Source organism: Pseudorasbora parva, chromosome 2 (assembly GCF_024679245.1).
Source record: "Pseudorasbora parva isolate DD20220531a chromosome 2, ASM2467924v1, whole genome shotgun sequence".
NCBI lineage: Eukaryota > Metazoa > Chordata > Actinopteri > Cypriniformes > Gobionidae > Pseudorasbora > Pseudorasbora parva.
The window spans coordinates 1,986,682-2,119,904 of record NC_090173.1 but is presented as its reverse complement, the minus strand read 5'-3'; the positions used below and the strand labels follow the sequence as shown (position 1 = coordinate 2,119,904).

General features: G+C 41.9%; 3 protein-coding genes and 1 long non-coding RNA gene across 6 annotated transcripts in view; 3 read left to right on the top strand and 1 right to left on the bottom strand.

Moving 5' to 3' along the window:
- The first annotated feature begins 18,676 nt into the window (after positions 1-18,676).
- On the top strand, positions 18,677-64,501 carry LOC137090104 (zinc finger protein 429-like). Of its 3 annotated transcripts, XM_067453840.1 has the most exons (4): positions 18,677-18,768; positions 25,959-27,947; positions 28,032-28,450; positions 62,650-64,501. In XM_067453840.1, the coding sequence occupies exons 2-4, from the start codon at positions 25,961-25,963 to the stop codon at positions 63,670-63,672; spliced, it is 3,429 nt and encodes a 1,142-aa protein (XP_067309941.1). In that variant the 5' UTR covers positions 18,677-18,768; positions 25,959-25,960; the 3' UTR covers positions 63,673-64,501. The 3 variants fall into 3 exon arrangements, with proteins under 3 accessions (XP_067309941.1, XP_067309960.1, XP_067309951.1); XM_067453859.1 differs by lacking the exons at positions 25,959-27,947; positions 28,032-28,450 and adding an exon at positions 37,257-37,356 and having other exon boundaries at positions 18,693-18,768; positions 62,519-64,501; XM_067453850.1 differs by lacking the exons at positions 18,677-18,768; positions 25,959-27,947; positions 28,032-28,450 and adding an exon at positions 50,689-50,780 and having other exon boundaries at positions 62,519-64,501.
- Positions 64,502-77,540: 13,039 nt separating this feature from the next.
- Positions 77,541-79,092, top strand: LOC137090535 (uncharacterized). Its single transcript, XR_010907886.1, has 3 exons — positions 77,541-77,679; positions 77,756-77,866; positions 77,951-79,092. It is a non-coding gene; the product is annotated as an uncharacterized lncRNA (long non-coding RNA).
- A 19,978-nt stretch (positions 79,093-99,070) lies between these two features.
- LOC137090322 (zinc finger protein 271-like) lies at positions 99,071-107,860 on the bottom strand. Its single transcript, XM_067454257.1, has 2 exons — positions 107,752-107,860; positions 99,071-100,476 (listed from the first exon to the last, which is right to left on the bottom strand). The coding sequence occupies exon 2, from the start codon at positions 100,472-100,474 to the stop codon at positions 99,071-99,073; it is 1,404 nt and encodes a 467-aa protein (XP_067310358.1). The 5' UTR covers positions 100,475-100,476; positions 107,752-107,860.
- Positions 107,861-111,371: 3,511 nt separating this feature from the next.
- Positions 111,372-133,223, top strand: part of LOC137089826 (zinc finger protein 585A-like) — a 56,807-nt gene continuing 34,955 nt past the window's right edge. Inside the window, exons 1-2 of the mRNA XM_067453403.1 lie at positions 111,372-111,612; positions 115,020-115,437. Coding sequence (XP_067309504.1) covers positions 115,404-115,437 — 34 coding nt within the window. The 5' untranslated portion in view covers positions 111,372-111,612; positions 115,020-115,403. The remainder of the gene's footprint in view (positions 111,613-115,019; positions 115,438-133,223) is intronic.

Below are 133,223 nucleotides of genomic sequence, written 5' to 3'. Positions count from 1 at the left end.
ATAAGTAATTGGCGCGTTCCTCACATTCACATTCACATTCACTTCCTCACATTCACGAACTTTGCTACACTGGTGCCGAAACCCGGGAAGGAAGTAGGACAGTGCCGCCGCCATGACAACGCCCTCCGCCTCGCCATTTGCGGATGTCATCAACTCCCTCGCGGTCCTCCACCAAGAACACCACCAGGCGTTGCTGGACCTTCGGACCGAACAGGAGCGCCGCTTCGAGGCGATCGTCCAAGGCCAGCAAGAGGACCGCGAGCGGTTCCGGAGCTGGATGGACCGGGAGGTTCGCGCCGAGGCCGCCGCACGGGCCAGCGCACCGGTTCACGTGCCCCTCCAGAAGATGGGGCCGGAAGACGACCCGGAGGCCTTCGTGGATCTATTCCAGAAGGCCGCGGAGGCCTGCGGGTGGCCCCGGGCACAGTGGCCGGTGCGCCTCATCCCTCTACTATCTGGAGAAGCCCAGGCGGCCGCGCAACAACTACCGGTCGCGAACCTCCTGGACTACGATGATCTAAAGAAGGCCATCCTTCAGCGGGTCGGCCGGACCCCGGAACAACATCGTCAGCGTTTCCGGTCCCTGGAGTGGGGTGAGTCCGGTCGACCCTTCGCGTTGGCCCAACAGCTCCGGGACGAGTGCCGCAGATGGCTTCTGGCCGGCGGCAGCGACGTGGACCATGTTGTCGATCTGGTGGTGCTGGAGCAGTTTATCACTCGGCTCCCCAGGAAGACCGCCGAGTGGGTCCAGTGCCACCGGCCCACGTCGCTGGAGACGGCCATCAACTTGGCGGAGGACCATCTGGTGGCGTGCCCGGGGGTCGGCGAACCCCGATTAACTTCTCCCTCTCTCTCCCCCCCCCTCTCTCTCTCTCTCGACCTGTCCCTCTCCCCAGGTCCCGCCCTCCAGGCCCTCCTCGCGTCCCCCCCAGAGGCCGGGGTGGGATGGGCCTTGGACCGTCTGGGAGTTCGCGGGTCCCGCCCAGGGGGGCGGGGCCGCTGGGGGCTGGTAGTGACAATGGCTCTGGTTCCGCCCCCTTTCCGCGCTCATCCTCCAACCCACTCCCCGCCGCCGGGGCGGCGGGTAGGCCTGGGCTGGCCTGCTGGCGGTGCGGCGATCCGGATCATTTTGTGGACCGATGTCCGATGATGGACATCGGAACAATGATCCGGATCCCGGACGTCCAGCGGACCACCCCCGATCAGGCAGGAGAGTACCAAATTCCTGTGAGTATCAAGGGGGGTACATATCAGGACTTGGTGGATTCAGGATGTAACCAAACCTCGATCCATCAAAGCCTGATGCAGCCTGGGGCATTGGATACAAGCCGCGTGGTTAAGGTGCGGTGTGTGCACGGGGATGTGGTGGAATACCCGGTTGTCCCGGTCACGATACAATTTCGGGGGAAAAAGCATAGTGTAGAGGTGGCGGTTAGTCCACACCTCCGGCATCCGTTAATTCTGGGGAAAAATTTGCCCGCCTTTTCGGCGTTATTGGGGTCGTTATGCGCGGATGCCGCTTGGGAGAAGAAGGCGCGGAGGGGGGCGGCGCGAGTGCAGCTTGGGGAGACTGAGACGGGACCCTTGAGGACAGCTTCAGCGGAACCGAGCGGGATCGAGAGACTGATTCTCTCGGACCGCGATGACTTTCCGCTGGAGCAGTCACAAGATGAGACCCTCAAAAATGCCTTCCAACAGGTCCGATCGATTGACGGTCAGTCTCTCCAACCTGCCTTGCCTGTCTCGTATCCCTATTTTGCCATAATTAAGGATCGGTTGTATCGAGTGACCCAAGACACTCAGACAAAGCTAGATACAACCCAGCTGTTAGTACCAAAGAGCCGCCGGGAAATGCTTTTCCAGGCGGCTCATTCTAACCCAATGGCGGGCCACCTGGGACAGGCGGCCACGCTGAATCGTTTAATGACCCGATTTTTTTGGCCAGGCATTCATGACAATGTGCGCAGGTGGTGCGCGTCTTGTCCGGAATGTCAGTTGGTGAATCCACTGGCCGCCCCAAAAGCGCCATTGCGCCCCCTTCCATTAATGCAGGTCCCCTTCGAGAGAATTGCGATGGACCTCATCGGGCCATTAGAGCGATCCGCACGCGGACATCGTTTTGCGCTAGTTATCGTGGACTACGCAACACGATATCCGGAAGCAGTGGCTCTCCGCAACATCTCGGCGAAGAGTGTTGCGGACGCACTGTTTCGTTTAATCTCCCGGGTGGGGATTCCGAAGGAAATCCTCACTGATGAAGGCATGGCGTTTATGTCACGCACGTTAAGCGAATTGTACGGATTATTGGGCATTAAATCCATTCGAACCAGCGTCTATCACCCACAAACAGACGGCCTGGTCGAACGATTTAATCGCACTCTTAAATCCATGATCCGTAAATTCGTACAGGAAGACGCCAAAAATTGGGATCGGTGGTTAGAACCCCTCTTATTTGCTGTACGAGAGGTCCCGCAAGCCTCCACGGGGTTTTCCTCCTTCGAGCTTCTCTACGGTCGGCAGCCACGGGGGGTGCTGGACGTCCTACGAGAAACTTGGGAGGAGGGGCCTTCGTTGGCCAAAAATGAAATTCAGTACGTCATGGACTTGCGAACAAAACTCCACACATTGGGGCGGCTATCTAGGGAGAATTTGTTGCAAGCCCAGGACCGCCAGAGCCGGTCATATAACAGGGGTACTAAACTACACAAATTCACACCGGGAGAGAAAGTGCTCGTTCTACTCCCAACGTCGAGCTCAAAATTAATGTCAAAGTGGCAGGGGCCGTTTGAGGTCGCACGACAGATAGGAGAGCTCGATTATGAAGTGATACGATCCGATAGGAACGGGGCACGTCAAATATACCACCTCAACCTGCTAAAAAAATGGAATGAGGTGGAATCAGTGTTGTTGGCAACGGTGATCGGGGGAGAGGATGATCTCGGGCCAGAGGCGAGCATTAAAGCGCAATCAGTCGCGTTGGCCCCTGGGGGAGATCACCTCTCACCGTTACAACTCACTGATTTATCGAAATTGCAGGCGGAGTTCGCTGACGTGTTCTCGCCCCTACCGGGACGTACCGACTTGATTCAGCACCATATCGAGACCGAGCCGGGCGTGGTAGTTCGCAGCCGGCCGTATCGCTTGCCTGAACACAAGAAAAAAGTAGTTCAGGAAGAATTAGGCGCGATGCTCGACATGGGAGTAATCGAGGAGTCCAACAGTGACTGGGCGAGCCCGATAGTTTTGGTCCCCAAAACAGACGGCTCGGTCAGGTTCTGTGTGGACTACCGCAAGGTGAACGCTGTGTCGAAATTCGACGCGTATCCAATGCCGCGGGTTGACGAGTTGCTTGATCGGTTAGGCACGGCTCGATTTTATTCGACACTGGACTTAACAAAGGGCTATTGGCAGATCCCCTTGTCTCCATTGTCCAAAGAAAAAACAGCTTTCACCACGCCGTTTGGATTACACCAATTTGTCACGCTTCCTTTCGGCTTGTTCGGGGCGCCCGCAACCTTCCAGCGACTCATGGATAGGATTTTGCGTCCCCATGCTGCATATGCTGCTGCGTACCTGGATGACATAGTGATTTATAGTCATGATTGGCAGCGGCAAGTGCAGCATGTGAGGGCGGTCCTGAGGTCGCTGAGGGGAGCGGGGCTCACGGCCAATCCGAAGAAGTGTGCGATTGGGCGGGTGGAAGTAAGGTATCTGGGCTTCCACTTGGGTCATGGGCAGGTGCGTCCCCAAATTGATAAGACTGCCGCAATTGCAACCTGTCCGAGGCCCAAGACCAAAAAGGAGGTAAGACAGTTCTTGGGGCTGGCGGGATATTATAGACGGTTTATACCAAATTATTCGGACCTCACCAGCCCTTTGACTGATCTTACTAGAAAGGGGCTACCAGATACGGTCCAGTGGACGGAGCCGTGTCAACAGGCTTTTACCCAAGTGAAGGCTGCTCTATGTGGCGGGCCGCTTTTACACTCCCCTGACTTTTCTCTCCCTTTCTTGTTGCAGACTGACGCGTTGGACAGGGGGCTGGGCGCAGTCCTGGCCCAGGAGGTGGAGGGGGGTGAGCGGCCGGTGCTGTACATTAGCCGTAAGCTCTCCAAGAGGGAAGCTAAGTACAGCACCATAGAGAAGGAGTGTTTGGCCATCAGATGGGCCGTTCTCACTCTCCGCTATTACCTCCTGGGGCGGGAGTTCACTCTCTGTTCGGACCACGCTCCTCTCCAATGGCTCCACCGCATGAAGGATACCAACGCGCGGATCACCCGTTGGTATCTAGCTCTTCAGCCGTTTAAGTTCAAGGTGGTCCACAGGCCGGGTGCTCAGATGGCTGTGGCCGATTTCCTCTCCAGAAATGGGGGGGGGGGGGGGGGCTGCAGGCCGGACGGCTCCCCGGCCTGAGTCGGGCGGTGGGGGTATGTGGCAAGGGGGGCGTGGTTCAGCGAGGTCTGCAGCGGGAGAGAGGGCCGCGGGACGAGCGGTAAGTGAGTGGGTTGGACGCAGATTAATAACACCTGTCTCTTGTTCCAGTAATGAGCGCGGAGACGGGATAAAACACCAGCGGAACCAGAGACCAGAGAGAGAGAGAGTCAGGACGGTTGATGCCAAACCCCCATAGAGACTGAGTTACCGGAAGCCGGAAGTGCCGACCCGGAAGTGATCGCTATTGTTTTGAGTCTGAGAGAAGCCACACTATTGAGTGTGTTTTGACTATTGAGTTACAAAATAAAAGAGCATCAACCGTCTAGCCGACCCCCGTGTCCTCTTCCTTCCTCACATTCACGAACTTTGCTACAAGTAGGTTATAGCTACTTAATTAATTGAATTCATAAAAACAACTTTTTGCTTTTTGATCTTCAGATGCACTAGTCTATATCACCAGATGCGTTGGTCTGGCAAGAAGTGCAAGCCACTTCAGAGACACAGATAGTTGCGTGTTCTGAGTTAACACAATCGAGCGTAAAAATACGGAACATATCACAGGAAAATACTAAAACGGGAAGACAGCGGAAAAAGAGCTAAAATACGTGAGAAACCCAGAAGAAACAAGGGAGGGTTGACAGCTTTGAGTCAATGACAGCTAGCTGGTGGTTGGACACTTTTCTTAATGAATGCACCTGAAATTTATGCAATAAACATGTTTTTGACAAAAATTTCAATTTGTTTGTGGTCTATATAGCCTGCAATTAGCCTACACGCCCGAAGGCACGGCTTGAAGACCCAGTCAGGATGTCACGATATGCCAATTTGTTTAAATTCATACCTACGTAATAACCATCACCAAAAATGTACTTTTTTTTGTATTAAAATTTGAAAAAAAATATATAGACCTACCTACCGACCCTTTTTTTTCGCCATCCCTACACCTGCCATTAAAATATGTAAATATATGGCTATATGGTGTGCCACGCGTAAAAGCCCGTTGCAGCGTCTGTGTCTGAAGTTTCTTTAAGTATTGCAGCGTGCATGGGCATGCCGTGGCGTGAGGTGCATCTTGATGTAAAATTCTGCCGTAAACGCCTTATCGTGGCGTAAGCGATAGAGCCTTATATAAAACGATAGACATTTTCTATCGTCCAGACGATATATTTCGTCATGTCGCCCAGCCCTAATTTCAGTTACTCTCCAAATTAATGTAGAAACAATTTAAAGACAGCATATTTTAAATGTGTTGTAATGGCATCTTTTTATGAATGAAGGCCAGTATCACTGACACCAATGTCTCTATGAAACATTAATGACGTTACATTACAGTATAAATGAAAGCTACCCAATTTCAACATTTATTAGGTTTTTTTAATAAATAAAAAAATTAAGTGAACTTTAAACAATCTTTAAATAAACTCATTATTAAAAAAACATATAGTTACCAGTTGCCTTCCCTGTTAGACATATACAGAAAATAGTTATCAAACAGTTCCCTTTCAGTCGGTCACGTTCGACGTACGTCAGAACTGAACCGACGAATGGGATCTTACTTTAGAGACCAATCCTACTTCGAGCATCTAACAACGAGCCAATGAAATTTGGCATGCGATCACGCATTCCACGCTCCGCCCCGCAGCGCGGGTATAAATAGGAAGTGGAATGGTAGATCAGCGCTTTCTACTTCGGAGCCGAACAGTCTTCATTGCTGTTTCTACGAAGAGCTTTCTGACTACGAGTCGTGAATATCCTGTGAAAGAGTTTGCCAGTGCGGGTGATACGGCGCGTCAGCGAGAGACCGTCCACTTCAGTGATAGAGTGTACAAAGAGCTTTGGTTCGCTGAGCGTTTCCTTACACACACACATTACAGTTGGTTCGCTGGGCGCTCACACATACATATCACTGAGAGCTCACGCAGGCTTGCACTATCGAACTGCGTGGAGCCGCGGTCATCTCCCTGAGTGCTTCAGCACTAAAAGAGCAAAACTTCCATTCACAAAAGAGCAACACGGTTTGACCCTGCGTCTTTTTCAAGATGTCATTCAAGCCGTGTGTTTCTGGGTGCGGTCGATTTCTGTCCCCGCTTGACGGACACGTTCGTTGTCTCTCGTGTCTGGGCGCACAGCACGCTGAGGCTGCGTTCGTGGATGAGACATGTTCCCATTGCGGGAATATGTCCATTGCAGTGTTGCGGTCCCGTCTCCAGTACCTCAGAAGAGGTGGAACACCATCGTCCATCCCCCGATCTAGTGGTCCTCCAGCTGCAAAGCAGAGGGCTACTACTTTGGCTGATGACCTTGGTGGGGACCTGAGGGTGTCGGTCAGGGTAAACCCGACGGGTCTCACGGCTCCTCGGGCCCCTCCCCCCTCCACTGTACCGGTGGAGCTTCCGGAAGGGCGCGCTGACCTCCCACGTGGAGCGCCAGTCGTCTCTTTTGGGGCTCCGGCGGAGGACCAGATGTCGGTTGCTGCATCGGGGGATGAGCTAATGGGTTCCGAGGATGAGGACTCGGCTGCGTTGCCCCCTTCGGGTGTGACAGCGTTGCCCGAGTCTGACCCGGAACTTACGGCTATGCTTGCCCGGGCCGCCGCAAGTGTCGGGCTTGAGTGGAACCCTCCACCACGTCCCGAACCTTCGCGGCTGGATGATTGGTTTCTCGGGACGGGTCGCGCTGGTTCTCAGCGTCCCGCCCCGGTGCCTTTCTTCCCGGAAGTGCATCAGGAGCTCACGAAGTCCTGGGTAGCGCCGTATAGCGTACGCCAGCGATCGACTGACTCCTCCATCCTCACCACTCTCGATGGTGGTGCAGCTAAGGGCTACGAGGGGATCCCTCCAGTCGAGCGGTCGGTTGCGATGCACCTGTGTCCTAAGACCGCTGCGGACTGGAGGCACGCCCCGCGTCTCCCCTCCCGGGCGTGTAAGTTCTCGTCCGGCTTGACGGGCAAGGCTTACGCAGCCTGCGGAGAAGCTGCATCAGCTTTGCATGCCATGGCGCTCCTGCAGGTCCACCAGGCCAAAGCGCTCATGGAACTGCACGAGGGTGGTTCCGACCAGGCAGTTATGCAGGAACTGCGAGCCGCGACGGACCTCGCCCTCCGGGCGACGAAAGTCACGGCCCGCTCCCTGGGTCGGGCGATGTCCACCTTGGTGGTCCAGGAACGCCACCTGTGGCTGAACCTGACAGACATGCGGGACTCGGACAAGGTTCGGTTTCTAAACGCCCCTGTCTGTCAGGCCGGCCTCTTCGGCGACGCCATCGAGGACTTTGCCCAGCAGTTCTCGGTGGCCAAGAAGCAGACGGAGGCCATCAAAAACATCCTGCCCCGGCGGCCCGCTGCTGCCTCCACCCAGCCGCCCGGGGCAGCCCCCCAGTCTGCTCGTCGCCGAGGGCGTCCTCCAGCGTCCGCCTCCGCCCCTGCCAAGCCCAAGCAGCAGCCTCCACCCGCGAAGCAGGGCGCCGGACGCAAGGGGGCCGCCCAACCCGTCCAAGGGCCCGCCAAACCTGCCGGCAAGCGTAAGGGGAAGCGGCCCTGAGACGGGCAGCCCAGGGAGAAGAGGAGCTGCTCTGAGGGAGATGATGTCCGCATCCCTCCCACCCCCCCGGAGGAGGACCGGGGGGGCAACACTGGTCACAACATCTCTGCCGCTGGCTCTCCGGAGTCCAGCGGTACCCACATTTTCACCAAAAGAGCAATTTCCTCTCTCTCTGGGCCCCAAGAGGGTCAGGTTGGCAGTGTGCGACGCCCACGGGCCTTGTCACTCCTTTCCTACCCTCCCGTCGCCAGGGGGCAGCTGTGTGGGCCTCGAGGACGCCCCCGGGCCTTCTCACCCACACACTGCCTCTCTTGTGAGCACTCAGTCAACACTCCGGGCCGCCCACGGGCCTTCCGGGTCGGGGCTGAGTGCTTCACTTCCCTGCCTCCGGGCAGTGGACAGCAGAGTGGGCTCCGAGGACGCCCCCGGGCCTTCTCACCCACTCTCTGTCCAAACCAGGAGTGCTCAGGCAACACTACGGGCCGCCTCCGGGCCTCCCGAGTCGGGCCAGAGTACTCCGCTTCGCTGCCCCACCCCGGGCACGTCTGTGGTGCCGTTGGTCCCGCTTGTACGGTCTCTGGGGGCCTGGCTAGGTCTCCCCAGGCCGTCTCGCTGGCTCATCCGTACCATCAGACTCGGCTACGCGATTCAGTTCGCACGCCGGCCACCCAAGTACAAGGGCATCCTCTTCACCTCCGTGCGAAGCAGCGATGCTCAAGTCTTGCGGTCAGAGATCGAGGTCCTACTGGCGAAGGACGCGATCGAGCCGGTTCCTCCAGCCGATATGAAGACGGGGTTTTACAGCCCCTACTTCATTGTGCCCAAGAAAGGGGGTGGGTTACGGCCAATCCTGGACCTGCGAGTTCTGAATCGGGCCCTGCACAAGCTCCCGTTCAGGATGTTGACGCAGAAACGCATTTTCCAATGCATCCGTCCCCAGGATTGGTTTGCAGCGATCGACCTGAAGGACGCGTACTTCCATGTGTCTATTCTCCCTCGACACAGACCGTTCCTACGCTTTGCGTTCGAGGGGAAAGCATATCAGTACAAGGTCCTGCCCTTCGGGCTGTCCCTGTCGCCCCGCGTCTTTACGAAGGTCGCGGAGGCAGCCATTGTTCCACTCAGAGAACGCGGCGTTCGGATTCTCAACTACCTCGACGATTGGCTGATCCTAGCCCAGTCGAAGGACCAGTTGTGCGAACACAGGGACCTGGTGCTCAGTCACCTCAGCCAGTTGGGCCTTCGGGTCAACCGAGAGAAGAGCAAACTCTGTCCCACACAGAGGATCTCTTATCTCGGTATGGAGTTGGACTCGGTCAACCGGACGGCGCGCCTCACCGAGGAGCGAGTCCAGTCGGTGTTGAACTGCTTGAATATGTTCAAGAGCAGGACAGCGGTCCCACTGAAATTCTTTCAGAGGCTCCTGGGGCATATGGCATCTGCAGCCGCGGTCACGCCGCTCGGATTGCTTCATATGAGACCGCTTCAACGCTGGCTCAATGGCCGAGTCCCGAGGTGGGCGTGGCAGAGCGGTCAGTACCGGGTCCCAGTGACTCCTTACTGCCGCCAAACCTTCAGCCCGTGGTCCAGCACTTCGTTTCTCCGGGCCGGGGTGCCCCTAGAACAAGTGTCCAGGCATGCTGTGCTATTCACGGATGCCTCCACCACGGGCTGGGGGGCCACGTACAACGGGCATGCAGTTGCTGGTCTGTGGACGGGGCCGCAATTGCATTGGCATATCAATTGCCTCGAGTTACTGGCAGTACATCTGGCACTCCGCCGCCTCAAGGGGCCGCTGCGTGGCAAGCATGTACTGGTCCGTACGGACAGCACCACGGCCGTTGCGTACATCAACCGTCAGGGTGGTCTACGCTCCCGTCGTCTGCTCCAACTCGCCCGCCACCTCCTCCTGTGGAGTCAGAAGCAGCTGAGGTCGCTTCGGGCCATTCATGTCCCTGGTGTGCTGAACCAGACAGCCGACGAGCTCTCTCGTCAGCCGACACCTCCGGGAGAGTGGCGACTCCACCCCCAGGCGGTCCAGCTGATATGGGACCAGTTCGGAGCCGCACAGGTCGACCTGTTTGCCTCTCCGGACTCGACCCATTGCCAGTGGTACTATTCCCTGACCGGGGGTACCCTCGGCACAGATGCACTGGCGCACAGCTGGCCCCGGGACCTACGCAAGTATGCGTTTCCCCCAGTGAGCCTTCTTGCACAGACTCTGTGCAAGGTCAGGGAGGACGAGGAGCAGGTCTTGTTAGTTGCGCCGTATTGGCCCAACCGGACCTGGTTCCCAGAACTCACACTCCTCGCGACAGCCCCTCCTTGGCCGATTCCCCTGAGGAAGGACCTTCTTTCTCAGGGACGGGGCACGCTATGGCACCCGCGTCCAGACCTCTGGAATCTTCATGTCTGGTCCCTGGACGGGACGCGGAGGTTCTAGATGGACTACCACAAGCTGTCGTAGATACCATCGCTTCAGCTAGAGCCCCCTCTACGAGGCGCCTCTATGCTCTGAAGTGGAACCTGTTCGTTGAGTGGTGTGCTTCCCGCCGGGAAGACCCCCGAAGGTGTTCGATCAGTGTCGTGCTTTCCTTCCTGCAAGATGGGTTGGAGAGAAGGCTGTCTCCCTCCACCCTCAAGGTATATGCTGCAGCAATAGCAGCGTACCATGATGTAGTAGAAGGTAAGTCCGTGGGGAAGCACGACCTAATCGTCAGGTTCCTCAGAGGTGCGAGGAGACTAAATCCTCCTCGTCCATCCTCGATACCCTCTTGGGACTTAGCTCTAGTGCTCCGAGCACTTCAGAGCCCTCCCTTCGAGCCCTTGGCGTCTTGTGAGTTGAAAATCTTGTCAATGAAGACAGTGCTCCTGACGGCATTGGCCTCGATCAAGAGGGTAGGGGACCTGCATGCACTTTCGGTCAACGAATCGTGCCTAGAGTTCGGGCCAGGTAACTCTCACGTCGTCCTGAGACCCCGGCCCGGATATGTGCCCAAGGTTCCTACCACTCCCTTCCGGGATCAGGTGGTGAACCTGCAAGCGCTGCCTTCGGAGGAGGCAGACCCAGCCCTGGCTTTGCTGTGTCCGGTCCGCGCTCTTCGCGCTTACGTTGACCGGACCCAAAGCCTTCGGACCTCAGAGCAACTCTTCGTCTGTTACGGAGGCCAGCAGAAGGGAAAGGCTGTCTCCAAGCAAAGGTTAGCCCACTGGATAGTGGATGCTATAGTCTTGGCCTACCAGTCCCAAGACGTGCCTTGCCCGTTCGGTGTAAGAGCTCACTCCACTCGGAGTGTTGCTTCTTCCTGGGCGCTGGCGCAAGGCGCCTCGCTGACAGACATATGTAGAGCTGCGGGCTGGGCGACACCTAACACGTTTGCTAGATTCTATAGCTTACGTGTAGAGCCGGTATCTTCCCGCATCCTCGCCCCCAGTGGCCAGGAGCGCTAAGTGCCCGTTCTAAGTGTCGGCTTGCGAAACGCCACTCCCGCCCTCTGGGCCGGATACGTGCGTCTATTGTCTCCAGTTGTGTTCCCCGGGAAACCGGCTAACCCTGTCGAGCTCCTCCGTCACCCCTCCGGTGTCAGACGTTGCGGACCGTCTGACGCCAGGCCTGCACCCGTATGCTTGTGAAACGTGGCTGTAGGCTGGGTTCCATATGTAGCGGTTCCCTCACGGCAACCCCATATGTGTATTCTTCCACGGTATCAGCTACCCTTCGGGCTAGCCCCGTGTCTTTCCCTCGACAGAGCCCGCTCTGTCGTCTCTGGGCGTGTTCTTTCCCCCCTTCAAACAGGCTGGAACCACCCCAGAGACTGCCATATGTTGCACTACCCTGCCAGGTTAGTCCTTATGTGTATTCTGCCACCTCTCCTTCCCTGAAGGACGTGGCCCCGCAGCGTACCCTCTCTCTCAAGTACGAGGTAGGCACGCTTTCCCAGCGTTATCCAATAGTCATTCTGAGTGGGTCTTGCAGAAACAGCAGTGACTGTACTCCCTGCTTGGAGCCCTGACTTCCGTACCATACTAGACGGTGCAGTGCGCTCAAGCAGGACGCTGGAAGGGCCAGCATCCTGGCGTTTTCCATAGGGATCCCATTCGTCGGTTCAGTTCTGACGTACGTCGAACGTGACCGACTGAAAGGGAACGTCTCGGTTACGTATGTAACCCTCGTTCCCTGAAGGAGGGAACGGAGACGTACGTCCCGTCGCCAGATGCTGTGCTTCCGCTGGGAGTCCGGTCACCTTTCGGCTCCTCAGTAGGAAAAGCGCTGATCTACCATTCCACTTCCTATTTATACCCGCGCTGCGGGGCGGAGCGTGGAATGCGTGATCGCATGCCAAATTTCATTGGCTCGTTGTTAGATGCTCGAAGTAGGATTGGTCTCTAAAGTAAGATCCCATTCGTCGGTTCAGTTCTGACGTACGTCTCCGTTCCCTCCTTCAGGGAACGAGGGTTACATACGTAACCGAGACGTTTTCTTAACTGCATAAATAATACATTAAATATAGATTAATCATCTTTTCTCTGTTCCCGTCATTTAAGACCTTATTTAACTATTTTAAGACTCCTAGTATGATAATACTCAACAAACATTCCCTCTGTGTTTCTGTTATTGTTTGTTCAAGAGCGACAGAGAACTCTGAGTGCACGAGACTGGCGAAACTAACTTGGGGATCTGATTGAGACGCAGACAGGACATCGACATACGATCTCCTCTGTCTTGTAGCGCGCGCGTGTGTGTGTGTATGTGTGTGTGTGTAAGGACACTGACATAGGCTACAGCGCGTTCTCTTTTGTCTTGTGTGTGTGTGTGTGTGTGTGTGTGTGTGTGTGTGTGTGTGTGTGTGTGTGTGTGTGTGTGTGTGTGTGTGTGTGTGTGTTTGTGTCAGGACATTGACATACAACACGTTCTCTTCCGTCTTGTCGTGTGTGTGCCAGTGGCGCCTCCAGAAATGTTTCATAGGGGTGGCCAGATGGGGCCACTTAAAATCTTGGGGTGGCACACCAAAACTAGAAACCATAATTTCAGAATTGTATTCTACTGGTGTAGTAAACCGGCCTGTAGCACGTCACGACACATAATTCCGCGTTGTCTTTTACTAAATTTTTTTTTTTTTTTTACTTATTTACTTACCAGTAGTCTTCGTCTTCTAACGTTAACTTCTTTTGAAGTCGTTGACTGACGGGCATGAGCTGACCTGTTGCTGTCTGAGCGCGCAAAGTTTATTAATAAGTCTATTAATTTATGAGGCTCCTCAGTTCAAATTATCCAGTACCAAAATAATAATACTCTTTATTTTCCAAGTTCATAAATGATTTCCAAAATGGATTTGGAAAAAAAAAACATACACACAAAATGACTTATTTTAAATATAAAATATATAAAAGTCTTGGGCATGTCAATGATTAGTAACAACTTTAGCTTTGATGCATTAGTTTTTGTGCAGCATCAGATTTTTTCCTCCCTCATTTACTGTTCGTGGCTGTTTTTGCCCCGTTGACTTCCATTATAGCCTCATTTTTTGATTGGAAAGCCATGACACCATATAATCATGCATTCCTGATTGTTGGTGGTTTTCCCTTTTGGGAAGAGGTAAAATGTGTAATTTTTACAGTTGATAACCAGGTGGCACCATTAACCCTTTAGATAGGCCTGTGCTGAAGGAAAAAGAAGAAGGTTAGTTTCTGGCATTCGTATAGAGTATAATAACTGCATATAAATGAGGGATTAAAAAATGTAAATCTGATGCTGCACACAAACTAACAACGCATCAGAGCCAGTGTTGGTACTAATCTTTGACATGTCCAAGACTGTGATAAAAGGTCAAAAAATATCCAGTCCACAATCCCTTTTTATATTGAAAATAAGTTATTTTGTGTGTATGTTTTTTTTTTCCAAATCAGTTTTGAATCCGTTTTTGAAAATAATTTATGAACTTAGTTAAAGAGTTAAAGAGTGATAAGAGTGGCAATGAAACACTCACAGCAGCTCAACAATAAACAGGGAATCAAGTATGTAAAGTTGCAACAGAACACATTTTAAAGTATTTTACTTTTGATTATTTTATTTATTTCTAAAGATCTCTTTAGTAGCCTGTATTGGTGTACTTTAAAGGGATAGTTCACCCAAAAATGAAATTTCTGTCATCATTTACTCTCCCTCATGATGTTCCAAACCTGTATGAGTTTCTTCGTTCTGTTGAACATAAAAGAAGATATTTTGAAGAACGTTTGTAACCAAATGTTTGCTTTGGGGGCCACATTGACTTCCATGCTAGGAATGTGTCTTCATATGTGTTCTACATAAAGAAATGCATACCGGTTTGGAACAACTTGAGGGAGAGGAAATTATGACAGATTTTTTGTGGGTGCACTGTCTCTTTAAGCAGTCATTCTGAACCAGTAACCACTTTACTGACAAATCTGAAATTCAAAAATGTTTAATCCTCTTTATTAATTTACTATTATGACTATATTATTATGTAATTATTTGTCCTATTTTAATCTAAATATTTTTTAAATACCAAACTGCTAAATGATACATTGATAACATTAATTAGGCTATAATCTATTAATTAACCGTTCTAATGTCTAGAAAAATTAGTCTGCCAAGCTCTGATAATGTATGGAATATTATATTATATTATCCATTAAAAAAACAATAGGCCTACCTTTAGTTCACGGATGTGTCTGTCATCATTATATGTATATTTGACCTTGTTTTGTTCCCATACTGTTAGTTTGAGTTATTATGACTCTTGGGTAACACAAGTTTAAAAGTGTTACATTTAAAATAAGACCAGGTTTATAAATATAAAAATATAGTGGCTTATGTTAAGAGGTTAAAGCACATGTAATAAACATTTGTGAGTTGCAGTGTCCCGGAGTGTAACGTTAACTTACCGCTGGGTTGACATATGATGTGAAAACGTCCTAGAACAATGTTGAGATGCAGGCGCCAGAACTAAAATTGATAGAATGCTGTATTAGATATTTCTTCAAAAGCAAATCGTGGAGACATTTTAATAGTCCACAAACAAAAATCGTGATATATCCCACACCGTCGTATATTTCTAGCTGTCTTTCTCCTCTGCATTTGCTAAGCGCGGGCTCCGCATAACAGCTGTTATTCTATAACGAACTTTTTCATCAGACTTGAGCAGTTTACTGTGGCAAACCGACGTATAAGATACAGAATAGGGGAAACGGGTGAAAAGGACTAACCAATATTTAGCCTGTTTATTTAAGCTAAATCGAGTTTAAGCTAAGCAACGTTCACGTTAACGTTACTCCGTACGAGTAACAAAAACATACAAAAACATAATGATCTGGATAAACAAAAACATACTGAAATACAATCCCAGACGAACACACACTGTTGAAAATATGTACTGTTAAATACCAAATATAATACAATTTACAATTAAAACTCACCTCAGAGTCAGGAGAAATCCATCAGTGAAGGCAGATCCAATTCGACCGTTGGCGGCAAGGCGGCAGGTGAGTCACTCTCAAGTGCGCAGTCATGGGCGTAGATTACGGGGGGATCACTTTTAATAAAATGTATTTTCGTCCCCCGTACTTTTACTGGGTCTCACCGATCCTAGTCGACCCGCTCCGAGCGGGATTCGAACCAGCGTTACCCTGCGCGGGGGCGGGCAAGGTAACAGGGACGCTAAAGACAGCATTCTCTAAACTCGGTTATTAGCGCGCTTTTTGAGGTCACGGGTAAGTGTATTTACATAGAAACCAATGTGAATAGCCTACATCAAGATTTAAATACAGAGACAAAAAATAATCTATGCATGACCTGCCATTTTATTCGAATCTAAATATGAGGAGGGCGCTCTCACAGAAAGTCAAAAGCGGATTCGTAGAGGTAATATCCAGTCACGCTGGAGCTGCAGCTGAAGGAAAACAATCGTTATGATGATGAAACGTGACGACGACAATCAGACGATTGCGAAAATATATTTGCTTTATGTGTGTTTTTCAAGTCATCTCAATGTAGGCTATTTATTGAAAATAAAGTAGCCTGAATAATGCAGCTTTTAATGTTTAGTATCTTCTGCTCACTAAGGCTGCATTTATGTAATCAAAAATAGTTAAACAGTAATATTTTGAAATATTATTACATATTAAAACAGCTTTTTTCCTATGTGAATATATAGTAATTTATTCCTGTGATCAAAGCTGAATTTATCATCATTACTCCAGTCTTCAGTGTCATGATCCTTCACTAATCACTCTCAGATGAGGATTTCATAATCAAGAAACATTTATGATTATTATCTGTGTTGAAAACAGTTGTGAAGCTTAAAAATGTTGTGGAAACCATGATAGCCTACATGTTATTTTTCAGGATTCTTTAATGAATAGAAAGTTCAATGGACAGCATTTATTTAATAAATTATTAACTTTTGTAATATTAAAAATATCACTTGTGATCAATTTAATGCATGTCTGATCAACAAAAGTATTAATTTCTCTCTTTTTTTAATTTTACCACAAATGTTTAGATGGTTTCCACAAAAAAGTAAGCATCACCGTGAGCAGCACAACTGATAATAATCATAAATGTGTGTTGATCATCAGATCCTCATCTGAGAATGATTAGTGAAGGATCACTGAAGACTGGAGTAATGATGATAAATTCAGCTTTGATCACAGGAATAAATCACATTTTACTATATATTCACATAGAGAACAGCATGGTTTACATCAGAATATATCTATATTTTTTTACATTGCATAAAATCTATGGAGTGTTAATGCAGAAGTGTTTGTAGTATATAAACCAATCATAAAATTGGCACAAAAAAATAGGAGAATAATATTATAGATATTAATTAGTGGTTATTGTTCAGCATTGTATTTGATATCTTGCCCAATTAAAAGCAAGAGATGCGATAAATTATATTGGTCCAAAACTAAATAAATGGCATTAGGACATTTCTGTCCCCCACTTCTGAAAAGATGGCTACGCCCCTGTGCGCAGTGATATATGATTCTTCCGCAAAAAAATAGTTCCAAGCAATTTTGAGCTTCACAAATGAATTAAAAGCCCATGATTTTATTCATTATATGCAGAATTCAAAATTAACTAGGTTGATTTATTATTTTTTTGATTTATTATTTATTTGTTTTATATTATTATATAGCCAACCTGATTTTTACCACCAACTGTTAATACTGTACTGTTAATTTAAGGCCAAACATCGATATTCAGTAAAAATAAATAAAAGGATTTTAAAAGGATTTTTTTTTTTTTTTAAGGGATCGCGTTGTTAAAACAATGCAAATCATTTCTTTTTAGATATCTGTGCAGTTAAAAAAACAACAACAAAAAAACGTTTGGGCACTGCAGCATAGGACCTGCATGGGACCAAAGGGACAAAAGTTGCTCTGGGCCCGAACGGGCTGGCACACACTGGGCCATCACAGGCTAAATGTGGGCAGCCCGCTAGAGTGGGCTGCTCACAGAGAGCGCGTTGAGCCCAAAGCTGTGGGCCTCACCTGGGCCTGTTTAGGTTTGGTGTGGGCTGGCCCTAGCCCACTCTGCCCACAAAAAGCCAGAGGCCAGCAGAGGCATGTTTGCAGGGTCATTTGCAAGTTTTCTTGCCATATTGACACTTTTTATTGTTAGTCTTTGCACAACAACATGTTTTAAGAGGTTTAAAATGTGATACATCAGCATCCTCCAATGGTATTTATGGTGTCTGCGAAATTTGTAGCCTTCGTCCAGTTTATTGGTCTTGGTGGAGGAATTTGCGTGCACTATTTTCCCCACATCAGTAAAGGTGACCTTTGGCAGGTTGATAAGGCTCAGAGAAAACACTCTGCCGGTATACATTTTGCAGAGTATAAGCGCGAAGCGGAAGAACGCCTACGCGTCAGTGACGTATTTCCTTTTGTTGTGAAAAAGGTCTATACTAATCATCCATTTTACAACACAAACTGGAGGCACAACAGTTTACTTAATTTCTGTTATTTGAAAATGCCAAATAGAACTGAAATGTTTATTGATCATCTTTTAGTGGAGCGACACAAGAGAGAGCACAACAGACAGAAAGAAAAGAAGGAGAAGAGAAGATTAAAAACGGTGAGCAAAGAGTTATCCTCACAGTGGAGGATTGATCAGATGATGAAGGTTATCGGACGAATGGAAAGATTGAGTCAGAAATAAATGAATGGCGTTGAGTGTTTTATGTTGGAAAGTCGCAAGAGAAGTTTGAATTACTCGACACGTAAAATAATCCAAACTTGCCTTACACAGAAGGTTGGATATTTAAGTTTATACCGATGTGAGTGTGGCTTTTCTTTTCTTGAAGTGTTTACTTTGCTTACTTTACTTTTACTAACAGCAATGAAATGAGCTTTAAGTGTGAATTTACAGGAGATGTGAAGACATCATCATAATAAATGAGGTGAAAACGGGAACTATTGAGATCTGTTAATATTGATGAGCCTCATCAACACTCATTCAACAAGACATTCAGGATCATCAGCAGATCATCTCACTTTATTCTGACTTCATTATTCCACTCAGGATATATGACAAAAGACTATTTAACTGCTCTACTGAAAGACAATGCGGTTATTTGTGGATAAACATCAGTAATGCCACCCTCACAAATGGACTCTTCCAGACTCCCCCTCCTCTGCTCGTGATGTGGACTGCTCCAAAACTTCCCGGAGAACAAGAGTTCAGACAGTGAGGATGCAGAGATGTGCTTGTGTAGAGTTATTAACAGTTAAAGTGGTCAGAAGGGACAGACTTTGTGGATTGTGTGTAAGTATCTTCTCTTCATTAGTGATTACTATATTGCTAAGAGACATTAAGGAGCGCTCCCGCGGCATTCCGTCTGAATGTTTACATTAATAATTCGGTTTGCACGTTATCTTGCCGCCTAAATACATTGTCTTAATGCCATATAATCTTCATGTGTTCTTTATCGGTGAAGTATTTGATGTGCACTTATACTGTGTGGATATTTTGCCCCCGTTGCGTTGCCTCATCCGAGGTTTCTGAAGTGGTGTTTGCATGAATTAAGACCCAGCTCGCTATGGAAGGATACCGCGGACAATTTTCAAAAGGAATTGCAAATTGTATTTTCAATTGCATTTTCAATTTGTGAACGCATAAAATTTGACATAATCCAAACGCAATTGGGTCAATGACGAATAAGGTTTTTAAAATGTAAAAAAATATAATGGAGATCTAATTAATCTTGAAATCATTTTTTTGTTTAACTAAGTGTTAACAATGAAATTATGTGGTTTTACAATCAATTAACACTGCTTTTGACATTTTTTACAAGATGTAAAAAAGATGTACAAGATGTAAAAAATGTGTCACTAAAAATGTCATTCGGTTTAACCATGAATATATGTTAAATAATTAATTTGCAGAGAATTATTCATGAACACACCTGATTTGACATTGATGTTGAGATAGTATATAGTGTGTAATACAGAAGAAATATAAAATAACATTATCACTGGTCTCATGGGCTGAAACGATTCATCGAGTAACTCGAGTTAATCGAATCAAAAAAATCCTCGAGGCAAAATCATCTGCCTCGACGCTTCGCTTAGTCCATTTAACTACACACGGATATTGCAGAAAGACATTTTTTGTGTAAGGACTCGGAGTATGAGAGGATTGTGGTTATATCCGCGGTTCAGGTGCATAAACATCCCAAACATTGCAGGTGGATGAGAGAAATCGTTAATATGTTGATTTTAATAAAGACGCAGAACTCTCATATCACGCTAAAACGCAATCAATGCGCGTCGTTCTTTAACTTTCGTTTTCAGCTCATGTCGAGATCAAAGACCGCAATGCGAGAGAGAGAGAGAGAGAGAGAGAGAGCGGGTGGGCATCAGCACTGGTAATATCATTTAATATCGCTGTTTAAATGAAGACACCTGTGTGTTGAGCTTCAGGATGCGACGCTGAACATTTAAGTTTTTTTGCGGCAGTACACGCGTCAGCTGAGGAGATACGAGCAACTCCAAACACATGAACGCGATGGAGTTTGCAGCTTTGCACATGGATCACCGTCATTGTGATGTGTGTGAAATCTTTAATGAGACTTTACATATCATACTTGATAATATCTTCGAAATGCACCATTAGATGTTCTCAATACTAGGCGCAACAAACATCAGAACAAGCTGTAACGCGCGCGCATATGTCATGAGCAGCGCTCGTGCTTTCAGAGCTCAGAGCTGAGTGCTTTCATTGATTTGTGTAATTTAATCACACTTTAATCATATTTATAGCTACTAACTTAACACAAGCTGTGTTACAATGATGGATGATTAGCTCAAAAGATCAGCATGTGTGATGCACTTTAACTGAATTAAACATATCTCGCGTTTGATCACGTTCTAGCGGTTATTCCTCCGTGTGATGTATAGGTTGTCGACCCTGGTTTATGTAAATGTAATTTTGCCAAATACGTTTTTTTGTTTTGTTTAGCAACCTACTTCAGTGTAGCTAATATGTGACGATAGCATCGCGCTTAACACGGAGGATTTGAAGTTGTGACGATCGGGTGCGGGTGGATGGTTTGCTTCTAACAGCTGATTCGGTGACGATAGAGCTGAGCCGCACATCTCTTGCTCCAAGTTAACCTGTCCAATATGTTTTGCTTCAGTAAAGGAGTAAATAAGACAGTAAATGCTTATGTCATGCCTGAGCTGAAGCTGAAACATGAAGGTTAAGTTGCACAACATAAATATAATGTTTAGTTATTTATATTATTTATAGAATATTTATAGAATATTAGAATATTTACATTATATAGAATTTATAGAATATTTATATTGGCATTATTGTTATTTATATTACTACTATTTAGATTTATTGGTTGTAGGTTTAGTTTTAGATTGAACTATGTTTACCTTTTTAAAGTAATTTGAAATAGATTTTTATTTAATATAATATGGCAATTGTATGCATTAAAATTGTTTAGTTTCACAGTTATTAATGTATGCAATTTCAGCAATAAAACTTATTTTTTCTAAAAAGAAAACAAATTAGATGTTAAGTTTAAGATACCCGTCATAAGCCCTATTCGGACTGGATTAGTTTAACATGGGGACGTGGGGGTAAAGTAATTATTACCAGAGGTTCTCTGTGATTTTAGTCCCGTCCGAATGTGCCATCCGGTAATCATTACGGACAATGTCAGTAAAGATTACCGAGACTTTTACCTTCTGTAAAAAGGTCTGGAAAAATGACCTCAGGTAATACTAATCCCGTTCGAATAGACCTGCTGTAAAAATGTATGGTAAAATTCCGTCATTGCCTGTTTAAAAGTTAAAAAAGAGCACATTTTGCGACCTTGGAGGCGCTTGAAGCATTCGGTTGCGTTGTAGGTGGTGGGAGAAATCTGTGGAAAATGTCCAGTATTTTCCGCATATCATTTAAAGCAAAAAGAAGATCAAAAGCACTTATTAGAGGCACAACACATTTTAGCTCTAGGAAAGAGTCTATTACCAACACAATCCAATCATAATCGTTAGACTGGACCTAACTGTTTATTAAAACACACATATATATTGGAGACGGAGTTCAGACTGGCGCTCAGGTTGTGTGTTTGCTCACGTTATAACGGTAACGTCATACGCACATGACGTCAAGGAGGTGCGTAAAGCGAGTTACTCCTCCCACTTCTGCTAGTTTTACTGAGATGTCTTATCCCGTGCGAATTGGCCATTGATATTACAGACGTCCTGAGGTAAAATGACTTTACCCCCATGTCCCCATGTTAAACTAATCCCGTCCGAATAGGGCTTTATTGTCTCTTATTGCTCTTTAATAAAGAAAAAGTAATAATTATCCGATTAATCGATCGATTAAGTGGTAGATTAATCGATTACAAAAAGAATCGATAGCTGCAGCCCTACTGGTCTCATGAATATACATTTGTATTCAACCACTCTAAGCCCACCAACCTATTCAAGTAAAACATTGCACAGTGAAATGAGAAAAGGGCAAATGTAGGGGGAAAAGCCTAATCTGCTTTATATTTGTATTATTGTATTATTATTCCTTTTAGTTATTAAAAACAAAATTATTCAATTTAAATATTAACTATATTGGTTTCACCGAATGACCAAGGCTGGTTATACCGAATGACTATGTCTGCTACCCTTGACATTATGATTATTTAAGACAATACACAGACACAAATAGCAACAAAAGAACATTTTATTGTTGTAGCCACAATGCCCGTCTGTTCATCTGGCAAACAGCCCGATGCCTCTCGCTTCTCCTGAGGTGCTTATCAGATCATGTGAATACGATTGATGGCCGGGTAAAGGCACCACGATGTCTGGAGGCCACCCTTTGATCTCCCTTGGGAGACATCAAACAGGCCCGTGGTGACTTTTATTACCTGCACGATACCCGACACCTCTCTCACACACACACACACACACACACACACACACACACACACACATATAGAGGGTCCACCAAGTATCAAAGGAATGTATGATTAAGTCACCCCAAAAACGTAGTAAATGTATGCTTTTCTGCTTAGTGTTTTTTATATGTGTCTGAAACAATCATAAGAATTATATATAAGCCAAAACCAAAGCAAGTATTCTTATTTCTACAATCCAAACTGCTGTTAAAAGGGTCGTGTTGTTTCCCGTTTGGGACGAGTTAACTCCGTGAGGGCTCTGTGTAACGAACTGAAGTGGATGCTCTCTCTCTCTCTCTCTCTCTCTCTCTCTCTCTCTATCTCTCTCTCTGGTCTATTCATTCTTTTCGTTTATGTACCATATTCTTTCGTTTACTATCTATGTTTCTACTCTCTTTATGCATATTTAGTGTGTACTTTCTGTGTGAATTGTAGTGTTATTTTTAGTCTGTGTTTATTAAACTTCCAAAAGACATTTAATGAGTTGAATCTGTTACTCTTCCACATACACGAAGTCAATGAAACTTACGATCCTAACGTTACCTAACTGCTCATGCTACTATGTTAGTAAAGTAAACTGTACGACCATTTGAAATATTGATTTTGTCCTGATCAGTAAAGTTAATGTTTCTTATGCGCTCGTAAAGCAGTAATCCCTTATTGAGAATTGATTTGAAAGTCTATAACTAATTTGCAGGACAAACTTAGTAAGATAATTTCAAGCAATTCCGTAAAGGGTTACTTGTATTTGATTAAACATTTTTCCTTATCGGAAAATTTAAATACGTAGTGAACGACTAGCAAATTATATTCATAAATTCATGAATATTGAATTTTGAATTCCTTTTGAGTTAATTATTCCCCGAGACATTAAACTCATAGTCATTTTTATTACACTCTCTTTCCACAAATTGCGAAAAACCTCCAGTTTTGTTTTCTTCCAGCTGCGCTCCATTTTTCTGGCTGCTGTTTTAAGGGCCCGAGTGTGCTCGTTGTACCACGGCGTTGGATTATTTGCTTTAATCTTCTTTAAGCGCCGGGGAGCAACTATGTCTAAAGTGCTAGTAAGGAGAGAGTCAATAGTTTCTGTTGCAGCATCAAGTTCCTCTTGGCTATCTGTAATGCTAAAGAGATGTAACTGATGAGGAAGATTATGGACAAAGCAATCTTTAGTCGCAGCGGTTATCGTCCTGCCATATTTGAAGCGAGGGGATGGCTTTGCAGCCTTAGGTAAATTAAGTATACATGATATTAGGTAATGATCTGAGATGTCATCGCTCTGCTGCAGAATTTTAACAGTATCAACATTTATTCCATGTGACATTATTAGATCTAAAGTATGATTAAGGCGATGAGTCCCGATACGTGTTGTCTATCTCCAATAGAGTTTAGAATGAATGTCTGCACAAAATTGACGCACTAAAAACAATACCATTTATATTAATTAAAGACAGCAGCAATGTTTCAAACCCAAAGTAAAATAAAACCGGATTAAACTTGAAAGGTGGGACATGTTTACTTCCATGCAATCCAGCTAAAAGCAGGATTTTGAGGGATCTCATTAATTAACTCGTTAATTCAGAAAAACAGAGTAGATTTTTTTTCTCAAGTGAATGCAATAAACTTCCGTATTTTTGCCCCAAAAGACCGTTAATTTCTGAGCTTGTTTATGATAATCCAAATGTGTTTTTTCCAGTTCATTTTGATTTGGCTGTAAATCATCAGCGGAGGCATCTGGTAAATGCACATGTCTGCGTCGTCATACCCGTTTCACCTTGTAAACAATCTTTGTTTGAAGTGTAGTCCATCGCACACATTTTTTGCACTTATTCTGCTGACTGAAGGCATGAAAAGCAGTTGATTGCGTAGTTGATTTGCAGTATGAAACGTAGCCTAACCGTTTCTCAGTCACTCCCCTAAATATTTTTTCACAGTCGCACACAGTAATTTTTAGCCATAAATGCACCCGAAATGGGCGCTATGTGGAGGCCTGTTATTGTCACAGATCTGCCAGCCTCTCTCACCTTCTGCACTCAGCGTTCAGTCACCTGAGTACTAATCAGTCACACCTGCATCTCGTCACCTCATCACAGCTCCCCATATAATCCCAGCACTCACCCTCAGTCAGCGGCTCACCTCAAACTAGGAAAGACCCACTTACCAATTCTCCAGCGATTACCTGTATCCAGAGTTTCCTTCGTGTCTTAAGTCGCTCACCATCGTCTGAGTTCCTCCACCGTGGATATTCATCTATCCATTCACGCTCCACTCCCTGCCCTGTGGTTCAATAAACGTCTTGTGTATTCACGCTAACCTTGTCCAGTGTGTGTATCCTGACAGTTATATAGTTACAATTATAATATACAATATTATATATTAATTCTAAAGCACTATTATGGCAAGGTAATGTTTAAATGTTAATTCAATTCAAATATTTATTATTTATTTTGTCATCTAAGACATCGATCTGCATTACATTAATTAGTATTAAACAAACAATATAATCCTTATTATCTGTGACTAAGTATTACTTATTAAACAAAGATATTGAAAAAAATTATTGCACAACCACCAAACCGGAGGCAGTGTGCACCAAGTAGGCTATGTAAATCGCAATTAAGCAATGAAGAAGAAGAAGTAGAATGGCGCTTTTTTTCTTAGCGTCTGTTTCCATGGTGAATCACTGATTCGTTTCTCTGTTGAGGATGTCTTGTCTGTTCACGGTTAACATATTCTGAGTTGGCTGAACTTACTCTTGGATGCATTTTTGGAACCAGCATACCTCGAGCAAGCAAGGTTTGGGTTAATCAACCGAGAGTTCAAGATATGGCAATATGTTAACAATGCTTTCTGGAATACTCCCCTGGTGAAGAACTGCCTCCAAACTAGCAAATTGAGTCCTTGACTGGCTTCCCCAAAACCCAGACTTGAATCCAATATAAAATCTGGGGGGCACACTGAAGACCAGAGTCTATGCCAGGAAACCAACAAATCTGGAGGAGCTTGAGAGAATTGCTAAGGAGGAATGTTTGGGTCAATGTTTTGACTTCCAGCCCGATAACCTCACTTCTGGTAAAGAACTTCCTCCAAACAAGCAAAGTGAGTCTTTCACTGAAGACCACTGAAGTCCATGACAGGAGACAAACAAATCTGGAGGAGCTTGAGAGAATTGCTAAAGATGAATGGGCTGCGACTCAGGAGACATGCCTGAAACTTGTTGAGATCTACAACAAATGACTAAAGGCTGTCATCAAGCAAAAGAGAAACACTGTTGACTATTAGCATCAGAGGGCTAATAATTATACCCTTTAGACCAGACTGGTTTCTATTTGTATTTTTAAAAAACTCCAAGTTTACTAAAACTATTATGTTTAGAAATGCTGTGTTGAAAGAAATCTTTGCTCCATAAAACGGCACTTGAGAATTATTTAATAAATAATGAAACAATTCATAGGGGGCTAATAATCTTGTCTTTCACTGGATGTCCTTTCACAAAAATTTGAATTTTGATAGTAAAATTTAATCATTTCTCTTATTTCAGGCATGATGGAAGAGAGCGAGGAGCGTGAAGAACTGAGTGAATTGGAGGAGAAAGATCATGTCAAACCTGAAGAAAAACCGTTGAGTCGCTCAAAGACTAAAAAGACATTTATAAAGAAAACAAGAGCCGAGAAATCTACAACCTGCACTCAGTGTGGAAAGAGTTTCACAAGGAAACATAGTCTTGAGCGGCACATGAGAATCCACACTGGAGAGAAACCGCACTCATGTGATCAGTGTGGAAAGAGTTTCTTAAGATCATCAGACCTAAAAGGACACATGATGAATCACACTGGAGAGACACCGTACTCATGTGATCAGTGTGGGAAGAGTTTTTCACAATCATCAAGACTTAAAGAACACACGAGGATCCACACTGGAGAGAGGCCGTTCTCATGTGATCAGTGTGGGAAGAGTTTCTCACAATCATCAAACCTTAAAGAACACATGAGGATCCACACTGGAGAGAGGCCGTTCTCATGTGATCAGTGTGGGAAGAGTTTCACACAATCATCAAGCCTTAAAGAACACATGAGCATCCACACTGGAGAGAGGCCGTTCTCATGTGATCAGTGTGGGAAGAGTTTCACACTATCATCAAGCCTTAAGAAACACATGAGAATCCACACTGGAGAGAAGCCGTACTCATGTGATCAGTGTGGGAAGAGTTTCTTATGGAAACGTAGTCTAGAGATTCACATGAATATCCACACTGGAGAGAAACCGTTCTCATGTGATCAGTGCGGGAAGAGTTTCACAAGCAAACAGTATCTTGAGCAGCACATGAGAATCCACACTGGCAAGAAGCCATACGCATGTGGTCAATGTTGGAAGAGTTTCACACAATCATCAAACCTAAAAGAACACATGAAAATCCACACTGGAGAGAAACCGTTCTCATGTGATCAGTGTGGGAAGAGTTTCACACAATCATCAAACCTAAAAGAACACATGAAAATCCACACTGGAAAGAAACCGTTCTCATGTGATCAGTGTGGGAAGAGTTTCTTACGATCATCAAGCCTTAAGAAACACATGAGAATCTACACTGGAGAGAAGCCATTCTCATGTGATCAGTGTGGGAAGAGTTTCACAAGCAAACATAATCTTGAGCGGCACATGAAAATCCACACTGGAGAGAAACCGTACTCATGTGATCAGTGTGGGAAGAGTTTCTTACGATCATCAAGCCTTAAGAAACACATGAAAATCCACACTGAAGAGAAACCGTTCTCATGTGATCAGTGTGGGGAGAGTTTCACAAGCAAACATAATCTTGAGCGGCACATGAGGATCCACACTGGAGAGAAGCCGTTCAAGTGTGATCAGTGTGGGAAGAGTTTCTTACGATCATCAGACCTAAAAGGACACATGATGATCCACACTGGAGAGAAACCGTACTCATGTGATCAGTGTGGGAAGAGTTTCTTACGTTCATCAGACCTAAAAGGACACATGATGATCCACTCTGGAGAGAAGCCGTACTCATGTGATCAGTGTGGGAAGAGTTTCTTACGATCATCAGACCTAAAAGGACACATGATGATCCACTCTGGAGAGAAACCGTACTCATGTGATCAGTGTGGGAAGAGTTTCACAAGGAAACAACATCTTGAGCGGCACATGAGAATCCACACTGGAGAGAAGCCATTCAAGTGTGATCAGTGTGAAAAGAGATTCTCAAAAAGAAAAAGTTTTGAGTTTCACATGAGAATCCACACCGGAGAGAGGCCATTTAAGTGTGATCAGTGCGGGAAGAGTTTTACACAATCAGCAAGCCTTAAAGAACACATGAGAATCCACACTGGAGAGAAGCCGTTCTCATGTGATCAGTGTGGGAAGAGTTTCTTACGATCACCAAGCTTTAAAGAACACATGAGAATCCACACTGGAGAGAAACCATACTCATGTGATCAGTGTGGGAAGAGTTTCCTTGCTTCATCACACCTTAAGACACACATGAGGATCCACACTGGAGAGAAGCCATTCAAGTGTGATCAGTGTGAAAAAAAATTTAATTGTCCATCAAAGCTTAAGGCACACCTGACATTTCATATGAAGGAGAAGCCACATTCATGCTCTGTGTGTGGAAAGAGTTTCTCACTGCTGCAATATTTACACGCACATCAGAAAATACACACTGGTGTGAGAGAGTACATGTGCTTTGAGTGTGAGAAGACTTTTACTACAGCAACCCGTTTAAAACTGCACGAGAGGATCCACACTGGAGAGAAACCTTACAAGTGTTCACACTGTGACAAGAGATTCAGAGTGTCAGGAAGACTAAAAACACACGAGAGGATCCACACTGGAGAGAAACCTTACAAGTGTTCACACTGTGACAAGAGATTCAGAGTGTCAGGAAGACTAAAAACACACGAGAGGATCCACAGCAGAGAGAAACCTTACAAGTGTTCACACTGTGACGAGAGATTCAGTCAGTCAGAACATCTGAAAACACACGAGATGATCCACAGCAGAGAGAAGCCACATGTATGATCCAGCGTTTCCTCCAAAGAAAGCAAGGGTGCCTCCTCAAAGCAAAAAAAAAAAAACTAGATTACAAAATAATCAATATTACAGTGATAAAACAAAGCAAATATTAACAAAATCTACGATTAAAAGAGTAAAAGTACCTGTTTTTTATGAAGTAATACTGTCCAACAGCAACACCCGCAGGTGAAGTTACAGAAGGAGGTGCGCCTCCTCTCTCGCCATTGACTTAAAGCAGATTCCCTAATGCGTGAATTCATGTGATATATTGATATGATTGAATATGATGGGATATGATTGAATATGATGTAGGGTTGCACGATTAATCAAAATCGAACCGCAATCGCGATTTGGCTTGTGTGCGATTATGAAAGCTCAAAAGAGAGCGCAAAAGAGAAGAGCGACTCTGTGATCAACGCTGCTCCGTCTGAAAGACTGCTAGTTTGAGTCGTTTATAAAGTGCGTTTGAAAAAGCAACACGAGACAAACATCTTCACAAACTAGTGAAGCGCTCATAAACCTGTTCAGCAAAAGACAACGTTTAATACATGTTTTACCTCACTTCATATCATCAGGCGAGTGTGTGTGAGCTGATGTGGCTTCTCATCAGAGTGAGGCAGACGATGCGTTATTTTATAGTATTCTATGTCAATCAGCACTGCACTATAATACACTATTATTACTATGAAAATACCTTTGATGGCTTGAAGAACTCAAATACACCACATTTTGCTGCAGTTTTTTGCTGTAGTCACATTAATATAAAAACACAAAATGTTATATCCACACACTTTACATTTGTAAAAAAAATTATAATGACAATAATCGCATTTTAAATCGCTATCGCAATTTTATCCAGAATAATCGCAATTATATATTTTCCCCAAATCGTGCAGCCCTAATATGATGTTTCGTCCACTTAATCTCGCCTCTTGTTTTCGTGCGGATTCACAGACCGGCCTGAAGAAAATGATGGCGATAATGGGAAGACTAATTAAAGTATACAACTGCGACTTCTAGACCGCTTTGTCACATCAAAATCAAACTTTAAATGACCTGAAAGCCACTTGTGGGGTTGTTAGTGAGCACAGCTTGGGGAAATTAAAGGGACATCATCGTATCTGTGTACAGTGTAGCCTACATCTACAAGCTTGACGATGATTGCTGAAAATAGATTAACTATTAAAAAGGAAATTAGTTCACAAATAATATACTGAAGGGTTGGGTCAGAAACCCTTGTCTCTTCAACATATAATCAGTCCTAATCATTTTAATATAATCATTTCTATATTCAATAAGTGATTCAAGTATACTTTTAGTCATATGTTTGCTGTGAAGTGTTTAATCTTAAGGTCACAGGGGTCAAACCATCCGTGACTTCACCTGGTTTACACAATTGCACCTCTTTCATGAGTATTCCTCTAGGGCATTGTAGTAATTTCTTGTTTCTCCACAATGTCTAAATTCTCCGTCATTTCTTGTGTGCGTTTAATATTTTTTGCATCGCGTGACTGCAGTAGAATTGCTCTGTAATTTTTATATATGAAGCAGCATCGCTGCGGCAAATAAAAAAGAAAAGAAAACACATTGTGATTTTTCATTTTATCGACCAGGTGCCGATTTTGTTCAGAGTGGTGCAGCCACACATGCAACTGAGGAGAAGAAAGTGATATATGAAAGGGAACAGAGATTAGTGGAGAGAGATAACAAAGACTTGTCTACAGCCCTTCCACAACAATTGATCGAATTCCATTGCAGCCTTTCAAAGACAAATTTCTGGGATGAACGCAGTTCAAGATCTGGCCAGTTTTTTTATTGTTGAGAACAACTCTATCACATCTAGCTTCAGTGACATGCACCGTTTTTATTCTTTTTCTTACCATGCCTGTTACTGGTGCTTCAGCGGAGGGCTCCTCGTTTTCAAAACTCAAACTAATAAAAAATGGTTTGCGGATCAGCATATTTTAAAACTACGGTAACACATTGCTGCCACATACATGTTATATTTTCCCACTCAATTATGTCATAATAACTACATATGTCATTTTAACAACATCTTTTCAACAAAATATCATCAATGTTATTGATGATATTTTCACAGTGATGTGTAAAAAAATATACCCTTTTATGTGCATATTTATTTAGAACGGCATATTTATTTATGAATCCTGCTAATAATCCCAGGACATTGTTTAATATTATAAATACAGCTGTAAAATCCTCCTATAGTACCTCTAGATCCATCCACCATAGTGTGGAAGAAATACTATGGTAATCAATGGCTGCCGGAATCTGCTTGGTTACAGATATTCTCTTCCAAATATCATCCTTTGTGTTTAACAGTAGAAAGAAATTCATACAGTTTTGGAACAACTGCTTGAGTAAATGAGGAGAGCATTTATTTTTTGGAGGTGATATATCCCTTTAATGAAAAAAAAAAAAGCCTTTTATTTATCGGATCTACTAAGTCTGAGTCCTGGCCTAAAGACATCTACATTTACTTTGGTATCAAATAATTTGGAATCTGTTTGTGATTGGAGAGTATACAGAGATGGGACAAAACCAAACAATGTAAGTATCCTGTACCTGTTGACTTTCCCAGATGTGGCAGGTTAGATTTTTTTAAGGGGAATAGCTAGTCTGACAATAATGGCAAGAATGCTTTTGCACTTAGCAAACACAGCAAAATGTGGAGACCATAACTATGCATTTAGGTGAGTGGACAGAGGCAAATAATGAATGAACACAAAAGAATGGGATAATTCAAACAATTTATCGTCATCAGGAAAGCATGTTCCCTTTCAGTCGGTCACGTTCGACGTACATCGGAACTGACCGACGAATTGGGATCTATTTTCGGAGACCAATCTACTTCGAGTGTATAGAAACGAGCCAATAAACATTGGCATGCGGTCCCCGCTCTGCCCGCAGTGTGGGTATAAATACGGAAGCGGAAGTACCGCATATCGGAATCGGAAGTGAATTGCCGCCGGGTAGAAACAACAGCTGTTTTCACAGCTCGCTGGGCGTTCCATTGAGTGCTCACAGCAGGCTTGCACACACGAACCGCTGTGAGCCGCGGCCACCTTCCCTGTGCGCATTGCCCGAGTCTGATCCCGAGCTCACGGCTATGCTTTCCCGGGCCGCCGCGAGTGTCGGGCTCGAGTGGAACCCTCCACCCTGTCCCGAACCCTCGCGGCTGGACGATTGGTACCTCGGGACGGCCCGTGCTGGTTCTCAGCGAGTCCATTAGCTCGCCCCAGTACCATTCTTTCCGGAAGTGCATCAGGAGCTCACGAAGTTGTGGATGGCGCCTTACAACGCCAGATACCGATCGACTGACTCCTCCGTCCTCACTACCCTCGATGGTGGCGCGGCTACCATGGGTGGGGCGATGTCCACACTTGTGGTCCAGGAGCGCCACCTGTGGCTGAACCTGGCGGATATGCGTAAGACCGACAACGTGCAGTTCCTCCCCTGTCTGCCAGGCCGGCCTCTTCGGCAATGCCCTCGAGAGCTTCGCCCAGCAGTTCTTGGTGGCCCAGAAGCAGACGGAGGCTATCGAAAACATCCTGCTCCGGCCGCCCCGCTGCTGCCTCCACCCAGTTGCGGGCCGCAGCACCTCCGCCTGCTACTCACCGAGGGCGTCCCCCTGCGTCCGCCTCCGCCCCTGCTAAACCCAAGCTGCAGCCTCCACCTGGGACCAGGGTTCCGGGCGTAAGGGTGCCGCACAACCCGGTCAGGGTCCCGTGAAGTCTGCAGGCAAGCGCAAAGGCAAGCGACCCTGATACGGGCAGCCCAAGGAGAAGAGGAGCTGTTCTAGGGGAGGTGGTGTCCGCACTGGGAGGAGAAGAAAGTCGTGGAGGCAGCCATTGTTCCGCTCAAAGAACGCGGCATTCGCATCCTCAACTATCTCGACGACTGGCTTATGCTAGCCCAGTCTCGGGATCAGTTGTGCGAACACAGGGACCTGGTGCTCTGTCACCTCAGTCTGTTGGGCCTTTGGGTCAACCAAGAGAAGAGCAAACTCTGCCCCGTGCAGAGGATCTCTTACCTCGGTATGGAGCTGGACTCGGTCAACCGGACTGCGCGCCTCACTCCAGAGCAAGTCCGGTCAGTGTTGAACTGCTTGAATACGTTCAAGGGCAGGACAGCGGTCCCACTGAAATTCTTTCAGAGGCAACACATATGCGTTTCCCCCAGTGAGCCTTCTTGTACAGATACTGTGCAAGGTCAGTGAGAATGAGGAGCAGGTCTTGCTAGTTGCGCCCTATTGGCCCAACCGGACCTGGTTCCCCGAACTCTCACTCCTCGCTACAGCCCCTCCATGGCCAATTCCCCTGAGGAAGGGCCTGCTTTCTCAGGGATGGGGCACTCTATGGCACCCGCGTCCAGACCTCTGGAAACTCCATGTCTGGTCCTTGGACGGGACGCGGAGGTTCTAGGTTACCTGCCACAAGCAGTGGTACACACCATGACTTCTTCTAGAGCCCCCTCTACGAGGCGCCTCTATGCTTTGAAGTGGAACCTGTTTGTCGAGTGGTGCTCTTCCCATAGGAATGTGTCAGTCATGTGCTGCATTTGATCAAGAACGGTTTACACCTGCTATTAAGAGGGATAGCACAGGATTCTGGGTAATCCAAGATGGCAGCATGTCTCTCTGTCTGTGATTGATACTTGTTTGTTTATGGGAAAATAGCAAATTGATCACTTTGAGCTTTTTTACAATATAACTATAATGTAGAGTCGGTATTTGTCATACTCGACGGTTGTTTGATGACACAAATCCGTATAGTTTAGATAAGGTCTGATATCCTCAGTGTACTAGCATTGTGCTAATCCTAGCAGTGCTGTCTGCAAACACACGGTATCCATAAAATCCCAGTCTGAACCATCAAGCTGGCACGGAAATCTACCTAGAACCGCATTGTTTTTGGAGGATCTGTTTTATGCTGCCTGGTTGGTGCCGGGAGCCTACTTATCTACTGGAGCTCGAGTGCAGACGTGTCACGGAGTTTGATGGGCTTGACCTCCCTACAAGGAAGGAAAGTGCTTCTTTGTTCTTACTGCTGGCTTTTAAGATATAGCTTGATGTTATAGAGACGTCTGGTTTTGATTAAACTCTTTTACCCGCAGCACTGCTTCATTCACTGGGCTTCCTGTTTACAAGTGACAACATGTAACATCATTGGTCGCTGCAGAGAAAACAGATAACCCATATTGGACTTCTTTATTGCTGATCTGAACTGTTTTATCATTTTTGTTCCGTTTCTTAAGTAATATTTTGTCTTTTACACATCTGAGTGGTGCTACGGATATGGAGAGAAAGAAGTGGTTGCTCCTTGCCTCTCTCTGTTTTATTTTCTCATTGTCCTTATTTATCTCTGGGGATACCTATTACTGGAATGGATATTCCAGTCCAGCGTTCCCAATGTCATGTAATTCACAAAAGGGCACGTGTGCATTTGACTGTTCACTAAATGTCACATGTTGCTTATTCTTCCCTTCTGACACCGTTGACTTGGTTTGTTTGTCTAGTCTCATGACGTTATATATGACAATTTTACCACTGTCTCTTGTGTGCTCCATGATGACTGCCATTTTAAAAGTAGAAGCAATGAATCGTACAAGAAATTAGTTAAGATAAAATGTTTAATTGCTTTATTGTTGATGTCAGGAAATGTGCAGCCAAACCATGGCCCAGACACCCCTATAGGCTTTAACACCCCGGCAGATTTTAAAGAAAGATCAGGTCTTGGTTTCCTTCACTTGAATGTACGCAGTCTTGTTCCTAAAATGGACATGTTGCGTATCTGGGCTCACTCTACAGATTCTGATGTTGTCTTGTCTGAAACCTGGTTAAGTAAATCGGTTTCAGATAAAGTAATCAATATAAGCGGTTATAATGTTTTTAGGACTGACCGCCCTAATAGAGGTGGGGGTGTAGCAATCTACATCAAAAACCAGTATCATGTTAATGTATTGCGGTCAATATCATTAGTTAAACAGTTTGAATTTTTAGCATTGGAGCTTGAATTCTCTAAATCACTTTGTATAACGGTCATTGGTTGTTACAGGACTCCTTCAGCTGTTAACGGTGCTCTGCCCTCCTTAATGCAACTCCTTTCGGATTTTAACTCTAAGGAATTAGTAGCCTTCGGAGACCTAAATTGGAATTGGTTACAACCAATATCTGATGACTTTAGAGCTAATTGTGATTCACTTAATCTCTTCCAGATTGTTGACAGTCCCACACGGCCAAATTTTAAAAACCCGGAAAAATCATCTGTATTAGATGTAATTTTAATTAACGTTCCTCATAAGTATTCAACTGCTTCCATATTTGCAAACGACATCAGTGACCACTGTGTCATAGCTACAGTTAGAAATACTAAAATATCAAAAAACTAAACCATGTATTATAGTCAAGCGTAATATGAAGCACTTCTCAGAACAAGACTTTCTTCTTGATTTATCTCATTTTGACTGGGAAAAAATTTATAACAGTGCAGATGTTGATAGTGCCTGGAATCTCTTTCATGAAGGCTTTGTAAATATAATTAATAAGTACGCTCCTTTAAAGAAATACAGAGTTAAAGGCCGAAACAATGCTTGGTTTTCTCTGGATTTAGCAAAGATCCTCCATGACCGCAATGTGGCATGGGCAAAAGCCAGAAAATCTAATGACAACTCTGACTGGCTGGTTTTTAGGCAGGTGTGCAATGCATCTACTCTCAAAATTAGAAAAGCCAAAGCTGATCATTTTCTTTCTCAAACTACTCATAACCTGAATAACCCATCAAAATTTTGGAAAACTATCAAATCACTATCCGAAAACAGTAAAGGTCAGGAGCTTCCTTCAAGCGTTGTGATAGACTCTAAAACAATTACTGACAAAACCAAAATTCTTGATTGTTTCAATGAACATTTTATAGCCTCAGGATTTTATTTGAGTCACTGAATACTCAACATAAGTGTACCCCTATAGTGGAGACTGTTGGTTCTGAACCTCCTATTCAGTGTTTTAGTTTTAGTCCTATTACAGTTTCAGACGTAGATAAAGCCCTCAAACATTTGAAAAGGCCCTGACAAATTGGATCCTTACTTTTTAAAGTTAGCAGCTAATTTTATTTTCATGCCTTTAACTAATATTTTTAATCGGTGCTTGAACACAAATTTCATTCCGTCCATCTGGAAATCAGCTTTTGTGGTTCCCCTGTTAAAAGGTGGTGATCCTGCTATATTAAATAACTATAGACCGATCTCTAAATTGTCTGTCCTTGCCAAGGTTTTAGAGTCTCTTGTCAGTGATCAATTAAAGAATTTTTTAGACAGTAAAAATGTTCTATCTGACTTTCAATCCAGTTTTAGAAAAAGGCATAGTACAACATCTGCAGCTCTTAAGGTTTTAAATGACTTAATTGAATCCATAGAGAAAAAAAAGCAGCATTGTGCAGCCCTTTTTATTGACCTTTCTAAGGCTTTTGATACAGTGGACCACACAGTGCTTAAGCACAGACTGTGGAAGGCAGGACTTTTTGAACAAACTGTAAGCTGGTTTGTTAATTACCTTACAGACAGAACTCAGTGTGTGCAGGCGGAGGGAAATACCTCTAGCTATCTCAAAATAACAAAAGGTGTGCCACAGGGATCAGTGCTGGGTCCACTGCTTTTCATTCTATATATAAATGACATAAATCATAACATATTGAAAGGAAATTTTCATTTTTATGCAGATGACACTGTACTGTATTGCTCAGCACCTACAGCAGTCCAGGCCCTCTCCCAATTACAATTTGATTTTAATATGCTTCAAAAAAACATTTATGATCTAAAACTTGTTTTAAATGCTGAAAAAACAAAAGTAATGCTTTTTTCAAATTCAAAATCTAAATTAAATCTGCCTTCAATCATCACTTCTCAGGGTAAGAAGATTGAATGGGTTTCTAAATACAGAAATCTCGGCATTTTAATAGATGAATTTCTTTCTTTTACTTCTCATATTCACCAGCTGGCAAAAAGATTAAAACTTAAACTAGGGTTTTATTTTAGAATCAAATCCTGTTCCTCATTCGAATCTAAAAAGAGGTTAGTTGCTGGTACTTTTATGTCTATTATTGACTATGGTGATGTTTTATATATGCACACTTCGTCTCAAAGTTTACATGCACTGGATACTATATACCATGGAGCTTTGAGGTTTATCACTGGTCTTAAAGTCCTCACTCACCACTGTGAACTGTATGAACGTGTTGGATGGTCTTCTCTGTCAACACGGAGACTTCAACACTGGTATGTTTTTATATATAAGGCTATTTTAGGTCTTCTTCCATCCTACCTTCTGACCTACATCGGTGTAAAAGATATTGGGACTTACAATCTTCGGTCCCAGGATCTTGTTCTTCTGTCTGTACCAAATGTTAGAACTGAGCTGGGGAAAAAGGCATTTTAATTTGCTGCTCCCTTTGCATGGAATAAGTTACAGAAACATTTGAAACTTAATACGCTTGTCTCATTGGTTACTTTTAAGAGGATATTAACTGACTTGGAAGCAGCCACATCTGGCTGTAGTTGTTATGCATGATATGCTAAGGATTTGTGGTTGTTGTATCTGTTATTTTAGTTGTCTTATGTTATTGTGTATACTGTGTTGTATGTATGGTTGTACTGCTGCCTATCTTGGCCAGGACACTCTTGAAAAAGAGATTTTTAATCTCAACGAGTACTTTCCTGGTTAAATAAAGGTAAAAAAAAAAAAAAAGAACCCCGAAGGTGTTCGATTAACGTTGTGCTTTCCTTCCTGTAGGATAAGGGCTGGAGCGAAGGCTGGCTGTCTCCCTCCACCCTCAAAGTGTACGTCGCAGCAATAGCGGCATATCATGACGCAGTAGACGGTAAATCCTAAGGTAAGCATGACTTAATCGTTAGGTTCCTCAGGGGTATGAGGAGACTAAATCCTCCTCGTTCTACCTCGGTACCCTCTTGGGACTTAGCCCTGGTGCTCAGAGCACTTCAGGGTCCTCCATTTGAGCCTTTGCAGTCTGTTGAGTTAAAAATCATGTCCAGGAAGACAGTCCTCCTGACTGCATTGGCCTCAAGCAAGAGGGTAGGGGACCTGCATGCACTTTCGGTCGACGAATCGTGCCTAGAATTCGGGCCGGCCAACTCTCACGTTGTCCTGAGACTCCGGCCTGGATACGAGCCCAAGGATCCTACCACTCCCTTTCGGGACCAGGTGGTGAACCTGCAAGCACTGCCTTCGGAGGAGGCAAACCCAGCCCTAGCTTTATGTCCCGTCCGCACAGTCCGCGCTTACGTTGACTGGACTCAAAGTTTCAGGACCTCACAGCAGCTCTTCGTCTGTTACGGAGGCCAGCAGAAGGAAAAGGCTGTCTCCAAGCAGAGGTTAGCCCACTGGATAGTGGATGCTATAGTTTTGGCTTACCAGTCCCAAGACGTGCCTTGACCGTTTGGGGTACGAGTACACTCAACAAGGAGTGTGGCTTCTTCCTGGGTGTTGGCTCAAGGCTCCTCGCTGACAGACATGTATAGAGCTGTGGGCTGGGCGACACCTAACACGTTCGCTAGATTCTATAGCCTCAGTGTAGAGCCGGTATCTTCCCGCATCCTCGCCCCCAGTGGCCAGTAGCGCTAAGTACTCATTCTTGTGTCGGCTTGCAACGCCACTCCCACCCTCTGGGCCGGATATGTGCGTCTATTGTCTCCAGTTGTGTTCCCCGGAAACGGCTAACCCTGTCGAACTCCTCCGTCATCCCTTCGGTATCAGACGTTGCGACCGGCTGATGCTAGGCCTACACCCGTATGCTTGTGGAACGTGTGTGTAGGCTGGGTTATGTTGCGGTCCCCTAATGGCTACCCCATATGTGTATTTTCATGGTATCAGCTACCCTATTGGCTAGCCCTGTGTCTTTCCCTGGACAGAGCCCACTCTGTCGTCTCTGGGCGTGTTCTTTCCCCCCTGGGACCAGGTTGGATCCACCCCAGAGACTGCCATAGAAAGTACTACCTGGTAGGTTAGTCCTTATGTGTATTCGCCACCTCTCCTTCCACTGAAGGATGTGGCTCCGCAGTGTGCCATCTCCCTGAGACAGGCTCGCTTTCCCATCGTTATCCAATAGTCATTCTGAGTGGGTCTTGCTGGAACAGCAGTGACTGACCTGCCCTGCCGGGAGCCCTGACTCCCACTCCAACATAGGAGTGGTCCGGTGAGCTCTGGCAGAATGCTGAAAGGGCCAGCATCCCTGGCGTGTTGGTAGGGATCCCAATTCGTCGGTCAGTTCCGACATACGTCGATCGTGACCGACTGAAAGGGAACGTCTCGGTTACGTATGTAATCCTCGTTCCCTGAAGGAGGGAGCGGAGACGTACGTCCCGTCGCCAGGTGCTGTTCTTTAGCTGAAGGCCGAGTCACTAGTCTCAGCTCCTCAGTTGAAAAAGCGATATGCGGTACTTCCGCTTCCGTATTTATACCCGCACTGCGGGCAGAGTGGGGACTGCATGCCAATGTTTATTGGCTTATTTCTATACACTCGAAGTAGATTGGGCTCCAAAAATAGATCCCAATTCGTCGGTCAGTTCCGACGTACGTCTCCGTTCCCTCCTTCAGGGAACGAGGGTTACATATATAACCGAGACGTTTTATCTTATCATTTAACCCATTGTACTGTATATTGAGTTCACTGTCATGTAAGCCACTATAAAAATAACTATAATAAGTAAATTTGTGTGGTGCAAGGTTTATGCAAACAACATATAAAGGCCTACATACACTTTTGACATCCTCTAATAGCAGGAAATCATGTTTAGCAACGGAGGATATAGATTCTTAAATTATGGGCTAGGATGAAAAAAAATTCTTAATATGTCCTACATCATTTGAAAGATATTAATAATCTGTAAATTGCAACAAACTTGTAATTAACACTTAAATTTCAAAATTTTAGTTATTCTTAGACATTTTAAATAGTAGTTTTAGCCAATAATTCTCAGGAATATGTTGTATTTCACGTTGTTGTGAAATTCTATAGAGGTATAGAGAAATTATGAAATTATAACTTCGGCTGTTGACCGAAAGGTTTGTGGTTCGTGCCCACCCAGGGACAAAGAGTGTTTAGCTTTCCTATAGCTCAAACAGTAGTGCGTGGCGCTAGCAACGCCAAGGTCATGGGTTCAATTCCCAGGGAAAGCAAGAATTGACAAAATGTAAAATGTGTACCTTGAATGCAATGTAAGTCGCTTTGGACAAAAGTGTCTGCCAAATGCATAAATGTAAATTAGATTCAAAAATTGCCTGCAGGCAATTTCTGATGACACTAATGCTGCATTAACACAGGGCGTAGGCGTCAACGCTTGACGGGGGCGTGACTGAAGACTGACGCGATCGTCATCGTGACAACAGCCAATTACTTGCCGCTTGAACCACAACACAACAAAAAAAAGTGCCTTTTTTGACAGCTAGTCTGTGAGACGAAATGGATGACGATTTGGTTGTATGTGCGGATGCGATTGCCCGTGTAGTTGTTGTCAGTGCACTGCAAACAGGCTCAGGCGACGTGGTGCTCGAAGCTGTTGGGTACATTCAATACTGAAAAAGCGCCGACAGCGGGGAGAATATCGCGTGCTGGTCCGGGAGCTGTGTCTGGATGGCTACTCAAGGATATTTGCATACAGCGATTTGATTGGATGACGCTGATGCTTGAAAAGTTGAGAAATCTTCAACTTCTTGTGTATTCATATATATCTTGTCAACTCACAACTTCAACGCGACGCGACGGAACCCACAATTCAGTTCGGCAATGGATGATGTCACCCATTCAAAGTAAATAGTAAGCGTTAACGCCTACGCCCCATGTGAATGGGCCGTAAGGCAGGCCCTAGTCAGTCAAGTGAGGATCTGCAGCAGAGCAGCCACAGTAGAAAAAGACAGCAGGAGAGACAGTAGAATTACAGACAGAGAAAGCAGGGACAGAACAACATGGAGGGACAGGAGGCAACACAGAGGGAGAGGATGTTGACATGATAATGACATATACAAAGCCAAATCAACCTGACCCTAAAGTTTTGCAAAAACAAATTATGAAAGACCGGACACTGGGTGTGTTTACATGCACGCTATTAAGCGGATTATGCCTAATAAACCGACAATGATCATGGTCATGTAAACGCGGTAACCCGTTTTCTTTTATCGGAGTAAGGTCATAAACGGCGTAAGCATAAGCCGGTCGGAACAGGTAGTTTTTGCCCCTTATCCCTGATTTCACACTGCATGTAAACGCATTAACCTGCTTTCTGTCGGCTTATTGAAGTGCGCATCTGTGATAGGTGACAAAAACGCAAACTTGGAGAAGATTTAAATGCATCCAGACAGAGCGAGCAAGCATATTGCATGAAATAAGGAACACTGGGTGCGTTTACATGCACGCTCTTAAGCGGATTATGCCTAATAAGCCGACAATGATCATGGTCATGTAAACGCGGTAACCCGTTTTCTTTTATCGGAGTAAGGTCATAAACGGCGTAAGCATAAACCGGTCGGAACAGGTAGTTTTTGCCTCTTACCCCTGATTTCACGCTGCATGTAAACGCATTAACGCATGTAAACTGCTTTCTGTCGGCTTATTGAAGTGCGCATGTGTGATAGGTGACAAAAACACAAACTTAGAGCAGATTTAAATGCATCCAGACAGAGCGAGCTAGCATTTTGCATGAAATAAGGACATATATCACAAACGCTTTTAAGACCCAGAAAATTGTAAAGATGTGTTCTCATCTCATGCAGCAGAAGTAGAAGAGGTTCAGTCAGAACACTGCATAACTGCATGAGGGATACTATGAGCTGTAAATCTCCCGCTGACACACTTTATTTAACATCACAACTGATGTAACATTAGGAAAACTCTGAGTCAGATACAAACATTATTATTTTTGACGTCACTACAAGAAAATAACCCGGTTTATTAATAAAGTCATGTAAACGGGGTTTGCTTTTAAGTTATTGAAAAGAACTCATGATTTCCAGCACATGATACATTATAAACAAGCACAGTCAGTTGCAGAGGTCGAAACAGTAACAATATATCCTAAAATATTAAGTATACTATCAAGTAAAAGTACTACTACTTTAAAACATCGTTCACGGTTTCACAGCATCATGGTATTAAACAATTATTTAATAAATAAACTGTATTATTAAATTATAGGTTCAGATGTTTAGCATGCCAAATATATCGCGGGCGTCTGCGACTCGTCTGCGATTCTTTCTGATCGCGTCTCTGATCATTCACACTGCGTGATTGTCACTCGCGTGCACGAGCACCGATTTGCTGATGATCTCGGGCATTTGTCGGCGATTTGGCAAAACCTGTCTGCGAGTCAAAATCGGGGCTAAAATCGGGCAGTGTGAACCTCGGCTTTACATGTCTGGTTTGCTTTTCATTTAGGCCCCGTCCACACGAAGCCAGAGTTTTCCCAATCCAATCTTTTTTTTCCTTGTTTTTTTCCCCCTTGTTTCAAGAAATATCTGCGTCTACATGAGATAACCGAAACCGACTCAAAACGATGTAGTATACATGCCAGGCCAGTGTGTGGCGCTGTAATTCTGCCACAGAAATACACTAAACGTGGCAACGTGGGGGAGAGGACGCTGGCGTTGTCTGTTCCCCGCTTCTCCACCCACAAATCATGTTAATGTACTATTATATTTAGATTTTATTTTATTTCCTTATGTTTGTGTCTAGTCTAACAGTCAGAGCTACAATTGGGACTTATGCTGATTGCTGGCAGCCACTGAGAGGACGTTGTTCGTCGTTTCGCCGTTTTCCACCGCTTCTCTAATGTTTATGTTTGAATTACTGCGGTTGGTTCTGGTTTGGAGGACATTTGATGTTTCTCGCCGCGGCTGCTCACTGGTGGTCTCCCTCGGGCTTAAGCTGCATGGTGGCTGAAGTTTGCACCGGGCTAGCGTCATCCGGGCCATCGTCATCGGCGTCCGGCATGATGTTGGGATGTTCCGCTTCTCGGCTGTGCCGCTGTTCCGTCCTGCATGCCCCGGTGTGTCCACAGAAGTGCCCGGAAAAATGTTCTGCCTCCTGCATGGTGCTGCGGCGATCCCCATCGTTTGAATCGTCAAGAAGACCCATCATATGGTCTTCAGCTGTCGTGCCTCGGCGATGTCATCGGGACACACTGCCGCTGGGGGAAATCTGAAACATGGAGTGGACCACAGTGTGCTGCGGAGCTAACAGAGACTTCCACCATCAGCTGTTTTCTGTCCACCATCAGCTCTGTTTCTGTTCACCATCAGCTCTGTTTCTGTTCACCATCAGCTCTGTTTTCTGTTCACCATCAGCTCTGTTTTCTGTTCACCATCAGCTCTGTTTTCTGTTCACCGTCAGCTCTGTTTCTGTTCACCGTCAGCTCTGTTTCTGTTCACCGTCAGCTCTGTTTCTGTTCACCATCAGCTCTGTTTCTGTTCACCATCAGCTCTGTTTTCTGTTCACCATCAGCTCTGTTTTCTGTTCACCATCAGCTCTGTTTTCTGTTCACCGTCAGCTCTGTTTCTGTTCACCGTCAGCTCTGTTTCTGTTCACCGTCAGCTCTGTTTCTGTTCACCATCAGCTCTGTTTTCTGTTCACCGTCAGCTCTGTTTCTGTTCACCATCAGCTCTGTTTTCTGTTCACCATCAGCTCTGTTTCTGTTCACCATCAGCTCTGTTTCTGTCCACCATCAGCTGTGTTTTTCTGTTTACTATCAGCTCTGTTTTCTGTTCACCATCAGCTCTGTTTCTGTTCACCATCAGCTCTGTTTCTGTTCACCATCAGCTCTGTTTCTGTTCACCATCAGCTCTGTTTCTGTTCACCGTCAGCTCTGTTTCTGTTCACCATCAGCTCTGTTTCTGTTCACCATCAGCTCTGTTTCTGTTCACCTTCAGCTCTGTTTCTGTTCACCATCAGCTCTGTTTTCTGTTCACCGTCAGCTCTGTTTCTGTTCACCATCAGCTCTGTTTCTGTTCACCATCAGCTCTGTTTCTGTTCACCGTCAGCTCTGTTTCTGTTCACCATCAGCTCTGTTTCTGTTCACCTTCAGCTCCGTTTCTGTTCACCATCAGCTCTGTTTCTGTTCACCATCAGCTCTGTTTCTGTTCACCGTCAGCTCTGTTTCTGTTCACCATCAGCTCTGTTTCTGTTCACCGTCAGCTCTGTTTCTGTTCACCGTCAGCTCTGTTTTCTGTTCACCATCAGCTCTGTTTCTATTCACCGTCAGCTCTGTTTTCTGTTCACCGTCAGCTCTGTTTCTGTTCACCATCAGCTCTGTTTTCTGTTCACCATCAGCTCTGTTTCTGTTCACCATCAGCTCTGTTTTCTGTTCACCATCCGCTCTGTTTCTGTTCACCATCAGCTCTGTTTCTGTTCGCCATCAGCTCTGTTTTCTGTTCACCGTCAGCTCTGTTTTCTGTTCACCGTCAGCTCTGTTTTCTGTTCACCATCAGCTCTGTTTTCTGTTCACCATCAGCTCTGTTTCTGTTCACCATCAGCTCTGTTTCTGTTCACCATCAGCTCTGTTTCTGTTCACCATCAGCTCTGTTTCTATTCACCGTCAGCTGTTCTCTGTTCATCATCAGCTCTGTTTCTGTTCACCATCAGCTCTGTTTCTGTTCACCGTCAGCTCTGTTTCTGTTCACCATCAGCTCTGTTTCTGTTCACCATCAGCTCTGTTTCTGTTCACCATCAGCTCTGTTTCTGTTCACCATCAGCTCTGTTTCTGTTCACCATCAGCTCTGTTTCTGTTCACCATCAGCTCTGTTTTCTGTTCACCATCAGCTCTGTTTCTGTTCACCATCAGCTCTGTTTCTATTCACCGTCAGCTCTGTTTTCTGTTCACCATCAGCTCTGTTTTCTGTTCACCGTCAGCTCTGTTTTCTGTTCACCATCAGCTCTGTTTTCTGTTCACCATCAGCTCTGTTTTCTGTTCACCGTCAGCTCTGTTTCTGTTCACCGTCAGCTCTGTTTCTGTTCACCGTCAGCTCTGTTTCTGTTCACCATCAGCTCTGTTTTCTGTTCACCGTCAGCTCTGTTTTCTGTTTACTATCAGCTCTGTTTTCTGTTCACCATCAGCTCTGTTTCTGTTCACCATCAGCTCTGTTTCTGTTCACCATCAGCTCTGTTTCTGTTCACCGTCAGCTCTGTTTCTGTTCACCGTCAGCTCTGTTTCTGTTCACCATCAGCTCTGTTTCTGTTCACCATCAGCTCTGTTTCTGTTCACCTTCAGCTCTGTTTCTGTTCACCATCAGCTCTGTTTTCTGTTCACCGTCAGCTCTGTTTCTGTTCACCATCAGCTCTGTTTCTGTTCACCATCAGCTCTGTTTCTGTTCACCGTCAGCTCTGTTTCTGTTCACCATCAGCTCTGTTTCTGTTCACCATCAGCTCTGTTTCTGTTCACCTTCAGCTCCGTTTCTGTTCACCATCAGCTCTGTTTCTGTTCACCATCAGCTCTGTTTCTGTTCACCGTCAGCTCTGTTTCTGTTCACCGTCAGCTCTGTTTCTGTTCACCGTCAGCTCTGTTTTCTGTTCACCATCAGCTCTGTTTCTATTCACCGTCAGCTCTGTTTTCTGTTCACCGTCAGCTCTGTTTCTGTTCACCATCAGCTCTGTTTTCTGTTCACCATCAGCTCTGTTTCTGTTCACCATCAGCTCTGTTTTCTGTTCACCATCCGCTCTGTTTCTGTTCACCATCAGCTCTGTTTCTGTTCGCCATCAGCTCTGTTTTCTGTTCACCGTCAGCTCTGTTTTCTGTTCACCGTCAGCTCTGTTTTCTGTTCACCATCAGCTCTGTTTCTGTTCACCGTCAGCTCTGTTTCTGTTCACCATCAGCTCTGTTTCTGTTCACCGTCAGCTCTGTTTCTGTTCACCGTCAGCTCTGTTTTCTGTTCACCATCAGCTCTGTTTCTATTCACCGTCAGCTCTGTTTTCTGTTCACCGTCAGCTCTGTTTCTGTTCACCATCAGCTCTGTTTTCTGTTCACCATCAGCTCTGTTTCTGTTCACCATCAGCTCTGTTTTCTGTTCACCATCCGCTCTGTTTCTGTTCACCATCAGCTCTGTTTCTGTTCGCCATCAGCTCTGTTTTCTGTTCACCGTCAGCTCTGTTTTCTGTTCACCGTCAGCTCTGTTTTCTGTTCACCATCAGCTCTGTTTTCTGTTCACCATCAGCTCTGTTTCTGTTCACCATCAGCTCTGTTTCTGTTCACCATCAGCTCTGTTTCTGTTCACCATCAGCTCTGTTTCTGTTCACCATCAGCTCTGTTTCTATTCACCGTCAGCTGTTTTCTGTTCATCGTCAGCTCTGTTTCTGTTCACCATCAGCTCTGTTTCTGTTCACCGTCAGCTCTGTTTCTGTTCACCGTCAGCTCTGTTTCTGTTCACCATCAGCTCTGTTTCTGTTCACCATCAGCTCTGTTTCTGTTCACCATCAGCTCTGTTTTCTGTTCACCATCAGCTCTGTTTCTGTTCACCATCAGCTCTGTTTCTATTCACCGTCAGCTCTGTTTTCTGTTCACCATCAGCTCTGTTTTCTGTTCACCGTCAGCTCTGTTTTCTGTTCACCATCAGCTCTGTTTCTGTTCTGTTTTCTGTGTTGGTTGATTGTTTGTAGTATTCTATATTTTTACTTGTTATTCATTTTTTGTTGTTATTTCCCCCCCCCCTTTGTTGCACTTTGAGATTCTTCGGAATGAAAAGTGCATTATAAATAAAATCTATTATTATTATTATTATTATTATTAAAAATGGAGAGGAATATTTGTGGCTAGAAGGGGTATAGCAGTTGTAGGAGGTGAGGCAAAATCTCACAATAAAATAACAATAAAGACATTTGCTCCTTAACAGATGTGTTTTATTAATGCTTACACCTACCCCAACCCAAAACATACCCGTACAGTAATGCAGAGACGGTCATTAAATGAGGCGATATTGATGTGCGTATGCCCAGTGCCCGTAGTTGTATCCCGTAACTCTTTCACCGTGCCGGACGTAGTGTGATGACATCACTGTTTCACAAAATATACAGATTCGCTGTACACACGAAAACGGAAGATTGTCGTTTTCAGATTTATCCACTCTGGGACCCGGTTTCAGAAAATATTGGATTCATGCTTCTAAAACGCCGGATCCGTGTGGACGAAACGCTGATACGGTACAAAATGTATACGTATACAGCTAAACGCGTCTCCGTGTGGACGGGGCCTGAGTTTCCCCTTTGTTCAGTTTTCCCGCCATTGTCATTTGAGTTCATTCCATCATCTGTGTCCTGTTAATTAGTTATGCATATCAGCTGTGTCTTGTCAATTACCTCATTTGCTCCTGTGTTTAGTTCTCAGTCTCCCCTCAGTGGGTGCGTTTACATGCACACCAGTAAGCTGATAACTCAGAAATATCAGCTTATTGAAATAATCAGTTTTCCCCGTTTACATGCACACCAGTAAACGGACAACGCAAGTAAACCACGTTTACATGACTTTATTAATAAACCGGGTTATTTCCTTCTAGTGCCGTCAAAAACAATAATGTCCGTATCTGTCTGGATGCATTTAAATCTGCTCTAAGTTTGTGTTTTTGTCACCTATCACACATGCGCACTTCAATAAGCCGACAGAAAGCAGTTTACATGCGTTACATGCGTTAATGCGTTTACATGCAGCGTGAAATCAGGGGTAAGAGGCAAAAACTACCTGTTCCGAACGGTTTATGCTTACGGCGTTTATGACCTTACTCCGATAAAAGAAAACGGGTTACCGCGTTTACATGACCATGATCAACCTCCACACATTTGCAGCGAGTTTTAGTAAACAGTACAGCTTGTGCATTTATTATTAAGTCAGCCATATTCACAGGATCATTTTATTATGGAAAGTGATAGAGATGCATCATTGTTAACATTCATTTTATTCTTGTATTTAGCCCTCAGGTATTCTTTACTAATTGGTCACACTCACAGATGACAAATGTGACCATTCACCGTTACTATTTTTGTGTTCTATATTTTAGTTTAATAATTTTTATTGAATATTTTGAAGAGATCTATAGGCTACTAAATAGGCTACTATTTGTGCAATAATTATTGTCAAGTAATGACCACTTAAAATATATTTCTTCTAATATTTATTATTATATCTATTTTAATTTGTGTAGTAGCCTAATTAAGGTTAAAATAGAGAATTCCAATTCAAAGAGGTAAATTAGATTCATTTTGTTGCTTAAAAAATAATAATGTTAATTTGTAATGCCATTATAGTTCGATAAGTTCTTTTTTATGAACTTATGCCTCAGTGCCGCCTAAAACAATATGTGATTAACCTTTAAAACATATGAAACTGGTGCGAGGCTTTGGCTACGGCTTCGTCCCGTCTTTTAGTCTTTGTGTCAGTGTGTTCTTCGATCCGCAGCGGCGCCGAGTGACATGGTTTTCAAGCTATTGTTATCTAATTTTTTGGCCTTCAGAACATCTTAAAATACACATATGTAGATCATAGAAATCAAAATTTTCTCGGGGGAGCATGCCCCCGAAACCCCCTAACATCTGTGATCTCAGTGATAATAAACCTGGCTACATTATTGGATCAATGCATGAACAATATGGAAGTCATATTTGTGTAGCCACAATGCCCGTCTGTTCATCTGGCAAACAGCCCGATGCCTCTCGCTTCTCCTGAGGTGCTTATCAGATCATGTTAATACGACTGATGGCCGGGGAAAGGCACCACGATGTCTGGAGACCACTCTTTGATCTCCCTTGGGAGACCTCAAACAGGCCCGTGGTGACTTTTATTACCTGCACGATATCTGACACCTTACAAACATCTAGACACACACACACACATAGAGGGTCCACCACGAGTATCGAAGGAATGTATGATTAAAAGTCACCCCAAAAACGTATTAAATGTATGCTTTTCTGTTTTTATATGTGTCTGAAATAATCAGGAAAATTATGCAAATGTAACTCAAGCTGTGTAGGCCCACAGACAGTGGAAAGCCTGTATTTGTGGATTCCCAGATCTCAGACTTATGATCCATGGTATCCTCGTAATCAGAAAAATGCGATCGTACCGAATCTTGTAAAAGAATTTACAGAACATGCATTATTACAAAATTACCAGCGCTGGAAATGAATCTTGCCTAGGGTGCCAGAAAGGCTAGAAACGGCCCTGGTTGGTCTGCCTGGAATAATTTGATGTTAATCTGCTTTATTTGGTAAAGATGGTCTACAGTAGCCTTAAGTTATCTCAGTTTCTAAAATAAACACTTGGTGCTTCTTCAAGATCTTGACTCTAGCCTATTTCTACAGTTATTTTTTCTCAATACAGTTAATTTAGAGTTAGTTTCATTTCTACAAACGGTGTAAACTCTGCAAGATTATAGATAAAAGATTCCCATTCCTCTGCCATTCTGTGATCGGCAATCTCTAACAATCAGCCTTACATTTTACGGCTGAACAATGTGTATCTCGTGATCACGCATTACAATGAGAAGGCGAATCTCAAGAATAGCCTGTAGAGGGGGGCTATCTGAACGTGAAAGTATGCGTTTTTCAGATCTATTGTGAAAAACCAATCCCCGGGACGAATGTGCGCAAGGATTCATACAGGGTTGGATCAACTGCTTGAGTAAATGAGGAGAGCATTTACATTTTTTGGGTGAGCTGTCCCTTTAAAGAAAAAAAATCCCTTTTATTTTTATCGGATCTGCTAATGGAGTATCTGTCAGGAAGAACATCGAGAGCAAAAACTCAGTAGCAGCGTCAGGACTTTGATAGCTTGCCTTCACATGTTAGGGATGCTGACTCTGTGCATGTTTTTAAAATACCACTGAAGACACACTTGTTCGCCGTGGCGTATTCTTCTTGATATGTTTATTATTATGGCACGAGCACCGATGGTGTGAGGACTCTATTGGAATTTCTCAGTCCATTTTTCTTCTTCCCCAAAGTGAATCTAAACATGCTTGAAAACTTTGCACACGCATCAGAAGTGGAGAAAATGTACATCTGATATGAGTTTCAGAATTAGGCGTGGCAAAATGGCTCGAGAGCGCCACCTACACATTTTTAATTAAGCGTAATTTCACATATGCGTATTGTTATGGTAAATCTTGGTGCAGCCACGTTCTGATGGTCATGAAGAAGTTAAGGATGTTCTGGTGCATTACGGTCAGGGCCCAGGTCAAAGGTCTCCGAGATTTGGCCCTAACCATCAGCCTTTCATGGCTGCGCAGACTGTATCTCGTGGTCACGCATTACAATGAGAATACTGATGGTGAACAGCTCGTGACCCCTGAGGGTGTGATAATGCCTGAAGGTGTGAACCCCTGAAGGTGTGATAATGTCTTAACCGCGTGCAATGCATGTGCTAATGTTAGGGGAAAACATCAGGAGATGGTGAACACTTTGCTGTGTATGGAAATGTACTGGTGGGGGCTGATGTTGACGAAGAGTATAAGAGATAGCAACTTCTGTTTTGCCGATACAGTATGAAATTCAGCAGACACATATAACAGCCCAACACCAACTGTTATAATGGAGATACTTCTCCATTGTAGAAGCTTTTACTATTTTGCCAGACATTGTTCTTTAAGGAACTCCTCCTAAAGATTTAATCAGATCATCATCATATTTGGTCAGTCTAATCTAGAGGCCTTGGTGATGTTAGATTGTGAAGATCTTCAGTTTTCGCTGAAGGGCGGGTCTGTGATGTGCTCATAAAGTTCAATGTTTCACCATGACATGTTGTTGTTACTCGGGCATACAATGAGAGCAGAGCACAACAGACAACTCCGGATAGAAGAGGAGAAGAGAAGATTAAAAACAGTGAACAAAGAGTTATCCTCACAGTGGAGGATTGATCAGATGAAGAAGGTTATCAGACGAATGGAAAGATTGAGTCAGAAATAAATGAATGGCGTTGAGTGTTGTGTTGACTTTTAATATTGATGAGCCTCATCAACACTCATTCAACAAGACATTCAGGATCATCAGCAGATCATCTCACTTTATTCTGACTTCATTATTCCACTCAGGATATATGACAAAAGACTATTTAACTGCTCTACTGAAAGACAATGCGGTTATTTGTGGATAAACATCAGTAATGCCACCCTCACAAATGGACTCTTCCAGACTCCCCCTCCTCTGCTCGTGATGTGGACTGCTCCAAAACTTCCCGGAGAACAAGAGTTCAGACAGTGAGGATGCAGAGATGTGCTTGTGTAGAGTTATTAACAGTTAAAGTGGTCAGAAGGGACAGACTTTGTGGATTGTGTGTAAGTATCTTCTCTTCATTAGTGATTACTATATTGCTAAGAGACATTAAGGAGCGCTCCCGCGGCATTCCGTCTGAATGTTTACATTAATAATTCGGTTTGCACGTTATCTTGCCGCCTAAATACATTGTCTTGATGCCATATAATCTTCATGTGTTCTTTATCGGTGAAGTATTTGATGTGCACTTATATTATACTGTGTGGATTTAAAACTGTGTCTCAGGAACAAGTGAGACGTTGATCGAGTTTGTATTCATATATTCGGGGTTATATCTATTTCTTTAACATGCTTGATAAGTTCTATTTGCGTGCCCTTCCCAGTTCAGTGTATTTGGGAGTTAAAGGAATAATTAAAGGAGGATATCAAATCTTCGTTTATTGCAGAAAATCAGAAAGCGTAAAAGAGTCTGATTATGCATGTAACTGTTCGGCTTTTGCCCCCGTTGTGTTGCCTCATCCGAGGTTTCTGAAGTGGTGTTTGCATGAATTAAGACCCAGCTCGCTATGGAAGGATATCGCGGACAATTTTCAAAAGGAATTGCAAATTGTAATTTGTAAAAAACACATTTTAAATTTGTGAACGCATAAAATGTGACATAAATAAATAAATTGCCTTAATGCCATATAATCTTCATGTGTTCTTTATCGGTGAAGTATTTGATGTGCACTTATATTATACTGTGCAGTGCGAGAGCATAAACATTGATTGAGTTTGTATTCAAAGATTCGGGTTATATATATTTATTTAACATGTTATTTATTATGCTGCTCATAACTAATATTTAAGTACTGCTTTATAGATATGTGATTGTTTATAGATCAGTGGTTGTTTATAGATCTGTGATTGTTTATAGATCTGTGGTTGTTTATAGAACAGTGATTGTTTATAGATCTGTGATTGTTTATAGATCTGTGGTTGTTTATAGATCAGTGATTGTTTATAGACCTGTGATTGTTTATAGATCTGTGATTGTTTATAGATCTGTGGTTGTTTATAGATATGTGGTTGTTTATAGATCTGTGATTGTTTAAAGGTCTGTGGTTGTTTATAGATCTGTGGTTGTTTATAGACCTGTGGTTGTTTACAGATCTGTAGTTGTTTATAGATCTGTGGTTGTTTATAGATCTGTGATTGTTTATAGATCAGTGATTGTTTATAGATCAGTGATTGTTTATAGATCTGTGGTTGTTTATAGATCTGTGGTTGTTTATAGATCAGTGGTTGTTTATAGATCAGTGGTTGTTTATAGATCTGTGGTTGTTTATAGACTGTGGTTGTTTATAGATCTGTGATTATTTATAGATCAGTGGTTGTTTATAGATCTGTGGTTGTTTATAGTTCTGTGATTATTTATAGATCAGTGGTTGTTTATAGATCTGTGGTTGTTTATAGACTGTGGTTGTTTATAGATCTGTGTGGTTGTTTATAGATCTGTGTGGTTGTTTATAGATCTGTGGTTGTTTATAGATCAGTGGTTGTTTATAGATCTGTGGTCGTTTATAGATCTGTGGTCGTTTATAGATCTGTCGTTGTTTATAGACTGTGGTTGTTTATAGATCTGTGTGGTTGTTTATAGATCTGTGGTTGTTTATAGATCTGTGATTGTTTATAGATCTGTGATTGTTTATAGATCTGTGGTTGTTTATAGATCTGTGGTTGTTTATAGATCTGTGATTGTTTAAAGGTCTGTGGTTGTTTATAGATCTGTGGTTGTTTATAGAGCTGTGGTCGTTTATAGATCTGTGGTCGTTTATAGATCTGTGGTCGTTTATAGATCTGTGGTCGTTTATAGATCTGTCGTTGTTTATAGACTGTGGTTGTTTATAGATCTGTGTGGTTGTTTATAGAACAGTGATTGTTTATAGATCTGTGGTTGTTTATAGATCTGTGTTTGTTTATAGATCTGTGATTGTTTATAGATCTGTGGTTGTTTATAGATCTGTGGTTGTTTATAGATCTGTGATTGTTTAAAGGTCTGTGGTTGTTTATAGAGCTGTGGTTGTTTATAGATCTGTGGTTGTTTATAGACTGTGGTTGTTTATAGATCTGTGTGGTTGTTTATAGATCTGTGTGGTTGTTTATAGATCTGTGGTTGTTTATAGATCAGTGGTTGTTTATAGATCTGTGGTCGTTTATAGATCTGTGGTCGTTTATAGACTGTGGTTGTTTATAGATCTTTGTGGTTGTTTATAGATCTTTGTGGTTGTTTATAGATCTTTGTGGTTGTTTATAGATCAGTGATTGTTTATAGATCAGTGGTTGTTTATAGATCTGTGATTGTTTATAGATCTGTGATTGTTTATTGATCTGTGGTTGTTTATAGTCTGTGATTGTTTATAGATCTGTGGTTGTTTATAGATCTCTGATTGTTTATAGATCTGTGATTGTTTATAGATCTGTGGTTGTTTACAGATATGTGATTGTTTATAGATCTGCGATTGTTTATAGACCTGTGGTTGTTTAAAGATCTGTGATTGTTTATCTAACTGTGGTTGTTTATAGATCTGTGGTTGTTTATAGATCTGTGGTTGTTTATAGAGCTGTGGTTGTTTATAGATCTGTGGTTGTTTATAGATCTGTGGTTGTTTATAGACCTGTGATTGTTTATAGATCTGTGGTTGTTTATAGATCTGTGTGGTTGTTTATAGACCTGTGATTGTTTATAGATCTGTGGTTGTTTATAGATCTGTGTGGTTGTTTATAGATCTGTGGTTGTTTATAGATCTGTGTGGTTGTTTATAGATCTGTGGTTGTTTATAGATCTGTGGAGGCGCTCAACCCAAAGGAACAATGTTTGTGGTGGAAGCATAATGATGTGGGGATGTTTCAGTGGGAATCTCATCAAGGTCGAAGGACTCATGAAAAAGGAAGACTACGAGAAGTTTTTAAAAGACAACCTCAGACAATGTGCAACAAAACTTGGTTTGGGTCAATGTTTCGTCCTCCATCCTCACTTGTGGGGGTGTTCAAGAAAGCAGGTTATGTGGCATACCCGGGTATGTTTAAAGCCCTATTCAGACGGGATTAGTTTAACATGGGGAGATGGGGTAAAGTAATTATACACCGAGGTTCTCTGTGATTTTAGTCCCGTCCGAAAGTGCCATCTCGTTAATCATTACGGATAATGTCAGTAAAGATTACAGAGACTTTTACCTTCTGTAAAAAGGTCCGGAAAAATGACCTCATGGTCGAATTCCGTCATTTTTCTGTTTAAAAGTTTAACAAAGCGGTTTTGCGAGCATGGAGGCGCTTGAAGCATTTGGTTTGGTTGTAGGTGGTGGGACAACATTGGCAAACCTCCAGTATTTTCTGCAGCACATTTAAAGCAAAAAGAAAATCAAAAGCACTAATTAGAAGCACAACACTTATTTTAGCTCTAGGAAAAGTGTCTTTTACAACACAATCCAATCAGAATCGTTAGACCGAACCTACCTAACTGTTTTATAAAACACACACACACACACACACACACACACACACACACACACACACACACACACACACACACACACACACACACATATATGGTCAGTGTATATTTTGGTCATTTGATCTTCCTTATAGAAACAGATATTCAAAAACAAAAAACTTCTCCTTTTTTTTCATAAAAAAAGAAAAAGAAAAACAAGAATTCAGCTTGATTTTTTTTTTTTTGTTCGGAGGTAGAAAAGGAATAAACGGCTTGAATATTCGATTTCTACACGTGGAGGGAATTATACGCCCCTTTCTGCTGATTGGTCAGCCGAAGATCAAACTGTTCTTCCTCAGTTCCGCACAGCAGAGTAAAAGTCCTCTACTGCTACAGTATAGGCCTACAGCTTCTTAACGAGTGTATTAGAGCTACATCTTATCTTTTATTAATCAATCAGGCTCAACACAACCCCTACCCACGGGGAAAGAGCCTAGACAGGGTTTTCTTCTGTGTATAAATTCACATAGGGCCTACACTTCGTATCAGCTGGGTATGGCAGGATGACAGCTGTCCACCCTGGTTGCCCAGTCTTTAAAATATGTGTTAATTAAGTTACAAATTAATATAATTAGTTCTAAATTAAAATTGTTGTGTCCTCACACTTATCAGACATTTTCTGTTTCTGTCAGTCTCTCTCTTCTTCATATAGTTACAGCTCTTTCTTTAAACATCATCAGCTCCTCCTGTAGTTGTTAACTTCCTCAGATCTGTACGCATTTAAAAAACAATTTAATTTACAAGCCTAAACCCAATAACTGTGCTCTTATAACCCGGCTGTGAGTGAAGGGGAAGTGTCTTATGATCAGGATGAGGCTGATTCAGAAAAACAAACTAGGTGTCTTTAAATGGTTTTATTCTTGTTATAAAGTCCCTCTGACATTCAGACATAATCTGCAGTACAAGATGAGAGAAGAAAGGGAAGTCACAGTTACATATTTATAGGCCACCCAGCGTCCTCAGTGGATGGGTGAGGGCTTCTTGATAATCAGAGAAAACACAACTTACATGGTATTAGTTAAAGCGGCGGTGAAATGCTGTTTCCTGCACACTGAGCTTTTTACACCTTTAAAGACTTGGATTGCCATCCTAAACATAGACAAAGTTTCAAAAACTAATGTTGGACGTTTGATGGAGTATTTCTGTGTCAAAAATACTCCTTCCGGTTTCTCACAAGTTACTGAGAGTTTTTTTCGAGTATGGCTCGGCTTGACGTTAATAGAGCAGAAGGTCCTTGTATGGGCCGTACGGGCTCTTCTCCCGGTAGGGTGCGCGCGCGAGTGACTAGAGCGAGAGAGGAAACGCACGCCCATAAACACTCGCTCAGCTGCAGATCCAGTCGTCCGTGAACACTTCTGTCGTTATAGTCCGCGCCGCGCTCCACTTTATTCCTATGAGTGACGTCGAGCGACTTCAACGCTTCAGCACAGCATTCTGGGAAGGCAGCGCTGCATTTGAACCGATTTGAACGCAGAAATGACGGGAAGCTTCACAACATCGCTTCAGTCGCGTCTCAAAGTGGATCTCCACGGTCACTGCTGTCAGGACTTCACCAAATCATACCAAAGAAGTGTGTTTCTGACGGAGCGGTCCCAGCGATAAAGGTTCGGTCCTGCTTTGGAAGCAGCCGGTGAGTTAAACTGCTTCAGATGTCTGTGCTGTCGGCTATCGTCGCGTGAGGAAACATCAGTAAACGACACGATCGCGTGCTTCGTCATTCAAATGCGCTAACGGACTCCATTGCTGTTCTCTGTATAACGTTACACTAGTCTGACGTGCAAAACCGTTTTGCTTGCTACTGCTAAGGTTTAGTCGCATACAATAGTCCATAAACCGAATCATGTCCTCATAAACTGCGAGTAAACACACACAAATGTTGACAGGCCACTAAATACAGTCCATACCACAGAGACGGACGTCCTGCTGCTGCTGCTTCTCCTGTTCAGTTTATTTCAGCCTCCGGATCTGATTCTGGATCATATCTATTAGCTGAGATCGATAGCGATGGGTTTCTTCATGCTTGAGGACGTCACCGCTTTGCGCATTCGTCATTCTTTAGCTCCGCCCACACGATACGCCTCATCATTCTTTAGCTCCGCCCACACGATACGCCTCCAGGCGCTCGGTTTTTTCCGGAAAGACTCGGTACAGCCCATATTTCTTTTATAAATATGATAAAACTAAAGACGTTTCGGAGATATGAAGGATGCAATACTACTCTATAGGTACTCAAGATTGACATGAGATATTAATTAATAAATTAATGAATATATTATTAGTTATATTATTATTAATATATTATTAGTATAATTATATATTAATAATATATAATTATACTAATAATATTTTAATAATAAATTAAATATTTTAAACACTAATACAAAAAGGAACAATTGCATTGACTTGGGTCTATTATAACGTTCACGCGAGAACTGATAACTGACAACCGGAGAACAACAGAGAGGTTAAAATACATATGGTATGTTGGGCAAGCAGAATGCACATAGCCTACATGTTTGTTGTTGTATATAATTTACCTGTATTTTATACGAATTCGAATGTAGGCTAAATAAAATGCGCTTTTTATTAACAATACGACACGTGCGTCTCAACGTGACCAGGTAGCCTGACATGGAGGAGCGACTTATTTTCTGGCAAATAGCGACGGTCAACAATAAAATTTGCTGTAGGCTAGGGATGTGCGGTATACCGGTACTAGAAAAATACCGCTATATATTTTATTTAAAACGGTAAGAGATCATGATTTTGCACATTTCGGTATATGCTGCTGTTCCGATGTTCACCGCTAGATGGCAGCGCGCTACACAAACTGACCCGAAACAACCTGCAAATGTAACAACAAAATGGATAAAGCAGTTGAATCTCACTCAAGATGCCCAAAACAAATAAATAAAGAGAGGAGTAGAAGTGAGATGTGTAACTACTTTGCTAATAAAACTGATGAAGAACCATCAAACCTAGCCAAGAAGCGTTTTTCACTATCCTGACTTTAAGACTTCCTAAGAGATCGACAGGTCAGTGAATCATTCAAAGTTTCAAACCATCTCATTTAGACATCTATTTTCTTTTAACACTGATCCATGCACACACACAGCCTAACATAAGATCGAATACCACAATCTCCAGTGTTCGTTTCAACCAATGACATTTAGATCTCATAATATTTGCAGGCGTACTATTGCACTATTTACATTCGCGTTAGACACACCCGACTGTGTCATTTTGAGATTTTTGCTGAAATTATTTCTCACAAGAAAGTTTTCTAATGACTGATTTGATGTGATAAGCTTTGCTGATTAATTTACTTATAAACATTTGTGGTAATTTCCCACTTATAAACTCAAGAGGGGGGAATTTATGGTGGGAAAGTGACGTCAATGCATACCCTCTATACTGTAGCAGTGGAGGACTTTTACTCTGCTGTGCGGAACTGAGGAAGAACAGTTTGATCTTCGGGTGACCAGCAGAAAGGGGCGTATAATTTCCTCCACGTGTAGAAATTAGGGGTGTGCATTGGCACTGCCTTCACGATTCGATTCGATTACGATTCACCAGGTAACGATTTGATTCGATTCGATTCTACGATGCATTGGGATGCATCAAAATTCTACTGCACACAAAGCAAATTTTTCATCAGTCATGAGGCAATACAAGCAGATATTAAACAACAGATTGTATTGGCTGCTATGTGTCTCCTGTATCTTTGACATAAAAGTTATTAAATAAAATAAAATGTAATTAAATAAAATTAAATAAAATGCAATTAACCCTTAAATGCATGACTGTTTCACCAAACATTCTTACATATTCGGGTTGTTAGCCACCCAGATCTATATTTAACATGGATAGACCTCTACCTGTCGTGATAATATATAAAACTCCTGATTTTAGAGTAGCAGCTACAGAAGAATAAAATAAAACCTATTTCGTTACCTTTTGGAGCTTGGAAGGATTCAGTTTAAGCAGATGTTTAATACCATCATCATATGACCTCGTCAGAGTTTACCAGTATATTCAGCATCTGCCTCATATTCGCCATCTCCAGCATATTCTCCAAACTCATTTTCAACGTCTTCAAAATCAATATTTTGATCACTGACAGCTTCTTGACCACATCCATCATCAAGAGACAGTGACACTAACATATGATTGTGTTTAGTACTTGCTCTCTGAAGTAAATCACTAACCCATTTCAAGTTTTGCAGATTATAATTATTGTTTCGTTTTCTGTCAGAGGTAACTATGAGTGAAACGTCACTTCATCATTGGGTGTCAGACATTGCCACCTTGTGGAATAAAGGGGAATTGCACATAATCAATTATGGCACTTTGCCGCATCGATGCTGAATCGTTCATGCCCCGCATCGCGGTGCATCGCCGAATCGATTATTGTTGACACCCCTAGTAGAAATCGAATATTCAAGCCGTTTATTCATTTTCTACCTCTGAATGAAAAATAAAATGAAAAAATAATCAAGCTGAATTCTTGTTTTTCGTTTTTGAAAAAAACAAAATCAAAAAACGGCTCCTTTAAAAAAATATCCGTTTCTATAAGGAAAATCAAATGGACAAAATATACACTGACCCATATGGCAGTTGCTTCAATGCATTTAGGGGTGTGGTCCTGGTCAAGACAATCTTTTTCACACACAATCATTTCTAATTGGGCATCGTTTAAATGCCACGGCCTACCTGAGCATTGTTTCTGACCATGTCCATCCCTTTATGACCACCATGTCCCCATCCTCTGATGGCTACTTCCAGCAGGATAATGCACCATGTCACAAAGCTCAAATCATTTCAAATTGGTTTCTTGAACATGCCAATGAGTTGACTGTACTAAAATGGCCGCCACAGTCCCCAGATCTCAACCCAATAGAGCATCTTTGGGATGTGGTGGAACGGGAGCTTCGTGCCCTGGATGTGCATCCCACAAATCTCCATCAACTGCAGGATGCTATCCTATCAATATATTTATTATTTATTTTGTCATCTAACACATGGAACTGCATTAAATTAATTAGTATTAAAGCGTTAAATGCAATGAAAATTAGATGTTTATCTGCTTACCCCTAGTCAATCCAACATGAACACAAATGAAGATTTTTAACTCCAATTGTTGTAGACTTGTTTAAGTGTAATGTAGTCATTTATATTGAATGTGTGTACTGTTCTGTTATTTTTTGTCCTGACCATCGTCTTCCGAGACAATGTGATCATAGCCTCTGATGTGTTGTTTAAAGGGTCAATAAACCCCCCTGTTGCAATGGTGTTTTTTCACACCTTCGATTTGAAAAGGCTTCTTAAAAGGGGAGTGGTCGACTGTGAAAAGGTGGGATGGTATTGTGTGGAAAGAGGGAATTGTTTGCATAAATAGGGGAGTGTCATTATGTGCATTAAGATTAGCGATACCAACAGCAGCAGTTACAGCGGTTCTGAGACATGTTCTTGGTTCCCGTTGGCATTGTTTACCACAGTGAGATTAAATGAGGGATGAGTACAGAGAATGAGAGAGCTCTGAGACATTAAGTGGCGTGCAGCAGAGACCGCAAGTTTTTCAGCTCTTCAAATCAACATTCAGTGAGAAATGAACATAAATGTTATTCTGTATGACAAAATATTTTGCAAACGTGATAATTAAACTATATTTGTCCAAATATGCACGCCGTTTGGCAAGATGAACAACGCGCCGACGTGATAAGACTAAGAGAACATGAACCACTCACGAACGTGCTTTCAATGCGATAGAGGTGTAATGCTGCCTTCAGGTGCTCTCAGAATTATCATAAATACGAGTTTCCTAGATAAAAATTGCACACATTTCGAAACTTGAATGCAAGGATTTCGTAATCACGACTTCAGAAGTCGGAATGATGCAATTTCCGATGGCAGGTGAAGGCAGCATAATGCTAGATCGGTAAAAGCGAAGGGGTTTAGGTTTCATAGTCTTGACCGCATATCTGAAGCACAGAGCGACACGCTCGGTTGCCGTGACGATCCGCACTGTCTATCACTCGGCAGCTAAATCTATATTTGTCCAGATATGCAGCACGCTGTTTCACTAAGAGCCCGAACACATGCGCTATAGTGCATGTCTATGACCACAAATAAAACGAAAAGGTGGCTTTTGATTCTTATTTCATCAAAAATATTGTTCATTAGCCTATAGATCGGTTATTTTGAACACCTGACATAAATAAGATGGTCAACGCTTGCAGGTTCGGCCTGGGATTCCTCAGGTTAATTTTACTTTACCGAGCCTTGGTAACAAAAAGGCTTCGACAGACGGCGACCGGTTACAGCTCGCTCGGCGCCCACGTTACTTCGTATCAGCACAACGCCTCACTTTCCTCCTTGACTTTTCGTACGCTGCTTTCAAAACTTCCCTAACATACAATAATGATGGAAGATGATGAGCCTGACAGAAGTGACTGTCTCATGTATATTAACTAAATTATCTTGTATGCATACTACAGCGCAGGGATTGGATTGAATGAGCTTTATGTCATGAATATATATCGAGAATCGCTCGGAGCGGTCGACGTCAGCATGTCCCCACCAGCCCATACATGGACGAAAAGCCCGCGCTGACGTCCGATTCCGTGACGTCGCTCCGACTAAACTTTTCAAACCGGAAGACAGAAATCGCTCTAAAAAATGCAAAAATAAATATGTTTCACTTATGAATTAGAATAATGAGTACCTTCAGTTTTTTCAATAATGTGCAACCTACACATATCTGTTTATATCTCAAAAAAAGTGTTTTGGGGTTTCATGACCCTTTAAGTCTAATGTTGTAATTTATATTGACTGCTTGTATTGTGTTATGTTATTTCTTGTCCTGATCTGCCAGGGACTACAGATGGAAAGTAGCCAGTGGGCTAAATCTGGCGTATTTACATATATGTTCATCAATATGCACTCACCCATTTTAAATAAATAATTTGAATAATAATAATTAAAAAAAACATATTCTGAGTTGGCTGAACTTACTCTTGGACGCATTTTTGGAACCAGCATACCTCGAGTAAGCAAGGTTTGGGTTAATCAATCGAGAGTTCAAGGTATATATTGCAATATGTTAACAATGCTTTCTGAAATACCCCCCTGGTGAAGAACTGCCTCCAAACTAGCAAAGTGAGTCCTTGACTGGCTTCCATAAAACCCAGACTTGAATCCAATATAAAATCTGGGGGGCACACTGAAGACCAGAGTCTATGCCAGGAAACCAACAAATCTGGAGGAGCTTGAGAGAATTGCTAAGGAGGAATGTTTGGGTCAATGTTTTGACTTCCACCATGATAACCTCACTTCTGGTAAAGAACTTCCTCCAAACAAGCAAAATGAGTCTTTCACTGAAGACCAGAGTCCATGCCGGGAGACCAACAAATCTGGAGGAGCTTGAGAGAATTGCTAAGGAGGAATGTTTGGGTCAATGTTTTGACTTCCACCATGATAACCTCACTTCTGGTAAAGAACTTCCTCCAAACAAGCAAAGTGAGTCTTTCACTGAAGACCAGAGTCCATGCCGGGAGACCAACAAATCTGGAGGAGCTTGAGAGAATTGCTAAGGAGGAATGTTTGGGTCAATGTTTTGACTTCCACCATGATAACCTCACTTCTGGTAAAGAACTTCCTCCAAACAAGCAAAGTGAGTCTTTCACTGAAGACCAGAGTCCATGCCGGGAGACCAACAAATCTGGAGGAGCTTGAGAGAATTGCTAAGGAGGAATGTTTGGGTCAATGTTTTGACTTCCACCATGATAACCTCACTTCTGGTAAAGAACTTCCTCCAAACAAGCAAAGTGAGTCTTTCACTGAAGACCAGAGTCCATGCCAAGAGACCAACAAATCTGGAGGAGCTTGAGAGAATTACTAAAGATGAATGGGCTGCGACTCAGGAGACATGCCTGAAACTTGTTGAGATCTACAACAAATGACTAAAGGCTGTCATCAAGCAAAAGGGAAACACTGTTGACTATTAGCATCAGAGGGCTAATAATTATACCCTGTAGACTACTTATAATATGGTTTCTATTTGTATTTTTAAAAAAAAACTCCAACTATTATGTTTAGAAATGCTGTGTTGAAAGAAATTATTGCTCCTTAAAACGGCACTTGGGAATGATTTAATAAATAATGAAACATTTCATAGGGGGCTAATAGTTTTGTCTTTCACTGTATGTCCTTTCACAAAAATTTGAATTTTGATAGTAAAAGTTAAATTAATTTTTTCTCTCATTTCAGGCATGATGGAAGAGAGCGAGGAGCGTGAAGAACTGAGTGAATTGGAGGAGGAAGATCATGTCAAACCTGAAGAAAAAACGTTGAGTCGCTTAAAGACTAAAAAGACATTTATGAAGAAAACAAGAGCCGAGAAATCTACAACCTGCACTCAGTGTGGAAAGAGTTTCACAAGGAAACATAGTCTTGAGCGGCACATGAGAATCCACACTGGAGAGAAACCGTACTCATGTGATCAGTGTGGAAAGAGTTTCACACAATCATCAAACCTTAAGAAACACATGAGAATCCACACCGGAGAGACACCGTACTCATGTGATCAGTGTGGGAAGAGTTTCCCTGCTTCATCAAGCCTTAACGCACACATGAGGATCCACACTGGAGAGAAGCCATTCAAGTGTGATCAGTGTGGGAAGAGTTTTACTGCTTCATCAAACCTTAAAGAACACATGAGGATCCACACTGGAGAAAAGCCGTTCTCATGTGATCAGTGTGGGGAGAGTTTTACTGCTTCATCAACCCTTAAAAAACACATGATGATCCACACCGGAGAAAAGCCGTTCTCATGTGATCAGTGTGGGAAGAGTTTTACTGCTTCATCAACCCTTAAAAAACACATGATGATCCACACCGGAGAGAAGCCGTTCTCATGTGATCAGTGTGGGAAGAGTTTCACACGATCAGCACACCTTAAAGAACACATGATGATCCACACCGGAGAGAAGCCGTTCTCATGTGATCACTGTGGGAAAACATTTATTTTGTCATCAAACATGAAGACACACCTGAGAGTTCATATGAAGGAGAAGCCACATCCATGCTCTGTGTGTGGAAAGAGTTTCTCACTGCTGCAATATTTACACACACATCAGAAAATACACACTGGTGTGAGAGAGTACATGTGCTTTGAGTGTGAGAAGACTTTTACTACAGCAACACATTTAAAACAGCATCAGAGAATCCACACTGGAGAGAAACCTTACAAGTGTTCACACTGTGACAAGAGATTCAGAGTGTCAGGACATCTGAAAACACACGAGAGGATCCACAGCAGAGAGAAACCTTACAAGTGTTCACACTGTGACAAGAAATTCAGTCGGTCAGATAACCTAAAAACACACGAGATGATCCACAGCAGAGAGAAGCCACATGTGTGATCCAGCGTTTCCTCCAAAGGAAGCAAGGGTGCCTCCTCAAAGCAAAAAAACAAAACAAAAACTAGATTACATGAAAGAATCCAAAATAATCAACGATATTTGATATTTGACTTTGAACAAAGACATTTGTTTTACTTTGTTACCCCCCCCCCCCTTTTATCAGTGGGGCTGTTTGGGATTCCTAAAGACAGAGAGATGTTGAGGGCCTGTAGGCCAAATGTGTGCCACACCTGTAGTCCAGTGGGGGAAGATTGGTCTGATTGGTCAGTTTGAATGTCTCAGGGTTTCAGTCACATGGTCACGGGATGGATAAAAGAAGATTGCAACTGTTGCTCGGGGCTCTTTTCCTCTGACGCTGTCTTTTGCTCTGGCTGTCGCTTCTAGGGGCCTTCTTTGGCTCTTCACTTTGCTCTCTCTTTCTATCTTTCTATCTCTCTTTATCTCTCTCTATCTCTCAGGTAACATTCTACACATGCTGGGTACGATTAATGGTATAAGTTTTATCATCTTATTCATCTATTTTGTAACTATTTTAAGTGTAACCATAACTGGATTTTGTCATTAAATTCTTTCAGTTATAAATGATTTGCTAACTAGTTTTGGTTTGGTATTGACTTTGAAGTGCTCCCTATTGCAATACAATATAGTCACATTAAAGCAACGCTCTCCCACATATTTTGCTATTGTAACTGCGCTTATTTCCGTCGTTGGTATAAGTTGCAGTGGGTGGTTATAGACAAGAAATGTACAGTTTTCTACCATCACGCTGATAACGTTTCTTTAGTCGTTCGGCAACCCTGCAGTCAGAACCACTGTAGGCCATCCACCCTTACATACAAAATAATCAATATTACAGTAATAAAACAAAGCAAATATTAACAAAATCTATGATTAAAAGAGTACAAGTACCTGTTTTTTATGAAGTAATACTGTCCAACAGCAACACCCGCTGTTGAAGTTACAGAAGGAGGTGCGCCTCCTCTCTCGCCATTGACTTAAAGCAGATTCCCTAATGCGTGACTTCATGTGATATATTGATATGATTGGATATGATGGGATATGATTGAATATGATGTTTCGTGCAGTTAATCTTGCCTCTTGTTTTCGTGCGGATTCACAGACCGGCCTGAAGAAAATGATGGCGATAATGGGAAGACTAATTAAAGTATACAACTCTGCAACTTCTAGACCGCTTTGTCACATCAAAATCAAACTTTAAATGACCTGAAAGCCACTTGTGCGGTTTTTAGTGAGCACAGCTTGGGGAAATTAAAGGTACATCATCGTATCTGTGTACAGTGTTGCCTACATGTACAAGCTTGACGATGATTGCTGAAAATAGATTAGTTCACAAATAATATACTGAAGGGTTGGGTCAGAAACCCTTGTCTCTTCAACATTTTAATATAATAATTTCTATTTTCAATAAGTGATTCAAGTATACTTTGTCATATGTTTGCTGTGAAGTGTTTAATCACTTCGAACGATTCGATCAAAGCAATTCGAGATTTTACTTTCTCGAATCGCAAGTAAGTCTATCCGAAATACTCTGTATTTGCTGTATTGCTTGGTGTATTAATTACTTGAAGGAAGATACATTTCGTTTCTGCACTTATTCTTTTCATTCATAACTTTGTTCCGGGAGCTACTCACAAATTGCACTTTAACCAGGGCAGTTTGAAGCGCGCTGTACGCAATCGCCAGCCGTTATTAAATAATAATTGTTGGCTTTACTCTGTCATTTTTATATATGAAGCTGCATCGCTGCGGCAAATAAAAAAGAAAAGAAAACGCAATGGCCCTCATTTATCAAAAGTGCGTACACCAAATTTTCAGCGTACACCCAAACCCACGGTGACTGAGATTTATCAATATTGATGTTGGCGTACGGCACGCTCAAATCCTACGTCAGGAGGTGGTGTATGCACACACACATACACATACACACACACGCGCGCTTATCCTACACCAGCTCAGGAGGCAGTGTACGCTTGCTTTGAGTTAGTGTGAAAATGCACAGAAAAACAATTCCTAACACCACAAACCACACTGACAAAGATATGCTATATTATGACCCACTGTATAAAAAACAACAACAACAACAACATAGTTATTGCGGCGTATATACTCCAAAATTAATCCAAACGCCGCGGCAGGCTAAGACATGTGGGTTAACACTGAAGACGCGTCACGCTGACCCATTGCACAAAATGTTAAGTCTTTATTGCACAAGGAACAAACACTTACTTGATAGATGTTCTTCATGTATCACACAAGTATACCTGAGACAGTGCATTCACAAGATGTTGATGAGTACGGTGACGTTCAACAGAAAGTTTCTCCCTATACTCACCCTGCCGCCATGATCCAAACCCATTCCCCCGCACAGGTGAGCACACACACTAATAAAGACACCACGCCCCCAGTGCCACCCACAGTAACCGATGACGTCAATTAGCGCATGCACACACAACAGCATAGAAAAAGAGGAAATATTATAAAAAAAATCAGACCCAATGTATGGCTTCTACATTCCGGCCCCAAATTATTCATGGTAATAATTAACCACCATCATCCCGTGGGAGACAGACACCAGTCAACATACAAAGTGAACTAGGTGAACTACTAGTCTTTTAAAAGACATTCAATGTCCAACAATGTCAATAATGTAATGACCACCATATCCAAAGATCTTCACTGCCCCTCTGCTTCCTGCAGAAGGCAGACTTTTGTTATCGGCCTGTCCAGATAGCTGGTTCTATTTTTAATCCGTACACGTCGCACCAACCCATTCTTGTCTGGAACAGTATCCACAATTCTTCCTGTAATCCAAGCATTTCGAGGTGCCATATCATCCACTAACACCACAAGATCTCCTGGAACAAAGTTTCTTATGGCAGTATTCCACTTCTGACGCTCCTGAAGTCCAAGAAGGTACTCCTTCACCCAGCGCTTCCAGAACAAATCTGACATATACTGCACTTGTTTCCAATGGCGACGACCGTAAACATCCACCTTCTCGAACAATCCTGGTGGCAACAACGGCTGCGATTTAAGCAGAAGTAAATGGTTCGGGGTTAATGCCTCCAAGTCTTGAGGATCAGTTGATGCTTTCGTTATTGGACGGCTGTTAACCTCTTAACCCTCGCCCTGTGCTGAGAAATAAATAAAAAAATGACATACCCCAAATAAAAATGTCTGCAGCTCTTAAACCCTATGGTCTATATCCATAAATGTGGTCTTATTTTAAACTAGACACTTTAAATTATGTTACCCAAAAGTCATAATAACTCAAATAGTATAGGGACAGATTAAAACAAGGGGAAATATGCATGTAAGTGACTCACGTTTTTATTTTTTTATTATTCCCTTATGGAAAAAAATATTAGATTTTAATTTTTATGCCTTGAAAATAACCTAAATATAAAACTGAATGTCTGATCATGCTTTGATTAAAATTTGAGGACGATTCTCTCAAAAATGTAGCTTCTGTAAGCTTTTATGTCAAAAAAGACTGGGCGTCCTTTCAATAAAGTCCAATTATATTAGAACATTTGTGTAATAGTAAAGAGTAGTTTTTATTCAAATAAATCTGCAATAAACTGCTAATTATAATGCATTTGCAGTCCCTGATAACTAAAACAACTATTTACAGAATTTACAAGTGTAAAAAAAACTCATTTAGTTGATAAAAACAGTCTCTTATTTAGTCTGCGCGTTGTGTGTAAGTGTGTGCGCTCACACTGGCAGGCGCTGGATACGATGAATGAAAACTGTGGAGACGACGCTAAGTAACAGCTAAGTAAGCATGAGGTATTCACCAATGCTTCTTACGACATCTCTTACAGAAACTACGCAAAATATTGTCTTTTGATTCGTTACTACATCCATCAATCAAATCTATGCTGGCTATGCATTGGCTAGGCATTGACTTATCCAACGAAGGACCGGCGAGTTTGACTGACAGATGTATCACCCAGTGACGCGCTCCCTTTCTATTTATGTGTCCTAGTCAGCTTTTGATTGAAGGAGAGAGACCTGGGAGGGTTTAATATAACCGGAACAGTCCACAGTACAGGGGAGATTGTCAAAATAAGGCTTACAATCGCTATTTCATTGAAAATGGACATGATTGATTACTCTTAACACAAAACGCTTATGCAAACAACGGAGGATTTTTAGTTTTTTCCCCTTATTTTTTCGTTGTTTTGGATTAAAAGTGGGATGCATTTTGAAGAGTGGACTCTTACACAGACATGTATGCTGTTGTTTCGTGGATTCGTCCGATCTGATCTGAACGTCAGGAGATGAAAGATGAGTACCGCGTTCATTATGCTAATGTTTAAATAGCCACTGCTTTAGCATTTAATTTAACCCTTTCCTCTCTGGTGTATTTATTGCAAAAACGAGTTCAGAACATGAATCTTGAGTGTTTTAGCTTTCAAATGATGCATAGTTTGTGATAGTTGATTGAACAGTTTGTATAAAACAAAAGTAATTATAAGTAGAGACACGCCCACTTGCGTCAGACGCCCCGCCCACGATCCGGTGCGGATTAAGAAGTTAACAATCGATTCGGCCTCACAAAACACTGTCACCAAGCTCTCTTCATCCAGGGTCTGAGTTTTCAAAATGGAATTTAGTACTTTACGGACTGACCGAATTAATCTCTCCCAAGCACCTCCATGGTGTGACGCTGCTGGGGGATTAAAAACCCATTTCACATTCTTTCGTAACAGCATATCATTTACAAGGTTCTGCTTCAGATTCTCAATGGCTTCCCTCAATTCACACTCGGCGCCCACAAAGTTAGTACCATTATCTGAGCGGATTTCCAGGCCTTGACCTGGTCTCGCCACAAACCTTCTAAAACTGTTGATGAAGGAGTCCGTTTTCAAAGATAAAAGAACTTCAAGGTGAATGGCTCGTATCGCCAAACAGGTAAAAATGAGCCCATACCTCTTGACCATGGCTCTCCCATGTTTAACCTCAAACGGTCCGAAACAATCCAAACCAACTCGACTAAAAGAAGGCTCATCAGGAGTTATTCTGTTGTGAGGAAGGTCAGCCATTTTCTGACGTCCAGGTGAAGCAGACAACCTACGGCAGATGACACACCTAGCCAAAACCTTTCTGATGGCAGCACAGGCACCAGGAATCCAATACTTTTGGCGCAGATGAGAAAGCATATGGTTTCGTCCACCATGACCTGTTTCTTCATGTACATGACGGAGAACAAGACTGGAAACATGTTGATCTTTAGCCAGTATAACCGGATGTTTTGCTTCGACTGGCATAGCTGCTCTACTAAGACGTCCTCCGACCATAACAAGACCACCATCCAGGATCGGGTTAAGCTTGTAGAGGTGACTTGTCCTCCTTACACACTCTCCTTTCTTCAAGTTAGCCAGCTCTTCCGGAAACATTATTTTTTGACAAAAACTGATAATATCTGATTCTGCTGCAACCATATCCTCCATAGACAGAACACCCTTTGGTACTCTTGGAGGTCCATTTGCATCTCTTTCCGCCACAACTTGTCCATCCTGCTAGCCACCACCGCAGCAGTCAGCTCCATACGGGGAATCGTGACAAGTTTAAGGGGAGCTACTCGTGCCTTTCCCATTACAAATGCAGTGTGTGTTTGCCCACTATCATGATGGATCAACAGATAAGTCACTGTTCCAAATCCTTCCTCACTCGCATCCGCAAAGTGGTGAAGATGAGCAGAAACAAGATTACCACAGTCCACAGGTTTTAAACACCTACTGACCTTCCAATTTTCAAGATAACAAAGGTCTTCCAGCAAGCCATCCAAGCTTCAACGACAGAAGAGGGCAAAGGATCGTCCCATCCCAAACGTCTCCTGCAAAGGTCTTGGAGGATTTTCTTGGCAGACAAAACAACAGGTGCCAAAAACCCAAGAGGGTCGTAAATTGAACCAATCACTGACAACATTCCTCTTCTTGTGAAAGGGTGGTTTCTGAGGGTGATTTTGAACTTAAACAAATCAGATTGAACACACCACTATACCCCCAAGACACACTCTACAGGCAAAGCGTCGCAATCCAAATCCAGATCTTTCAACTCTTTGGCTCGTTCCTCCTGAGGAATAGTAGAGAGGACGATGCGTCGATTACTGGTCCATTTAGTGAGCTTAAAGCCGCCTTCAGCACACAAAGCCCTAAGCTCTCGACATAGCAACACTGCTTCCTCTTCAGAGCCAACCGATACCAAACAATCGTCAACATAGAAATGGTGCAAGATAGTGTTAACAGCCATGGGACTGAAACGCTTTTGATTATCTTCAGCACACTTCCTCAAGGCAAAACGGGCACAACTAGGAGAGGAAGTAGCACCAAACAGATGTGCCGTCATTCTGTACTCCACTAGCTCCTGACTGCAATCTCCATCGGGCCACCACAGAAATCTCAACAAGTCAGAGTCTTCAGCCGGCACCCTGACCTGATGAAACATGGCCTCAATATCTGCCATGAGCACCACAGGTTCTTTGCGGAATCTTGTGAGGACTCCCACCAACAAGTTTGTGAGATCTGGCCCTTGAAGAAGCTGTGAGTTCAATGACATACCCTGAAATGTGACCCCACAATCAAAAACTACCCACAGTTTTTTCTTTTTAGAATGATATACCCCATGATGGGGTATATACCACACCCTTCCATCACAACGAGCCTGTTGGAACTCTCTCCGCATAGCCATTAGCCAGCATCCCAGAAATGAATGTGATGTAATCGGAGTGAAAAGATGGATCTTTACTCAACCGCCTTTTGAGACTCAATGCACGCAGTTCTGCAACTGTCTTATTGTTTGGCATTTTGAGGTATTTTTGTCTTACCAGCAAACCAATACAATAATGACCATTAACAAGCTTTGTAGACTCTGAGACAGACTCGATGAAGCACTTATCCTCCCTTGACAGACCAGATTGTTCATCCTGTGGATTTTCAGGGAAGTCCACCTTCAGTTGCTTCTCCCAAAGCTCATCAAGCCTCGCCACCGAGATCCGATTGACTGTGATGTCAGGCTGCAAACACTGATTACTAATCTGACAATCTTCTCGAAGCGGGCCATTCACTGTCCAACCCAGGATGGTCTTAATCGCATAAGGGCCCCCATTCACTGCATGAACCACCTCCCACGGCTCCAGGGCTTGAGGAACGTTAGTGCCAATCAGAAGGTCCACATCAGAATCGATCACTGGTATTTTTATGTGTCTCAAATGTTGCCACCTTTGAAGATCTTTTAAGCTGGGAATATTACCTCGATGAATAGGCATACTTCTTTGCGTAAAAATCTCTGGCAGGCCACAAAAGTTGTCTGAATCCAGCCCAGCGACTTCCAAGTCCGACAACTTGTAACTGTCCACCACTTTCTCTTGTCCCAGAGTTCTAAGGAGAATTCCCAGCTTCTTTCCTGTAAGATTGAGACGGTTCATGAGTCGCTCTGTACAAAATGAGGCAGTGCTCCCAGGATCCAAAAACGCATACGTGACCAAGATCTCTTGCCCCCTTTTGGATTTTACCTGAACGGGCAAAATAGAGAGAGTACAGTCCTACTTACCGGCCCCAGTCAAACCACTAGACTGAACAGACACCAGAGCACCTTCCTCAGCCATTTCCAAGACAACAGTCGAACTCTTTTGTTTTGCTTTGAGATAAATATGCAGCAACGTAGGGTGCCTATAATTGCATACTCTGCACATCAGATGTTTTCTGCAGTCTTTACTCATGTGCCCAATGCACAGACATCCAAAGCACATACGGTTCTCCTTCAAAAAAGACATTTTTTCATCTTGTGTCCTTTTATCTAAAAGAAGACAAACATCAAAAGAATGTCCAGCTCCACAGAACAAACAAACCTTCACTGGTGAGTTCTTCTCCCTTCTGTTTCCAGATTCCACCTTCCTTACAACAAGTGCTACAGCTGTGGCAAAACTACTGCCTCTAGCCTTTGAAGTCTGAGATTTTACCATTTTGGATTCCCTTCTTCCTGTTACAGGTGCATCTTGTATATTACCAAAAAGTGGATCACTTGCTAACTTGACTTGCCTCTCAACAAACTCCACAATGTCTGGAAATGCAGCTCTATGGAAAAACTTCTCCTGAATATCGCAGGCCACACTTCTCCATCGATCTCGCAGCTTATACGGCAGCTTTTTCACAATAGTTTGCATATTTGCAGGCACATTCAGGTCACTTACGGCGACTCCCATAGAGTTGCAACATTCCCGCAACAATAGAGCATAGGCCTGTAAAGCTTGGATATCTTCAGCTTTAACCATCGGCCATAAAAGCACCTTATCCATATAAGCAGATGATATTTTGAAAGGATCGCCAAAATGCTCCTGAAGTAGTAACTTAGCCTTAATGTATCCCTGGGATGGAGGCAGATGTTGACAACTTCGGATCAAATCCCTAGGCTGACCTTTCGTATACTGCTCAAGGTAATACAAACAGTCCTCATGACTTTGTGTTCTCCCTTCAATATTATGTTTAAATCCCCTTACAAACGTTTGATACTGCAGCGGATCTCCGTCGAAAACTTGCAGGTCTCACTTATGTGGGGATCTACACAGACAGGCATACAACACAGCTGCATCACATTCACCAAATACCTTCTTCTTCTTCTTCTTTTGGAGTTTATGGCGGTTGGCAAACCAACTTAAATGGTGCATTCCCGCCACCTACTGGATAGGAGTGTGGAGCGCATAATGATTGGAAGTTTGAAACAACAACAAAAAAAAAAAAAAACAAAACAAAAAAAAAAAATTTACAACAATATCCTACATTCTATTGATCAGTCTTGTTTGTTTTAAGAAAATAACTAACTCATGAAATATCCCAGACTTTTTTGATTCATTTCCTAACAGACCCTGCAGAGACAACTGATTAATACCAAGAGATCTTAAGGCTTGTTTTAACTTAAATCTTGCTCCTTCATATGCATCACACTCTATAAGTACATGCTCTACTGACTCTGTTTTACCACATGTATCACAATTTCCATTTTCATGTTTCCCCATTCTATACAAACCCTGATTTAATGCACAATGTCCTAGACGCATTCTTGACATTAACACATCTTCTTTCCTGCTGCCAAACTTTCTTCTTTCTTGCCCTACTTTCTCTTGAATATGATATAAGTGTCTACCTTTTGATCCACTATCCCACTCCTTCTGCCATTTCTCTCTTGTTTTATTTGCAATTAACCCTTTTACTTCTGCTTTACTCAATGTCACCTTAATGTCAATTTGTGCATGCTTCAGAGCCTGTTTAGCCAGATGATCTACCTACTCATTTCCGTCTAAACCCATATGTGATGGTACCCACAAGAAATTTACCATTATTCCAGATTTTCTTATTCTAAATAAACTCTGCATCACTTCAAATATCAAATCTTGTCTTGTTGTTGATCCCACTTATTAGGCTATTTAAAACTGAAATTGAGTCTGTACAAATGACTGTTCTTGCTGGCTGTACTTCTTCTATCCACTGAAGTGCTAGACATATTGCTATTATCTCAGTAGTAAAAACAGATACATGATCTGAAATCCTTTTTTTGATTTTGACTTTAAATTGAGGAATATATACTGCTGATGCTGTTTTTCCAGTTTCAGGATCTTTAGAGCCATCCGTATAAATGGGTAATATGTTATAATATGATTGTTCAATGTATTTCTGCACCGCTATATTTGTTACCATATCTCTTTCTTTATGTTTTTCTTTAAACAGCTGCATGTCAACTATTGGCATAGGGAAAAACCAAGGAGGAATTGCTGAAGTTGCCACAGAAGGAGCAATATTGATGTCACTAATTCCCATATTCTGTGCCTCCTCATTTGCAGTCCATCCAAAGCTTGCTAGCTTTTTGTACTCATTTTCCCAGCATTCCTTCAAAACTTTCTTAACTGGATGACTATCCAAGTGTCCCTTTATATTAATCCAATATCTCATCATTAATTTGAGCCTTCTGATGTCTTGAGGCATTTCTCCCATCTCTACTTGTACTGCTGTTATCGGAGATGATCTTATTGCTCCACAACATATTCGCATAGCTTGTGATTGAATTGCCTCGATCTTTACCAGTTGTGTTTTAGGTGCAGAACTATACACCATACTGCCATAATCTATAACTGCTCTTATCAGTGCACAGTATATTCTTTTAAGAGACTGACGACATGCCCCCCATTCAACTCCTGACAAGCACCTCATTACATTTATCGCTTTTTTCCCTTTGTCTAACATTTTCTGAATATGTACTCCAAAATTCAATTTTGAGTCCATCCACATTCCCAAAAATCTAATTTCTGACACCTGCTCCAAATGCTGACCATACATTTTAATATTCATTTTTGGATTGATTTTCTTTTTAGTGAAACAGATCACCTGTGTTTTTGCTACCGAGAAGCGGAAACCCCATTCATTAGCCCAATTTTCTACTTTTTTAACAGCGTTCTGCATACTCTTCTCCACATGTCCCACATTGCGGCCCCTTTTCCACAGCGCGCCATCATCAGCATACAAAGACCTCCCTATCCCTATATCTATCTGATTAAAAATATCATTAATCATCAAATTAAACAGAATAGGACTGCTAACACTTCCTTGGGGTGTTCCATTTTCTATATGATATATCTGAGACAATTCAGCCCCCACCCGAACTTGTATAGTTCTTTTAAACAAGAAATTCTTTATCCAATTATACATTCTTCCTTTGATTTCCATTCCTTCTAATTTTATTAAAAGTCCCTCTTTCCACATCATGTCGTATGCTTTTTCAACATCAAAAAATACTCCTACCAACACTTCCTTATTTACTTGCGCTTTTCTTATTTCAGCTTCTAAACAGAGCACAGAGTCCATTGTATTTCTCCCTTTCCGGAAACCACTTTGATATGGTGAAAAAAGATTTTTCTTCTCAATGATATACACCAGTCTGCTCATTACCATACGTTCCATTATTTTACAAAGGTTTGAAGTTAATGCAATAGGCCTGTAATTATTTGGTTGAGTATTCTCCTTGCCTGGCTTTGCAATTGGCACTATAATACCATGCTTCCAATCAGCTGGTAACTTCCCTAACTCCCACACCTTATTAAAGAGACTTAAAACTATACTTAATGATGACTCTGATAAATGCTTAACCATCTCATAACAAATATCATCTCTTCCTGGTGAAGTCTGTTTAACGCCTGCCAGTGCTTTCTTCAGCTCATACAGAGAAAACTCTGAATCTAAAATACTTTTCAGATGATCCTTTTTCCTCCAGCAATTGAGGGTTCTTACTCATGATATTTTCCTTATACCTCCTCATTTCATCAGACAAATTTGAACTACTATGCACTTTAGTAAATATTTCTGCTAGAACCTCCGCTTTTTCTCTATCTGATTTTACTAGTTTATCTTTATATACTAATACAGGAATGCTACTATTTCTTTGCTTTCCTCCCATTTTCCTAATCATACCCCAAACTTCATAAATTTCAATGTCTTCCCCAATACTGTTGCAAAACTCCCTCCAATAGTTTTTCTTAGATATCCGGATTACCCTCCTCACTATAGCCTGTGCTTTTTTATAACTAATAAAATCATTATAATTAAATGATCTTCTTACCCTCTTAAGTGCTTTATTCCTATTACTTATTGCCTCACTACACTCCTCATTCCACCATGGAACAGCTTTCTTCCTATTCCCAGCCTTCTTCTTGCCTATTACCTCTATAGCAGTACTTCGGAGGACTTCACAAATCTTATAATTAAACTCCTCTACATTTTCCATATACTTACTAACTTCCAACATTCTATTATTACACAACTCCTTAAATTTATCCCAGTTGGCTGATTTAAATTTCCATCGTGGCATTCTATCCACTGTGGTTTGTTCTATATCTAACCCTATAGTACTTCTAATAGGGAAATGATCACTACCAACCGTACTTTGAGTTAATACTTTCCAATCACATTTTCCAGCTAAACATTCAGAGACTAGAGTTAAATCTAACATTGAGTATTTTCCTTGTGCCAAATCAACTCTAGTATAGCTTCCATCATTAATACACACTAATCCTCCCCAATCTAGCATATCTTCTATGATCAACCCATTATTATCTGTATTTGCACTCCCCCATAATGTGCTATGTGCATTAAAATCACCACACCACACCACTTTTTTACTTCCCTTTCCTCCAAAATTTTCTAGCTTTTCCTTGCTTAACCGGTCACATGGATTGTAAAAGTTAATTATTCTAATACTATGCTCACCTTCCCATATTTCCACCACTACAGCCTCTTGCTCCCCATTTACCTCAACTTTTCTATACCTAATATTTTGTTTAATAAATGTTGCTACCCCACCACCATTTCCTTTACTCCTATCTCTTCTAATTGCAATGTATCCATGAATTACAAAATTTAATTGAGTTTTAAGCCACGTTTCTTGAACACATATAATGTCTGGACTATTTCTTTGATTTGTAATAAATTTTTTGAATTCTTGTCCATTGGCAATTAAACTTCTTGCATTCCATTGCAAAATTGTTAACACCATAATGTACCACCACATGTTTGACTGTTTTCTATCTGACTGTTTGCTGTTGGTGTCTTAAGCCTTTCATTTATCATATCCACTGTAACATCCTCTAACTCCAAATACTTTTCAGCAGCTCTGATGATGATTCTAATTCTCTCTGTCCTGCTTTCAGTTTGGGCAGAACAATTCACCACTTCTGCTATAAATGCTACGAATGACACTTTATCGACAATCTCTTGACTCTCTTTACTTTGTTCTTTCAAAACATTTTTCTGTTGTGATGCAGTTATCCTAGTTTCAACCACTTTGGGTGTTTGTTTTACTTTCTTTATAGCCTCTGCATATGTTATTCCTTCTGCCACTCTGACATTTTGTACTTTCACTGCGTTTTTTCTTACTAAACATCCTCCGTATCCTGCACTGTGCTCTCCTCCACAATTACAGCATTTTGGTTTAATACCTTGCCCACACTTGCCATATTCATGCTCACCTCCACACCGCGCACATCTCTGTTTTCCTTTGCAAACTGCCGCTACGTGACCAAATTTTTGGCATTTGTAACATCTAAGAGGTGGGGGAACGTATGGCCTGACATTGTAACTCACAAAACCTAAATATACTCTCTCAGGTAATTTGTTCTCATCAAAGTTTAACACTACTGATAAGCTGTCTGTCTTTTCATTATTTCTAATGCATTTGAGCCGCCTGACATCTTTTACCGTTGCCCCAGTTATATTTCTTTTGATTTTCTCATCTGAAACATCAGTTGGGATCCCTGTTATCACACCTCTAACCCAATTCCTCTCTTCTGGAATTGTGCATACTACTTTGCATCCGATCAATGATTTTATTCCCAGGGCCGTTTTTTGTTGTCTACAGTCTTTGCAAAACAACATCAATTTGCCATCCCTCAATGTCTTTATACTTTCAATCGTCCCTAATAATTCTTTAAGTGTTTTCGTTAATTTCAAAGGGTTAATGACATTAACAGAATCATTAGCAAACTTCAGCAATACCTTGTATTCCTCTTTCCTCCTTCTAGCCTGGTTAATTCCCCTTTCACTGTCCGTTTCTGATATTTGTCCCCAACTTTTCTTTCTTTTCCGGTTTTCTACCACTTTCCATTCATTACTTGCCTTGCCTCCACTATCCGCATCAACCATTTCATCCTCCATTTCCGGATCACTTCCGGAATCTACACTACCTCCTTCCATCAGGGCTCCAGTCACAATCCAGCTCGGCGCCAACCACCTGTCGCCGCCGAGCACCCTCGTATCTCAGAGAGCGACACTGAACCGATACGGAGACGGATTTCTCACCAAATACCTGGGATCACATGATGTTTTTGGGAGGTCACATGACTAATCAGGAAGTGATAAGTGTTTGCTGGCTGCAAGTCAGACTCTTTTGTGTTGATGCTAGGCACGGTTGTGTGAGTTGGGCTCCCTTTTCATGCAGGTATAATTTGTAATGGTAGAGCTTGTTTAATCACTGCCATTTAATTTTAATACTTATTTATTTCATTTTTTATTAGTGTGATTCTAGAAGCACCTGTCTACTCTCTTCACGGAGGACACAGGCTTCTGAATGAAGGATTAACATTTGTGATCACCCCCAGTGTGACCCGAGCTGCTAGGCTGCACTGGTAAATGCCTCAATATGTATATTTTCCATTGAATGTTTTATACCTGTTTTGGGACATGTTTTAATGCTTTTTTTCTGTCTGTAGCAACGGAACATTCACCTTTTTTGTGCTGTATCAATGTGCTGTTGGGACAGTTGAGCATACTGAGAAGTAGGCCTATATTTTCTAGTTATGTTTGAGTTGGCTATGCTATGTTGTTTAATGAGGTTGGCAACTAACATGCTTGGTTTCTATTGAAAAGGGGACCAGGCCAGCCACTGTTTGTTTTCTTTATTGTACCTTGTTGTTGTTGTTTTTGTTTGATTGTATGTTTGGTTATTCGTGATTTTGCCCTTGGGCCCATCACTCATCTGTCACCTTCATAGTACTATTGTGTATCTTTTCTTTTTGATTAATTGTGGTCAATGATGCGGGTGGTTCTCCTCCTTAACTATTTTTTCTGCGTAGGATATTCCTGTACAAGGCCGGATCATCACTGATGCTTTGCCCCTTCCCGTCGGGGGACCACACTGGGAGAGACACTGTATTGGTGTGTACTTGTAGCTACAGCACGGTGTGATATTTTGTAGTGGCTTCTAAGGATATTACTTGTGTAGTGCTTGCTGTGTTGCATGTTTCGACTGGTGTGGGGTTGCTGTCTCCTGTTTCTGTCTCTCCAGGGGTCTCCGGAGCAGGGGTTTTGCATTGGCTGATCTGACCTTCTTAGACCGAGGAAAACTTCACCAGTCATTTATTGCACTATTTTAAAGATCCATTCTTAACAACCTGTTGCATCTGTTTTTTACCCAAGTGTAATAAATTTTGATACTTTTTCATATATGCCTCATGTTGACTGTCCCTGTGTGGGGAAAAACTGAGTTAGCCACACTTTATTCACTGAAAGATTTGTGGATTCCTCCTGCCCATCATCAGGGGGTGGCGTAGTCAGACTAAAAAGACGGTACTGCTTGGCAGGTACCACATTTTGGCGCAGTCGGCAGGGTTTAAAAAAAAGAAAAAAAAGAAAAGAAATTGAGGCATTGACTTTTATTTTGCTTATATGGTTTTTGTCTGTGTATTTTTTTTTTTGATTGTTAAAATAGAAACAGTGGCTGGCTCTGGACAACAGAGGACTACAATTGGACGCCCAAGACAAACCACGATGGGAAACAGAGGCCAGTGACTACTACTTCTCAACTGAAGTGTTTTTGTTTTTCTTTGGCATTGTTCTATGTTCTCTTCTGTGATAGTGAGGCTGTGAAACTGATAAAATGAGTGAGGTGGAGGAACATGTACCTGAGGAACTCTTAACTCTTCGGGAGGAAGTGCAAAGGTTACGAGTGGCTAATGAACAACTTCAGAGAGGAAGAGGTGCCAGTGCAAGTACCTCTGTTAATGATACTACTGCTGGGGGGATAACCCCTAGTGGTGATTTGGGCTCACCAAATTTTCCTAGTCAACAACCTAGACCTGAACGTTTTGTTTATATTCAGAGAGAAAGGAAGTGTCCCCACTTCTCTGGCTCAAAATCTAAATCCGAAATATTGATTTATGATTGGATAGAAAATATTGAATCATGCGTGAGGGATAGAAATATGAGCGCTAGAGAGAAGGCCCTCTTCCTTTATGACCATTTGGAAGGAGAAGCAAAAGCTGAAATTAGGTTTCGCCCTTTGGCTGAGCGGGAGAATCCGGACACAATCCTAAAAATCTTGAAAGAGGTTTATGGTTCCTCCTCCTCCTTTGTCAGCCTGCAAAGACAATTTTTTGACAGAAAACAGAAAGAAGGGGAGACTTTGAAAGAATTTTCTCACTCTCTGTGGGCTTTAATTGAAGAAATCAAACGTGCTTACCCTAATAGGTTGATAGACCCAGATATATTGGTTAGAGATCAGTTTATGGAGCATGTACGTAATGTTTCATTAAGACGGGAGCTAAAGAGAATTGTGCGACAAAATCCGGCAGTGGCTTTTATAGCACTGCGGTATGAAGCAATTAGATGGATGGAGGAGGGTGAGCGCCCCTCCGTACAAACTCGAGCCGGGCTTTACCATGGTGGGGTGGATCTAAATGTTGAAGGGGCTTGTCATGCAGTCGGGCTGGGGAAAGGATCAGAAGTTTCTGCTCTGCAGGAACAATTAAATCAACAGCAGTTACAAATTAATAAAATCCTTCAGAGTCTGTCTAAGATAGAATCTGTTTTAAACCAGTCTACTTCTCGCCCCCATAACCCCAATTACCAGTTTACCCCCGAAGGTCAACCCATCTGTCTCCGGTGTCATAAGCCTGGGCACGTCCTCCGTCAATGTCGACAGGGACAGAGACCGCGAACAGCCAGTCTACCTAGTGTCCACCCAGAGGAAAATCCTGCAGTTACAGGACAGTCAGGTATGCATCATATTGATCCTAGCACGCTGATGGACAATCCTGCTCCCTCTAATCAGGTCTTGCCCCCATCAAATGAGTCCGTCTCACTTGTAGGTAAATGCCCTGTCATGGAGGTAAAGATGGGAGGTGTTAAAGTAAAGTGTTTACTGGACACTGGATCTATGGTAACGACAATTACAGAGTCTCTTTTTAAGGATGTCTTTCAGCAGTGGGGTGCACCTAGGCTCAAATCATGTGGGTGGTTGGTTTTAAAAGCTGCGAAGGGGATGTCTAAGCCATATGTTGGATATTTAGAGCTGGACATCCAGGTACTGGGTAGAACCCTTCCAGGGCGGGGGGTTTTGGTGGTGCAGGATGCCCCTTGTACATTACAACAACAATCTGTTCCTGGGCTGTTAGGAATGAATGTCATTGCTCAGTGTTATAGGGAGTTATTTGTACAACAGGGTGAGGGTTTATTTGATTCTCTATGTGCTGTTCAAGCAGAGGCCTGCTGGGAATCTGCTCTCCGCTACTGTCGCCACCAAGATGTGTGCCAGTTAACTCATGAGGGTCGGGTGCGGGTCCTAGAAAAGGGTGGGGAGCACGTACCAGCTGGGTCACTTAAGTTTATAAAGGTCACCTGCCCAAAAGTCCCCCATACACCACCTGCCACAATGCTGTTGGAACCTGGAGGCTCAGATCTCGCCCCAGGCTTGCTTTTGTCCCCGTCATTACTTAGTGTTACCAATGGTGTGACATATGTTCCAGTAGTTAATGTCGGAGCCAATGGTGCTACAGTTCACTCAAAGCAGGTGCTGGGGATGTTACACTCAGTGGTTGACATTCAGGCAGAGCAGCTGAGGTTTGAGGGGGAAAATGGTGAGGTTGCTGTAGTTAATGCACATACTGCTGAGGGGCCACCTGCCTCCATCTCAGAAGTCCTTGCCACTTTACACTGGCCAGAGCTTTCACCTGGAGAGGAGAGCCAAGCAAAACAGCTGTTAGAAAGGTATAGTGATGTTTTTGCTAAATATGATGGAGATCTGGGTTGCACTGAGGAAATTGTACATGAGATACCTCTTTTAGATGAAGCACCAGTCCGACAAAGATATAGGCGAATACCCCCTACACAGTGGCAGGCTGTGAAAGACCATATTAAACAGCTTATGGGTAGCAAAGTGATCAGGGAGAGTAGCAGCCCTTACGCCTCACCCATTGTCCTGGTGCAAAAGAAAACTGGAGAGCTACGGATGTGTGTTGATTACCGCCAACTTAACGCCAAAACAAGAAAGGATGCCTACCCTTTACCTCGTATTGAGGAGTCTTTGGACGCCTTGTCAGGTGCTCAGTGGTTTTCAACTCTGGACTTGGCTAGTGGCTATAATCAAGTGGCTGTTGCTGAGAGAGATAAGCCAAAGACTGCATTCTGTACCCCATTTGGCCTTTTTGAATTTGAAAGGATCCCATTTGGGCTATGCAATGCTCCCGGAACTTTTCAGAGGCTCATGGAGCGAATATTTGGTGATCAGAGCTTTCATTCAGTTCTTTTATATATCTGGATGATGTCATAATTTTTTCTTCTTCTGTGGCCCAGCACTTGCAGAGATTGGAGATGGTCCTCAGCCGGCTCCAACAGAAAGGACTTAAGGCAAAGCTGAGTAAGTGCCACTTTTTCAGGAGGGAGGTGCAGTACTTGGGACATCGTGTGTCCAAAGAAGGTGTGGCCACTGATCCAGAAAAGGTATCTGCTGTGAGTAATTGGAGGAGACCTTGTGATGTGACTGAAGTCCGATCATTCCTTGGATTTTGCAGCTATTATCGCTGTTTCGTCAAGGGGTTTGTGCAGTTAGCAGCTCCACTTCACCAACTAGTGGCGGACGTGATTAAAGCTGCAAAGATAAGTAGAACCAGGCCAGCTGCAGTCTTACCCAGTATGTGGACTGAACAATGTGAGAGAAGTTTCAATGAGTTGAAGAGATGTTGACAAGTGCTCCCATTTTAGCATTTGCGGATTTCACCAAGCCTTTTGTCTTAGAGATAGATGCTAGTCATCAAGGACTAGGTGCAGTCCTGTCCCAGGAGAAGGAGGGAAAGTTGAGACCAGTGTCATATGCTAGTCGCTCATTGCGTGGTTCGGAGCGCAACATGGAGAATTACAGCTCCATGAAGCTGGAGTTTTTAGCATTAAAATGGGCAGTCTCAGAAAAATTCAGAGAGTATTTACTTGGCAGTAAATGTGCCGTTTATACTGATAATAACCCTTTGAGCCACTTTCAGATCCTGAAGCTGGGGGCCACTGAACAAAGATGGGTTGCCCAGTTGGCAGCCTTTGACTTCACTGTACACTATCGACCAGGTAAAAATAATACCAATGCTGACTCTCTCTCGCGTCAATATAGCACTCAAGAAAGCAGTCCTGGAGACTGACCAGCTGAGAGTTGAATCTTTTCAGCCGCGCATTCCTGACAGAGTTGAGGGAGCCATGTCTTATCAAATTGGAGTCCTTCCAAGTCGATCCAATGCTGAACTAGCAGTGCTGCAAGGGGCGGACCCCGTTTTGAAAGACTTTCTATCTTTTTGGAGATTAGGAAGGCCTCCCAGCAAGGAACAGCGGGCTAAACTTACCAAGGGTGTACAGCATCTCCTCCGCCAGTGGGATCATATCCTGGAGAAGGACGGACTGCTGTACCGGAAGACAATTGCCCCTTATGGAGAGCCATACACCCAGGGGGTCCTGCTAGCCAGTCAGCCATTGGAGGTACTTGCTATAGACTTCACCCTGCTTGAGTCTGCAACAGATGGCAGGGAAAATGTCCTGATCATGACAGATGTTTTCTCAAAGTACACACAGGCAATCCCAACTAAAGACCAAAGTGCCAGTACAGTGGCGAAGGTCCTAGTGGACTGTTGGTTCCATCGCTTTGGAGTGCCTCAACGGATACATTCCGACCAAGGGAGAAACTTTGAGAGCGCACTCATCGCGCAGTTGTGTCAGCTATATGGGATTAAAAAGTCTAGAACAACAGCATACCATCCCCAAGGGAATGGCCAATGCGAGAGGTTTAACCGGACCCTTCATGACCTCCTCAGATCACTCACCACGGAAAAGAAAAGGGCGTGGCCAAAGTATATTTCCCAGTTGGTGTGGGCATACAACACCTCTACCCACCGCTCTACTGGTCATTCCCCTTATTCATTGATGTTTGGCGTTGCACCTCGACTCCCTATGGATTTCCTCTTGGGGGCTACTGACATCGAGGAAACAAGCTGTTGGGATGAATGGGTTTTACAGCATCAGGAACGGCTTCAGGTAACTCGTGAACTGGCCCGCAAGAACATGGAAGAGGCAGCAGAGTACCGGCAGCGAAACCATAATCAACAGGTGTGGGATAAGGGTTTTACAGAGGGTCAACTGGTCAACTCCAAGATTTGTGGATTCCTCCTGCCCATCATCAGGGGGTGGCGTAGTCAGACTAAAAAGACGGTACTGCTTGGCAGGTACCACACTTAGGTAAGAGAAAAAGCGATTGTTGTCCAACCAATAAAGACGTAATTTGATTTTGCTTTTCCAAAACTGTGAGAAAACGCTGATCAGAATTACTCACTATTACAGGTGCAGCTCCATACTGGGAGGGAGTAACTGATGGACGAAAAGCACCTTCTGACGGAGTGAGCAGACAAGCTCCATTTACAGCAACCGCGGGCAGAGTACACAGATTGGACGGACCAGCCCTAGTCACAGCCACTGCGGGCATAGTATGCTTTCTTTGTGTCTTGGGCCTCACAGAAGCACCACCTTTAAGCAAAGCTTCCCCTGCAACCCCTGCAGCTGGTGGTTGGGTATTGAACTTAGGCACAAATGTTGCAGCGTCATGGCTTAACTCTTTTCTTTTCCCCTTTTTCAAATCGGAATTCATCCCATCTGATAGAACGGAAAAACGAGAGACACGAGATCCTTCTGAAGTCTTAAACACACTTACTTTGGCCATAGATGCTGCCAGCTCCATGTCCAGATCCAATTCCTCCTTCTTTCTCCTCAACAGCTCCTGCTGTTCCTCCAGGGCATGCTTCTGACTCAGCAACTTCTGACGAGCCAAAAGAGCAGCCATTTCAGCCTCAGCCCTTAATCTGGATGATGATATAGTGGACATAGATTTACTCATAACTGTACTAGATTTGTTCGATCTCACTGACACATTGGAAACACTATCACTTGGCATAATGTCATCTTCAACAACATTTGCCTCACTGTCATTAGAAACAATAGGTCCTAAACATGGAACAACAACACCCTCTGCTGGTGCATCTAATGCCTCCAGCAACCATTTATTCTTCTCATCCAAAAAGGCAATTTTATGTTCTGTAACACTTTCAAACCAAGCATTTTGTTTTTCTTGTTCTTCAGGTGGGATCATAGGAACTACAGTACCATGAAGATGACATGCTTCTTCAAACAAGTTCGATAAATTCTCAAGACATGACTGAATTTTCTCAGCATTCCCAGCACTTTGCATTAAGTCCTTAATGTCTCTTATTACACTTTTAATCTTTCCTACTTTTACTTGTCGTTCTTCTTGAAGCCTTTCCACTTTGTGTTCAAAAGCCTTGGGTGTAAGGGTTATTTGTCTCTTATTTAATTATTTTACCACATCCAACCTGGTTTCCTTAGACTCCATTTTTCATCTACATAATAATCCAATAATCACCAAAAATATCTGATAATGACATTAAACAGTGCGCCCTTTAATAGCTTATGTTTCCACGTGAACAAGATACTATACGTTGTCTTTTATTCCCTGTAAATTATCCACAGAGGCTAAGCTAAACTCAACCCTAGTCTTCTGTGCATACTAGCGGTGGGTATTTATGTACCTACATACCAATAGTCTCGAACCAGACTGACCGTCTTAGAACCAGAACTACGGCGGCACTCCCAAGCACAATGCTTCACCCGCTTGTCGCACGAACAAAAAGACTACAAAAAGTCCCAAAAACAAACAAATCCGTACAATCACCTTATGCGAAAGTACTGCTAAACCTAGCAGGGAATACAAGCATTTATTGACAACCAATCCACGAACGTTTATAAACGTAATGCACCTTTCAATAGAGGCGACTACAATAACCAAAAGAGCGTCATCGCGGCAAATTTATGAATGAATTGGCTTTACACACATCCAATGCGCGTTCGCGTCTATCGTTTACAACTATGAAAGCGATCACAAACATCAAATGTCGTCCCGACAATATGATTGAATCCACGCTTCAACAAAGTTTCTGTTGACTAAATATTGCAGCGTATATACTCCAAAATTAATCCAAACGCCGCGGCAGGCTAAGACATGTGGGTTAACACTGAAGACGCGTCACGCTGACCCATTGCACAAAATGTTAAGTCTTTATTGCACAAGGAACAAACACTTACTTGATAGATTTTCTTCATATATCACACAAGTATACCTGAGACAGTGAATTCACAAGATGTTGATGAGTACGGTGACGTTCAACAGAAAGTTTCTCTCCACGCTCACCCTGCCGCCATGATCCAAACCCATTCGCCCGCACAGGTGAGCACACACACTAATAAAGACACCACGCCCCCAGTGCCACCCACAGTAACTGATGACGTCAATTAGCGCATGCACACACAACAGCATAGAAAAAGAGGAAATATTATAAAAGAAATCAGACCCAATGTATGGCTCCTACAATAGTAATTATAAACTCCAGTGTTTATTTTTGTGCAACAAGGACTTCAGTGTTTAATTTGTGTGACTTTACCAAAGCGTTTGATTTGTAGGCCTGTATTCCTCCAGTTGAGCCGGTGCGCTTTACCTGACGGTTCAGGGTTAGGCCCGACAGCTGCGAACGCACTGGGACTGAAGATAATTAACACTGACAAAATAATAAAAATGACATTCTTCTTCTTTTAAATAATTATAATAATAAAATAAAAAATAACGACATACTTCCTCTAAATAACAATAAGCGTCTTTAATAATAAAAATCAGAATAATAATAAGAATCTTACAAATTGTCGTGCAGTTATTAATGTGAATGAATGGTCCTCCACATGACATCATCATCATATCGTAAACCCCAATAGCCTATATGTGCTGTGGTACGAAAATAAATGCTAATTGTTTCAAAACATGTTCTGTAAAATAATGCATTGGTGTGGGGGAGGTGGAGCCTTGAATATATAGGGGCGTGTTATTCTAATGACGATCGTTTCAGCCGCCGCATTTATCAAGGGCAGGTATTGCGTACACCTGGATTGCAGAGGTGCGCACAGCTTCATAAATCAGGCGGAGAGAGGAGTGTAAGCATAATCTTACGCCAACATATATGCCCATTTCTACGCAAGATTGATAAATGAGGGCCATTGTGATTTTCATTTTATCGACCAGTTTCCGATATTGTTCAGAGTGGTGCAGCCACACATGCAACTGAGGAGAAGAAAGCGATATATGAAAGGGAAGAGAGATTAGTGGAGAGACATAACAAAGACTTGTCTCCAGCCCTTCAACAACAAATGATCGCATTCCATTGCAGCCTTTCAAAGACAAATCTCTGGGATGAACACAGTTCAAGATCTGGCCAGTTTTTTATTGTTGAGAACAACTCTATCACATCTAGCTTCAGTGACATGCACCGTTTTTATTCTTTTTCTTACCATGCCTGTTACTGGTGCTTCAGCGGAGGGCTCCTCGTTTTCAAACCTGAAACTGATAAAAAATGGTTTGCGGAGCAGCATGTCTCAAAACTACGGTAATGCATTGCTGTCACATACATATTATATTTCCCACTCAATTATGTCATAATAACTACATAGAAAGAAATGCATACACGTTTGGAACAACTGCTTGAGTAAATGAGGAGAGTATTTATTTTTTGGGTAAAATATACCTTTAACGAATCTGCTAATTCTGAGTCCTGGCCTAAAGACATTTACAGTGAGGAAAATAAGTATTTGAACACCCTGCTATTTTGCAAGTTCTCCCACTTAGAGATAATGGAGGGGTCAGAAATTGTCGTTGTAGGTGCATGTCCACTGTGAGAGACATAATCTAAAAAAAAATCCAGAAATTACAATATATGATTTTGTATATATGATTTTGTGGTTTTTAACTATTTATATGTATGATACAGCTGCAGCTATTTGAACACCTGTCTATTAGCTAGCATTCTGACGCTCAAAGACCTGTTAGTCTGCCTTTAAAATGTCCAACTCCACTCCATTTATTATCCTACATTAGATGCACCTGTTTGAGGTCGTTAGCTGCATAAAGACACCTGTCCACCCCATACAATCAGTAAGAATCCAACTACTAACATGGCCAAGACCAAAGAGCTGTCCAAAGACACGAAAGACACGATCATACACCTCCACAAGGCTGGAAAGGGCTCCGGGGAAATGGCCAAGCAGCTCTGTCAAAAAAGGTCCACTGCTGGAGCATCATTAGAAAATGGAAGAAGCTAAACATGACTGTCAATCTCCCTCGGACTGGGGCTCCATGCCAGATCTCACCTCTTGGGGTCTCAATGATCCTAAGAAAGGTGAGAAATCAGCCCAGAACTACACGGAGGAACTGGTCAATGACCTGAAAAGAGCTGGGACCACCGTTTCCAAGGTTACTGTAGGTAATACACTAAGACGTCATGGTTTGAAATCATGCATGGCACGGAAGATTCCCCTGCTTAAACCAGCACATGTCCAGGCCCATTTTAAGTTTGCCAAGACCATTTCGATGATCCAGAGGAGTCATGAGAAAGTCATGTGGTCAGATGAGACCAAAAAAGAACTTTTAGGTCATAAATCGACCAAAAGTGTTTGGAGGAAGAAGAATGATGAGCACTATCCCAAGAACACCACCCCTACTGTGAAGCATGGGGGTGGTAGCATCATGCTTTGGGGGTGTTTTTCTGCACATGGGACAGGGCGACTACACTGTATTAAGGAGAGGATGACCGGGGCCATGTATTGGGAGATTTTGGGGAACAGCCTCAGCGACAGGCCAAAAACCTGACTGATCTAGAGAAGATCTGTGTGGAGGAGTGGGCCAAAATCCAGAGATAGAGACCAAGTCACCCATGTGTAAGTCTCAAGTCTCAACCTTCAAGTCTCAAGTAAGTCCCAAGTATTTTTTTCCTAGGCAAGACAAGTCAAGTCACAGGGTATGTCAAGTCCTGTAGTAGGTCAAGTCAAGTCCAAGTCAAGTCACCTTATTTTTGTAATTTTACCTGCAGAATCTGATCTTAATAAAGTGAAAAGACAATATATAAGTAACTGTCAATAAATTACAATAATTTGGATTTGAAATGTAAATACTCATGTTCAGTAAAATACATTATAGAATCAAACTAAATTGTAACTTCATAAAATTATTTATTTTTCAATTCTGCCAATAGTTTGAAACGTTTAAATTTTCAACATTGAGTCCATAAAGCAAATAACAGCTTAACATCCAACATACTACTCTCTGAACACCTTCTTCTCTCTCCCTCTAAAACACTGTTTACATATAACATTAAAGGTGGGGTAAGTCTTATTTCAAAACCGCTTTAGAAAAAGGACACGGGCCGAGTGGACTAACAAACTTGTAGCCAATCAGCAGGTGAGGGGCGTGTCTACTATTGATGGTGAGAAGAGCTCTCGCTCTGTGCATGTCATTATTCAAAACACACGAGTCACACATGACGGACATTAGCCGAGAACTAGCCTAATATATGCTGCTTGACTATGCTCGTGTGTCATGTTCGCTTGTTTGTCCATTTGCGATCGTATTGTGTCTCACTTCAGCGATGATAAAGACCCGTTCATTTCCACACCGTATGGAGCATCTAAATCTCCTCACTGTGTGCTTCAAGATCAGCTCACACAATGTCTCCGACAAGTAAGATACTATACTCCTAAAATATGTTTGCTTACTCTTTTCATGATCTATATAACCCTTATCCAATCATAATTGTAATATGCCATTAGCTGGACTGTCGGCTCGTGCTATAGAGTTGTTCATGAGAACAGTTTTTGATTTTGAGATCGCTATAACTCTAATCTGGTCATATTTGTAATATGTTGTTAGCTGGACTGTGTGCTTGTGTACTATCAAGTTGTTCATGAGAACGGTTTGTGTTATTGTGATTGCTATAACTCTAATTTTTTCATAATTATAATATGTTCGTTAGTTGGACTGTCTTGCTCGTGTACTATCGAGTTGTTCACAAGAACGGTTTGTGTTTTTGTGATAGAAGGGATTACTTTTTCATTGAATATTCGACCTGGATTAGATACACAGAGATTCTGCCATAGCTGTTGATTCCTCTGGGTTACGTATGTGTGGGGCGGCGCTATCAAAGGGCGAGACCCTTTCGGGGATAGGGGCGTGTTTGTTTTGGTGATTTGAAATACCAACAACGGTTACCAGATAGCACTTACCCCACCTTTAACTGTCTTTATTATGTGTTAGAAAGCAAAGGACTAACAGCTTCCAACCAGCTAGCTTATGACGCACTAATAAGATTAGAAACTGATGTTAGAAAGGCTCTAGCAATGAAAGAGGTGTTAGTGGCAGTATACTTTGACATCGAAAAAGCATACGATATGATGTGGAGAGAAGGATTGCTGTTAAAGTGGCAAAAAATTGGAATTGAGGGAAGATTTTATAATTGGGTTTTAAGTTTCTTATTTGGCCAATCGATCCAAGTCAAGGTAGGCAATACATTTTCGCAGATGGTGAATGTAGAAAACGGTACCCCACAGGGAAGTGCCATAAATCCTGTATTATTTAACATAATTAACAAATGACGTGCATAAAGGAATTCATCCAGGAATTAAAACAGCTATATAGTACAAAAAATTCAAGAAGCAATTGAGGTTGTAGAGAAATGGTCAGTGGAGTGGGGATTTAGATTCTCTATCTCCAAAACGTGTTGCCAGTTTTTTACCAAAAAGAGGATTGCAGAAGAAATTAAACTTTATTTATATAAACAGACACTAGAAAGGGTATTACATTTTAAATATTTAGGTTTATGGTTTGACTCCAAATTAACATGGAAAATTCATGTCAAATATATTGAAGTGAAATGCAGCAAAGTCTTAGGGATGGGCATGTTTGTCAATTTTTAATTTCGATCATCGATAGGTCTCAAAAACGAGTAATCGTTTAACCGTGGGCGGGGCGTCTCCGTCATGGAGATATGAAACTATTTTAAGACTTACGAAAATTTATGCTGACAAAAACGAGATGTCTATGCAAATATGAACATATGACTATAAAAAATAACTGCTAGATTATGATGCATAAATGTCTTAAAGAAAAATAAACTAAATAACCGTCTCAAATAACCCAGTCAATGATATCGGGCATTGTGTTTGAGCTGAAACGCACCACTGTGCAGAGCTTTGCTAGAGAATGAATAAACTCAGTCAAACGAGTCAAACTCAGTCAAAAATATGAGATTAATCAGATATTTGCCTATTACAATTTACATCAATGCGACGCAAATGCAGACGTAAATTTGGCCGTGTGTCACAGGGTGTTTTGGTGTAGGTTTTATGTTTCAAGTTTTAGGTTTTCATGTTCACTGTCATGTTGTCATGCACTTCCTGGTTTTGTCATGTGGTCTTTTGTCATGTGATTCCATGCCCTCATGTGTTCCTGTGTCTTGTTCCATTGGTTTATGAGTTAATCATTGTTCACAGGTGTCCTTTGTTTTGTCTTTAGCCCTTGTGTATTTAAGGCCTCATGTTTGCCATAGTCTTGGTCAGTTGTTTTGCCAAGTCTTTGTTTTACGTTTATGTTTTGAGTTATTTGAAATGAAACTGCACTTGGGTTCATCAACCTCACCTTCAGTGGATCTCCTGTTACACTGTGCTACTGCAGGCTTGAAAACGAGACTCATTTTGAATGCGCTCTTCCCTTAACAACAACGCTAATACACGGGCAATGAAACCACAGATCATTTACAACACGAATCGTGTTCTTATTATAATTCCATGTAGCCTATATGACAGATTGGTGCTGCACATTTTATTTTTCATGATCAAAGTGAGTGAGAAATACTCATTGTGGATTTCCTTTAATAGCGCGTCCTGATCCATGGGAAATAATCCTTTTGGGACTATTTGCAAAAAATATTTTCATTAATTTGCGTCAAGTATATTATGAGTCCCGAGATTCTTCACATTAGAGCATAAAAACATAGAACTGCAATGTGAGATTGGCGCCGCACATCTTGCGCTGTATTTCATGATCATTCTCAGTGCTTCAGGCATCACTGCGCGCTTTAGTTTCACTTTATTTCGTGGTCTGGAAGGCGCGCTGTCTAATGCTCACCAATCAGACCTCAGTTACCGTCCAAAACGCCGCAATAACCAATCCGAGAAATATACAAATATATTTTTTAAAGACAGGGCGCTCAACGTTTTCATGATCAATCGTCGCTGTCACATTCAAGTAATCGAGTACTCGACCACTGTTGCCCATCCCTACTAAATCTAATGAGATGTTTAGTAGGCCAAGAATGGGGGACTGATAAACAGTCTATGATCAATATATACTATGCTCTCTTACGATCTGTATTAGATTATGGATGCATTCATGTTCTGAATAACAGTTTCTGAACCATTGTGCTGTAATCAAATTTCAAGAATCGATTCGATTCCAATTCTCAAGATCTTGAATCAATTATCATTATGTGATCCGATCTTTGAGATTTAGATTGTGTTTTTAAAGAAAGCATTTTTTCCAGCTGTTACCTGAATATTACAGGACAGGAATATTATAGTTATGCAACATATTGATACCATTATTATAGACATTCAACTGCAAATTAATGGAGTATTGATGGTTGTAAAGAACAATCCCCCTTCCAGAGTGCTCTAGTCAGCGAACGCGCGCTGTGGAGCAGTTGTTCCTTACTGTCAAGGAACAACTTCCTTGGCAGTAAGCGCATGCTGCAGTGAGAACGGCTGTGACGTAAGCCGCGTTCTCGACATATCCAGCAGCCTGAGTTCACTCGTCTACCTTACTCTAGTATTCTCTGTCCACTTCTTCAGCGCGGCGGCGGTATAGTGACGAGAGCTTCGGCTTGAGTTTGTTTACCTACTTTAGTATTCTCTGTCCGAGGCGCTTCTTCAGCACGGCGGTGGCGGTATAGTGACGAGAGCTTCGGCTTGAGTTTGTTTACCTACTCTAGTATTCTCGGCCCACGGCACTTCTTCAGCACGGCGGTGGCGGTACAGTGACGAGAGCTTCGGCTTGAGTTTGTTTACCTACTCTAGTATTCTCTGTCCGCGGCGCTTCTTCAGCACGGCAGCGGCGGTATAGTGACGAGAGCTTCGGCTTGAGTTTGTTTATCTACTCTAGTATTCTCTGTCCGCGGTGCTTCTTCAGCACGGTGGCGGCGGTATAGTGACGAGAGCTTCGGCTTGAGTTTGTTTACCTACTCTAGTATTCTTTGTCCGTGGCGGTTCTGGAGTTTTCAAAGCTGCCATGTTCGTTGTTTTAATGTCCTTCCAGCAGCTTAATGTCCTAACAGCCTTAGTTTATAGACAGATAGAAGTTGTCACACGACGCAATAAAATCATCAACTACAGGGCCATGCCCATCCTCATCATTCTTCAAAAGGCTCACTATAACAGTATCATCTGCAAATTTCACACAGTGCCTATTCTCATACTTGCTCTTTCAGACGTTCGTATATAGAATAAAAAGCAAAGGTGAAAGAAGAGAGCCCTGTGGAGAGCCTGTGGAGGGAAGGGCTTTTGAGGATGAAACACCATTTACCCTATCACACTGCGACCTGTTCGACAGAAAATCCAGCATCCAGCCAATTAAATTCAAATTCAAATTAAAAAGAGACTGAAGTTTCTCAGCCAACAAAAAGGGCTGAATAGTATTAAATGCTGAAGAGAAGTTGATAAAGAGAGCCTAGCATGAGTTTTTGAGATTCCAGATGTTGATAAAGGAAATTTAACACTGTAAGAATTGCATCCTCAACACCTCTGCTAGGCCTATAAGCAAACTGGAGAGGGTCTAACTGCGCCTCTACCTGCTTCAGTAACTCCTGTTTCAGAGTCCTGCACGGGTCCATTTTTGGACACCCGCCGGTACCCGCAAGGTTTAGCACCAGATCCGACCCGTGACCCGTGAAAATTTCAAAATTGAATCCGCACCCGCCCAGACCTGTTAATATTTGGCCCGTTACCCGACCCGTGCCCGCAATAAATCACACACGCTAAAATCATTCAAATTAAAATGCTTTATTTTTTAATCTTGCACCTCTCTCAACATCACAACAGTGTCATGAATTGGCTAATGAAAATGTAAAGGTCCCATTCTTTGAGATTCCATCTTTCAAACTTTAGTTAGTGTGTAATGTTGCTGTTAGAGCATAAATAATACCTGTAAAATGATAAAGCTGAAAGTTCAATGCCAAGCGAGATATTTTATTTAACAGAAGTTCCCTTCCAAAGCCGACAGCGGACGGCCGGTTTGGACTACAGCCCTGCACTTCCTGCTTTAATGACGCAACTAAAACCGTTTGTTGATGAACCCTCTGCCCACAAGAACACGCAAATTCAGGGGCGTGGTCCTTTTGCTCTCGCAGGTCGAGAATAGGAAGCGTTGTTTTTGTAGAGTGTGTTTGTCGCCATGCCATTGAAACGCTGTTATTTTCATCCCGGAGTCAAATCACCTTTGCTTGGCCTTCCCACGGACGCTGTACATAGAGATCAATGGCTACAGTTTATGGTTAACTCTGTTCCGGTTATCTCTCGTTCCATGAAATGCCTCCGAGCTCCCTCCGAGGACTCGGTGTGGCTCGCAGGTGACGCTCATGCACAATCACGCCCCGGTCTGGCTCGCTCTCTCTCTCTCGTTCACCTCGCCACAGAAATATTGCACATAGACCCATTTTTCATCCGCGCTACTACCCGCCCGCACAAAGTTAATTATCCACCCGCATCCCCGCCCGTGAATTTTATAAATGTCACAATCCACCCGTTTTAGCCGCTTTTATGCGGGTACCCGTGGATACCTGACCCGTTGCAGGACTCTGTCCTGTTTAATCAACTTCTCAAAAGTCTTCATCACCAATGAGGTGAGAGCTACAGGGCGAAAGTAATTTAAGACCTTAGGGTTCTTACACTTAGCTACAGGAATAATTGTAGAATGTTTCCAAATCTTTGGCACTGTTTGCGTCTGTAGTGATTGAGTAAAAATTACTTTAAAGATCTCACTTAACTGACCAGCACAATACTTAAGGACTTGACCACTGATGTTATCAGGGCCAGGACTTTTCCTAACATTAGTTTGTTTAAATGATGATTTGACCTTAAAAACATCAATATCAAAATCAAGAATACAGTCACTCACCAAATTATTTCACGTTTTTTCAGTAAAATCACTGTTAGAAAATCTCATGTAAAAACTGTTTAATTAATTTGCTAGCTGCTCATCAGACTCAAAACCATTTAATGACACAGTACTAGTGCCTTTGTGTAGGCCTGTCATTAGCTTCATTCCATTTCACACAGATCTGAGATCAGACTCACTAAATTTAGACTCAATTTTTATTTTATACTGGAGTTTAGCCTTTACTATTTCAGCTCGCACAACCTTTCTAATTGCAACATATGCACTTTTGTCACCACTATTAAAAACAGTCCTCTTTTCTCTTATCAGATGTTTCAGTTCTTTAGATATCTCTAAACACAGCACTGCATCAATTGTGCCCCTTCCTCTCCTAAACCCTTTGAAATTCTGTTATCAAACCATTTTTTTTTTCAGATGGTTTATTAGCATCTTTTCCAGGCTTTCTTCTTGGGATAAATATTGCTTCTATCCAGCTTTCAGGGATTCTCCCTTCTTCCCACTTTATTAAATAGTATTCGCAATTTTTCCTTAATTTCTATACTTAAATGTATTAACATGACATAGCTTATGTCATCTCTTCCTGGTGCAGTTTATCTAGTTTTAGCTAATCCTCTTACTACGTCTCTCATATTAAAAGGGTCATTTAGATCATCCTCAAAGACTTCCTTCTTTTTTAAAGCTTCTATATTCTTAGTCTTGGTGCTCTCTCTACCTTTTCTCCCTTCCACTGACAAATTGTTTGAGCTGTTTATACTAACAAATGCATCTACCAAGATCTCTGCTTTTTCTTGGTTAGTAACGGCATCTTTATCTCCATCTCTTAACCCAGGATAATTCCACTCCCTTACCACCCCCACTCATCTTTTTAATCATTCCCCAAACTTCTCCTATCTGAGTAGTATTTCCAATTAAACTACAAAACTCCCTCCAGTACATCTGCTTTGCTTGCCTAATTGTTCTTCTTACAACTGACCAGAAGTGGAAAGTAACACATTACATTTACTTGCTTCATTGTAATTGAGTAGTTTTTCTGTGTACTTCTACTTTTTAAAAATCTGTAATTTTACTTTTACTTAAAGCTGCAGTCCGTAACTTTTTTGGGTTAAAAATTATCCCAAATACATTTTTGAGCAAGTACATAACCAGCCAGTGACAAAACTATCCAGTACTTGGTGGAGTGGGAAGGTTACGGTCCAGAGGAGAGGAGTTGGGTTTCTGCGAGGGACATACTGGATCACTCCCTTATTGATGATTACAATCGACTGGTAGGTCCTCCTGGGAGCACCAGGAGGCGCTCCTAGGGGGATTATTCCTGTTTATTTCTGATTATTGTTCGATCACCATCACCTCTGCCTTCTTATACGTGTCACTTACAGCGTTCATTGTCAGATCGTTGCAGGCTCCTGCGGTGCTTGGTGTCGTCCTCTGTTCTCCCGGGAGATCGCCTCTGTTCTGGATCCTGGATTCCTGATGCTTCATCTGCCCACTGCTTCCCTGCGTCACGAGCCTGCCTTGCCCTAATGCCCGTCTGTTCTCTGATTCCTTGGACTGCCTGATCGCTCTACCTTTTTCCTGCCTCTGTTCTGAGTTTCTCTGTGGTCTTCGGACGTATTGTTGAATATTGTGCAGTTCTGACGAATAAATTAGTTTATCGAATTTGGATCTCTTGGTTTCCTCCTAGTACGTGACTCTATATATCTACTAAACTAACTTTACTTTTACTTGCACTGACAATATTTTCTTTATATTGTCCTCTTTCAAGACAGCTCTTTTCTTCTTCCTGTGTAAATTTGTTTAATTTCTTAATATGTTTCAATCATGTAATATTCTGCAGAAGAGAGAAATTAATCTTGCTGCTTCTCTTGCACCAGTAACAGGCATGGTAAGAAAGATAATAAAAAGGGTGCATGTCACTGAAGCTAGATGTGAAAGAGTTGTTCTCAACAATAAAAAAACTGGCCAGATCTTGAACTGTGTTCATCCCAGAGATTTGTCTTTGAAAGGCTGCAATGGAATGCGATCATTTGTTGTTGAAGGGCTGGAGACAAGTCTTTGTTATCTCTCTCCACTAATCTCTGTTCCCTTTCATATATCGCTTTCTTCTCCTCAGTTGCATGTGTGGCTGCACCACTCTGAACAAAATCGGCAACTGGTCGATAAAATGAAAAATCACAATGTGTTTTCTTTTCTTTTTTATTTGCAGCAGCGATGCAGCTTCATATTTAAAAATGACAGAATAATTCTAGTGCAGTCACGGGATGCAAAAAATATTAAACGCACACAAGAAATGACGGAGAATTTGACCCCTCTGACCTTGAGGACAACTAGAAACATACAGCTCTGGAAAAAAATTAAGAGACCACTTAACATTGATTTTTCAATGTTAAGTTGTCTATTAATTTTTTTCAGAGCTGTATACAGTGCCTTGCGAAAATATCCGGCCCCCTTGAACTTTGCAACCTTTTGCCACATTTCAGGCTTCAAACATAATGATATGAAACAAGTTTTTTGTGAAGAATCAACAAGTGGGACACAATCATGAAGTGGAATAAAATGATTTTGCTTTATTTTTTGGATCATTGTCTTGTTGGAGAACAAATCTCCGTCCCAGTCTCAGGTCTTTTGCAGACTCCATCAGGTTTTCTTCCAGAATGGTTCTGTATTTGGCTCCATCCATCTTCCCATCAATTTGAACCATCTTCCCTGTCCCTGCTGAAAAAAAGCAGGCCCACACCATGATGCTGCCACCACCATGTCTGACAGTGGGGATGGTGTGTTCAGGGTGATGAGCTGTGTTGCTTTTACGCCAAACATAACGTTTTGCATTGTTGCCAAAAAGTTCAATTTTGGTTTCATCTGACCAGAGCACCCTCTTCCACATGTTTGGTGCGTCTCCCAGGGGGCTTGTGGCAAACTTTAAACAACACTTTTTTTTCTTCTTGCCACTCTTCCAGAGAGGCCAGATTTGTGGAGTATCTGACTGATTGTTGTCCTATGGACAGAGTCTCCCACCTCAGCTGTAGATCTCTGCAGTTCCTCCAGAGGGATCATGGGCCTCTTGGCTGATCTCTGATCAGTCTTCTCCTTGTATGAGCTGAAGGTTTAGAGGGACGGCCAGGTCTTGGTAGATTTGCAGTGTCTGATACTCCTTCCATTTCAATATTATCGCTTGCACAGTGCTCCTTTGGATGTTTAAAGCTTGGGAAATCTTTTTGTATCCAAATCCGGCTTTAAACTTCTCCACAACAGTATCTCGGACCTGCCTGGTGTGTTCCTTGTTCTTCATGATGCTCTCTGCGCTTTAAACGGACCTCTGAGGCTATCACAGTGCAGGTGCATTTATACGGAGACTTGATTACACACAGGTGGATTCTCTTTACCATCATTAGTCATTTAGGTCAACATTGGATAATTCAGAGATCCTCACTGAACTTCTGGAGAGAGTTTACTGCACTGAAAGTAAAGGGGCTGAATCATTTTGCACGCCCAATTTTTCAGTTTTTGATTTGTTAAAAAAGTTTGAAATATCCAATAAATTTCGTTCCACTTCATGATTGTGTCCCACTTGTTGTTGATTCTTCACAAAAAATTGCAGTTTCATATCATTATGTTTGAAGCCTGAAATGTGGCAAAAGGTCGCAAAGTTCAAGGGGGACGGATATTTTCGCAAGGCACTGTATATATGGGTGACATGTTGAGGGACTCAAAATACCCAAATACCAACATCAGAATGTGCCTGAAAAAGTTGATTAAACACTTCAAAGCAAACATATGTTTGTATACTCTAAAAGTATACTTGAATGATTATATGTTGAAGAGACAAGGGTTTCTGACCCAACCCTTCAGTATATTATTTGTGAACTAATTTCCTTTTTAATAGTTAATCTATTTTCAGCAATCATCGTCAAGCTTGTACATGTAGGCTACACTGTACACAGATACGATGATGTACCTTTAATTTCCCCAAGCTGTGCTCACTAACAACCCCACAAGTGGCTTTCAGGTCATTTAAAGTTTGATTTTGATGTGACAAAGCAGTCTAGAAGTCGCAGAGTTGTATACTTCAATTAGTCTTCCCATTATCGCCATCATTTTCTTCAGGCCGGTCTGTGAATCCGCACGAAAACAAGAGGCGAGATTAAGTGGACGAAACATCATATTCAATCATATCCCATCATATCCAATCATAACCAATCATATCCAATCATATCAATATATCACATGGATTCACGCACTGGGGAATCTGCTTTAAGTCAATGGCGAGAGAGGAGGCGCACCTCCTTCTGTAACTTCACCTGCGGGTGTTGCTGTTGGACAGTATTACTTCATAAAAAACAGGTACTTTTACTCTTTTATTCGTAGATTTTGTTAATATTTGCTTTGTTTTATTACTGTAATATTGATTATTTTGTAATCTAGATTTTTTTTTTTTTTTGCTTTGAGGACCCTTGCTTCCTTTGGAGGAAACGCTGGATCACATATGCGGCTTCTCTCTGCTGTGGATCATCTCGTGTGTTTTTAGATTATCTGACTGATTGAATCTCTCGTCACAGTGTGAACACTTGTAAGGTTTCTCTCTGCTGTGGATCCTCTCGTGTGTTTTTAGTCTTCCTGACAGACTGAATCTCTTGTCACAGTGTGAACACTTGTAAGGTTTCTCTCCAGTGTGGATCCTCTCGTGCAATTTTAAACTGGCTGCTGTAGTAAAAGTCTTCTCACACTCAAAGCACATGTACTCTCTCACACCAGTGTGTATTTTCTGATGTGTGTGTAAATATTGCAGCACTGAGAAACTTTTTCCACACAAAGAGCATGAATGTGGCTTCTCCTTCGTATGAACTGTCAGATGTGTCTTAAGCTTTGATGGACAATTAAAAAAAGAATCACACTGATCACACTTGAATGGCTTCTCTCCAGTGTGGATCCTCATGTGTACTTTAAGGCTTGTTGATCGTGTGAAACTCTTCCCACACTGATCACACTTGAATGGCTTCTCTCCGGTGTGGATCCTCATGTGCTCCTTAAGGTTTGATGATTCTGTGAAACTCTTCCCACACTGATCACATGAGAACGGCCTCTCTCCGGTGTGGATTCTCATGTGTTTCTTAAGGTTTGATGATTGTGTGAAACTCTTCCCACACTGATCACATGAGTACGGCTTCTCTCCAGTGTGGATTCTCATGTGTTTTTCAAGGTCTGATGATCGTAAGAAACTATTCCAACAATGATAACATGAGAAAGGCTTCCCTCCAGTCTGGATCCTCATGTGAAACTCAAAACTTTTTTTTTTTGAGAATCTCTTTTCATACTGATCACATGAGAACGGTTTCTCTCCAGTGTGGATTTTCATGTGTGCTTTAAGGTTTGATGATTGTGTGAAACTCTTCCAACATTGACTGCATGCATGCGGCTTGTTGCCAGTGTGGATTATCATGTGCCGCTCAAGATTTTGTTTGCTTGAGAAACTCTTCCCACACTGATCACACTTGAATGGCCTCTCTCCAGTGTGGATCCTCACGTGTTCTTTAAGGTTTGATGATTGTGTGAAACTCTTCCCACAGTGATCACACTTGAATGGCTTCTCTCCAGTGTGGATCCTCATGTGTTCTTTAAGGTTTGATGATTGTGTGAAACTCTTCCCACACTGATCACATGAGTACGGTTTCTCTCCAGTGTGGATCCTCATGTGCTGCTCAAGACCATGTTTACTTGTGAAACTCTTTCCACACTGAGTGCAGGTTGTAGATTTCTCGGCTCTTGTTTTCTTTATAAATGTCTTTTTAGTCTTTGAGCGACTCAACGTTTTTTCTTCAGGTTTGACATGATCTTTCTCCTCCAATTCACTCAGTTCTTCACGCTCCTCGCTCTCTTCCATCATGTCTGAAATGAGAGAAATAATTAATTTAACTTTTACTATCAAAATTCTAATTTTTGTGAAAGGACATACAGTGAAAGACAAGATTATTAGCCCCCTATGAAATGTTTCATTATTTATTAATTCCCAAGTGCTGTTTTATAGAGCAAAGATTTCTTTCAACACAGCATTTCTAAACATAATAGTTTATTTAGTAAACTTGGAGTTTTTAAAAAATACAAATAGAAACCAAATTATAACTAGTCTACAGGTATAATTATTAGCCCTCTGATGCTAATAGTGTCACAGTTTATAGATTCACCGTCTCTCTTCTTTGTGTCTTGTGAGGTTGTGTTGGAGGCATGGTCACTGATTTTGGGTCTCATCACCTTCACCTGCTGCACTCATCAGCCACACTATTTAACCTGGTCTCTCACTGGCACCCATTGTCAGATCGTTTCAGGCGCTCCTGGTTTGGCTTGCCTCGGCTTCTGTTCCCCTGGGGGATTTCTCTGTTCCGGGTCCAGGATTTCGGCCTCTGGTTGTCCGCTGCTTCCTTGCTTCTCCGGCTCGCCTGCCTGGCCGTCTGCTCCTGACTTTCGTGTGGTTCGCCTGCCTGTGCCCTGGAGCTTGTCTCTTTTGCTACTTTTCTGCCTGTTATTGAGTGTTTTTATTGTTGACGCTCACCGTCCTGTTTAACAATAAACTTGTCATCTTTTCACTACTGGATCCTCCTGTTTCTCATTACAGCCGTGACAGAACGATCTGACCATTATGGATCCAGCGAAGATGAACGAATTTCAGGAGTATCTCAACGTGAACAGTCTGCGGATAGCTCGCTAGGATCAACAGGCAACTGTTACCACCCAGGCGTTACAGGCGATGGCGGAGCAGGTGTCCAAGCTCTTCACCCAACTTCAACAGCTACGGATTCCCACTGCGCCCCCACCATTGCCGCCGCTTCCCCAGCCACCAGTGAACATCAACCCGCACGATCCCCGGATTCCGACACCCGAACGCTACGCTGGTGAGCCTGATCTTTGTAGATCTTTCCTAACCAGATGTTCGTTGTTCTTCTCACTGCAACCCACCACTTTCGCTACAGAGACATCCAAAGTGGCGTTGGTAATCAACTTGCTCACGGGCCGTGCGGCACGCTGGGGAATGGCGGTTTAGGAGAATGGCCATCCGTGTTGTTCCTCATTCCTCGCACTCACGGAGGAGATGAGACGGGTCTTCGACCGATCTGCCGTTGGACGCGAGGCGGCCCGCAGGCTCGCCGATCTGCAACAAGGCAGTAGACCCTTTTCTGATTACATCATCAACTTTTGCACCCTGGCCGCTGAGTGTGGTTGGAACGAGGAAGCACAGTGGGACTGTTTCCTGCATGGGCTGGCTGACCGTGTACAGTGCGAAGTGTATACCCTGGATTTACCTAAAAAACTCAATGGACTCATAACTTTGGCACTTTGAGTTGATTCACGCCTTGAATCACACTCACATGTGAGGAGGACATCGGATTTTTGTGAGTTCAGTGGCGCCAACACGGTCAGCCCCGCCAGCGATCCCGAGCCCATGCAGGTGGGTAGAGCTCGTTTTTCCCGGGAGGAGAGAGCTTGTCGCAGAGCGGGGGGTCTCTGTCTCTACTGTGGCGCGGCAGGGCATTTCCTCAACCAGTGTCCGGAGAGATCGAGCCCGGCAGTAGTGAGGAGGTTACTGTCGGGTGGAGCTGCGTTGGGGAAAGCCTCGTCCGCGACTCTCCTTCCGGAAAGATTGCAGTGGGCAGCCAGTTTTAACATCTGCCAGGCCCTTGTAGATTCCGGAGCAGAGGGTAACTTCATCAATCAGACACTTGCACAGCAACTCAGGATTCCCGTCACCCCCCTTTCCAGTACTATTGCTGTTCACTTCTCCTCACTGACACTCCACATGCACCCGTAGTCCTCGGTCATCCCTGGTTACAGAAACACAATCCCAGGGTTCACTGGGGACATAATACTGTCACATCCTGGAGTAATCAGTGCTATGCCTCTTTTCTTGTGTCTGCTTGTTCATGTATGTCTAGTTCTGTGTTGCAGGAGGAGACGGTGGACTTGTCTAACGTGCCCAAGGAGTACCTCAACCTGAAGGAGGTGTTCAGTAAGTGTCGGGCTGCTTCTCTTCCTCCTCATTGTCCCTATGACTGTGCTATAGATCTACTTCCAGGCAAGTGTCCGCCTAAGGGCAAGTTATATTCACTTTCTACTCCTGAAAGGGAGGCCATGGAGAAATACATTTCTGGTTTCTCTAGCTTCCAAGTTCATTTGCCCTTCCTCTTCTCCAGTCGGGGTTCTTTTTCGTTGGTAAGAATGATGGTTCTCTGCAACCTTGTATTGACTACCGGGGGCTGAATAACATCACGGTAAAGAATACTTATCCTTTGCCATTGATGTCTTCAGCCTTCGAGAGGTTACAGGGAGCATCCATATTCACGAGATTGGATTTACGCAATGCTTATTTGGTGCGCATCAGGAAGGGTGATGAATGGAAGACTGCATTTAGGACCCCTAGGGGGCACTTTGAATATTAGGTCATGCCCTTCAGGCTGTCCAACTCTCCAGGCACTAGTCAACGACGTGCTGGGAGACATGGTAGATCAGTTCCTTTATGTCTACCTGGATGATATACTGATTTTTTCTTCTTCTCTCCAAGAACATGTCCAGCACGTCAGACTAGTGTTACAGAGGTTGTTAGAGAATGGGTTTTTTGTCAAGGCGGAGAAATGCACAGTCTGTACCATTTTTAGGTAACATCGTCTCGTCTGAGGGAATGCGCATGGATCCCGATAAGGTTAAGGCTGTGATAGATTGGCCAAGTCCAGACTTTTGTAAGGCCCTACAGAGGTTTCTGGGGTTCGCCAATTTTTATCTGCATTTTATTCGCAACTTCAGCCAGATAGCCACGCCTCTGACCGCCTTGACCTCTCCCCGAATGGCGTTCAGGTGGTCGGTTGCAGCCGAGACTGCATTTACCAACCTGAAGAGCCGCTTTGTTTCGGCTCCCATTTTAGTGACCCCTGATCCCAGTTTGGATCATGCCAGTTTGTGGTAGAGGTCGATGCGTCAGAGGTGGGGGTAGGAGCGGTTCCATCCCAGCGCTCTTCCTCGGACGATAAGATGCACCCTTGCGCGTTTTTTTTCTCATCGCTTGTCGTCAGCCGAACGCAATTATGACATTGGTAATAGAGAGCTGTTGGCAGTCAAGCTGGCATTGGAGGAGTGGCGTCATTGGCTAGAAGGGTCGGGGGTTCCTTTTATCGTTTGGACCGACCATAAGAATCTGGAATACATCAGATCTGCTAAGAGACTCAACTCCAGGCAGGTCCCTTTTTTTCTGACGTTTTGACTTTTCTCTTTCGTACCGCCCGGGTTCTAAGAACATCAAACCTGATGCTTTGTCACGCGTTTTTGACCGCTCCGAACACCCGTCTACTCCCGAGTGTATTTACCTGGGAGACTTAAGAGTCTCCACACTTGTATGGGAGGTCGAATCGAAGGTCAAGACGGCAGGACTTAGAAGGGGTAACGCCTCTGCCCGGTGGACCACCGAACCAATTATTCGTTCCGGAGGGAGTTCGGTCCGACGTGGCTCGATGGGGACACTGCTACAATGTCGCTTATCATCCGTGGGTTAATATAATTAAATTTCTGGTTAAGCAACGATTCTGGTGGCCCGGTATGGCTCGTGACATCCGAGATTTTGTTTTGGCCTGTTCAGTCTGTGCCATGGGGAAAACATCTAACCGCCCTCCAGATGGGCTCCAGTTGAATGGGCTTCAACTGCTGTCCGTCCCTTCGAGACCTTGGTCCCATATCGCTCTAGATTTTATTACCGCCTTCCCAGGGCAAGACGGTTGTTTTAACTGTCATGGACTGATTCTCGAAGATGGTACCTTTAATTCCCTTGCCCAAATTACCTGCCTGGAATGTAGTTTAGGGTACCAGCCACCTATCTTTCCCAGTCTGGAATCCGTGGTTGTGGTCCCCTCCGCGCACGCCTTCGTCCAGAGGTGTCGTGACACTTGGTGTAGAGCCCGTGAGACTCTGCTCCAGGTGGGTAGACGCACCAAAGCCCAAGACGATCGCCACCGGTCTAAGCCTCCCGTTTACGTTGTGGGTCAAAAAGTGTGGCTTTCTTCTAAGAATATTCCTCTCTGCTCCGTGAGTAATAAGCTAGCCCCTAAATTCATTGGCCCGTTTATTGTCACCAAAATTCTTAGCCCAGTGACAGTCCGCCTCAAACTACCTCCCGCGTATGGGAGAATTCACCCCGTGTTTCATGTTTCCAAATTAAAACCTGTTTTTCATGCTCCCATTAATCCGCCTACCCCAATTCCCCACCCCCGCCGCGACTCGTAGATGGGGAACCAACTTATACGGTCAATCGTATTCTGGACGCCAGACGGAGGGGATGCGGATTTGCGAGAACTATAAACAATCACAAATCTATAAACAACCACAGATCTATAAACAATCACTGATCTATAAACAACCACAGCTCTATAAACAATCACAGGTCTATAAACAACCACTGATCTATAAACAATCAAAGATCTATAAACAATCACTGATCTATAAACAATCACTGATCTATAAACAACCACTGATCTATAAACAATCACAAATCTATAAACAACCACAGATCTATAAACAATCACTGATCTATAAACAACCATAGCTCTATAAACAACCACTGATCTATAAACAACCACAGATCTATAAACAATCACACATCTATAAACAACCACTGATCTATAAACAACCACAGATCTATAAACAACCACTGATCTATAAACAATCACAAATCTATAAACAACCACAGATCTATAAACAATCACTGATCTATAAACAATCACAAATCTATAAACAACCACTGATCTATAAACAATCACAAATCTATAAACAACCACAGATCTATAAACAATCACTGATCTATAAACAACCACAGCTCTATAAACAACCACTGATCTATTAACAACCACAGATCTATAAACAATCACACATCTATAAACAACCACACAGATCTATAAACAACCACACAGATCTATAAACAACCACACAGATCTATAAACAACCACACAGATCTATAAACAATCACAGATCTATAAACAATCACACATCTATAAACAATCACACATCTATAAACAATCACACAGATCTATAAACAACCACAGATCTATAAACTATAAACAACCACAGATCTATAAACAATCACACATCTATAAACAATCACAGATCTATAAACAACCACAGAACTATAAACAATCACAGATCTATAAACAATCACAGCTCTATAAACAACCACAGGTCTATAAACAATCACAGATCTATAAACATCCACAGAACTATAAACAATCACAGATCTATAAACAACCACTGATCTATAAACAATCAGAGATCTATAAACAACCACAGATCTATAAACAATCACAGATCTATAAACAATAACACATCTATAAACAGCCACAGTTCTATAAGCAAGCACAGATCTATAAACAACCACAGATCTATAAAAAAAATCACACAACTATAAACAACCACAGATCTATAAACAATCACACTTCTATAAACAATCACAGATCTATAAACAATCACACATCTATAAACAACCACAGATCTATAAATAATCACATACCTATAAACAACAACAGATCTATAAACAATCACACATCTATAAACAACCACAGATCTATAAACAATCACATAAATATAAACAACCACAGATCTATAAACAATCACAGATCTATAAACAACCACAGATCTATAAACAATCACAGATCTATAAACAACCACAGATCTATAAACAATCACAGATCTATAAACAACCACAGATCTATAAACAATCACACTTCTATAAACAACCACAGATCTATAAACAACCACAGCTCTATAAACAACCATAGATCTATAAACAATCACAGATCTATAAACAATCACAGATCTATAAACAATCACACATCTATAAACAGCCACAGATCTATAAGCAAACACAGCTCTATAAACAACCACAGATCTATAAAAAAAATCACACAACTATAAACAACCACAGATCTATAAACAATCACACATCTATAAACAATCACAGATCTATAAACAATCACACATCTATAAACAACCACAGATCTATAAATAATCACATAACTATAAACAACAACAGATCTATAAACAATCACACATCTATAAACAACCACAGATCTATAAACAAGCACAGATCTATAAACAACCACAGATCTATAAACAACCACAGAAATATAAACAACCACAGATCTATAAACAACCACAGATCTATAAACAATCACAGATCTATAAACAACCACACAGATCTATAAACAACCACATATCTATAAACAACCACAGATCTATAAACAATCACAGATCTATAAACAACCACAGATCAATAAACAATCACACTTCTATAAACAATCACAGATCTATAAACAACCACAGATCTATAAACAATCACACATCTATAAACAAGCACAGATCTATAAACAAGCACAGATCTATAAACAGCCACATATCTATAAACAATCACAGATCTATAAACAACCACAGAAATATAAACAACCACAGAAATATAAACAACCACTGATCTATAAACAACCACGGGTCTATAAACAATCACGGATCTATAAACAACCACAGATCTATCAACAACCACAGCTCTATAAACAACCACACAGGTCTATAAACAACCACATATCTATAAACAATCACAGATCTATAAACAACCACAGATCTATAAACAACCACAGATCTATAAACAACCACAGATCTATAAACAACCACATATCTATAAACAATCACAGATCTATAAACAATCACAGATCTATAAACAACCACAGTCTATAAACAATCACTGATCTATAACCACAGACCTATAAAGCAGTACTTAAATATTAGTTATGAGCAGCATAATAAATAACATGTTAAATAAATATATATAACCCCGAATCTTTGAATACAAACTCAATCAATGTTTATGCTCTCGCACTGCAGGATTATCGCATGCGTCTCACTTCTCTGTCTAACATTCACTGAGACAGTTTCAAATCTACCCAGTATAATATAAGTGCACATCAAATACTTCACCGATAAAGAACACATGAAGATTATATGGCATCAAGACAATGTATTTAGGCGGCAAGATAACGTGCAAACCGAATTATTAATTATTAACGTTCAGACGTTCAGAATGCCGCGGGAGCGCTCCTTAATGTCTCTTAGCAATATAGTAATCACTAATGAAGAGAAGATACTTACACACAATCCACAAAGTCTGTCCCTTCTGACCACTTTAACTGTTAATAACTCTACACAAGCACATCTCTGCAGCCTCACTGTCTGAACTCTTGTTCTCCGGGAAGTTTTGGAGCAGTCCACATCACGAGCAGAGGAGGGGGAGTCTGGAAGAGTCCATTTGTGAGGGTGGCATTACTGATGTTTATCCACAAATAACCGCATTGTCTTTCAGTAGAGCAGTTAAATAGTCTTTTGTCATATATCCTGAGTGGAATAATGAAGTCAGAATAAAGTGAGATGATCTGCTGATGATCCTGAATGTCTTGTTGAATGAGTGTTGATGAGGCTCATCAATATTAACAGTCAACACAACACTCAACGCCATTCATTTATTTCTGACTCAATCTTTCCATTCGTCTGATAACCTTCTTCATCTGATCAATCCTCCACTGTGAGGATAACTCTTTGTTCACTGTTTTTAATCTTCTCTTCTCCTCTTCTATCCGGAGTTGTCTGTTGTGCTCTGCTCTCATTGTATGCCCGAGTAACAACAACATGTCATGGTGAAACATTGAACTTTATGAGCACATCACAGACCCGCCCTTCAGCGAAAACTGAAGATCTTCACAATCTAACATCACCAAGGCCTCTAGATTAGACTGACCAAATATGATGATGATCTGATTAAATCTTTAGGAGGAGTTCCTTAAAGAACAATGTCTGGCAAAATAGTAAAAGCTTCTACAATGGAGAAGTATCTCCATTATAACAGTTGGTGTTGGGCTGTTATATGTGTCTGCTGAATTTCATACTGTATCGGCAAAACAGAAGTTGCTATCTCTTATACTCTTCGTCAACATCAGCCCCCACCAGTACATTTCCATACACAGCAAAGTGTTCACCATCTCCTGATGTTTTCCCCTAACATTAGCACATGCATTGCACGCGGTTAAGACATTATCACACCTTCAGGGGTTCACACCTTCAGGCATTATCACACCCTCAGGGGTCACGAGCTGTTCACCATCAGTATTCTCATTGTAATGCGTGACCACGAGATACAGTCTGCGCAGCCATGAAAGGCTGATGGTTAGGGCCAAATCTCTGAGACCTTTGACCTGAGCCCTGACCCTAATGCCCCAGAACATCCTTAACTTCTTCATGACCATCAGAACGTGGCTGCACCAAGATTTACCATAACAATACGCATATGTGAAATTACGCTTAATTAAAAATGTGTAGGTGGCGCTATCAAGCCATTTTGCCACGCCTAATTCTGAAACTCATATCAGATGTAAATTTTCTCCACTTCTGATGCGTGTGCAAAGTTTTCAAACATGTTTAGATTCACTTTGGGGAAGAAGAAAAATGGACTGAGAAATTCCAATAGAGTCCTCACACCATTGGTGCTCGTGCCATAATAATAAACATATCAAGAAGAATACGCCACGGCGAACAAGTGTCTTCAGTGGTATTTTAAAAACATGCACAGAGTCAGCATCCCTAACATGTGAAGGCAAGCTATCAAAGTCTTGATGCTGCTACTGAGTTTTTGCTCTTGATGTTCTTCCTGACAGATACTCCATTAGCAGATCCGATAAAAATAAAAGGGATTTTTTTTCTTTAAAGGGATAGCTCACCCAAAAAATGTAAATGCTCTCCTCATTTACTCAAGCAGTTGATCCAACCCTGTATGAATCCTTGCGCACATTCGCCCCGGGGATTGGTTTTTCACAATAGATCTGAAAAACGCATACTTTCACGTTCAGATAGCCCCCCTCTTCAGGCTATTTTCTGGGCACTGTCATAAGCCCCTTTCACACTGCACATCGGGCCCGCAATATTCCCGGGACATTGCCGGGTCGCCTTCTGTGTGAAAGCAACCACGTCCCGGAATTGATTACCGAACTGAAACCGGGTCGGGGACCTAGTAACATTGCGGTATTCGACCCGGGACGAGCACTGTGTATGTGAACAAAAGCCGAAACTAATGCAGCAACGTGTATGTAGTTATCGTGCGACTCCTAGAGCTTGTTTTTTTAATAATACAACCCTGCAGTGCGCCCACCTGTGTCGGTCTCTCTAGAGGTTTTTTGACTTTCCTTCATTCAGTTAAGGATTTTGGGTCAGTCAGCACACACAGCGTTTTACATTGTGTTCCCATACGCAATATAAGGAACCTCTCGATAGGGAACGTATTTGGTTACTTTCGTAACCTCGGTTCTCTGAGAGAGGGAACGAGTATTGCGTTCCACGCCGTGTTCGTGCTTCTCAGGTGTCGCTTAAGTCGATTTTAAAACCTGACACCTATGGCGAATCAGGGTCTTATATATTTTTAGGTTCCTGCAGTTGCCACGGCCCGGCCAATCAGAGCGCACCTCGTGCCTGGCCATTGCTGTGCAGCTGCACTGCGCTTTACATGGATACCTTTATTAATAAAGTTTTGTTTCATATTCTCGAGAAAATGAGTTTTTCCCATATTCTATACTCGTTCCCCCTCTCAGGGAACTGAGGTTACGAAAGTAACCAATGACGTTTAGCTGCTTAGCCTGCATTTCTCTCACTTGACGTCAGTTTTATATGTTTTAAAGGTTAATCACATATTTTTTAGGGGGGCTGAGGCATAAGGCTGAAGCCCCCCTAAAAAGGGCCTAGCAATGCCACTGAGATGTTCTCAACCTTGGAGGAAACCAGTATTCTCTGGAGTGTGTGTGTGTGTGTGTGTGTGTGTGTGTGTGTGTGTGTGTGTGTGTGTGTGTGTCAGATCTGTGCAGCCCTAATGTTGGAGATGGACATTTCTGCAGAAAACGCCAGACTTGAAGACACTTTTCTGTGGGCTCTGAGTTTACTGTGCTGTAATTCTGGTTATGGGGCGATGACTTGTCTACCTAGTTTGGCGAAATGTGCTCCTATCTGAAAGTTGCTTACATTACATTTTTTCTGAGCCAATCAGAATGACGTGGATAGATCTTGAAAACAGTATAACTGTTGGACAATTGTATGTACGATAGGGCGAGGCAACGAGACGGTGAGAGAGGGAGCGCGGCCTACGAACTCCTGTGAAACTTGAAGCTGGCTTCTGCTGTTGAAACTACAAACTATTCTTAAGCCAATTTTTCTTTTAATTAATTACACTCCTGACTCTTGGTCTTCATTTTTCACTACTGCTCCTGGGTCATAAACTGTTAACCCCTAACAACATCTAGCAATGAGTTATCCTCACATTGGAGGATTGATCTGGAGAGGAGTTTTATGTTGGAAAGTCGAGTTTGAATTACTCGACACATAGGATAATCCAAACTGGCCTTGCACAGAAGTTTGCCTCTAAGTTTATACCTTAGATGTGAGTGTGGCTTTTCTTTTCTTGAAGAGTTTATTTGCTATGCTTGATTAGTATTACATAGAAAAAGCCTTGGTCTGTTGACAGCAATGAAATGAGCTTTAAGTGTGAATTTACAGATGTGAAGACATTATCATAATAAATGAGTTGAAAACGGGAACTATTGAGATGAAATAAAGAGTCTTTTCAGCAGCTCTATTAATATTGATGAGCCTCAGACTATCAACACTCATTCAACAAGACATTCAGGATCATCAGCAGATCATCTCACTTTATTCTGACTTCATTATTCCACTCAGGATATATGACAAAAGACTATTTAACTGCTCTACTGAAAGACAATGCGGTTATTTGTGGATAAACATCAGTAATGCCACCCTCACAAATGGACTCTTCCAGACTCCCCCTCCTCTGCTCGTGATGTGGACTGCTCCAAAACTTCCCGGAGAACAAGAGTTCAGACAGTGAGGATGCAGAGATGTGCTTGTGTAGAGTTATTAACAGTTAAAGTGGTCAGAAGGGACAGACTTTGTGGATTGTGTGTAAGTATCTTCTCTTCATTAGTGATTACTATATTGCTAAGAGACATTAAGGAGCGCTCCCGCGGCATTCCGTCTGAATGTTAATAATTAATAATTCGGTTTGCACATTATCTTGCCGACATTGTCTTGATGCCATATAATCTTCATGTGTTCTTTATCGGTGAAGTATTTGATGTGCACTTATATTATACTGTGTGGATTTGAAACTGTCTCAGTGAATGTTAGACAGAGAAGTGAGACGCATGCGATAATCCTGCAGTGCAAGAGCATAAACATTGATTGAGTTTGTATTCATAGATTCGGGGTTATATATATTTATTTAACATGTTATTTAATATGTGATTGTTTATAGATCTGTGATTGTTTATAGATCAGTGGTTGTTTATAGATCTGTGACTGTTTATAGATCTGTGATTGTTTTTAGATCTGTGATTGTTTATAGATCAGTGATTGTTTATAGATCTGTGGTTGTGTATAGATCTGTGATTGTTTATAGATCTGTGATTGTTTATAGATCTGTGATTGTTTATAGATCAGTGGTTGTTTATAGATATGTGGTTGTTTATAGATCTGTGTGGTTGTGTATAGATCTGTGATTGTTTATAGATCAGTGGTTGTTTATAGATCTGTGTGGTTGTGTATAGATCTGTGATTGTTTATAGATCAGTGGTTGTTTATAGATCTGTGGTTGTTTATAGATCTGTGATTGTTTATAGATCTGTGATTGTTTATAGATCAGTGGTTGTTTATAGACCTGTGGTTGTTTATAGATCTGTGTGGTTGTGTATAGAACTGTGATTGTTTATAGATCAGTGGTTGTTTATAGATCTGTGGTTGTTTATAGATCTGTGTGGTTGTGTATAGATCTGTGATTGTTTATAGATCAATGGTTGTTTATAGATCTGTGGTTGTTTATAGATCTGTGATTGTTTATAGATCTGTGATTGTTTATAGATCTGTGATTGTTTATAGATCAGTGGTTGTTTATAGACCTGTGGTTGTTTATAGATCTGTGTGGTTGTGTATAGATCTGTGATTGTTTATAGATCAGTGGTTGTTTATAGATCTGTGTGGTTGTGTATAGATCTGTGATTGTTTATAGATCTGTGGTTGTTTATAGATCTGTGATTGTTTATAGATCAGTGGTTGTTTATAGATCTGTGGTTGTTTATAGATCTGTGTGGTTGTGTATAGATCTGTGATTGTTTATAGATCTGTGGTTGTTTATAGATCAGTGGTTGTTTATAGATCTGTGGTTGTGTATAGATCTGTGATTGTTTATAGATCAGTGGTTGTTTATAGATCTGTGGTGGTTTATAGATCTGTGATTGTTTATGGTTCTGTGGTTGTTTATAGATATGTGGTTGTTTATAGATCTGTGATTGTTTATAGATCTGTGGTTGTTTATAGATCAGTGGTTGTTTATAGATCTGTGGTTGTGTATAGATCTGTGATTTGTTTATAGATCTGTGGTTGTTTATAGATCAGTGGTTGTTTATAGATCTGTGATTGTTTATAGACCCGTGGTTGTTTATAGATCTGTGATTGTTTATAGTTCTGTGGTTTTTTATAGATCTGTGATTGTTTATAGATCAGTGGTTGTTTATAGATCTGTGGTTGTTTATAGATCTGTGATTGTTTATAGACCCGTGGTTGTTTATAGATCTGTGATTGTTTATAGTTCTGTGGTTTTTTATAGATCTGTGATTGTTTATAGATCAGTGGTTGTTTATAATTCTGTGGTTGTTTATAGATCTGTGGTTGTTTATAGTTCTGTGGTTGTTTATAGAACTGTGATTGTTTATAGACCCGTGGTTGTTTATAGATCTGTGGTTGTTTATTGATCTATGGTTGTTTATAGATCTGTGATTGTTTATAGTTTTGTGGTTGTTTATAGATCTGTGATTGTTTATAGCTCTGTGGTTGTTTATAGATCTGTGGTTGTTTATAGAATAGTGATTGGTTATAGATCTGTGGTTGTTTATAGAATAGTGATTGGTTATAGATCTGTGATTGTTTATAGTTCTGTGGTTGTTTATAGAGCTGTGGTTGTTTATAGATCTGTGGTTTTTTATAGATCTGTGGTTGTTTATAGATCAGTGGTTGTTTATAGATCTGTGGTTGTTTATAGATCTGTGATTGTTTATAGATCTGTGGTTGTTTATAGATCAGTGGTTGTTTATAGATCAGTGGTTGTTTATAGATCTGTGGTTGTTTATAGATCAGTGATTGGTTATAGATCTGTGTTTGTTTATAGATCTGTGGTTGTTTATAGATCTGTGGTTGTTTATAGACCTGTGGTTGTTTATAGATCTGTGATTGTTTATAGACCTGTGGTTGTTTATAGATCTGTGATTGTTTATAGATCTGTGGTTGTTTATAGACCTGTGGTTGTTTATAGATCTGTGATTGTTTATTGATCAGTGGTTGTTTATAGATCTGTGGTTGTTTATAGACTGTGATTGTTTATAGATCTGTGGTTGTTTATAGACCTGTGGTTGTTTATAGATCTGTGATTGTTTATTGATCAGCGGTTGTTTATAGATCTGTGGTTGTTTATAGATCTGTGGTTGTTTATAGATCTGTGATTGTTTATAGATCTGTGGTTGTTTATAGACCTGTGGTTGTTTATAGATCTGTGATTGTTTATTGATCAGTGGTTGTTTATAGATCTGTGGTTGTTTATAGACTGTGATTGTTTATAGATCTGTGGTTGTTTATAGACCTGTGGTTGTTTATAGATCTGTGATTGTTTATTGATCAGCGGTTGTTTATAGATCTGTGGTTGTTTATAGATGTGTGATTGTTTATAGATCTGTGGTTGTTTATAGATCTGTGGTTGTTTATAGATCTGTGGTTGTTTATAGACCTGTGGTTGTTTATAGATGTGTGATTGTTTATAGATCTGTGGTTGTTTATTGATCAGTGGTTGTTTATAGATCTGTGGTTGTTTATAGATCAGTGGTTGTTTATAGATCTGTGGTTGTTTATAGACCTGTGGTTGTTTATAGATCTGTGATTGTTTATTGATCAGTGGTTGTTTATAGATCTGTGGTTGTTTATAGACCTGTGGTTGTTTATAGATCTGTGGTTGTTTATAGACCTGTGGTTGTTTATAGATCTGTGATTGTTTATAGATCAGTGATTGTTTATAGATCTGTGCTTGTTTATAGATCTGTGGTTGTGTATAGATCTGTGGTTGTTTATAGATCTGTGATTGTTTATAGATCTGTGATTGTTTATAGATCAGTGATTGTTTATAGATCAGTGGTTGTTTATAGATTTGTGATTGTTTATAGATCAGTGATTGTTTATAGATCAGTGACTGTTTATAGATCTGTGATTGTTTATAGATCTGTGATTGTTTATAGATCTGTGGTTGTTTATAGTTCTGTGGTTGTTTATAGATCTGTGGTTGTTTATAAATCAGTGCCATCCTCAGTGAAGCCCCTCCCACATCAGTGCCATCATCAGTGAAGCCCCTCCCACATCAGTGCCATCATCAGTGAAGCCCCCCCACATCAGTGCCATCATCAGTGAAGCCCCTCCCACATCAGTGCCATCATCAGTGAAGCTCCTCCCACATCATTGCATCATCAGTGAAGCCCCTCCCACATCAGTGCCATCATCAGTGAAGCTCCTCCCACATCAGTGCCATCATCAGTGAGGCTCCTCCCACATCAGTCACATCATCAGTGAGGCTCCTCCCACATCAATCGCATTATCAGGAGTAGCTGAAATCAGTTTTTTAAAGAGGACGGTGAGAACACGAGTGATCCAGAACCTGCAGAATGAAACACACTGAAGATCCTGAAGAACAAAGAGGTTGGTGTTTATTCTTCATTCATTCATGATAAAGTTTCTCTTATAGAAGTTACTCATCGTTACAGAGATTATTCTTCTCACAGTGACTTTGGTAACAGGGTTGATGAATGCGGTCAACACTGTACAGTTTGTGTCAAAACTGAGACAATGGATTGAGATTATTTTCCTGTCCTCCCATCATGCTCTAGAAAGGGTCCAGATGATGTCACTTCCTGTGTGTCACAGTTTGAGAAATGCTCTTTTTTTAAAGGGGTCATGAACTGCGTTATTTTATTGTTTTAGGATGTTTTCTGGGGTGAACTTATAATGTTAGAATGCCTTTTACCTCAAAAAAGTTTTTCCTAGCCTGATTTTAGCCTCTGCCCTGAATGCTTTGTTTTTAAGGGGCGTGTCTGCTGTGAGACTCCCACTGCTGTGATTGGTTACCGTCTTTCCATTTGAAATAGTATTACTCTCTCTTTTATGGTTAAAGGGTTACTTCAGCGATTTAGCAGTAAGCTTTGTATTAGTAGAAACCCGGTAGTATATTCTAATTATCGTAATTGTAGGGCCGCCCAAATCGTCCCAATGGAGGCTAACGATTGGCTGGTGAAGGTCGCTGCGAAATACCCAGATAATTCAATAGGTTTAGCCAAATGGTGGTTACTGTGATTGTAATTAGATTTTGGCCCCTTGTTCAGGGGGTCACAAATGGGCAATCAGAATTAGTGTTTGAATGGGCTCTCAACATCTGTGGAGGAAGGCACTTATTTACATACAGGAGACATCCTGGACTATAGATCTGTGGGAGGTCACCTTCTTACTGGCATACAATATTTTCTTAACTTATTAAAACTTCTTTGAGGTTTGTATTATAGCTGGGAGAATGAGATCACTTTACCAGACGCACTGAGACATTTCAGATGATACTAAACACTAGGGATGTCAACGATTAATCGATGATCGATTAATTGTCGATAAGACATTTAATCGATAAGACTTATCGATCATCGATTAAGCAGGGTCATGCGCGTGCGTGAGGAAACGGGAGGAAAAATGATGCGAGCGTGCCCGAGTTCTATTTGAGACCATTTTACAGCTGGAGTTATACACCTTCATCATGACTGCAAGTCTGCATGTGCAGCCTTTTGTTTTGTGGAAATGTAAGTTGTAATATTGTGTTTATTTTGTGCAGGCCTATCTTTAGCTGATTTATCTCATAAGGATGCATTTGGTTAATAATTAACGTTAGAGGCGAGCGGTAGTAAAAGCGTGGCGGTGATCAGCTTCAGCGTGCAGCTCCAACAGCACTAATAATGACTATGATTGGGACTGTCATATTACACAACATTAATGAGAACAATATGAAACATTGTGATTGTTAAGTATTTGGGTTTATTTGCCGTGTGTTTCATTGCGTTGATCCAGGAAGAGCGCATGCACAACATGAGTCACGCATTCTGACTGGCGCATGTAACTTAGTTCACTTGTGTATTCGCATCAGATTGTGCAGAAGTAATTTGTAATATTGCATTTATTTTGTAACGTTATATATGTGATCAATCATATAGGATGCGTTTCTTTAAGCGAAATAAAACGCACTAACAAATGGCTTCAGGCAGTGATGGCTACCGGTTTTCATTCAGTGTTTCGGCTTTAGCGCATACAGAGCAATGCATAATAACGATGATTGGGACAGTCATATTATATAACAGAAATGAGAACACTGTTTTAATAAATGGTTGTAAAGTCATCGGGTTTAGGTGCCGTGTTCAGAGCGTTGTTCCAGGAAGAGCGCGTCTCCCGTTCAGAATATGAATATCAGCAACTCAATTCAAGTTCACTTGTGCATTCGCATCATTTTGTGAAGATATATAATTTGTAATATTTTGTTAACTTTATATAATTCTGATTAATCTCATATAGGAAGCTTTTTGTTGAGTTAAATAACGTGCTAGCAAAGAGCTTCAGTGTAACTTACCAGTGTTGATTCAGCTCATCCGCTTCAGCTCGCGCAGTTCAAACAGCAACGCACGACTAATAATAACTATGATTGGGACAGTCACATTACATAACATTAATGAAAACAATATTTTAATAAATCGTTTTGAATTAATTGGGTTTAGGTGACGTTTCAGCACGTTGTTCTTGGAAGAGCGTCCACACATTCTGAATAACAGATCTGAGGCGGCGTTCGTGTTGTATTACATGTTATATTTGGTTATTAAATAAGTAATTTAATTAAATTATAAATAACATAGACTAATTTTACAATCCCATAGCCCTTTGTTTAGATAAAAAAAATCCTTCTCATTCATTTGGTGAAGAACATGGTGTTTTGAGCAGCATTGCACATAGGCCTGCTGTCATGCTGTCGGCTATAAGCCACTGCTGTAGACGCATATTTCAGTATTATGGTTAACGATTAATCGATTAATTGATCGTTAATTTAAACGACGATCGATCATGGGAATTTGTGAAAATTGACATCCCTACTAAACACGTATAGTTTCTCATTGTACACACTTAACCTTATATAGCTTCCGGGAGGGGGTAAAGGGGCAAGTACATTTAGTGATATGCAGAGTGTGAGGGTGAGATGTGAGTGTATCGGTGTGACAGGAGAGTGTTCAGATGTTAATCCTTCACAGAGTTCTTTGTTTTTCAGGTCAGACCTCATTGCACCAGCCTTACACACATAATACTGCGCACATACACAGATACACAGGCTCTCCAAGGTTGGAGCTGATTAGGCTCCAGTTCTAACCAAAACATGCTGATAACATGTGCTTTCTCTCGGTGAGAGGGACAGACAATAGCCCAGGCAATATTCATCTCGAGTCTTTAGTGTTTCAGTAAAAGGAAATATTAAATATAACAAAATATAATAAATTAAATGTAATGTAATGCACTTTAAAAAACAAGAAACATGAAGCAAAATCATAACTGAAATTAAAAGAATCATTATAATAATATGCGAAGAAAAATATTTATTAAGGCTTTGATTAGGAATTGAAATAGGATATATATATATATATTTAAAATAATTGGTTCTCATTTTATTCTCCTTTAAATGCTGATGTATCTGTGTGATCAGAGCTGAATGTTCAGGATGGTTCCTCCAGTCTTCAGTGATCATGATCCTTCAGAAATCATTCTCAGATGAGGATTCATTACGAGTGCTGGAGACAGTTCTGCTGACTAATATTTTTTATAAGGATGTGTTAAATTGATAAAAACTGACAGTAAAGGAGATTTATATTATTTGAAAATATGTTTTTATTTTGAACAAATGCAGTTCTTTTGAGCCTTTTATTCATTTACTGTATTTTCCGGACTATAAGTCGCATCAGTCAAAAAATGCGTCATGAAGAGGAAAATAACATAAGTCGCACTGGACTATAAGTCGCATTAGGGCAGAAGCAGAGCGGGAGCCGCGCGCGCTGTGCATAACGGAGCAGAAGAAAGAAAGTTTGAAGTGAGAAACTTGTGAATGACTAGAGAAAAGCAGACGTTACTTTAACTGTAATGAAGAAAACAAAAAAAGCTAATCGCGGACTGAAAGCAAGATGGCCAGAGCTGAAGGAACGAGTCCACAGATGCTTGAACTCTCTGCCGGGAGAGGCTCAGCCGCGCGAGACGGACGCTGTGGGAATCGTTCTCCGCTGCATATTTTACTACATGCAGAGTTTGTAATTTGCACACTGTAAGAAATTGCTGTTAATTTACAGCTGAATTTCAACAGTATAATCCTGTTAAGTTCAAAAGCAGTACATTAATGTTTTTTTTGTTTTTGTCAAATGACGTAGACAAAATATAACGGCATTTTACCGTATTTATTAGTTGAAGGAAAAAAAACATTACTATCCAATATTTTTGAAAACTGCTGAGCACGCATGGACTTTCATCCGCCATCATACTGTTAATAGGTGAGTTTTGCACGATATCGTAGACAAAATACATTACATTTGCTACAGCAACTAACCTGTATTGTGGATATTGGAAGTGAAATTATCTTTTATTTGTTCTTTTCAGAGACTCGCCAGAGTTTCGAGTCTCTCGAAACTCTTTTCAGAGATGCAACATCTTGGATAGGATTTCTGACTCGGATTATATTATTCCCAGTTACAGGGTGAGTTACATGAGATAATAATTCTTCTGCATCTATTTTATTTTATTTTATCCAAACACTGTTGCATTGAAATCATATTGATGAATCTGTAGCCCGCTGAAAAGAAAGGTTGTTTACTAACTGGCTAGCTTGCTTTTCTTTAATCTGCGAAACCTCTAGAGTTAGAAAAAAAACTTAATTTCGATGTCATTGTGATTGCAAACTTGGGTAAGCATGTTCTAATATGCACATCTTTATTCTTAGGTGCATTTATTGTAGTACTGTTGTGCTTTTATTCCGGTTATATGTTCTAATTTGTACATATAATTTATTCGGTCGATTTATTTGTATTATATTTCCGATTACAGAGTAAATTCCATGCAACATGATAGAATTCTTCTGCAAAGTTAATTTTTCAAACACTGTTGTTTTGAGATTACATCGAAGTCTTTGTAGCGCGCTGAAATAGGCAGACCGGTATTAGTTTGCTTTTCTGGAATTGGCGAAACCTCCAGCATTACGAAGAAACAAAAAAACAACAACGACAAAAAAAACCTTAATTTCGTTGTCATTGCGATTACAAACCTGAGCATGTTCTAATATGCACATCTTTATTCTTAGGTGCATTTATTCTTTTATTCCGGTTATATTTTTTTCATCAATCCAAGTTGGTTTTGAAGTTAAATGATATAGTACTTATTAAAAGTAATTCTTATTCGTAGTTTTGGTATTGCTTTGTACAGCAATGCTGCTTTGGCCAGCATAGTATTCTTAAGGCCATTTTATTTTGTTGGATATATTTTTGGCTGATATTTTTTTCCAGACTTGTCAGCATGTTTTCATGTCAGTTCTGTGGACATCAATGTAGTACTACAGCATATTAATATTAATAAATCAAATTTAAGCAACATAATTTCACAATACAAAATCTATACACATTTACACTTAAAGGTCTGTACTGACCAGTCTATGTTGAAATGCATTTATGTTAGAAGGACAGGACTCTGTGACTGTTTTAATTTATAGCTTTCCATGCATTAATTTGCAATTGGCAATGTCAAATTAATGTTATGTCAGTGCTGAAATTGTTTTTACTTTTTTAAGGTACAGGTAAAACACCAGGAAGCAGTATCCAGCAGTGGATGATCAGCCTTGAGGAGCACATCATTTGCGAGGGCATCCAACCGTCTTTCCTGTCTGGGCTTGCAGCTCTTTTCTCTACTTACTACAATCTCAATCTTCAGTACCAAGCTGAAGCCGCATGCACACTGGAATTCATCCAAAGGTCAGATATTTGGATGCATACATTAAATTTACTTCAGATTTTATTTGTATATCTCTTATTAAAATACTTATAGATTTAAAGCCGCTTTACAGAAAATGTGTTTATTTAAACACTTGGCCCTAATAAACAGAGAATATAGCATCAAATAGATATATTTCCTATCAAATATTTGAGCCCTATTACGTAAACATAAGTGACTGTCAAGGAAATAAAATGTCCATCGGTGCTGAGGTTGAAACCTTGCAAGGAAGCAGACTCATCCAGTACCCATCTTTTGTTGCCATTAAAATGCTGACCATGTGCATTTGTTACAATTTTTTCAGTCAAGATGTTATGTCAGTGTTTGAACAAAGAGATATCTTTAATCTAGACTGAAACACATCATTCAGCCCACAAGAGTGCTGGAGCTTGTTAAGAGAATTTTCTTTCCTGACAATGTAAAGCAAAGTGTTCTTAATACAAGAATAGACTTACTATATTTATATATGCTATATTCATATGTTCCCCATGAGTAATTTTTCCCCCTCCACACTAATTCTAAACACACACATTTGTTTTGCAGGCGGGTCATTGGGATAAATCCGGAAAAGGGCACCAAGGCCGGAGGATTCATTTCAAAACGGACGGGGAAGGTCACTCAGAAAAAGAAAACCGTGAACCCTCGTGTCTCCAGTCTGCTTAAAAAATTGATGGATTTGAGTGGGACTTTATCTAAGTATTACACACCACAGACCCCACACACATCTCACACATGCATCACACATATGCGCATCTCATGCACACTCACATCGCACACATCGGACACGCATCACGCACACACACACACACACACGCACGCACGCACATGTCGCACGCACGCACACACACACACACACATTTACACACTCTGTTTTTTCAGGTATTCAGTAATTCTTATTCACTTACAAACATTTACTCAGTTGTTTTATAATTTGTTCACTTAATCTCTGTGTTCTGAGTTCATTTTTTGGACAGCCTGTATGACTTGAAAAGCCAGAATAATTTGTTAAAAACTTGTTAAAGCAGTTGATTTTACATTAACAAATGTAATAATTTGTTTAACCTTTTGCTTTCATTTTGTACAAATGTCAGAATTCGATTAGGGGAATATTTTAAGTTTATTTCTGTATTACCAATTCTTCCCCATACATTTTCATTTCTTTTCCTAAGAAAGTTATTCAAAAGTTTAATAAAACAAGACATGTTTTCAAACAATACTTTAAAGCTGCTTTCCTTCAGTTACATTTTTAAGTCACTGTTTCAAAAAGTACACACTGTACACTTATACTTACATATACACACTGTAGTAAAACATGGTATTTTGTAGTAAGACTGTTAGGGGCAATTTGCTAAATCACACTGTTTAGAAAATAAATAATATGTACATATATATATACTTTGAATGTAGAAACAGCATTATGCTGTATTTGCAAAAACAGTCTCCAACTGTAAATTTCACCAACAGTAAGATACAGTTAATTTTACAGTGCCTTGCTGGCAACCGTGCTGCCAGTTCTTTACTGTTTTTTAACGGGAAAATTTTTTACAGTGCAGAATAGGATTTTCTTTATGGGGGCATTTTGTTTGTGTTCAGTCTTTCTCAGTTGTTGTCTTTAAGTTAATATTTCAGTTAAGTTAGTAACTAAGTTAGTTTTTTTTCTGGGGTAGGCTACAGGAGCAGCAGAGAGCGCCCTCTTGCGGCTAAATATTTATTCTTGTCAGTCAGTATGAATTAAATTTGATATTTAAGTCGCACCTGACTACAAGTTGCAGGACCCGCCAAACTATGAAAAAAAGTGCGACTTATAGTCCGGAAAATACAGTATTTATTTATACAAGAAAGAAAAAAATGACTGACCCCAAATGACTGACCAGTAGTGTATACTGCTGTTACAAAAGAATCCTATTTTTAAAACATTTGCTTCTTTTTTTAATTTATTTTTAATTTATTTTTAATACTTTTTATTCAACAAAGTATTATAAAAAAGTATCTCAGGTTATGAGCATATATTAGTGAGCAGACCTGTCTCCAACACTCGTAATGAATCCTCATCTGAGAATGATTTCTGAAGGATCATGATCACTGAAGACTGGAGGAACCATCCTGAACATTCAGCTCTGATCACACAAATACATCAGCATTTAAAGGAGAATACACTGAAAAACAATGATTTTAATTTATAATAATATATCACAATATTACATTTTTCAGTTTTTTTGATCAAATAAATGCAGGCTTGATGAGCAGAAGAAACTTCTTTCAAAAACATTAAAAAAAGTAATGTGTCCAAACTTGGTGCTGTATATACAGCTGTGGAAAAAAGCACTGTAAATGTTCAGTTTACGTAAAACAAAACAAACTTAAAGAAATAACTGAAGTTAATTTAATATTCAGCTAAAAGTACAGAAAGCTAACACCTCCCAAGTAATTTAAGAAATACATGTCAAGTTAGTTTAATGCCAATTCTATTGAACAAACTCTCTTCTTACTTAGAGCTTGCACACTGCCTGCGTGACACGCTAGAAATAAACCAACACCCATTTTTCACATAACACGCAAGTGTGTTAGAAAGGTTTCCATGAAAAATTGAGTAGGAAAAGTAATTTGACATGAATACATATTAATGACAGTTTGATGTTTGAAAGTATCTAGGTTTTCACATAAATGCAGATATAATTGTACTTTAAAAAATTAAAAAAGATTGAATTTCAAATATTGCACCTGTCAAAAAATTGTGCTTCATATTTTTCCCATAAACGTGCAGGCCTAGCATAAAGACACAAGACTCATGTCTCAAACACCTGGGCTGTACCTCAAACGGTAATGCACTATGAACATAACGTCTTCAGTTTGTGTACTATTATATTGAACCTGGATATAACAATTTACAAATGTGTAATCCCACAGATTATAGATTATTCTAAAATATTCTATCTAATAATATGCTCATCGACACGGCATCCTCAATAAACCCGTCTCTGGCGTGATGCTTCCAATCTTTCGAATATTCAGATCTAATATGATTTCTGACCTGTAAGATTGCCAGAATAATAATAATAATAATCATACACTGTGTGTTACCGTATATACCCGAATATAAGACGACCCCCCATTTTCCAGACATATTTTTTTGGGAATATTTTTTTTGTTTTGTTTTTACATTTTTTCAACACCATTCATTATGGTGATTAAGCCTGTTCATGTGCTTGTCCTTCAGACAGTACATCGGTAATAAAAAATGTGGCGTTGTCAGTGTGGCCTGAACTTTATCAGAAAAACACACATAGACACAACAGTCTCTCCCCAGAGAGAGAGAGAGACACATTTTTCATTGATTTTATTCTCTAACGAATCATAACGGGAAACGAGGTGCCACTCTGTGAACTGGGGGAGGTTTATTGGTTCACAAATTGATCATCCCTGAATATTCATGTCATAAAAGTAATACAATTAAAAGGACTATGGCTAATGACATAAAATGTCACATGAACTGTAAAACAGTCCTAAAAAAATGGTCCTATTGATTAATCAAAATCATAACTTAATAAGAATCATTAACCCTCTGGGGTTCTTCTTTAAAAAAAAGAAATGTTAGAAACCGCAGCTTCATCGCAATGGTATGAAACTTGGTACTTGGTATATGAACACAAAAAAAAAAAAGTTGGGGGAATTTTGGGGACAGGATTTGAAAAGTCAAAAATGACCCCGATAGGAAATGATTGGGAAATTGGCAAAAATATGAAAATACAGAGTTTTTTGTGCATATAATCTACAAATCAGCCAGGATGCAGAAAAAAGGCCTCAAAAGTGAAGGGGTGAATCTCTAAAACATCAGGAGTGCAAAACAGACACACAAAAAAACTCTCACACACACACACACACACACACACACACACACACACACACACACACACACACACACACACACACACACACACACACACACGCACACACACACGCACACGCACACACACACACGCAAACACACACTGGGTCTGTAAAGCCACTGTAGTAGTAAAAATGTGCTATTGCGTGATAAAAATGCTCAATGTGTCCACTAGATGGCACCAATCAAATAAAAATAAAAATGCTTTCATGAGGCCTAAGCTTGACTCTAAAATGAAATACAGCTTTAAAAAAAAAAGGTCATATGGGAAAAAATGGGAAATGGGTCATGGTTGAAAAAATGGGTCATAATTATTGCATAAATATTTTTTATAAATCATAAAATTATCTCAAACACCAAAAAAGGAAAATATATTATTGAACAAAAATATATTTAATTGATTTTACTCCAATTTTTTTTTTAATCTTAATCCTGCCCTCCGAGTCGTTTTTGTCTCAAATATCCATAAATGAAGAACCCCAGTGGTTTAAAAATCATTATAATAATGTAGAAAATAATTTCAGTAGGATATATAATTATATTGAAGCGGCGATAGAATTCAGAATATTTCAGTAAAAAGCACCATATAAAATAAATGAACATACCTCGGTTTTTACCCACGGGTTTCGGCAGGGGCGGATTTAGGGATTTGGGGCAAAATCCAGGAATGGGGCCCTATATACCAATTGCACATTTACAACCTTGCGGTTATTTTCACTGTTGTGGTTATTGCTGCTGCATGACCCCTCCGCCCCCACACATTTAAATTAGACTGAGGGAAATTATAACACATAAGTATTATTTCAACCCAAAATGAAGTGTGTCTGTGTGGAAAGGAACTGCATGCGTCATCTACACAGAAATGAGTGAGCGCCATTTAAAACGATAAACATAATACTTACGCACTGTTGCTCCGGTCTAATTAATTGAAATCATTCAACTTGTTTGATTTAACAACAATTTATTAAAAGTTTAACGTAACATATACAGTACAGGCCAAAGATTTGGACACATTACTATCTGTAATGTTTTTGAAAGAAGTTTCTTCTGCTCATCAAGCCTGCATTTATTTGATCAAAAATATAGAAAAAAGTAATATTGTGATGTATTATTACAATTTAAAATCATAGTTTTTCAGTGTATTCTCCTTTAAATGCTGATGTATTTGTGTGATCAAAGCTGAATGTTCAGGATGGTTCCTCCAGTCTTCAGTGATCATGATCCTTCAGAAATCATTCTCAGATGAGGATTTAGATTGAAGGGCTTCCTGTCCACCAAAGACTTGGAAACTGTTATCTATGCTTTTATCTCGTCCAGATTAGACTACTGCAATTCTTTGTATATGGGCGTGTCTAAAAAGCCCATGGCACGTCTGCAGCTAGTGCAGAATGCAGCGGCCAGATTGCTGACTGGAAAAACTCCATTATCTCTCCAGTTCTGGCATCTTTGCACTGGCTCCCTGTGGAGTTTAGGGTCCGGGTCCAATACAAGGTCCTTTTAATGGTTTTTAAAGGCTTACACGGACAAGCCCCTGTTTACATCTCAGAGCTATTACAGCATCACTGTACCTCAAGACCACTAAGATCACCACAAAGCTTATTGTTAAAGGCTCGGAAATCTCGCCTGAAAACAAAGGGAGATCGAGCCTTCGCGGTGGCGGCACCGAGGCTCTGGAATGGTCTCCCGGTTTACATCAAGTCCTGTGACTCCATCGCTGGTTTTAAGTCTATGTTAAAGACATATTTATTTTCCGTTGCTTTCAGTTGTCCTTAGCTATATGTGGATTGAATGCTTTGTGTCTATGGATGTCTGTTAAACGCTACTTAACTGTGGAGCCTGTAAAGCACTTTGGTCAACTTGTGTTGTATTTAAATGTGCTATATAGATAAATTTTGATTTGATTTGATTCATTATGAGTGTTGGAAACAGTTCTGCTTTTTTGTACTGTCTATAGTTTTATGTATTTACATCTTTATGGTAATCAAATTAAGGCATACAAAATCAATCTTTTATTCCAATGAAATTATACAAATCCTTTAAAGTTTTGTACCTATGATTTCCGCGATGCAGAAAACGCATACGGAATCGCGGAATCCAGTCATAAAACTGGAAAGTACAGTTTAACACCAATGCTAATGAATAAATCCAATGCAAGTATCAAATCGATATGGACCAATATGGACCGCTATATAAATCCTGCATGTTTTATGTCTCTGTGTGAATGAATTGTGAATGCGAGCGTCGCACGTGCTTTAGTAGTAAACGAAATAAGTAAGGGATAATGTCCCCCCAGCCGGTTGTTATCGCAGAATAAACCCCTCCAGAGTGATCAGGACCCCGAGGCGAAGCGGAGCGTCACTCTGAAGGGGTTTATTCTGAGATAACAACCGGCTGGGTGGACATTATCCCGCTTATTACACGGCTACTAGTCTCAAATAAATTACACACTAAATATTGTCTTGAGATTAAATATTTTATTAGCTCTTACGCAAAGCTTCCGCGAAGAAAAACAGTTCCAGACTGCTTTAAGCCTTTATCTATTGCTGCTAAATGTTGAGAATGAATGCTGAAAGGGTTAGTTCAGCCAAAAATGAGTCCAGGCTAACGTTAATCCCAGCAGTAGTTGGAGCTGTTTCTGAAGTCCATTAAATGCAGCTGTCCGTCAAATAACGTGCTCCACACGGCTCCGATGGGTTAATAGAGCCTTCTGATTCCAATCGATGCGTTTGTGTCAGAAAAATATCCATATTAAAAACGTTATAAACAGGGGCGGAGCCAGACGATGTAAACATTCGGGGCTTAGCCCAAACCTAGGGGGATCCGGGGGTATACTCCCCCGGGGATAATTTTTTCCTATTTACATCAGCTAAATGCACTATTTTTCAGGCTTTTTGAGATAATAGAATGCCTAAAAATCTATATACTATCTGGGAAAATGATAAGTTACTCAGTAAAAAAAAACAAAACAAAAAAACAAACAAAAAAAAAAAAACCTTCACCCATACCCCTTTTCCACCAAGGCAGTGCTGGTGCTAAATCGGAGCCAGAGCCTAGTTTCAAATCGGTTCTTTGTGTTTCCACAGCCAAAGCACCAGCTCCGAGCCAGGAAAAGTGGTTCTTAAGTAACACCAAAACATTGCTGGGCTAGAAGTAAGAACCGCTTGCGTCACCGGCTGGGGGCGGCGTTACCGTGATCAACAAGATGAACACAAACCTGTGACCGCCATTGTTTCAATAGCAGCTAATCAAGCTAACAGCTGCTGGATTGTAATCTCCGTCTATAAAAATCATGGAGAGCTGCACAAATGCGTTGGATTTGCGGCGTTTTAATGCTGATGTAGGATCATAAAGCCATGAGCCACTGAGGGAAGGCTTGTTCGAGATGCATCGGCAAGCGCTGTGCAGACTGATTGCGTATGACATCAAAGTAGAGCGAGCGCCAACGACCCCTTATGCTTTTGAATCGCTCGCGCAGTATTTGGATATCATATGTGGGTTGGTCTGCGCAGCGTCAATGCATTAGATAGAACACGCCTGGAAATTGTGTGTGTGTGTGTTTCCCGCTGCCTCGCTAGCAGTAGAGTCCTGCAACGGGTCGGGTACCCGCGGGCATAAAAGTGGCTAAAACAGGTGGATTACATAAATTATAAAATACACGGGCGGATAATTAATTCCGTGCGAGCGGGTAGAAGCGCGGATGAAAAATATGTGCAATATTTTTCTGTGCTGTGGCGAGGCGGAGGAGCGAGCGAGACCAGGGCGTGATGGCGAATGAGTGTCACCTGTGAGCCACACCGGTCTCAAATCCTCTCACGAGGGAGCTCGGCGGCATATAAGGACGAGAGATCACCAGACCTGGATTTTACGTTGAGTTGTGTTTGTTTTATTATGTGTGTGCGTGGCAGATGTCCGTGAGGGGCCGCGTTACTTTCGCTTTGTTTGGTTAAGTCTTTTAAATGTTCGCCGGTTCTCGAAAAACGATCAAAACGATCCGGTCGTCCTTCTTCCCCCCCAAACATACTGTATTACAATTTCTATGTCCAATTTACCATTACACATACACGCAACAACTATTTGCCATTTGATCCATCACGTCACCACCACTGTGACTTTTGTTGATGCCACTCGTAGCCCAGATGGAGCGAGCGTTGCAGGATTAGCAATGGATGAAGTAAAAGTAAAGTTGGTGAGTGAAGTATATAAAATTGTTGACAACGAGTCTATAAAGGCACTTTAGCCTGTTTCTTTAGCCCATTCATGATGCTGTTGATGTTGAGAGAAGTGCAATATTAAAAAAAATAAAGCATTTTAATTGGAATGATTTTAGCGTGTGTCATTTATTGCGGGCAGGGATCGGGTAACGGGCAAATATTAACGGGTCTGGGATGGACCCGTGCAGGACTCTGGTATGACGTAAGACCTGGCTCTGTTGTGGCTCTTAGCATGTGGAAAAGAAAACGGTTCTTAGAAGGCTCTCAAGTCGAACCAACTTAGAACTGACACTTGCACTGGCTCCGAACTAGCACCCGGTTCATTTTGGTGGAAAAGGGGTACCAGTAGAGCCCACAACCTGTTTGGTATTTAACTGTTCTCCAGCTGTAGTGAATCCAAAACGCCAAACATGTTAAGGATGACTCATTTTAACCCCTGGCAAATAAAAAAGGCAACCATTATCTGACTATTTTTAAGTTAGCCTGCATAGGTGAAATTGGAATTTGGTGTAAACATCATTATTAATCTTTAGAGTTCAGTTTGGTTTACTTTGTGCTTAGCTGACAGATTTGCCACATCAGAATCCATGACCAATCAGATGTTTTTTTCGGCTGCAAACATTCGCAGTTGGTTAGTTCTTCAAAGGAAATGCCCGTATTTGGATTAGACAGCGCTGTGTGTGAGACTGAGAGCTTTATAATGACACCAGGCATGACATGCTTCTGTGAATGGAGACGGCACGGGAGCTCGCGTTAGAGTAACTTTGGATGATTTCAGGTAGAAATCTAAAGGCGCACGGTGACAAAATATAATGAAATAACACCCTTAAATGTGTAATGTTGCCTTTTTTATTTTGACATGAAAGCTTACATGTTAAGGGAGTAAACTGGCCCAAAATCTCAAAATTGACTTTGTTTTCACCTGTCGTGTCTCGCCTTAATAAGTAACACCTAACGTTAACTCTAGCTAGCCAGCAATACAGTCATGTAACTCAAGTGTTACAACAGTGGATTCACAAACCTGTAACACTTTCGTCTGACGCAGAATCTCTCTCTGGCCGGTGAGGTTTAGTGTTCCTTTAAAAAAAAAAAAAGTGTAGTGTCCATGTTAACTACGACGCCGGTGAAATACAAAAGCCCGCCAATCCTTGATGACAACGACGAAGAAGAAGATGTATATTCTTCCTCGTTAGTTTTTATTGGCAGTTGGCATTGGCAAACAAGCTGGGGATTTTGTGTGCGACGCATTGCCGACCGCCACACACACGGTAATAGAGCTTTTGTTTCATTTTTTGCCGCTCCAGTCTGAAAGACTAAGAGGAAATGAAACAAAATTTATTTATTTATTTATTTAAATTTATTTTATTTTTTTTACTAAAAGATTCGGGGCTTTTGACAAAACATTCAGGGCTTAAGCCCAATTAGCAACCCCCCGCTCCGCCCCTGGTTATAAAGGAAACCCGCCTTGAAGTCTTCCATTGTAGCCATGGCTGTTTAAGTATTTAACATCCACAAGATGGCGCCAGCGTTAAGCACAGAAGTAGTACCGGTCAAGGTAACTCGTAGTACCCGGATGAGCGGTTGTTATCTGGAAATAACATACCGCTGGAATGCGCGTAATAATATAAGATATACACTGATTAAAAGCTACTGTATTAAAACAATTTAATTCAAGAGCAGTGAGTGATTTTCTCTGTCTTTTGTTGTTTTATTAACATAATTTTAGCGGTGAACTGTCCCTTTCAGGACAAGTGGTCTCTATAGGCTGCGCTACTGTCACTTTAAGACCTGCTCGCATCTCATATACAGACACACGCGTGACTTTACTTTCACTTTAGACATAACCGACTGTGTTAATATATGTTAACCTGGTGTGTATTTGACAGTATTAGTGCAGTAAGATGACTTAGTCCAGTAATCACATGTGTTTGACAGGCTTTTAGTGCGCGCGCAAATTAAATGTTTAACCATGCAAATGTATTTCCGTCATTGTGAATAACTATAGTGTTCTGTGAGTATAACTCTCTGACACCAGCATTTCAAGTGGCTAAACACCTCAAAACTTTAATGCATATGATTGGATATTTGCTCATATCAGTGCGTAGACTCACAAGGACACTCAAACAGACCCAAAATAAACTGAGAAATATTTAAAACGGAGAGAAATAGAAATAATCAATTATACCCCCCCCCCCCCCCCCCCCCAATTCACAAGCGCGTATTGAACCGTTAATGCCGTACCTAACGGTTCAATATTACATTGAGAATTGTGGCTTCCCTAATATAAATACAGGTGACTTGACTTGACTCAATCCAAAGAACACTGTTTGTGGTGGAAGCATAATGGTGTGGGGATTTTAGTGGGAATCTCATAGGGATGGAACGATTACTGGTTTCCCGATGAACCACAATAAAATGTACTGACGGTTAGCAATATCTTTTAAAATTAAATTAACATTAAATCCACATGATTATCATGATTTTGAAAACTTGCGATAAATCCTGTCCAGTCACTGTCCGTCTGGTGCAGGCGCAGCACGCAACACTGTTTTTTAAATGAGAAGAAATGGCAGAAGGCAGTGACTGCATCGGGAGATTTTCTAGTCTTCTAAAAGGAACACATTTGAGATGGTCATATTCTGGCTTTGACAAAACTCCTAAGGGATTCTTAATCAAAGATGGTTATCCTGTCTGCAGAACATGCAAGAAGAAAGCTACTGTAATAGGAAAACACTTCAAATCTGCGAAAGTGAGGCAAGTGGACTTTGACCTCAATACCAAAACTATTTCTGCAAAATAATAACGTGAAGCTTGAGCTAAAGACGAACGAACACGTTCAGACACGACTAGGGTCAAATTTAAGGGAAAATGAAGCATTTGAAGAGAGAAATCAAAATTGAATCCAAAAATCAAAACTGACATCAATTTTTTGGGAAAATGTTTTAGCTTTTAGTATGACTATGTTAGCCTTAAAGTTATGAATAAGCTGGTGTGTTCCAAAACAATGACACAATTAGAATTAAGGAGATATAAGCATTTAAAACGTACAGTCTCTCACTTCCGCTAAAGGTGTCATGAACTGGCCTTTTTTTATACTGTTGTCTGAGGTCAACTAATGACGTTTGTGTGGTTTTACATTCGAAAACATCCTAACTAATAAGTAATAGGCTGTTTTCTACACTGGTTTTGAGGCTCTCTTCTGAACGCTGGGTTCTGATGGGCGTGCCACACTGGAGACATGGAAGTAAACACCCATGGCTAGGACTGGAGAACTGCAAACAGAATGATTATCTCGATCACAGGGCTAATAATCATCTTTATCAAACAAACACAATGATTTATTTCTCATCGACCCGCGATTGATTGGACTATTATTTTTATAATACACATAGCCAGCGAGATCGGACGATATAAGCGTGAACCACGCACATACACGTTCGGCGCGCGTGCTGCCGAGCCCTCCATGAGTCAGTGGGCGGGGCTACTGAATTAGATGAGTCGGTGTGTGGGGCTACTGGATTAGATGAGTCAGTGGGCGGGGCTACTGGATTAGATGAGTCGGTGTGCGGGGCTACTGAATTAGATGAGTCGGTGTGTGGGGGGCTACTGAAATAGACGAGTCGGTGTGCGGGGCTTCTGTATTAGATGAGTCGGTGTGTGGGGGGCTACTGAAATAGATGAGTCGGTGTGCGGGGCTTCTGTATTAGATGAGTCGGTGTGCGGGGCTACTGAATTAGATGAGTCGGTGTGTGGGGGGCTACTGAAATAGACGAGTCGGTGGACGGGGCTACTGAATTAGATGAGTCGGTGGCCGGGGCTACTGAATTAGATGAGTCGGTGTGGGGGGCTACTGAAATAGACGAGTCGGTGTGGGAGGCTACTGAAATAGACGAGTCGGTGGGCGGGGCTACTGAATTAGATGAGTCGGTGTACGGGGCTACTGGATTAGACGAGTCGGTGGGCGGGGCTGCTGAATTAGATGAGTCGGTGGGCGGGGCTACTGGATTAGATGAGTCGGTGTGCGGGGCTACTGGATTAGACGAATCAGTGGGCGGGGCTACTGGATTAGATGAGTCGGTTTGGGGGGCTACTGAATTAGATGAGTCGGTGTGTGGGGGGCTACTGAATTAGGTGAGTCGATGTGTGGGGCTACTGAATTAGATGAGTCGGTGTGTGGGGGGCTACTGAATTAGGTGAGTCGGTGTGTGGGGCTACTGAATTAGATGAGTCAGTGTGGGGGGCTACTGAAATACATGAGTCGGTGTGTGGCGCTACTGAATTAGATGAGTCGGTGT

Coding starts and splice junctions, on each gene's coding strand:
- LOC137090104 (XM_067453840.1), top strand. CDS start 25,961: ATGATGGAAGAGAGCGAGGAGCGTGAAGAACTGAGTGAATTGGAGGAG. Junction 27,948..28,031: donor CACTGGAGAGAAGCCATTCA/AGTGTGATCAGT, acceptor AGAAGCCACATT/CATGCTCTGTGTGTGGAAAG. Junction 28,451..62,649: donor ACAGCAGAGAGAAGCCACAT/GTATGATCCAGC, acceptor ACAAGAGCCGAG/AAATCTACAACCTGCACTCA.
- LOC137090322 (XM_067454257.1), bottom strand. CDS start 100,474: ATGATGGAAGAGAGCGAGGAGCGTGAAGAACTGAGTGAATTGGAGGAG.